This window comes from Notolepis coatsorum (genome assembly GCF_963971535.1).
Source record: "Notolepis coatsorum genome assembly, chromosome: 15".
Classification (NCBI taxonomy): domain Eukaryota; kingdom Metazoa; phylum Chordata; class Actinopteri; order Aulopiformes; family Paralepididae; genus Notolepis; species Notolepis coatsorum.
The window spans coordinates 35,966,495-36,110,673 of NC_140179.1; the positions used below are offsets into that span (position 1 = coordinate 35,966,495).

At 44.1% G+C, this 144,179-nt stretch overlaps 4 protein-coding genes across 5 annotated transcripts in view; 2 read left to right on the top strand and 2 right to left on the bottom strand.

The window, feature by feature from the left end:
- Positions 1 to 13,355: 13,355 nt before the first annotated feature.
- LOC311241294 (uncharacterized protein) lies at positions 13,356 to 53,110 on the top strand. 2 transcript variants are annotated; one of them, XM_084330068.1, is made up of 9 exons: positions 13,356 to 13,472; positions 13,797 to 13,860; positions 30,199 to 30,567; positions 30,904 to 31,107; positions 34,517 to 34,657; positions 37,645 to 37,938; positions 38,275 to 38,478; positions 47,978 to 48,118; positions 52,189 to 53,110. In XM_084330068.1, the coding sequence occupies exons 2-9, from the start codon at positions 13,854 to 13,856 to the stop codon at positions 52,359 to 52,361; spliced, it is 1,533 nt and encodes a 510-aa protein (XP_084186194.1). In that variant the 5' UTR covers positions 13,356 to 13,472; positions 13,797 to 13,853; the 3' UTR covers positions 52,362 to 53,110. The 2 variants fall into 2 exon arrangements, with proteins under 2 accessions (XP_084186194.1, XP_084186195.1); XM_084330069.1 differs by having other exon boundaries at positions 52,210 to 53,110.
- A 4,291-nt stretch (positions 53,111 to 57,401) lies between these two features.
- On the top strand, positions 57,402 to 98,745 carry mcm10 (minichromosome maintenance 10 replication initiation factor). Its single transcript, XM_084330360.1, has 19 exons — positions 57,402 to 57,442; positions 57,768 to 57,829; positions 58,821 to 59,114; positions 59,451 to 59,654; positions 62,010 to 62,150; positions 65,161 to 65,338; positions 67,827 to 67,992; positions 69,236 to 69,403; positions 76,548 to 76,664; positions 78,562 to 78,764; positions 86,412 to 86,500; positions 87,002 to 87,115; positions 88,555 to 88,747; positions 89,180 to 89,508; positions 91,789 to 91,922; positions 92,840 to 92,953; positions 95,686 to 95,831; positions 96,857 to 96,899; positions 98,528 to 98,745. Exons 2-19 carry the CDS (start codon positions 57,823 to 57,825, stop codon positions 98,609 to 98,611), a joined length of 2,724 nt encoding a protein of 907 aa, XP_084186486.1. The 5' UTR covers positions 57,402 to 57,442; positions 57,768 to 57,822; the 3' UTR covers positions 98,612 to 98,745.
- Positions 98,746 to 113,667: 14,922 nt separating this feature from the next.
- On the bottom strand, positions 113,668 to 122,933 carry ucmaa (upper zone of growth plate and cartilage matrix associated a). Its single transcript, XM_084330428.1, has 5 exons — positions 122,823 to 122,933; positions 122,521 to 122,579; positions 121,356 to 121,446; positions 116,404 to 116,502; positions 113,668 to 113,863 (listed from the first exon to the last, which is right to left on the bottom strand). Exons 1-5 carry the CDS (start codon positions 122,878 to 122,880, stop codon positions 113,778 to 113,780), a joined length of 393 nt encoding a protein of 130 aa, XP_084186554.1. The 5' UTR covers positions 122,881 to 122,933; the 3' UTR covers positions 113,668 to 113,777.
- Positions 122,934 to 132,026: 9,093 nt separating this feature from the next.
- Positions 132,027 to 144,179, bottom strand: part of phyh (phytanoyl-CoA 2-hydroxylase) — a 27,501-nt gene continuing 15,348 nt past the window's right edge. Inside the window, exons 5-9 of the mRNA XM_084330309.1 lie at positions 141,840 to 141,921; positions 140,639 to 140,820; positions 138,377 to 138,526; positions 137,111 to 137,242; positions 132,027 to 133,872 (exon numbers count right to left, since the gene is read on the bottom strand). Coding sequence (XP_084186435.1) covers positions 133,819 to 133,872; positions 137,111 to 137,242; positions 138,377 to 138,526; positions 140,639 to 140,820; positions 141,840 to 141,921 — 600 coding nt within the window. The 3' untranslated portion in view covers positions 132,027 to 133,818. The remainder of the gene's footprint in view (positions 133,873 to 137,110; positions 137,243 to 138,376; positions 138,527 to 140,638; positions 140,821 to 141,839; positions 141,922 to 144,179) is intronic.

Sequence of the window (144,179 nt, forward strand, 5' to 3'; positions counted from 1 at the left end):
CGCTCACACTCAACGGTCACTTTACACAATGAAAAGGTCACTTTAAATAATAAAAAGAACGGGAGTGGTTCTTCTATAGTAAATAGATGGATATAGCAAGTTAGCATAAGGACACATAGTACAACTGTAGATTGTATAGTATAGCATTGTATAGTTGTGTACATAAGACCCAGTGCCTCATCCGTAGCTAACAGTGTATTGCACTATCGCAGGACCTAGCATGTCTTACCATGCTTTTTGTAAACTTTATGTACATTATACCTGTTATGTCTTATTCTTTTTACTTGTATTATTGCACAAATGTCTTATTCTCATTCCTATTCTTATTACTTGTATTATTATTGCACAATCGCTGCGGGCATGACCCCCCGCATTTCACTGTATGCTTGTATGCCGTGACAAATAAAACTCTTGCATTGACTTGACTTGACTTGAAAAAAGTAGGCTGGCTTGATATTTATATAGCACTTTTATCCAAAGTGCTTTACAATGTTTGTTCCTCACATTCACCCATTCACTCACACACCGACGGCGGAGGCGACCATGCAAGGTGCCGACCTGCTCATCAGGAGCATATAGGGGTTAAGTGTCTTGCTCAAGGACACTTCGATACGTTGCCCGGAAGGAGCGGGAATCGAATCGTGAATCTCCGGATTACCAGACAACTGTGACTCAGATCTGATTCTTTAATGAAACTTTCATATATCTTTCATATGTGGACCTAAATCAGATACAGGTCTATGTCAGAATTCATGCAACTTTTATGTCACAATCACAATTCTACACTGGCAGGAGTCTCTGTGAATACAGACATGGAAGACAGCTGTGATGGAGGTGGTCAGTGGAGGGACAGGGAAGTGTTTACCTTGTAATTATTTGGGGTGATACTTCTGTACAAGCAAAACTTGAGGAGACATATCCGCTCTGTGTTTGAAAGCATATTGACAAAAGAAATGGCTCTCATTCATCTCCTCAGCCCCATTATCATTGCTCACAAATAAGTTTGCCTCCACTGCACATCAACGTATAATTTAAACTATAAACTGTTCAGTGTTGTCCTCCATGTTTAAATCAATCTTTGTTATTGTTCATTTGCGCACGCAGGTCAGTTCAGGAGCGTGTGGCCAGTTCACACTGGAATCTGATGTTGGCCATATTTAAAAAATTATGTGAACAGTCAAACAGACAAATCTGATCTGAGCAATAAATCAGATTGAGCTACCTTATTTTGGCACTAGAAAACAAGTGAAGGCTGTGGAAAATATGTTCAGACTTGAGAACAGTTCATTTACTTTATATTTACTTAATTAAATTGGGGACATTGATCTAAGTTAAAAGTTATTATTTCATGTTATTAGGTACAATCATTGATATTGATTGATTGAAAACTTTAATTAACAGATTGCAGAATGGGTACAGTACAGTACAGCTCAATACACACAATTGTTAAGGGGATGCAGACCAGAGAAAGACTTTCGTCTTGTTTACATCAGGGTCCCCCAATGAATATCAAGTCAAGTCAAGAGTTTTATTTGTCACGGCATACAGGGCTTACAGTGAAATGCGGGTGGTCATGCCCGCAGCAATTGTGCAATAATACAAGTAATAAGAATAAGACATAACAGGTATAATGTACATAAAGTTTAAAATGCATGGTAAAAAACATGCTAAGGTCCTGCAATACAGTGTTAAGCTACAGATGAGGCACTGGGTCTTATGTACACTACTATACAATACAATATACTGTTATACTATATATCCTTATGCTATCTTGCTATATCCATCTATTGCTATACAAGAACCACTCCCGTTCTTTATTTTTTTTTTATTTTTTTAAATTTTTTATAAAGTAAAGTGACCTTTTCATTTTGTAAAGTGACCGTTTGGTCTGAGCGTGTGCGGCATGTGTGTGTGTGTGTGTGTGTGTGTGTGTGTGTGTGTGTGTGTGTGTGTGTGTGTGTGTGTGTGTGTGTGTGTGTGTGTGTGTGTGTGTGTGTGTGTGTGTGTGTGTGTGTGTTCATGCTAAAGTGACTGTTAGCGTGTGAGCGTATACTGAGTCTATGTGAGTTGACCATGTCAGAAAAGAAAAGAGCCTTCACCTATTGTGTCCTATTCGTGCGCTTGCGATATATCTTAAGCGGACACAGGACCTCAGGACTACCAGTCAACTATTTGTTTGTCACAGTGGTGCTAACAAAGGTCAAACTGTCAAAACAACGCCTGTCACATTGGTTGTGCGAGGGCATCGCCCTTTGTTACACCTTGGCTCGACAGGTTCCCCCAGCAGGCATCAGAGCGCATTCCACCCGTGGTGTAGCGGCCTCTGCTGCCCTGCTTAGAGGGGTCTCGTGGAGATTGGACATTGGACATTTGCGCTGCGGCTTTGTGGTCCTCCCTGGGTCCTTTTGTCAGGTTCTATCTCATGGATATGACTGAGAGCTGTCTCTCATGCGGTCTTTAGTGCTGGGACCTCTTCTGCATCCCACTACTAGTGTGTTAGCAGGGATGTGTGGTGATGTAGACTGTGGGTCTACTCACGTTGTGCATTTTAGGGAAGCTGCGCCCTATTACGCATAGTGTCGGAGTTCTATCCTTACGCTCCTCGTTAGGACGAGTGTGGGGCTAGGACCCTCCCCGCTTTGGGGGTCGTGAGGGGACCTCAGGGGGTACATTTATTGGTTTCTTTCCGCCCATTAGTCCAATAGGTGAAGCAAGACGCGAAGCCAGTATGAAATATAACAGAGGTTATCCTGTAACCCTAGTTATATGATTAATGGCAAAGCGTCTTGCTTTTTCGGCCCTGAGGACCCCTGGCTGTTTTTCGTGTGAAATAGGCAAAGCAAGACGCCAGTACTCATATAACTAGGGTTATAGGATAACCTTTGTTACAGTTGCGTTAAAGTTGTTTTAATTTTTTTTTAAGAGACAGGCAGGGAAATAGGAGACCTGGAAATGGGTGAGAGCGGGAGCGAGAGAGAGGTCGAACTGGTTGCTGCGAAATCAATTGAGATTTGTTTGGAGAGGAAAATTGAGTTTGGTCGTTGATGGAGACTCGTAGCAAGATGCCTAAGAAGAAGAAGAAGTCTTTAGTGGAGATAGAGGCAGAGTCATTTAGAAAATTGATTGATGGCTCGAAGGGGAGTGAGCGATGGTGGGAGGCGTACAGGTCAGTTTTTGAGACGTGTAGTTTTCGTGGTTGGCCCCGGCCCATGGAAGAGAATCCGGGGTTTTGGGTGGACGAGGATTTGAACAAGTTCAGTGAGGACTTGATACACAAATGGAGTTGCAAGGAGTGGGAATTTCTCATGGATAGATATCTCGAGGAGGAGAGGAACGCCAGCGATGAGGGTGAGAATAGCCAGGGCAAGGGTAAGGGGTCGGGTGGTAACGGTATGGAGTGTAGTGGGGGAGAAGAGTGGACAAGGGTGGAGAAGAAGAGTGAGGGGAAGGGGAGTAAGAGGAAGAAAGAGAGGGGAGATAGCTCTAGTGAGTCAGAGGATGAGGGTAGAGGAAAGGGTTTTGTAGGGATTGATTGATTGATTGAAAAGTTTATTAACAGATTGCAGAATGGGTACAGTACAGTACATCTCAATACAATTGTTAAGGGGATGCAGACCAGAGAAAGACTTTCGTCTTGTTTACATCAGGGTCCCCCATTTTCAATTCATCATAACATATATGACATACATGACATACAGATAGACAGTACTGCTACATCTATACATTTATGACATATCAGATTTGCAAATACAGTACTGTTTGTGATACAAAAGTGTCCAGAAAAGGAGTGTATATACATTTGGCGTAGAAACTGTACATTGGAGGAGGTTGGTGGGGTGGGGTTGGGTGGGTTGGGTGAGGGCTGTACATTGGAGGTGGGGAGGGGGGGGGGGGGGGGTTGGGTATGGGACACACACACATTTTACACTGTACATTGGAATATTGACAAAGCCTTACTTGGTCATTTACTGTACAACTAGGTTAGGACATTTGTAGGGGCCAGTTTCGAATTGCAGTCTCACGTAGGTGTTTTTTGAGAGTGTTTTTGAAGGTGGGTAGTGATTCACATTCCTTTACAGCTTTAGGCAGGGCGTTCCACATTGATGTGGCATAATTGCGAAACGTGTTTAGTCCCTTGTTTGAGCCGAATCTGGGTTTTACATGATTTGTGGAGCTCCCTCTGGTGTTGTGATCGTGGTATTCACTGACCTTTGGGAAGTATTTTGACATGTACATGGGTACCTTGGTCGCGTAGTGTATCTTGTAGACCAGGCCCATTGCAAGTTGCTGTACTCTGTCGTCTACTCTAAGCCATCCTAGGTTGTCAAAGTGGGCAGGGGTGAGGTGGGTTCTAGGAGTCAGGTCAAGTAGTAGTCTGACTAGCTTGTTTTGAGATGTTTGTAATTTGTTTTTTAGTGCCTTTGAGGTGCTTTGGTACCATGAGGTGCAAGCATAGTCGTAGTACCCTTGAATGAGTGCTCCTGCTAGAGTCTTCAGGGTATTCTTGTTTACCAGAGAGGAGATCCGGTACAAGAATCGCGTTCGTTGGTTGACTTTTTTTATTACATTGGATGCCATTTTGTCACAGGAAAGATTAGCCTCTAGGATGGAACCCAGGTAGGTAATTTCATCTTTCCTTGTGATAATATTGTCACCCACTGTAACCGAGAAGCCGTCGGTCTTGCTGAGTTTGTTATTTGAACCGAAGAGAATGGACTCTGTTTTGCCCATGTGTAATGATAGTTTGTTGTCGGCGAGCCATATGCAGATTTTGCCTAGTTCCGAGCTGAGGGCTTTTTCAACCTGTAACTTGTTCTTGTCAGAGACCAGCAGGGCTGAGTCGTCCGCAAACAGGAACAAGTTGCAGTCACAAGCTGACGACATGTCATTTGCATAAATTAGGAATAGTAGCGGTCCTAGTATGCTTCCTTGTGGAACACCACAGCTCACTGTGAGGGGGGGGGATAGGGTACCGTTTACTTCCACCATCTGTTCCCTCCCCTCCAGGTAAGATTGTATCCAGCTCACTGATAAACTATCAAAATCAATTGCTTTTAGCTTGTCAATCAGAATGGTGTGATTGACAGTGTCGAAGGCCTTTTGTAGGTCCAGCATGACCATGCCGCAGTATTTGCCCGCGTCCACCTCTTGTTTGATGTGGTCGTTCAAGTAGAGAAGGCATGTGTCAGTGGAGTGGGATGTTCTGAAGCCAGATTGGAATTCGTAGATTAGATTTTTTTCCGCGAGGTACTTTTCGATCTGTTCGTATACTATTTTTTCCATGACTTTCGAGATGGATGTAAGGATAGAAACAGGGCGGTAGTTACCCGGGTCTAATTTGCTGCCCTTTTTGTGCAGGGGTGTTACTCTCGCAATTTTGAAGTCCTTGGGGACGTGTCCCTGTTTTATGGAGAGGTTTATTATGTGTGTGATGACTGGGGTGATGGCTGCTGCTGAGTCTCTGAGGAATTTGGAGGGGATGTTGTCATGGCCAGTGGCCTTGTTTGGTTGGAGGGCGCTCAGTTTTTTGAGTACCTCATCTGTAGTTACTATTTCCAGTTTGAAGTCGTCTTTGTGGACGCCTAGGTTCATGTAGTATGCTACTATGTGTTCTACCCCATACTGCCCTGAGTGGGAGGGTAGTTTGTTTACCAGTGTTGTGGCTATGTTTGTGAAGAAAGTGTTTAAGTAATTGGCTACATCCAGCTTGTCTGTGATGAGCGTGTTGTCCGTCTTTATGTTTATGTTTGAGAACCTGGTTTTGAGTTTTTTACTGCAGCCTAGTTGATTGTTGAGTAATTTCCAAAGTTCACGTGGTTTATTTTTGTTTTCCTCGGTTTTGTCATTGATGAAATTTTTTTTAGCAGTTTTGATCATGGAGTTTACGTCATTTCTTAGTCTGTTTCTTTCTAGTTTGAGTTCAGTCACGTGGTCTTGGAGTTCACTGCTCGTGCTTTTGGTAAGCTTTGACTGACTTTTACGAAACTCTGGCTTTCATAGCGGTCAGTATTTCAGTGTGCATCCATGGCTCAGCGCGATTTTTTACCCTGGTGGTTCTTAGGGGGGCCATTTTGTTTAGTATTGATGAAAATTTGGTTTTGAAGCCAAGCCAAGTTTCTTCAACCAGTGTACCATTGAGTTCATCTGACCAGTCCAGACTCTCCAGTTCAAGGTTAAAGGCCTCGCTAGAGTAGGTTTTGAGGTCTCTAGATGTGACTGTTTTGTGACAGCCAGCCTTTAGTTTTAGCTTTTTGCGGGTACAGAATATCATGTAATGATCACTTAACCCGCATGCTATAACCCCTTTACTGGAGATCTTGGACTTGTCAGAGGTCAGTATGAGGTCAATGGTAGTCTGAGTTGATTCACATATCCTTGTGGGTTGGGTGATTAGTTGGCTGAGGCCGTGCAGATCACAAAACCTATTGAAGGATTTGAAGACGGGTGCATTTTTTTGTTGCATATCCGTGTTCCAATCCCCAATAAGAATTTTTTCCGCATCCTCAGCTCCAGCTAAGCACACATCCAGAGTATCATAAAAGCCAGTTTGATCTGGCGGTCTGTATATTGTGCCGACTAGAACAGATTTTGCCCTTTCAAATAAAATTTCCACCCATACGGTTTCAATTGTCTCATGATGAAGGTCAGTACGGGTAATGAATTTGGTGTCCTTATGTATGTACATACAAACACCACCTCCATACTGGTTTCTGTCATTACGGACTATAGTATAGTTCTCTATTTCTATTTCAGGGTCTGTTACAGATGGATCAAGTTTAGTTTCAGTAAAGCATATTATGTCTACCTTACCGCTCATAAACAGGTTTCTTAATTCGTCCAGCTTATGCTTAATGCTGTTTACATTAAGGTGAAAGATGTGTAGTCCGTTTTTATTAGCTGTGTTATTGATGTCTTCGAGTTCCAGGTAATGGTCTTCTGGTGCTGCTGTGGGGGAGGGAGGGGGGGGGCTTTGTTGTTGTCTCCGTGAGGTCTGTGTGTTGGTGTGTGGGGAGGGGGAGTCCTTTGTCCTGTCTTTTCTGGCGGCAACCTTTTGTTCTCCTGGGCTGGTAAACATAGCCAGCCTGGCTAGGTTGGCTAGTTTATCAGGCGATTTGTCCGTGGGGTTGCCGGTTGGGGGGGCTTTGTTGACGTGGGTGGGAAGGGGGGAGGGGGGGGTCGGGACCCGCGCCGTGCTGGTACAACAAAGGACTCGGTCCAGAGTCCTTTGTTCCTGGATGTTTTCGCCGTTAGCTCCGCTGGCTAGCCGGCTATCGGGCGTCGAGATGTTTAAATCCCGCGTCGGGATGGTCGTCATGGTTTCGACCCTCGGTTCACCTCCTCTCGTCTCTGCCTCACGTGTGCTCGTCTGCTGCGGCGTCATTTGGGAAGAGTTGCCTTCCGCGCAGTGGATGTAGCCACAGGTTGAGTTGTTGATATTGGTCGCGATGGTAACCTCCCTCGCTTCTTGCGCTGCCAGACCAAGTCTTCTCGCCTGAGTTCTGGTCAAGACCGGGCCTGGGTTTAGATGAATGTCTCCCGAGAGTAGCAGGATAAGGGACAAAAAGGTCTTTCGGTCCATTCTGCCATTCGGGGGTCTGTTCTTTCTTTCAGGATTGGCCGTTAATGTTGCGTGAAACGGTCGCTGTCCCCACGGCCAGGTGCTTGTGCTCCGTGCCGTTTTGGAAATAAAAGTCGCTGTGAACCTCCTTTTCTATTTTTGCTCTTCTCTCCTCTTCTGTCTGGTTATGCTTCATCGTTGAGTAGAGGTACGAATCCGTTATCCAAAACATAACGAGGAGAAAATGTGCGCAAAATCTCTTTTGTTTGCTGTATTGACGAGGGCTCCGGGAGCTCAGGAATTTGCGACCGCTCATGGCTGTGTCCTGTCTCAAAAGGGTTGAATGTAGTGGTGCGATTTGAAGGAAAAAACGGAGTTGGGGATATAGAGCCGAGACAGCTGTCGAAACTCATTAAAGCGCAGTTAGGAGAAGTAAGGTACGGAAAGTTGTTGGGGGATGTGAACTTGTTTATAGGGTGTGTAAGTGTAGTGCAGGTAGAGAGGGCAAGGGAAATGAAGAGCATTGGCAAAGTGGTTATCTGTAGAGTAGCAATAGTAGGGGAGAAAAGGGATGGTGGTTGCAAGGGGGTGATTAGTGGAATTCCAATTAAGGTTAGTATGGATCAGCTGTTAGGAGATTTGAGGAGTGATGAACGTAATGGGAAAGTTAAGAGTGTAGAAAGGATGAAGAGAGGGGCAGAGAAGGAGGAGACAGGGACGATAGTCATTCAGTTTGAGGGTGAGGTTAGTCCGAAAGTGGTATTTTTATGGTTTATGGCATATGGGGTTAGGGAGTTTGTGCCGAATCCGTTGAGGTGTTACAGGTGCCAGGAGTTTGGACATATAGCTAAGTTGTGTAGGAAGGGACAGAGATGTGGTAGATGTAGTGGGGAGCATAAGTATGGGGAGTGTGAACAGGGAGTGGAGCCAAAGTGTTGTAGTTGTGGTGGGAAGCATAGTGTAGGGTATTGGGGTTGTGAGGCGGTGAAACGAGAGGTAGTGGTCCAGCAGGTGAGAAGGGAAGGTAGGATTTCTTATGCAGAGGCAGCTAGGAAGGTAGGACAGGGACAGCTAGGCAAGGGTCAGGGGTTTAGAGAAGGGGAGTTGGCAGTGAGGATAGTGCAGGAGGATCAGGGAAAGCAAGATGGGGATCAGGGTTTTAGAAGAGGGCATCTGACAGTAGAGGAAGTTCAGAAGGAGAAAAGGAGGGTGTGGGGGGAGAAGTTGGATTTAGTGGGCTTTGTGGCAGGAGTAGTGAATACAACAGCGATGGTTAATAGTAGGACAGTTAGGACCAAGTTGATAGTTCAAGCAGCAGTGGGACACTTGGGTATGAAGGGGTTGACAGTGGAGGACGTTATAAGGGAGTTAAATAGGGTGAGTGATCAAGTAGAGTTGGAGAAGGGGGTGGTGAGTGTTCAAGGAGGCCAGAGTCAGCCCACAGGAGGCAAGGAGGGACTCATAGATTAGGTTTGGATAGGGTGGTGATGTTAGGGATGGGTTTGTTGTTTTGTGTATTATTCTCCACTTGCACAACCTGAAAGTAGGCACTTCCGGCTGACTTCCGGTTGCGAATGGTACTTCCTGTCCCATCCAAATACATTGGTTTTAGCTACTTTTCTCCCGTTATTTAAACAACTTTGTCGTCACAGAGAGGCAATGAAACGTTTGTATTATTATAGTATAGAATGTATTTAATAAGCAAACGTTTGTCAGCAGGGTTTTTGGGCTGTATTTCATGTAAAAATGTTCACTGTTAGTTTACTTGCTCACGCTAATTAAGGCTAATGCTGGCTAACAGAAGCTAGCGCAAGAAACGACGCCGCAAAGTATTGTTTATAGTGCATTTCTTGCCACCTTATAGCATTTGTACATTTGTATGACAGTCTATAATGCTCCCGTGAGGTTTTTCCGGATGTTTTGGTAATGATTTTCACTATAAAATCATATTTCTAAATGACAGGAAGTTGATAAACTGTCCGGGATAACTTTGAGCTAACGATCTTTTCCATTCTAAACGTAACGTTAGTTGTTCAAAACATTACCTGTCTATATAATTTGTTCCTCAACGTTATATAGACAGGTAATGTTTTGTAAACTAACTGCAGCCTGCTACAGTTAGAAGCTAACGTTAGCCAGCAAGCTGCAGCCTGCTACAGTTAGAAGCTAATGTTGAGGAACAAATTATATAGACAGGTAATGTTTTAAACAACTAACGTTACGTTTAGAAGCTTGCTGGCTAACGTTAGCTTCTAACTGTAGCAGGCTGCAGCTTGCTGGCTAACGTTAGCTTCTAACTAGCAGGCTGCAGCTTGCTGGCTAACGTTAGCTTCTAACTGTAGCAGGCTGCAGTTAGTTTACAAAACATTGGTCTGTCTATATAACGTTGAGGAACAAATTATATAGACAGGTAATGTTTTGAACAACTAACGTAAAAATGTGGCCGATGTTATACATACAATTACATACAATTATACATACAATTGTTAAGGGGATGCAGACCAGAGAAAGACTTTCGTCTTGTTTACATCAGGGTCCCCCTGTTTACATCAGTAATCATCGGTAACATTTAGAATTGATTTCAAGGTCCTCCTCCTTATATACAAAGTATAAACATTGCGATCATCTACTATTGAAGGTTCCAAGCCACAGTAAAGAAAATCAGGGATGCAGCCTTTGCTAACTATGCACCAAAGTTATGGAACACACTACCTATGGACATTAGGGAAGCTAGATCTCTTAATATTTTCAGAAATAAGCTAAAAACGTACCTCTTCACCATAGCCTTCTAATACACCCCGCTGTTGATTGTACTGTAGCACTATTTTACTCTGGCCATTCTATTGCATAATTTTACTATCTATTCTACTATTCTATTATTGTTGCACTGTATTATTGGTGTGCAAACCAGTCAACTTACAAAAAGAGCCTGTTGGAGGATTTCAACAAGATAAACATAACATTGCAAAATATTTCACTATAATATTTCAAAGCCCCCGATCGACGATATCCGTTGAGTTCATTGTGTGTGTCTGTGTGCGTGCCGGGGGGGGGCGTGAACCGACTCATTGCCAGACGTGAGCGATTCGACTCACGCTCACGGCAATGAATCGCTCTTATGAACGAGTCGCTCATGACCGACCCATCACTATTCTCCACTTGCACAATCTGAAAGTAGCCATTTCCGGCTGACTTCCGGTTGCCAATGGCACTTCCTGTCCCATCCAAATACATTGGTTTTAGCTACTTTTCTCCCCTTATTTAAACAACTTTGTCGTCACAGAGAGGCAATGAAACGTTTGTATTATTATAGTATAGAATGTAATTAACACTTTGACTGCCAGGGGGCGTCTTTAGACGTCTTTGCTGGCGATGCTAAAGTTGCCGGGGGACGCTTTACGTCGTCTTTATATCAATATTTCAAAAATCTGCGATCTGATCCATAATGTCCCTCCGCTGGCCTGAGACACAAGTGTGATCTCCTCTCAATCCTCTAGCGGTTCAAGACCGCCATCTGGTGGCAGATCGGCAGATCGAAACCGGATGTCAACCTTTAACCCGGTAGGACTCACTCCATATGGGGTCCGGGCACTCGCTAATGTTAGAGAGACTCCGTCTTCACACAGTGAACATCGATCGCTGCAAATAACTCGAAAAAACAACATGATTTGGACGTATATATTATTATACAACCTGGAAATGGACCGACTATTTCAACATCCCATAATGGAAAACTGTCTACCCCACGCTGATCGCCCAACGGCCCGCGGAGACTGGGGTGAGTTTTAGCGTGTAATATTACCGTGTTCGACACTAACTGCTATGATGAACATTTGACCCACATTAGATGATTGGTATAACGCTGCCCACGGAATTATAAACGCCCCCTCGCCCATCCGGTCAACATCAGATGACGTGTAGTAACTTCTAGAAGTACGTCTAGTTGGAATTTTTTATATCGCCCCGATTGCCATCAAACTGTATTTCATCATCAATATAATGCATTTGGGGCTATATATCACGTTCTGGAGAAAGCTGCAGAAAGAGATGAAAACATACTTATACATTAGACCATACTTTACTATGAATATGTGAATGAAAAAGTTTAACGTTGCTACACAATGAACAATACATATAGGACTTTGAATGGGCCCTAATAATGGCAATGTAGCAATAGAATTTAAAAAGTTATAGCCCTGCAAAGAAGGGGACTTTCTCCATAGACAAATAGCGCTGGCAATCTATGGTATATCATTAATTTAACCTTAGGCAACCAAAGTGTTAATAAGCAAACGTTTGTCAGCAGGGTTTTTGGGCTGTATTTCATGTAAAAACTTTTACTGTTAGTTTCCTTGCTCAGCCAGCATTAGCTAACCGAAGCTAGTGGTTAAACAGGCCGGATTAGCTTTGAGCTAACTATCTTTCCCGACCCATGTATTCATTCCATTCTAAACATAACGTTAGTTTACAAAACATGACCCGTCTATATAACGTTGAGGAACAAATTATATAGACGGGTAATGTTTTGAACAACTAACGTTACGTTTAGAATGGAATGCATCGGCAAAGATCCGTTAGCTCAAAGCTATTCCGGCCAGTTTATCAACTTCCTGTCATTTAGAAATATGATTTTATAGTGAAAATCATTACCAAAACGTCCGGAAAAACCTAACGGGAGCATTATAGACGGTCATACAAATGTACAAATGCTATAAGGTGGCAAGAAATGCACTATAAACAATACTTTATGCATCGTTAAAGATCCTTAGCTCAAAGCTATTAAGGCTAATGCTGGCTAACAAGAGGCTAGCGCAAGAAACGACGCGGCAAAGTATTGTTTATAGTGCATTTCTTGCCACCTTATAGCATTTGTACATTTGTATGACCGTCATGTAATGTTGTAATGCTCCCGTTAGGTTTTTCCGGACGTTTTGGTAATGATTTTCACTATAAAATCATATTTCTAAATGACAGGAAGTTGATAAACTGGCCGGAATAGCTTTGAGCTAACGGATATTTGCCGATGCATTCCATTCTAAACGTAACGTTAGTTGTTCAAAACATTACCCGTCTATATAATTTGTTCCTCAACGTTATATAGACGGGTCATGTTTTGTAAACTAACGTTATGTTTAGAATGGAATGAATACATGGGTCGGGAAAGATAGTTAGCTCAAAGCTAATCCGGCCTGTTTAACCACTAGCTTCGGTTAGCTAATGCTGGCTGAGCAAGGAAACTAACAGTAAACGTTTTTACATGAAATACAGCCCAAAAACCCTGCTGACAAACGTTTGCTTATTAAATACATTCTATACTATAATAATACAAACGTTTCATTGCCTCTCTGTGACGACAAAGTTGTTTAAATAAGGGGAGAAAAATAGCTAAAACCAATGTATTTGGATGGGACAGGAAGTGCCATTGGCAACCGGAAGTCAGCCGGAAATGGCTACTTTCAGATTGTGCAAGTGGAGAATTCTACAGTGATCTCACTCATGTGGAGGGCGGCAATACGCCTAGATGCGTAGTCCGCCGGAAATGTACACGAAGAAGAAGAAGAAGAAGAAGAAGAAGAAGAAGAAGAAGAAGAAGAAGAAGAAGAAGAAGAAGAAGAAGAAGAAGAAGAAGAAGAAGAAGAAGAAGAAGAAGAAGAAGAAGAAGAAGAAGAAGAAGAAGAAGAAGAAGAAGGAGAAGGAGAAGGAGAAGGAGAAGGAGAAGGAGAAGGAGAAGAAGAAGGAGAAGGAGAAGAAGAAGAAGAAGAAGGAGAAGAAGAAGACCTGTGCGTTTTTTAGACAGGCGAAATGTATGTCGCCTCAGAGTACATTTGACAACACAACGGGGTCCTTCGTTTAGCGCCAGTTTCAGTCGTTTCAATCAGAGCTCAGCAGAAACCGCCGATTCGAGGAAGCCACTGTAGGTATTTCTTTAGTGTATTGAAATGATTTAAGAGTTCATGCGGAAATGTGATGTTATTTGATTAAAATACACCGAGTAAACAACCACTTCCAATCGGCATAGGTCGTAAATGAGCCGATAAAACCAACCTGCTTCTAACCTGCTGCTATTTAACGTTAGCTCAGCTGTATCAACAGTTTCCCGTTTCCCTATAATCTCTGTGTCATGGCTTGACTTGTTTTACATTACTTGCATTACTCTTTCTAACCGCTACGAGTCTTTTAATGTGGAGGAATATGATCAATATAGTACATGTATTCATTCTATCGTCTTCTCTTCAAGCTATCTGTAGCCCACACAGGGTCATCAGGAATCAGCAGGATCTTCCAAGTTTTGAAAATGGACAGTAAGTAACATGCAAGATTAAGGACGCGAGAGCCCAGTGGTTTATTTCATGTTTGTCATTCACATTATGTGACTTACAGTATACACGTCTGTAAATTGACTGCGGTCAAGTGAGCCGTCTTTTGCTTTTGCGTGGTCAAGTGAGCCGCTCTTGTTTTTCGAGTGCGCGATTAGTTCCAGGTTTACGGTAATGCATTCAAACAACCCTGGGAGGCTGTTGTAATGAACCGACGTGACTTTTGAACACAGTCTCGCAAGTAGATCTTACAGAAATACTTAATATGACATTGAATGCGCATCGAATCAATAGGACGTTTAGTCTAATCAATAGGACGTTTCGTATGTGCAGTATTATTGAACATCGAATCAATAGGACGCGCAGTATATTCGACCACTAAACAAAAGCTACAGACAATTCCACAGAGGAACACTTCCGGTGAGGATTTCAAAGTAAAGGATGGCATGTGGTTCATTTCTATTATTTCATAAGTAGTTTATTACACTGCCATGTTTGTACTTAATACTTCTCAAGACTACTTGCACAAATAATATTAACTACTTTTACTGTGTACTTTGAGTAATTTGAGTTTCAAAGTCCTTTTTATAGAACAATGAGTATTTTCGACTAACTTTGATGTGGGATAAAAAAAAAGATTTTCCCATAAGCACTTTATGAAACTGCCATGGTTGTACTTAGTACCCCTTAGACTACTTGTACAAATTATATGAAATATTTTTACTGTGTACTTTTTGAGTAATTTCAGTTTTAAAGTCCTCAGAATCAGCATTTTCGACTAACTTTGATGTGGGATAAAAAAAGATTTTCCCATAAGCACCTTATGAAACTGCCATGGTTGTACTTAGTACCTCTTAGACTACCTGTACAAATTATATGAAATATTTTTACTGTGTACTTTTTGAGTAATTTCAAAGTCCTCAGAATCAGCATTTTCGACTAACTTTGATGTGGGATAAAAAAAGATTTTCCCATAAGCACCTTATGAAACTGCCATGGTTGTACTTAGTACCTCTTAGACTACCTGTACAAATTATATGAAATATTTTTACTGTGTACTTTTTGAGTAATTTCAGTTTCAAAGTCCCCAGAATCAGCATTTTCAACTAACTTTGATGTGGGATAAAAAAAGATTTTCCCATAAGCACCTTATGAAACTGCCATGGTTGTACTTAGTACCTCTTAGACTACTTGTACAAATTATATGAAATATTTTTACTGTGTACTTTTTGAGTAATTTCAGTTTTAAAGTCCCCAGAATCAGCATTTTCGACTAACTTTGATGTGGGATAAAAAAAGATTTTCCCATAAGCACCTTATGAAACTGCCATGGTTGTACTTAGTACCTCTTAGACTACTTGTACAAATTATATGAAATATTTTTACTGTGTACTTTTTGAGTAATTTGAGTTTCAAAGTCCCCAGAATCAGCATTTTCGACTAACTTTGATGTGGGATAAAAAAAGATTTTCCCATAAGCACCTTATGAAACTGCCATGGTTGTACTTAGTACCTCTTAGACTACCTGTACAAATTATATGAAATATTTTTACTGTGTACTTTTTGAGTAATTTCAGTTTCAAAGTCCCCAGAATCAGCATTTTCGACTAACTTTGATGTGGGATAAAACAAGATTTTCCCATAAGCACCTTATGAAACTGCCATGGTTGTACTTAGTACCTCTTAGACTACCTGTACAAATTATATGAAATATTTTTACTGTGTACTTTTTGAGTAATTTCAGTTTCAAAGTCCCCAGAATCAGCATTTTCGACTAACTTTGATGTGGGATAAAAAAAGATTTTCCCATAAGCACCTTATGAAACTGCCATGGTTGTACTTAGTACCTCTTAGACTACTTGTACAAATTATATGAAATATTTTTACTGTGTACTTTTTGAGTAATTTCAGTTTTAAAGTCCCCAGAATCAGCATTTTCGACTAACTTTGATGTGGGATAAAAAAAGATTTTCCCATAAGCACCTTATGAAACTGCCATGGTTGTACTTAGTACCTCTTAGACTACTTGTACAAATTATATGAAATATTTTTACTGTGTACTTTTTGAGTAATTTCAGTTTCAAAGTCCCCAGAATCAGCATTTTCGACTAACTTTGATGTGGGATAAAAAAAGATTTTCCCATAAGCACCTTATGAAACTGCCATGGTTGTACTTAGTACCTCTTAGACTACTTGTACAAATTATATGAAATATTTTTACTGTGTACTTTTCGAGTAATTTCAGTTTTAAAGTCCCCAGAATCAGCATTTTCGACTAACTTTGATGTGGGATAAAAAAAAGATTTTCCCATAAGCACCTTATGAAACTGCCATGGTTGTACTTAGTACCTCTTAGACTACTTGTACAAATTATATGAAATATTTTTACTGTGTACTTTTTGAGTAATTTGAGTTTCAAAGTCCCCAGAATCAGCATTTTCGACTAACTTTGATGTGGGATAAAAAAAGATTTTCCCATAAGCACCTTATGAAACTGCCATGGTTGTACTTAGTACCTCTTAGACTACTTGTACAAATTATATGAAATACTTTTACTGTGTACTTTTTGAGTAATTTCAGTTTTAAAGTCCCCAGAATCAGCATTTTCGACTAACTTTGATGTGGGATAAAAAAAGATTTTCCCATAAGCACCTTATGAAACTGCCATGGTTGTACTTAGTACCTCTTAGACTACCTGTACAAATTATATGAAATATTTTTACTGTGTACTTTTTGAGTAATTTCAGTTTCAAAGTCCCCAGAATCAGCATTTTCGACTAACTTTGATGTGGGATAAAAAAAGATTTTCCCATAAGCACCTTATGAAACTGCCATGGTTGTACTTAGTACCTCTTAGACTACCTGTACAAATTATATGAAATATTTTTACTGTGTACTTTTTGAGTAATTTCAAAGTCCTCAGAATCAGCATTTTCGACTAACTTTGATGTGGGATAAAAAAAGATTTTCCCATAAGCACCTTATGAAACTGCCATGGTTGTACTTAGTACCTCTTAGACTACTTGTACAAATTATATGAAATATTTTTACTGTGTACTTTTTGAGTAATTTCAGTTTCAAAGTCCCCAGAATCAGCATTTTCGACTAACTTTGATGTGGGATAAAAAAAGATTTTCCCATAAGCACCTTATGAAACTGCCATGGTTGTACTTAGTACCTCTTAGACTACTTGTACAAATTATATGAAATATTTTTACTGTGTACTTTTTGAGTAATTTGAGTTTCAAAGTCCCCAGAATCAGCATTTTCGACTAACTTTGATGTGGGATAAAAAAAGATTTTCCCATAAGCACCTTATGAAACTGCCATGGTTGTACTTAGTACCTCTTAGACTACTTGTACAAATTATATGAAATATTTTTACTGTGTACTTTTTGAGTAATTTCAGTTTTAAAGTCCCCAGAATCAGCATTTTCGACTAACTTTGATGTGGGATAAAAAAAGATGTTCCCATAAGCACCTTATGAAACTGCCATGGTTGTACTTAGTACCTCTTAGACTACTTGTACAAATTATATGAAATATTTTTACTGTGTACTTTTTGAGTAATTTGAGTTTCAAAGTCCCCAGAATCAGCATTTTCGACTAACTTTGATGTGGGATAAAAAAAGATTTTCCCATAAGCACCTTATGAAACTGCCATGGTTGTACTTAGTACCTCTTAGACTACCTGTACAAATTATATGAAATATTTTTACTGTGTACTTTTTGAGTAATTTCAGTTTCAAAGTCCCCAGAATCAGCATTTTCGACTAACTTTGATGTGGGATAAAAAAAGATTTTCCCATAAGCACCTTATGAAACTGCCATGGTTGTACTTAGTACCTCTTAGACTACTTGTACAAATTATATGAAATATTTTTACTGTGTACTTTTTGAGTAATTTCAGTTTTAAAGTCCCCAGAATCAGCATTTTCGACTAACTTTGATGTGGGGTAAAAAAAGATTTTCCCATAAGCACCTTATGAAACTGCCATGGTTGTACTTAGTACCTCTTAGACTACTTGTACAAATTATATGAAATATTTTTACTGTGTACTTTTTGAGTAATTTGAGTTTCAAAGTCCCCAGAATCAGCATTTTCGACTAACTTTGATGTGGGATAAAAAAAGATTTTCCCATAAGCACCTTATGAAACTGCCATGGTTGTACTTAGTACCTCTTAGACTACCTGTACAAATTATATGAAATATTTTTACTGTGTACTTTTTGAGTAATTTGAGTTTCAAAGTCCTCAGAATCAGCATTTTCGACTAACTTTGATGTGGGATAAAAAAAGATTTTCCCATAAGCACCTTATGAAACTGCCATGGTTGTACTTAGTACCTCTTAGACTACTTGTACAAATTATATGAAATATTTTTACTGTGTACTTTTTGAGTAATTTCAGTTTCAAAGTCCCCAGAATCAGCATTTTCGACTAACTTTGATGTGGGATAAAAAAAGATTTTCCCATAAGCACCTTATGAAACTGCCATGGTTGTACTTAGTACCTCTTAGACTACCTGTACAAATTATATGAAATATTTTTACTGTGTACTTTTTGAGTAATTTGAGTTTCAAAGTCCTCAGAATCAGCATTTTCGACTAACTTTGATGTGGGATAAAAAAAGATTTTCCCATAAGCACCTTATGAAACTGCCATGGTTGTACTTAGTACCTCTTAGACTACTTGTACAAATTATATGAAATATTTTTACTGTGTACTTTTTGAGTAATTTCAGTTTCAAAGTCCCCAGAATCAGCATTTTCGACTAACTTTGATGTGGGATAAAAAAAGATTTTCCCATAAGCACCTTATGAAACTGCCATGGTTGTACTTAGTACCTCTTAGACTACTTGTACAAATTATATGAAATATTTTTACTGTGTACTTTTTGAGTAATTTGAGTTTCAAAGTCCCCAGAATCAGCATTTTCGACTAACTTTGATGTGGGATAAAAAAAGATTTTCCCATAAGCACCTTATGAAACTGCCATGGTTGTACTTAGTACCTCTTAGACTACTTGTACAAATTATATGAAATATTTTTACTGTGTACTTTTTGAGTAATTTCAGTTTTAAAGTCCCCAGAATCAGCATTTTCGACTAACTTTGATGTGGGATAAAAAAAGATGTTCCCATAAGCACCTTATGAAACTGCCATGGTTGTACTTAGTACCTCTTAGACTACTTGTACAAATTATATGAAATATTTTTACTGTGTACTTTTTGAGTAATTTGAGTTTCAAAGTCCCCAGAATCAGCATTTTCGACTAACTTTGATGTGGGATAAAAAAAGATTTTCCCATAAGCACCTTATGAAACTGCCATGGTTGTACTTAGTACCTCTTAGACTACCTGTACAAATTATATGAAATATTTTTACTGTGTACTTTTTGAGTAATTTGAGTTTCAAAGTCCCCAGAATCAGCATTTTCGACTAACTTTGATGTGGGATAACATAAGCACCTTATGAAACTGCCATGGTTGTACTTAGTACCTCTTAGACTACCTGTACAAATTATATGAAATATTTTTACTGTGTACTTTTTGAGTAATTTCAGTTTCAAAGTCCCCAGAATCAGCATTTTCGACTAACTTTGATGTGGGATAAAAAAAGATTTTCCCATAAGCACCTTATGAAACTGCCATGGTTGTACTTAGTACCTCTTAGACTACCTGTACAAATTATATGAAATATTTTTACTGTGTACTTTTTGAGTAATTTGAGTTTCAAAGTCCCCAGAATCAGCATTTTCGACTAACTTTGATGTGGGATAAAAAAAGATTTTCCCATAAGCACCTTATGAAACTGCCATGGTTGTACTTAGTACCTCTTAGACTACTTGTACAAATTATATGAAATATTTTTACTGTGTACTTTTTGAGTAATTTCAGTTTTAAAGTCCCCAGAATCAGCATTTTCGACTAACTTTGATGTGGGATAAAAAAAGATTTTCCCATAAGCACCTTATGAAACTGCCATGGTTGTACTTAGTACCTCTTAGACTACTTGTACAAATTATATGAAATATTTTTACTGTGTACTTTTTGAGTAATTTGAGTTTCAAAGTCCCCAGAATCAGCATTTTCGACTAACTTTGATGTGGGATAAAAAAAAGATTTTCCCATAAGCACCTTATGAAACTGCCATGGTTGTACTTAGTACCTCTTAGACTACTTGTACAAATTATATGAAATATTTTTACTGTGTACTTTTTGAGTAATTTGAGTTTCAAAGTCCCCAGAATCAGCATTTTCGACTAACTTTGATGTGGGATAAAAAAAGATTTTCCCATAAGCACCTTATGAAACTGCCATGGTTGTACTTAGTACCTCTTAGACTACTTGTACAAATTATATGAAATACTTTTACTGTGTACTTTTTGAGTAATTTCAGTTTTAAAGTCCCCAGAATCAGCATTTTCGACTAACTTTGATGTGGGATAAAAAAAGATTTTCCCATAAGCACCTTATGAAACTGCCATGGTTGTACTTAGTACCTCTTAGACTACCTGTACAAATTATATGAAATATTTTTACTGTGTACTTTTTGAGTAATTTCAGTTTCAAAGTCCCCAGAATCAGCATTTTCGACTAACTTTGATGTGGGATAAAAAAAGATTTTCCCATAAGCACCTTATGAAACTGCCATGGTTGTACTTAGTACCTCTTAGACTACCTGTACAAATTATATGAAATATTTTTACTGTGTACTTTTTGAGTAATTTCAAAGTCCTCAGAATCAGCATTTTCGACTAACTTTGATGTGGGATAAAAAAAGATTTTCCCATAAGCACCTTATGAAACTGCCATGGTTGTACTTAGTACCTCTTAGACTACTTGTACAAATTATATGAAATATTTTTACTGTGTACTTTTTGAGTAATTTCAGTTTCAAAGTCCCCAGAATCAGCATTTTCGACTAACTTTGATGTGGGATAAAAAAAGATTTTCCCATAAGCACCTTATGAAACTGCCATGGTTGTACTTAGTACCTCTTAGACTACTTGTACAAATTATATGAAATATTTTTACTGTGTACTTTTTGAGTAATTTGAGTTTCAAAGTCCCCAGAATCAGCATTTTCGACTAACTTTGATGTGGGATAAAAAAAGATTTTCCCATAAGCACCTTATGAAACTGCCATGGTTGTACTTAGTACCTCTTAGACTACTTGTACAAATTATATGAAATATTTTTACTGTGTACTTTTTGAGTAATTTGAGTTTCAAAGTCCCCAGAATCAGCATTTTCGACTAACTTTGATGTGGGATAAAAAAAGATTTTCCCATAAGCACCTTATGAAACTGCCATGGTTGTACTTAGTACCTCTTAGACTACTTGTACAAATTATATGAAATATTTTTACTGTGTACTTTTTGAGTAATTTCAGTTTTAAAGTCCCCAGAATCAGCATTTTCGACTAACTTTGATGTGGGATAAAAAAAGATTTTCCCATAAGCACCTTATGAAACTGCCATGGTTGTACTTAGTACCTCTTAGACTACTTGTACAAATTATATGAAATATTTTTACTGTGTACTTTTTGAGTAATTTGAGTTTCAAAGTCCCCAGAATCAGCATTTTCGACTAACTTTGATGTGGGATAAAAAAAAGATTTTCCCATAAGCACCTTATGAAACTGCCATGGTTGTACTTAGTACCTCTTAGACTACTTGTACAAATTATATGAAATATTTTTACTGTGTACTTTTTGAGTAATTTGAGTTTCAAAGTCCCCAGAATCAGCATTTTCGACTAACTTTGATGTGGGATAAAAAAAGATTTTCCCATAAGCACCTTATGAAACTGCCATGGTTGTACTTAGTACCTCTTAGACTACTTGTACAAATTATATGAAATATTTTTACTGTGTACTTTTTGAGTAATTTCAAAGTCCTCAGAATCAGCATTTTCGACTAACTTTGATGTGGGATAAAAAAAGATTTTCCCATAAGCACCTTATGAAACTGCCATGGTTGTACTTAGTACCTCTTAGACTACTTGTACAAATTATATGAAATATTTTTACTGTGTACTTTTTGAGTAATTTGAGTTTCAAAGTCCCCAGAATCAGCATTTTCGACTAACTTTGATGTGGGATAACATAAGCACCTTATGAAACTGCCATGGTTGTACTTAGTACCTCTTAGACTACCTGTACAAATTATATGAAATATTTTTACTGTGTACTTTTTGAGTAATTTGAGTTTCAAAGTCCCCAGAATCAGCATTTTCGACTAACTTTGATGTGGGATAAAAAAAGATTTTCCCATAAGCACCTTATGAAACTGCCATGGTTGTACTTAGTACCTCTTAGACTACCTGTACAAATTATATGAAATATTTTTACTGTGTACTTTTTGAGTAATTTCAGTTTCAAAGTCCCCAGAATCAGCATTTTCGACTAACTTTGATGTGGGATAAAAAAAGATTTTCCCATAAGCACCTTATGAAACTGCCATGGTTGTACTTAGTACCTCTTAGACTACCTGTACAAATTATATGAAATATTTTTACTGTGTACTTTTTGAGTAATTTGAGTTTCAAAGTCCTCAGAATCAGCATTTTCGACTAACTTTGATGTGGGATAAAAAAAGATTTTCCCATAAGCACCTTATGAAACTGCCATGGTTGTACTTAGTACCTCTTAGACTACCTGTACAAATTATATGAAATATTTTTACTGTGTACTTTTTGAGTAATTTCAGTTTCAAAGTCCCCAGAATCAGCATTTTCGACTAACTTTGATGTGGGATAACATAAGCACCTTATGAAACTGCCATGGTTGTACTTAGTACCTCTTAGACTACCTGTACAAATTATATGAAATATTTTTACTGTGTACTTTTTGAGTAATTTGAGTTTCAAAGTCCTCAGAATCAGCATTTTCGACTAACTTTGATGTGGGATAAAAAAAGATTTTCCCATAAGCACCTTATGAAACTGCCATGGTTGTACTTAGTACCTCTTAGACTACCTGTACAAATTATATGAAATATTTTTACTGTGTACTTTTTGAGTAATTTGAGTTTCAAAGTCCCCAGAATCAGCATTTTCGACTAACTTTGATGTGGGATAAAAAAAGATTTTCCCATAAGCACCTTATGAAACTGCCATGGTTGTACTTAGTACCTCTTAGACTACTTGTACAAATTATATGAAATATTTTTACTGTGTACTTTTTGAGTAATTTGAGTTTCAAAGTCCCCAGAATCAGCATTTTCGACTAACTTTGATGTGGGATAAAAAAAGATTTTCCCATAAGCACCTTATGAAACTGCCATGGTTGTACTTAGTACCTCTTAGACTACGTGTACAAATTATATGAAATATTTTTACTGTGTACTTTTTGAGTAATTTCAGTTTTAAAGTCCCCAGAATCAGCATTTTCGACTAACTTTGATGTGGGATAAAAAGATTTTCCCATAAGCACCTTATGAAACTGCCATGGTTGTACTTAGTACCTCTTAGACTACTTGTACAAATTATATGAAATATTTTTACTGTGTACTTTTTGAGTAATTTGAGTTTCAAAGTCCCCAGAATCAGCATTTTCGACTAACTTTGATGTGGGATAAAAAAAGATTTTCCCATAAGCACCTTATGAAACTGCCATGGTTGTACTTAGTACCTCTTAGACTACCTGTACAAATTATATGAAATATTTTTACTGTGTACAGTTTCATAAAGTGCTTATGGGAAGAATTGTTTTTATCCAACATCAAAGTTAGTCGAAAATGCTGATTCTGAGGACTTTGAAACTCAAATTACTCAAAAAGTACACAGTAAAAATATTTCATATAATTTGTACAAGTAGTCTAAGAGGTACTAAGTACAACCATGGCAGTTTCATAAGGTGCTTATGGGAAAATCTTTTTTTATCCCACATCAAAGTTAGTCGAAAATGCTGATTCTGAGGACTTTGAAACTCAAATTACTCAAAAAGTACACAGTAAAAATATTTCATATAATTTGTACAGGTAGTCTAAGAGGTACTAAGTACAACCATGGCAGTTTCATAAGGTGCTTATGGGAAAATCTTTTTTTATCCCACATCAAAGTTAGTCGAAAATGCTGATTCTGGGGACTTTAAAACTGAAATTACTCAAAAAGTACACAGTAAAAATATTTCATATAATTTGTACAAGTAGTCTAAGAGGTACTAAGTACAACCATGGCAGTTTCATAAGGTGCTTATGGGAAAATCTTTTTTTATCCCACATCAAAGTTAGTCGAAAATGCTGATTCTGAGGACTTTGAAACTCAAATTACTCAAAAAGTACACAGTAAAAATATTTCATATAATTTGTACAGGTAGTCTAAGAGGTACTAAGTACAACCATGGCAGTTTCATAAGGTGCTTATGGGAAAATCTTTTTTTATCCCACATCAAAGTTAGTCGAAAATGCTGATTCTGGGGACTTTAAAACTGAAATTACTCAAAAAGTACACAGTAAAAATATTTCATATAATTTGTACAAGTAGTCTAAGAGGTACTAAGTACAACCATGGCAGTTTCATAAGGTGCTTATGGGAAAATCTTTTTTTATCCCACATCAAAGTTAGTCGAAAATGCTGATTCTGGGGACTTTAAAACTGAAATTACTCAAAAAGTACACAGTAAAAATATTTCATATAATTTGTACAAGTAGTCTAAGAGGTACTAAGTACAACCATGGCAGTTTCATAAGGTGCTTATGGGAAAATCTTTTTTTATCCCACATCAAAGTTAGTCGAAAATGCTGATTCTGGGGACTTTGAAACTGAAATTACTCAAAAAGTACACAGTAAAAATATTTCATATAATTTGTACAGGTAGTCTAAGAGGTACTAAGTACAACCATGGCAGTTTCATAAGGTGCTTATGGGAAAATCTTTTTTTATCCCACATCAAAGTTAGTCGAAAATGCTGATTCTGGGGACTTTGAAACTCAAATTACTCAAAAAGTACACAGTAAAAATATTTCATATAATTTGTACAAGTAGTCTAAGAGGTACTAAGTACAACCATGGCAGTTTCATAAGGTGCTTATGGGAAAATCTTTTTTTATCCCACATCAAAGTTAGTCGAAAATGCTGATTCTGGGGACTTTAAAACTGAAATTACTCAAAAAGTACACAGTAAAAATATTTCATATAATTTGTACAAGTAGTCTAAGAGGTACTAAGTACAACCATGGCAGTTTCATAAGGTGCTTATGGGAAAATCTTTTTTTATCCCACATCAAAGTTAGTCGAAAATGCTGATTCTGGGGACTTTGAAACTCAAATTACTCAAAAAGTACACAGTAAAAATATTTCATATAATTTGTACAGGTAGTCTAAGAGGTACTAAGTACAACCATGGCAGTTTCATAAGGTGCTTATGGGAAAATCTTTTTTTATCCCACATCAAAGTTAGTCGAAAATGCTGATTCTGGGGACTTTGAAACTGAAATTACTCAAAAAGTACACAGTAAAAATATTTCATATAATTTGTACAGGTAGTCTAAGAGGTACTAAGTACAACCATGGCAGTTTCATAAGGTGCTTATGGGAAAATCTTTTTTTATCCCACATCAAAGTTAGTCGAAAATGCTGATTCTGGGGACTTTAAAACTGAAATTACTCAAAAAGTACACAGTAAAAATATTTCATATAATTTGTACAGGTAGTCTAAGAGGTACTAAGTACAACCATGGCAGTTTCATAAGGTGCTTATGGGAAAATCTTTTTTTATCCCACATCAAAGTTAGTCGAAAATGCTGATTCTGGGGACTTTGAAACTGAAATTACTCAAAAAGTACACAGTAAAAATATTTCATATAATTTGTACAGGTAGTCTAAGAGGTACTAAGTACAACCATGGCAGTTTCATAAGGTGCTTATGGGAAAATCTTTTTTTATCCCACATCAAAGTTAGTCGAAAATGCTGATTCTGGGGACTTTGAAACTGAAATTACTCAAAAAGTACACAGTAAAAATATTTCATATAATTTGTACAGGTAGTCTAAGAGGTACTAAGTACAACCATGGCAGTTTCATAAGGTGCTTATGGGAAAATCTTTTTTTATCCCACATCAAAGTTAGTCGAAAATGCTGATTCTGGGGACTTTGAAACTCAAATTACTCAAAAAGTACACAGTAAAAATATTTCATATAATTTGTACAGGTAGTCTAAGAGGTACTAAGTACAACCATGGCAGTTTCATAAGGTGCTTATGGGAAAATCTTTTTTTATCCCACATCAAAGTTAGTCGAAAATGCTGATTCTGGGGACTTTGAAACTGAAATTACTCAAAAAGTACACAGTAAAAATATTTCATATAATTTGTACAGGTAGTCTAAGAGGTACTAAGTACAACCATGGCAGTTTCATAAGGTGCTTATGGGAAAATCTTTTTTTATCCCACATCAAAGTTAGTCGAAAATGCTGATTCTGGGGACTTTAAAACTGAAATTACTCAAAAAGTACACAGTAAAAATATTTCATATAATTTGTACAAGTAGTCTAAGAGGTACTAAGTACAACCATGGCAGTTTCATAAGGTGCTTATGGGAAAATCTTTTTTTATCCCACATCAAAGTTAGTCGAAAATGCTGATTCTGGGGACTTTGAAACTGAAATTACTCAAAAAGTACACAGTAAAAATATTTCATATAATTTGTACAGGTAGTCTAAGAGGTACTAAGTACAACCATGGCAGTTTCATAAGGTGCTTATGGGAAAATCTTTTTTTATCCCACATCAAAGTTAGTCGAAAATGCTGATTCTGGGGACTTTGAAACTCAAATTACTCAAAAAGTACACAGTAAAAATATTTCATATAATTTGTACAAGTAGTCTAAGAGGTACTAAGTACAACCATGGCAGTTTCATAAGGTGCTTATGGGAAAATCTTTTTTTATCCCACATCAAAGTTAGTCGAAAATGCTGATTCTGGGGACTTTAAAACTGAAATTACTCAAAAAGTACACAGTAAAAATATTTCATATAATTTGTACAAGTAGTCTAAGAGGTACTAAGTACAACCATGGCAGTTTCATAAGGTGCTTATGGGAAAATCTTTTTTTATCCCACATCAAAGTTAGTCGAAAATGCTGATTCTGGGGACTTTGAAACTCAAATTACTCAAAAAGTACACAGTAAAAATATTTCATATAATTTGTACAGGTAGTCTAAGAGGTACTAAGTACAACCATGGCAGTTTCATAAGGTGCTTATGGGAAAATCTTTTTTTATCCCACATCAAAGTTAGTCGAAAATGCTGATTCTGGGGACTTTGAAACTGAAATTACTCAAAAAGTACACAGTAAAAATATTTCATATAATTTGTACAGGTAGTCTAAGAGGTACTAAGTACAACCATGGCAGTTTCATAAGGTGCTTATGGGAAAATCTTTTTTTATCCCACATCAAAGTTAGTCGAAAATGCTGATTCTGGGGACTTTGAAACTCAAATTACTCAAAAAGTACACAGTAAAAATATTTCATATAATTTGTACAAGTAGTCTAAGAGGTACTAAGTACAACCATGGCAGTTTCATAAGGTGCTTATGGGAAAATCTTTTTTTATCCCACATCAAAGTTAGTCGAAAATGCTGATTCTGGGGACTTTAAAACTGAAATTACTCAAAAAGTACACAGTAAAAATATTTCATATAATTTGTACAAGTAGTCTAAGAGGTACTAAGTACAACCATGGCAGTTTCATAAGGTGCTTATGGGAAAATCTTTTTTTATCCCACATCAAAGTTAGTCGAAAATGCTGATTCTGGGGACTTTGAAACTCAAATTACTCAAAAAGTACACAGTAAAAATATTTCATATAATTTGTACAGGTAGTCTAAGAGGTACTAAGTACAACCATGGCAGTTTCATAAAGTGCTTATGGGAAGAATTGTTTTTATCCAACATCAAAGTTAGTCGAAAATGCTGATTCTGAGGACTTTAAAACTGAAATTACTCAAAAAGTACACAGTAAAAATATTTCATATAATTTGTACAAGTAGTCTAAGAGGTACTAAGTACAACCATGGCAGTTTCATAAAGTGCTTATGGGAAAATCTTTTTTTATCCCACATCAAAGTTAGTCGAAAATGCTGATTCTGGGGACTTTAAAACTGAAATTACTCAAAAAGTACACAGTAAAAATATTTCATATAATTTGTACAGGTAGTCTAAGAGGTACTAAGTACAACCATGGCAGTTTCATAAAGTGCTTATGGGAAGAATTGTTTTTATCCAACATCAAAGTTAGTCGAAAATGCTGATTCTGAGGACTTTAAAACTGAAATTACTCAAAAAGTACACAGTAAAAATATTTCATATAATTTGTACAAGTAGTCTAAGAGGTACTAAGTACAACCATGGCAGTTTCATAAAGTGCTTATGGGAAAATCTTTTTTTATCCCACATCAAAGTTAGTCGAAAATGCTGATTCTGGGGACTTTAAAACTGAAATTACTCAAAAAGTACACAGTAAAAATATTTCATATAATTTGTACAGGTAGTCTAAGAGGTACTAAGTACAACCATGGCAGTTTCATAAAGTGCTTATGGGAAGAATTGTTTTTATCCAACATCAAAGTTAGTCGAAAATGCTGATTCTGAGGACTTTAAAACTGAAATTACTCAAAAAGTACACAGTAAAAATATTTCATATAATTTGTACAAGTAGTCTAAGAGGTACTAAGTACAACCATGGAAGTTTCATAAAGTGCTTATGGGAAAATATTTTTTTATACCACATCAAAGTTAGTCGAAAATGCTGATTCTGAGGACTTTGAAACTCAAATTACTCAAAAAGTACACAGTAAAAATATTTCATATAATTTGTACAAGTAGTCTAAGAGGTACTAAGTACAACCATGGCAGTTTCATAAAGTGCTTATGGGAAAATCTTTTTTTATCCCACATCAAAGTTAGTCGAAAATACTCATTGTTCTATAAAAAGGACTTTGAAACTCAAATTACTCAAAGTACACAGTAAAAGTAGTTAATATTATTTGTGCAAGTAGTCTTGAGAAGTATTAAGTACAAACATGGCAGTGTAATAAACTACTTATGAAATAATAGAAATGAACCACATGCCATCCTTTACTTTGAAATCCTCACCGGAAGTGTTCCTCTGTGGAATTGTCTGTAGCTTTAGTTTAGTGATCGAATATACTGCGCGTCCTATTGATTCGATGTTCAATAATACTGCACATACGAAACGTCCTATTGATTAGACTAAACGTCCTATTGATTCGATGCGCATTCAATGTCATATTAAGTATTTCTGTAAGATCTACTTGTGAGACTGTGTTCAAAAGTCACGTCGGTTCATTACAACAGCGTCCCAGGCTTGTTTTAATGCATTACCGTAAACCTGGAACTAATCGCGCACTCGAAAAACAAGAGCGGCTCACTTGACCACGCAAAAGCAAAAGACGGCTCACTTGACCGCAGTGTAAATTGGCCACCATTACACTCTCGACGAGAAACTCATTGGTTTATTCTCATTTACAAAACCCTCCTTGGTCTGACCCCTCCTAATTTGATACACTTGTTCAAATTTGTCATCTACTCCCTGGGCTATATCATCAGAGCTGCTCACCATATCTCGCTAGATGTTCCCCGTGTTAACACTTCCTTTGGTCAATCCTCCTTCCAGTTTGCTGCTCCTAGCAGTTGGAACGAGATGCAAAAGTCTTTGAAAAGGGACAAATTGATCCCCCTCACTACTTTTAAGGACTCTATCACAGAGTTGTTTACACCTGCAACTGTCACCCAGCCTTTTAACTGTAATCTGTCAGTTCTGCTTCATGTGTTACATACCGTGTCATTTTATTTGGTTGTTTGTTTGATGTGTGTTTTAATTATGTCCCTTACCTCTGGGATGTATCTTCTGTCTCTTTTCTATCTTATTACATTTTTCTTGTCCCCTTTGATTGATTGAAAATGTTATCAACAGATTGCAGAATGGGTACAATACAATACGGCTCAATACACACAATTGTTAAGAGGATGCAGACCAGAGAAAGACTTTCGTCTTGTTTACATCAGGGTCCCCCATTTTAATTCATAACATTTATGACATACACAACATACAGATATACAGTACTGTTACATCCAGACATTTATGACATACAAGATGTACAGTACTGTTTATTTACAGGCGGAGTTTCTTTCCCTGTTACCCCGCCAGGCTGTCATTGTAAATAAGAATGTGTTCTTAATTGACCTGCCTGGTTAAATAAACGTTCAATGAAATAAATAAATAAATAGAATTCACGAGTATAAATGATGTTCACTGAGAGTCCCATCATTCAATGTCTGTCTGTGTCCAGGCGACGAATACAACCTGGAATACAATACAATGCTGGCCATGCTGTTGGGAGAGAACGGCGACGATGACGAATGTGAGATCATGGACTATTGTGATATTCATGGTTACAGTGCCACCAGGGAGCCAGTGGACGACTGTTCCGAATGTGAGAGAACAGCCTTTTACAGGGAGCCAGGGGATGACTTGGACGCCCTGTTTGACGAAGATGATGATGAAGAGTACAGAGAGGAGGAGGAAGAGCGGCCTGGTGGAGCGTCTGGCCTCTTTGGAGACGTGGCGGACCTGGAGGCCGAGGAGAGCGACGTTAAGGGACAGACGGCCGGCGGAGATTCTGGTGACGACCTCAACAAGTCCAAGGAAGACCTGCAAGGTTTGTGCAGCGAGCTGCGCCCTAGTAAATGTAAAATGTGCAGAGTTGTAGTATTAATATGTACAGTGATACAGGTATAAAGACACTATGGTAGTAAGTCATACTGGCCAGCAGTGTAACTAGTAAGAGTAGGTAAGGGATATGTACAGATATAGATATAGTATCTACAGATATGTAAAGGATTATTTGCGGGTATGTACTGACAGATGTGGATATATCTATAGAGTAAAAATTAATCTATGAGTTGTATGGGTTATATGCAGGTGTATAAGTAGGTGAAGGATTATATGACGGCTTGTCTTGGTGTGTCTGTCTGTGTCTGTTGTCCTTCCTCAGAGGAGCTGAGGCGTATGCAGGATAAGATGCAACGGCTACAGCAGCTGTTGGACGTGTCCCAAAGGGCCCCCGCTGTCCCCTCCACCCCAGGCAGACCCTCAGGGACCCAGGCGAGCCCTAAACCCAGGACCCCCTCACAGGGTCCCTCCAGACAGACCTCCTCCAAGCCACCGCCTCCCACGCAGAGGAGCAAGCCCCAAACAGGTACTCCTGTCTGGCTCACCTTGTGACACGAGTAGGCCCAGCTGAACACACATCGCTCTGGTAGTGAGAAAAAAACACATGCGTTACCTGATCCCTGTTACCCAGAGATGTAATTGTGTTCCTGAGTCCAATATTTGCAAAGCCTTTCGAAGTGGGAGTAGTACTGATCTAGGGTCAGCTTCAGCCTGTTAGTTTGAATTCAGATTCAGATTCCTTTATTGTCACTTATTTCAGTACTTTACAGCAAGAAGAGTGAAAATCTATTTATTGTGGTCCCTCGACTATAGGAGCTTCCAATCATAAATATACAATAATTTTAGCATAGAATAAAATAAGATGACAAAAAATTAGGGATGCACGATAATTATCGGGCCGATATCAGCAATTATGACGTCATCCCGATAAACCCGATACCGTTATATAGCTCCGATAATATAATATATTTTTTGGTAAAAAAAATGCTGTGTGGGTGAATTGGGATCATGAAGGGCGTTTGTTTTTACTGTAGCCTCCTCCCGTTTTGCCAGTACTGTGGTACGACTGATAGCGTGTGGTTTAGGAAGAGGGCGTTTTACACAAATCCAGCGCTCCCTTTCTTGGCTGTGACGTAGCCACGTACGTTTCAGAAGCAGCACGGATGTAAACAAAGATGGCGTCAGTAGTGTGGGAATAGTTTCAGAGGAAAAAAGTTTGCTTGCTATTTGTAACAAATGTAATGCAGAAGTTCCACGAGGAGGGAAAAGGGCAACAACTTATAATACATCCAACCTAACAAGTCACCTGCAGTGATGTTGCAGGTGACTTGTTAGGTTGGATGTATTATAAGTTATTGACGGATTGTGAATTTTCTGATTCAAATTATATTTATTTGGAAAAATAAATATGGTCACTTTATCAGTGAAAACTGGTGTCTTGGCTTTGTTTTGTTCATAGTAGTAACGCTCATGTCATGATAAATCTGGTTAGGTCAAAACTACAGGAATATACATTAAAAAAAATTATAATACAATAAATATCGGTTATCGGTATCGGCCTTGAGGAGCAGAAAGTTATCGGTATCGGGGTCAAAAAATCAATATCGTGCACCCCTACTAAAAATAAAGATTACTATATATACAGTTCTAAAAAGTGTGCATTGCAGATCAGGATGTAGATATTATTATACTAATTGAATAACAAAATGGCTATGTACAGTTCCAAAAAAGTATGTTGTGTGATGTGCAATGAGTAATGTGCACATTTTAGCAGTGTGTAGAATGCAATGTGCAATACAGTTTTTTTTGTCGTCAGCAACAGTGATTCTCAAGTGTAGTCCAGGGGGCGGCGGGGGGGAGGGGGCGTCAATGTGCTCTGTTGACAAGTCTGATGGCTTGGGGGAAAAAACTGTTCTTCAGCCAGTTGGTTCTGGCTGTGTGGCTGCGGTAGCGCTTTCCTGACTGCATCAGCTGGAACAGTCCATGGTTGGGGGGTGGTTGATAATTGATGGTCAGGATAAGTATTCCTGGTCACTCACCTTAGATCAGCACTGCTACTCTGTGGTGACTATGGGCCCTGGTGTCTATTTGTGTCTGTTCTCCTGTGTACTTGTCCACAGTATTTGTATTTTGAGTGCTCAGTAGGGCTTAAAAGAACACGGCAACATTTGGGGAAATTAGCTTACCGTCTTCTCCAGAGAGAGACAAGAAGATGGATACCAGTTTCCTCTCTGTGCGCTCAGTAGAAAACGATCTGGCTGGTTAGCCTAGCTTAGCACAATGAATGGAAGCGGACATGGCCGGTTAGCCTAGGCATTGTCCAACTAACAACTCTCCCAGACCCGCTGCAGTTCGCGTACAGAGCCAACAGATCCACAGAGGATGCTGTGAACATGGCTCTGCACTACACGCTGGAACATCTGGACTACGCGGGCAACTCTGTCAGGATCCTGTATGTGGACTTCAGCTCGGCCTTCAACACCATCCTTCCACCCATCCTGGAGCACCAGCTATCCCTGCTGCAGGTGGATTACCGACTTCCTGTCCAACAGGTCTCAGCGGGTGAGGCTGGGGAAGAGCATTTCCAGCTCTAGGTCCACCAGCACCGGTTCCCCGCAGGGCTGCGTTCTATCCCCACTACTGTTCTCCCTGTACACCAACAGCTGTGCCTCTCTGCACCCCTCTGTCAAACTCCTGAAATTCGCTGACGACACCACCCTGGTGGGTCGCATCTCCAGGGGGGACGAGTCGGCCTATAGGAGGGAGATCGAGAGGCTGCAGAGCTGGTGCAGCTGCAACAACCCGGAGCTCAATGCTCAAAAGACAGTGGAGATGGTAGTCGACTTCAGGAAGAAAGCAGCCCTGCCCCCTCCCATCATACTGGGAGGCACTCAGGTGACTTCCGTGGAGTCATGCCGATTCCTCGGCATGACCATCTCCCGGGATTTGAAGTGGGAGCTCAACATCACGGGCCTGCTCAAGAAGGCCCAGGGGAGGATGTTCTTCCTCCGGCAGTTGAAGAAATATAAACTGCCGAGGACCATGATGGCCCAATTCTACACGGCCATCATTGAGTCCATCCTCACCCACTCCATCATCTCCTGGTTCCCCACTGCAGCGGCAAAAGATCTTGCCAAGCTGCAGCGGGTGATTCGCTCCGCGGAGAGGGTGATCGGCTGTCCCCTGCCCTCCCTCAGGTCCCTGCACGACTCCAGGGCGCTGAAGAGGGCGAGGAAGATCATGGCCGACCCATCCCACCCCGGTCACAGCCTCTTCACCCTGCTCCCCTCTGGGAGAAGGCTGAGGATCCCAAAGGCTGTGAAAGCTCGACACAGACTGAGCTTCTTCCCCTCAGCCGCCAGGCTGATCAATGCCTCAGGTCCCCCCCCCCCCCCTCGGTACCCCCCCCCCCCCCCCACAATGACACTAACTGCACTGCACTAGTCCGTACTGGAACTCTGCACTCTTCACTTTATATATATATATATGTATTTTATTGATTAATCCCCCACTGCACTGTTTCGTTTCTTGTCTGTGTTGGTGTTGTTTACTGTGGAAAAAAGAAAAGAAAATGCATACACTATATTGCTGCAACAATTACCAATGTGTTTTACACAAATGGCTCAATAAAGGAATCTGAATCTGAATCCCGAAGGCTAACCGGCCATGTCCGCTTCCATTCATTGTGCTAAGCTAGGCTAACATGCATCCAGATAGCTTTCTACTGAACACACAGGGAGGAAACTGGTATCTATCTTCTCGTCTCTCTCTGGAGAAGACGCTAAGCCAATTTCCCAAAATGTTGGCGTGTTCCTTTTTAAAGACGACAATTAAAGTACATGCAGCACAGTATGTACTTAATGTGTCACTAGGGCTTAGGGGGTTTGTAGGAGTTTATCCACCTTTTCATCCTCCTGTGTTGCGCCTGACTGCAGTAAAGCCCTCATCCAGCCCGGAGAGCGTAGACGGCCCCAAGCTGCAGGAATCATCCGACTTCACCGCCCAGCTGGTCAACGCCGACTCCTTCAAACGTAAACCCAGGGTCGCTCATCCGGCCACAGCCAGCACTTCAGCAGGTACTGGAACACACCACAGCTAGGCTGGAACACAGCACAGCTAGGTACTGGAACACACCACAGCTAGGTACTGGAACACACCACAGCTAGGCTGGAACACACCACAGCTAGGTACTGGAACACACCACAGCTAGGTACTGGAACACACCACAGCTAGGCTGGAACACACCACAGCTAGGCTGGAACACACCACAGCTAGGTACTGGAACACACCACAGCTAGGTACTGGAACACACCACAGCTAGACTAAACACAGCACAGCTAGGTACTGGAACACACCACAGCTAGACTGGAACACAGCACAGCTAGACTGGAACACAGCACAGCTAGGCTGGAACACACCACAGCTAGGTACTGGAACACACCACAGCTAGGTACTGGAACACACCACAGCTAGGTACTGGAACACACCACAGCTAGGCTGGAACACACCACAGCTAGGTACTGGAACACACCACAGCTAGGTACTGGAACACACCACAGCTAGGCTGGAACACACCACAGCTAGGTACTGGAACACACCACAGCTAGGTACTGGAACACACCATAGCTAGGTACTGGAACACACCACAGCTAGGCTGGAACACACCACAGCTAGGTACTGGAACACACCACAGCTAGGTACTGGAACACACCACAGCTAGACTGGAACACAGCACAGCTAGACTGGAACACACCACAGCTAGGTACTGGAACACAGCACAGCTAGACTGGAACACACTACAGCTAGGTACTGGAACACACCACAGCTAGGCTGGAACACACCACAGCTAGGCTGGAACACACCACAGCTAGGTACTGGAACACACCACAGCTAGGTACTGGAACACACCACAGCTAGGCTGGAACACACCACAGCTAGGCTGGAACACACCACAGCTAGGTACTGGAACACACCACAGCTAGGCTGGAACACACCACAGCTAGGTACTGGAACACACCACAGCTAGGCTGGAACACACCACAGCTAGGTAGTGGAACACACCACAGCTAGGTAGTGGAACACACCACAGCTAGGTACTGGAACACACCACAGCTAGGCTGGAACACACCACAGCTAGGTACTGGAACACACCACAGCTAGGTACTGGAACACACCACAGCTAGGTACTGGAACACACCACAGCTAGGCTGGAACACACCACAGCTAGGTACTGGAACACACCACAGCTAGGTACTGGAACACACCACAGCTAGGTACTGGAACACACCACAGCTAGGTACTGGAACACACCACAGCTAGGCTGGAACACACCACAGCTAGGCTGGAACACACCACAGCTAGGTACTGGAACACACCACAGCTAGGCTGGAACACACCACAGCCAGCACTTCAGCAGGTACTGGACCACAAACGGTATCATAATAATCATAACTACCTTATACTATAGTCTACCCGTATAACTCTGTATGATGGCATGGCATGTACAACAGTGATGTGTATACTAGGGTTGGGTACCGTTCACATTTGAACCGGTACCTGTGAATCGATACCGGTACCCAACGGTACCTTTTTTCGGTACTTTACTCCCTAAGAATGTAATCTACCTACCTCAGTTGTAAAAATAATTGGTAATATATATATATACCTTTAAATAAAAAAGAATGTTTTACAAAATAAGTATAAAACTATTAAACAAACCACTCTAGCAGCAATGAACTATTCTGCGGAACTAAAACGTACACATCTATATATTTAAATAAATAAAGGAATTGTATTTTACAAAATAACAAGTATAAAACGATTAAACAAACCATGCAAGACAATATAAATGACTACAATCAGAATCCGTAACCGGTACCACACTTGCGACCGTTTTCGGCTTGCCATTGCCCCGACTGCTTTGTTGTTGTTGTTGAGTCAAATCCTAGGTAAGCGTGTATTGTGCGCATGAACGTTGATGTGAATGTGCGGCACACTTCATAAGTTTCGTTTTGCGGTAAACGGAACCGCAGATGACATCACATCATAAATCATTCTCTCTAGACTGTCTGACATAATTTTTTCTTTTTTTTTTCTTTTTTTTCTAAACGTATTACCGGAATCGGTACCCATCCATCCCTAGTGTATACTAGGGTTGCCACGTGATGGGGAAGTTCCCATAACATTACCGGCGACACCAGATGTTTTACAAAATGACGCTCAATATCTGTAGAGCGCTTACTTTGATCTTTAACGTCATGTGGCTACACTGATCCACTCTGTTTGTCCGTTCTCCAATCCAATGATTAGTATCCATTTGTTGGACAGACAGAGTTAACTTTAGGTTCTAATTTAAAAACAAACCAACGGACAGTAATACCTTCCGTCACTTTTCTATCTGTTTATTGACGGACGGTTGAATGTAGTGCATTGATTTATCCTCTGGGGTAAAATGAGGAAATGTATTCTTGTGTTGATATATTTATTAGATTAGATTACTTTGATCTTCATCTATATACCTACTTATACACCTGCATATAAGTTAACCCATATAACTCTGTATGATAGCATGTACAATAATGCTGTATATACCGTATATATATTTTTTTATTCTTACCGTATATATATATCCACGTCTGTATGTACATACCTGCATATAGTCCTTTTTACATATTTGTAGATACTATATCTATATCTGTACATATCCCTTACCTACTCTTACTAGTTACACTGCTGGCCAGTATGACTTACTACCATAGTGGCTTCATACATGTATCACTGTACATAATTAATACTACAACTCAGTACATACATCTCATTAGCACTATTACTCAGTACTCACTCATTTATATATTTTATACCCAGTTTAACCACCTGTACATTGCTGTTGCACTTTACTGTTACATTTGCACTCTGGTTGGATCTTATTTTCATTGTACTGAACTTAAACGGGCACTTCTAAAGATAATTCTATCAACATAATTCCTGGTTATTATTAGGCACTAACGGTCATTAGTAATGCAGAGGGAATGACACTTTGTTATTATTTTGTTGATGTGACCAGGTTCCTCCTCAGAAGACAGAGGCCCATTGGTGGAGATAAAGATGGGCAGCACTTTCCTGCCAGTGGAAAGCGTGGACTGTCCTGCCACCAGGGAGCCAGTGGACGACTTGGATGCCCTGTTTGACGAAGATGATGATGAAGAGTACAGAGAGGAGGAGGAAGAGCGGCCTGGTGGAGCGTCTGGCCTCTTTGGAGACGTGGAGGACCTGGAGGCCGAGGAGAGCGACGTTAAGGGACAGACGGCCGGCGGAGATTCTGGTGACGACCTCAACAAGTCCAAGGAAGACCTGCAAGGTTTGTGCAGCGAGCTGCGCCCTAGTAAATGTAAAATGTGCAGAGTTGTAGTATTAATATGTACAGTGATACAGGTATAAAGACACTATGGTAGTAAGTCATACTGGCCAGCAGTGTAACTAGTAAGAGTAGGTAAGGGATATGTACAGATATAGATATAGTATCTACAGATATGTAAAGGATTATTTGCGGGTATGTACTGACAGATGTGGATATATCTATAGAGTAAAAATAAATCTATGAGTTGTATGGGTTATATGCAGGTGTATAAGTAGGTGAAGGATTATATGACGGCTTGTCTTGGTGTGTCTGTCTGTGTCTGTTGTCCTTCCTCAGAGGAGCTGAGGCGTATGCAGGATAAGATGCAACGGCTACAGCAGCTGTTGGACCCGTCCCAAAGGGCCCCCGCTGTCCCCTCCACCCCAGGCAGACCCTCAGGGACCCAGGCGGGCCCTAAACCCAGGACCCCTTCACAGGGTCCCTCCAGACAGACCTCCTCCAAGCCACCGCCTCCCACGCAGAGGAGCAAGCCCCAAACAGGTACTCCTGTCTGGCTCACCTTGTGACACGAGTAGGCCCGGCTGAACACACATCGCTCTGGTAGTGAGACAAAAACACATGCGTTACCTGATCCCTGTTACCCAGAGATGTAATTGTGTTCCTGAGTCCAATATTTGCAAAGCCTTTCAAAGTGGGAGTAGTACTGATCTAGGGTCAGCTTCAGCCTGTTAGTTTGAATTCAGATTCAGATTCCTTTATTGTCACTTATTTCAGTACTTTACAGCAAGAAGAGTGAAAATCTATTTATTGTGGTCCCTCGACTATAGCAGCTTCCAATCATAAATATACAATCATTTTAGCATAGAATAAAATAAGATGACAAAAAATTAGGGATGCACGATAATTATCGGGCCGATATCAGCAATTATGACGTCATCCCGATAAACCCGATACCGTTATTGATAGCTCCGATAATATAATATATTTTTTGGTAAAAGAAAAATGCGGTGTGGGTGAATTGGGATGAAGGGCGTTTGTTTTTTCTGTAGGCTCCTCCCGTTTTGCCAGTACTGTGGTACGACTGATAGCGTGTGGTTTAGGAAGAGGGCGTTTTACACAAATCCAGCGCTCCCTTTCTTGGCTGTGACGTAGCCACGTAAGTTTCAGAAGCAGCACGGATGTAAACAAAGATGGCGTCAGTAGTGTGGGAATAGTTTCAGAGGAAAAAAGTTTGCTTGCTATTTGTAACAAATGCAATGCACAAGTTCCACGAGGAGGGAAAAGGGCAACAACTTATAATACATCCAACCTAACAAGTCACCTGCAACATCACCACCGCTACGATGGTGTGTTAAAAGCCTACGACGACGCGCGAGCAGCTAAAGCTGCTGCAAATCTAGCCCCTTTCATGACTGTGATGCAACCCTCGGTTGAATACGCAGTCACTTAATGCTCCGTAGTAGCCAGGTTAATTTGCACCACCAAGCACTGCGTAAAAGCTAGCGGCTTGAGCCCTTGGGTCATTTCTGTCAAACTTCTTTAATTTAGCAAACGCCTCGTCAATAGGTACAGGCGCTGCGGGTTCCTTTGTAGCTGGCTTTGGATTCACAGCAGCTTTAGCTGCTCCCGCGTCGCCGTAGGCTTTTAACACACCATCGTAGCGGTGGTGATGTTGCAGGTGACTTGTTAGGTTGGATGTATTATAAGTTATTGACGGATTGTGAATTTTCTGATTCAAATTATATTTATTTGGAAAAATAAATATGGTCACTTTATCAGTGAAAACTGTTGTCTCGGCTTTGTTTTGTTCATAGTAGTAACGCTCATGTCATGATAAATCTGGTTAGGTCAAAACTACAGGAATATACATTAAAAAAAAATGTATAATACAATAAATATCGGTTATCGGTATCGGCCTTGAGGAGCAGAAAGTTATCGGTATTGGGGTCAAAAAATCAATATCGTGCACCCCTACTAAAAATAAAGATTACTATATATACAGTTCTAAAAAGTGTGCATTGCAGATCAGGATGTAGATATTATTATACTAATTGAATAACAAAATGGCTATGTACAGTTCCAAAAAAGTATGTTGTGTGATGTGCAATGAGTAATGTGCACATTTTAGCAGTGTGTAGAATGCAATGTGCAATACAGTTTTTTTGTCGTCAGCAACAGTGATTCTCAAGTGTAGTCCAGGGGGCGGCGGGGGGGAGGGGGCGTCAATGTGCTCTGTTGACAAGTCTGATGGCTTGGGGGAAAAAACTGTTCTTCAGCCGGTTGGTTCTTTCCAGACCGCATCAGCTGGAACAGTCCATGGTTGGGGGGTGATTAAGGTCCTTGATAATAATGACGGTCAGGATAAGTATTCCTGGTCACTCACCTTAGATCAGCACTGCTACTCTGTGGTGACTATGGGCCCTGGTGTCTATTTGTGTCTGTTCTCCTGTGTACCGTCAGAAGGGGGGCTATGTGAGACTGTTGTTCATTGACTACAGCTCAGCGTTCAACACCATAGTCCCCACCAGACTGGTGGACAAGCTGATCGAGCTGGGTCTGAGCTCCGCTCTGAGCGCCTGGATACTGGACTTTCTGAGTGAAAGACCCCAGGCGGTCAGGGTGGGGGGTCAGACCTCCAACACCATCACCCTGAGCATCGGGTCCCCCCAGGGCTGTGTTCTGAGCCCCCTGCTGTACTCACTATACACACACGACTGTGTGGCCAAGTTCAGCTCCAACTCCATAGTGAAGTTTGCAGACGACACGTGGTGGTGGGGCTGATCTCGGACAACGACGAGAAGGCCTACCGGGAGGAGGTTGAGGGACTGAACATTGGTAAAACCAAGGAGCTGATCGTGGATTATAGGAGAGGACAGCAGGAGACACACACACCACTGAGGATAAACGGGGCCACCATGGACAGGGTGAGCAGCTTCAAGTACCTGGGGGTCCACATCTCAGAGGATCTGACATGGTCAACACACATAGACACAGTCGTAAAAAAGGCGAAGCAGCGCCTCTACCACCTGAGACAGTTAAGGAAGTTCAGAGTATCGGGGAAGATACTCCAGTCCTTCTACGCCGGAGCTGTAGAGAGCATCTTGACTGGAAACATCACTGCCTGGTATGGAAACAGCACGGCACAGGACAAGAAGGCCCTACAGAGAGTGGTGCGCTCTGCCGAGCGTACCACGGGTATTGCACTACCTCCCCTGCAGGCTCTATACAACAAGAGGTGCAAATCCAGAGCCTGCAGAATAATGAAAGACCCAATAACAGCCTGTTCCAGCTGCTGAGGTCAGGCAGACGCCTGCGAACACCAGCTACTAGGACAGAGAGGCTTCGGCTCAGCTTCTTCCCCCAGGCCATCAGAGCCTTGAACAATGAACACTGAGGGTCACAGAACACTGAACTCTCCACACACAAGCACACATTAGCACACACACGACACGCACGCTGTGCACGCTCGCACGCTAGCAGCCACTTTAACATGAGAAAGCACTCACTCATGCTGCACACGCCCACACTTATGGCCACAAAGGAATGGTCACTTTAAAAATAGTATAGTAACAGTGTATTGCACTACCAAGGGACCTAGCATGTCCTTCATGCTCTGTAAATAACTATGTACAAATACCGTGATGTCCCACTACTACTTGTTTATTGCACAATGTTGTTTATTGTTTATTGGATTCCATTATATGTTGTACTACTGTATTGCACATCGTTGCGGTCAAGACCACCCGCATTTCATTGTATACTTGTATGCCGTGACAAATAAAACTCTTGACTTGACTACTTGTCCACAGTATTTGTATTTTGAGTGCTCAGTAGGGCTTAAAAGAACACGGCAACAATAACGTTGATACATTAATATGCAGACTCCAGGGTAGATGGTTACAGGTTGATGCTGAGTAATTATATATTAATGGCTAATTTTTCCATTATAGCTGTCATGTTAGGGCCAAGGCTCACGTTGGCTCTCGACCGAATATACATAAAATATGTGATAACAGGCTGGCTTAGGTTTAGCTTTGCTTGCACTTTAGCCATAACCCTCTTTTTCCTTTTTCTATTATTGTCGCTGTTTTAATGGCATTTGAATGAGCAATTTAACTGATTCGATCCTACCTTAGACTAACTGCTGATATGCTTTGATTTTGTTTTGAATTTTCCTTTTTCCATTTATACTATAATGTTGCAACATTAATATGCAGACTACGAGGTAGTTGGTCACAGGGTTGATGCTGAGTAATTATATAATAATGGCTAATTTTTCCATTATAGCTGTCATGTTAGGGCCAAGGTTCATGTTGGCTCTCGAACGAATATACATAAATATGTGATAACAGGCTGGGTCAAGTTTAACTTTGCTTGCACTTTAGCCATAACCCTCTTTTTCCTTTTCCTATTATTGTCGATTCTTACATAGGTTATGTCATGTCAGCCGTTGTGCCTGATCAGAGGGACTGCTTCAGGGGTGCACTTTAACCATAACCCCTTTTTTCCCTTTCTTATTTTTGTCATTGTTTAATTGACATTGTTCACACAATTTTGCACAATTAACCTGTGACCCGATCCTGCCTTAGACTATCGGCTGGGATGCTTTAATTTAATTTTGTTTTGAATTTTCCTGTACCCATTTGGGCCATAACATTGCGACGTTGAAGCGCAGATTCGGAAATAGATGGTTGCAGGTTGATGTGAGTTATTATTTAATAATGGCTATTTTTACCATTATGGTTGTCTTATGTTAGGGCCAGTGCTCAGGTGGTTTTCGACCGATATCTTTATTGAATTTATTTTTTATTATTATTTGTGTTTATTGGACTAGTGGGGGTTTACTCAGGGGTTTAACTAGAGGGGGGTGGGAGTGGGAAGCGTCTTATTGATCCATGTCTCTAGTGGGAAGTGATAGGAAGATGACCATCCTCAGTGGGGGGGGCATAGGGTGGGGATTGGAGAGTGGGTATAGAGGAACTTATAGTAGGACGGGTGGGTTAGGGTTTAGAGTAGAAGGGGGGGGGGCTGTAGCTGGGGTGGTATTTTTATGTGTTCTATGTACTGTTGTCTTATATATGTGTAAGTGTTCCTCCTCTGAACTCCTGGGATTGACCGTCCGGGCCCGCCGGGATCGGCACCTCTGTACTCAGCCTGGCTGCACGGGTATGTTCTCTACGCACTTATACAAGCTCGACCATGGCTAAATTGAATATTTTAATTTGGAACGCAGGAGGGCTTAACGCCCCACACAAGCGTGCCAGTGTCCTTTGGCTATTGAAGAGGAGAAATATTGACCTTGCTCTCCTTAGTGAGACGCATTTAATGGTAGGTGACGTGTCAAGACTGGCAAATCGGCAATATCACGTTATCTCCGCATCCTCAGCCGATGATAAGACGAAAGGAGTAGTCATAGTTACAAGACGTAACCTTGATATCAAAATCTTGGATGTATGGTCGGACACGGAGGGAAGGATTACTATAGCAAAAGTTGAATTCTTGCATAGGAAGATGGCTATAATAGCATTGTATGCTCCTAACACATTTGATTCAGCGTTCTATAATACAATCACGAAGAATATGTTGGAACTTAATGGATACGCTCTCATTGTGGGTGGCGATTTTAATGCGTGCTGGGATGCGGAGATGGATAGGTCTGGGCCCTCTGAAACGAGCGACCAGAAACGGGCCTCTAAGGCCCTCAGGATGTGGGCCAAAGACACGGGGCTCTCAGACCTCTGGCGCTTATGCAACCCCACCCTCAGAGATTACTCTCACCTGTCAGCCAGACACAAAAGCTTCTCTCGAATTGACTATGCATTCGCGTCCCCTAATATGTTTGATAGTTTCGATGTCTCATTGGTTCCCTTGGCTCTCTCAGACCACAAGGGGATTTTCCTTACGGCAACCTTTGGCAGGCTCTCCGCAAGAGCTCCCAGATGGCGTTTTAATTCGACCTTGCTAAAGAACGATGACTTCTGTTCTGAGTTCAGGAGTAAACTAGCTGAATTTTTGCAGATCAACGTTGGCACGGTAGAAGACCCTAGGGTCCTGTGGAACGCATTGAAAGGATTCATCAGGGGTCATGTCACACTATTTGCCTCCAATTTGCGAAAATCCCGGTCAAAAAAGCTAGAAGGACTGGAATCATTATATGCGGACCTATACGCATCCTTGCAAACTGACTATAATGAACGACTAAACACACAACGTAAGATAGTCAAAAAAGAAATAAACTCCATACTTAAACAACAGTCTGAGTTCTTAATACATAGGACAAGACAAAATTACTATTTTCACGGCTCCAGACCTAGCCATCTATTGGCAATGAAAATACGCTCAAATGATCATTTCTCAGATATCCCCTCGATTAGGACGAGCCAGGGTGCAGTCACTACTGATTCGAAAAAGATCAATGACACTTTTAAAGAGTTTTACTCACAGTTATATAGCTCAGAGGGTAATCTGGATGACTCTAGATTTGAATCGTTCATTGGCGGGCTTGAGATACCCCACATTTCTGAGGAAGAGGCCAAGGAACTGGGGAGACCGATTACTCTCGTAGAATTGAGGGAGACTATTGTTGAAATGCAGAGGGGTAAGGCGCCAGGCTGGGATGGTATTCCACCCGAAGTGTATTTAGCTTTCTGGGACCAACTGGGTCCATTGATGCTCGATATGATCAATTACGCTATCGAACAAGGGGAGTTCTCAAGAGATGTCAATATGGCGTTGATTTCTTTACTTCTCAAAAAGGACAAAGATCCCAATGATTGTGGTAGCTATAGACCCTTGAGTCTTCTCGGGGCCGATTTAAAGGTGTTTGCCAAGGTGCTGGCCCGTCGCCTGCAGAGATTTATGTCTGTATTGGTACACTGCGATCAAACTGGTTTTATCCCGGGGCGTCTGGCTGCAGATAATCTTAGGAGGCTGTTGCATGTAATCGATAACAGTAAAGACAATACAACTCCATCCACAGTTCTGTCTTTGGATGCCATGAAGGCGTTTGACAGACTTGAGTGGTCATACCTGTGGAAGGTACTGGAGGTCATGGGTCTTGGAAAGAGTTTTATTCATATGATTAAAGTCCTGTATGCCTCGCCGTCTGCGATGATACTGACAGGCAAAAACTGTTCCACACTCTTTCCAGTCTCCAGATCTTCTAGACAGGGTTGCCCTCTGAGCCCGGGACTGTTCGCGCTTTCCCTCGAACCTTTGGCTCAATTTATTAGGCAATCGGAGGACATCGTCCCCATAATGGTCAACAATACTCCACACAAAATTGCTCTCTATGCGGATGACCTGCTGATTTTCATGGACGACCCCTCCCGGTCGGCCACAAAATTATTGAGGATAATCGACGACTTTGGTAAATTGTCAGGTTTTAAGATTAACTGGAACAAATCAGCCTGCCTACCTCTTAATGAACTGGCCAAGGCGGTACGACTACCAGCTGATATCCCCATAGTAGAACATTTTAAATACCTGGGCATAGAGATATTCCCCACGCTGAATCAAACTACTAAGTACAACTTCACGGGTACTTATGATAAAATACGCCAGGATCTAGACAGGTGGTCGTCCCTTCCTAACTCCTTACAAGCCCGGGCTTCCATAATCAAAATGAACATCCTGCCTAGGATAAATTTTATTAGCTCAATGCTCCCCCTGCCCCCTCCAATAGACCACTGGCGCAAGGTACAATCGATGGTATCTAAGTTTGTCTGGAATAACAAACGCCCGAGAATCAAAAGGGCTACTACTCAACGTAGAAAACAAGATGGGGGCCTCGCAATCCCTGATTTTAAACTTTATTTCTGGTCCTTTTCACTGAGACCTCTGATGTGCTGGCTAGACCCTGTAGAGGCTGTATCGTGGCGCTCCTTAGAAGCGGCGGCGGTGTCTCCGCTAAGATTGCAGGATGTAGTGTACTCCACTGTCTCTATTGCGAAATGCCGGCTGAGGTATGGACCGATCATAACTCACGTGATCCAAACGTGGCGTAATGTACAGAGGTCGTGTGGGGTTAAATGCCCTTGGCACCTGGACTCTCCAATTTTTAATAACCAGCAATTACTTGTTGGACACAAGCCGGTTAATATTCCTCAATGGCAAAGGAGGGGAGTGCATACTCTGGAGGATATTTATGATAAGAACGGCCTCCGTGCGTTTCAGGACTTAAGAGAATTTTATGATCTTCCCGGCGAGTCCTTCTTTCTTTACCTTCAACTAAGGTCAGCACTGAGGGCGCATGGCGTACCGTGGGCTCAAGCTTTGCAACCACACCCCTTCCTCAGGCTCATAGTGGACAGAACGACATCCAGAGGGTTTGTCTCAGACTTTTATACGCTCTTAATTCAATCCACGTATAAAAATTTATCATTGGATACAATCTGGCGTGTGGATATCCCGGAGTTGGACCCCGAGTTTGACTGGGATGATGTTTGGGCAAATGTGGCATTATCTTCCCGCAACCCCAATCACCAGCAAATTAATTTTAATTACATTCATAGGACCTATCTTACACCTAGGAAGCTATTTGCTATGGGACTGATAACCGACTCTCGGTGCACTTTGTGCTCTCAAAAGGCCACTGGCACTTATATGCATATGTATTGGGATTGCCCACCAGTGGCCCGTTTCTGGAGGTCAATAACGGACAAACTTTCAGATCTGTGTGGCTTAACTATCCCATTCACAGCTGTTACGCTACTCCTGAACGATATAACGACACTACCCGCGTCCGTACAACTGAAAAGGGTTGTCCTAGCGGGTGTCACAGCAGCGAAGAAGCTTATAGCAATGAGATGGAAGGAGCCTGAGAAGCTGACAATGATCAACTGGTCCCTAACTCTATTGGATGTGATTTATCTTGAGATATCCACGGCTCGGGTGATTGGGGTGGGGCAGGCTGGCATTGACCTGTGGTTCGCAGCAGCTGAGAAGGTAAAGACCGCCGTGTGCGGCTGAGCGGGGTTGGGGCGCTTGATCGGGGGGGTCCGGCGGTCTCTGGGGAGGGGGAGGAGGAAATGTCTTGTCTGTCTTGGTTTTTGTCTTGTCCTTCTTAACTTTGGCTGGGGGGATTTTAGGGGGGGTTGGTATTTAGCTATTCTGCGCTATATGTCAATTCACATGCCATCTCCCCAAGGGACTAATATTGGCAGACTGATTGACCTGTCAACCAACTTGGAAGAGGAATTTCTTTCTTCTTACACTTTACCGTCTGCGAGTTTGGCAGTCTTGAACATGTGTAAGGGACCTAGGCTATCTACAGTAAATCTGCGACAACACTCTCATAAACAATCTTTTAAGTCACTCCACTTTGTAAAGGTGGGGAAAGGTTGCCATGTCTTGAAGACCCCTTTTTGTTATTGAAGTAGCCACCTATATTTGATAGGTTGGACGCTGTTTCTTTTTCTTTTTGTCTTATAATTTATTATTCTGTATTATTATTGTTTGTTATTCTCCTGTGAAGTTATGTTTTTTGTTACTGTGGTTATTGTGTTGTCCTGTTTCATGTAATTAATAATAAAAAAAATTTGATCAAAAAAAAAAAAAAGAACACGGCAACATTTGGGGAAATTAGCTTACCGTCTTCTCCAGAGAGAGACAAAGAAGATAGATACCAGTTTCCTCCCTGTGTGTTCAGTAGAAAACTATCTGGCTGCACGTTAGCCTAGCTTAGCACAATGAATGGAAGCGGACATGGCCGGTTAGCCTAGGCATTGTCCAACTAACACCTCTCCCGAAGGCTAACCGGCCATGTCCGCTTCCATTCATTGTGCTAAGCTAGGCTAACATGCATCCAGATAGCTTTCTACTGAACACACAGGGAGGAAACTGGTATCTATCTTCTCGTCTCTCTCTGGAGAAGACGCTAAGCCAATTTCCCAAAATGTTGGCGTGTTCCTTTTTAAAGACAACAATTAAAGTACACGCAGCACAGTATGTACTTAATGTGTCACTAGGGCTTAGGGGGTTTGTAGGAGTTTATCCTCCGACTGACCTTTTCATCCTCCTGTGTTGCGCCTGACTGCAGTAAAGCCCTCATCCAGCCCGGAGAGCGTAGACGGCCCCAAGCTGCAGGAATCATCCGACTTCACCGCCCAGCTGGTCAACACCGACTCCTTCAAACGTAAACCCAGGGTCGCTCATCCGGCCACAGCCAGCACTTCAGCAGGTACTGGAACACACCACAGCTAGGCTGGAACACACCACAGCTAGGTACTGGAACACACCGCAGCTAGGTACTGGAACACCACAGCTAGGTACTGGAACACACCACAGATAGGTACTGGAACACACCACAGCTAGGTACTGGAACACACCACAGCTAGGCTGGAACACACCACAGCTAGGTACTGGAACACACCACAGCTAGGTACTGGAACACACCACAGCTAGGCTGGAACACACCACAGCTAGGTACTGGAACACACCACAGCTAGGTACTGGAACACACCACAGCTAGGTACTGGAACACACCACAGCTAGGCTGGAACACACCACAGCTAGACTGGAACACAGCACAGCTAGGCTGGAACACACCACAGCTAGGTACTGGAACACAGCACAGCTAGGTACTGGAACACACCACAGCTAGGCTGGAACACACCACAGCTAGGTACTGGAACACACCACAGCTAGGCTGGAACACACCACAGCTAGGCTGGAACACACCACAGCTAGGTACTGGAACACACCACAGCTAGGCTGGAACACACCACAGCTAGGTACTGGAACACACCACATCTAGGTACTGGAACACACCACAGCTAGGTACTGGAACACACCACATCTAGGTACTGGAACACACCACAGCTAGGTACTGGAACACACCACAGCTAGGTACTGGAACACACCACAGCTAGGTACTGGAACACACCACAGCTAGGTACTGGAACACACCACAGCTAGGCTGGAACACACCACAGCTAGCTAGGTACTGGAACACACCACAGCTAGGTACTGGAACACACCACAGCTAGGCTGGAACACACCACAGCTAGACTGGAACACACCACAGCTAGACTGGAACACACCACAGCCAGGCTGAAACACACCACAGCTAGGTACTGGAACACACCACAGCTAGGTACTGGAACACACCACAGCTAGCTACTGGAACACACCACAGCTAGGCTGGAACACACCACTAATAGGCTGGAACACCACAGCTAGGTACTGGAACACACCACAGCTAGGTACTGGAACACACCACAGCTAGGCTGGAACACACCACATCTAGGTACTGGAACACACCATAGCTAGGTACTGGAACACACCACATCTAGGTACTGGAACACACCATAGCTAGGTACTGGAACACACCACAGCTAGGTACTGGAACACACCACAGCTAGGCTGGAACACAGCACAGCTAGACTGGAACACACCACAGCTAGGTACTGGAACACACCACAGCTAGGCTAGAACACACCACAGCTAGGCTGGAACACACCACAGCTAGGTACTGGAACACACCACAGCTAGGCTGGAACACACCACAGCTAGGTACTGGAACACACCACAGCTAGGTACTGGAACACACCACAGCTAGGTACTGGAACACACCACAGCTAGGCTGGAACACACCACAGCTAGGTACTGGAACACACCACAGCTAGGTACTGGAACACACCACGGCTAGGTTGGAACACACCACAGCTAGGTACTGGAACACACCACAGCTAGGTACTGGAACACACCACAGCTAGGTACTGGAACACACCACAGCTAGGCTGGAACACACCACGGCTAGGTACTGGAACACACCACAGCTAGGTACTGGAACACACCACAGCTAGGTACTGGAACACACCACAGCTAGGCTGGAACACACCACGGCTAGGTTGGAACACACCACAGCTAGGCTGGAACACACCACGGCTAGGCTGGAACACACCACGGCTAGGCTGGAACACACCACAGCTAGGCTGGAACACACCACAGCTAGGCTGGAACACACCACAGCTAGGTACTGGAACACACCACAGCTAGGTACTGGAACACACCACAGTTAGGTACTGGAACACACCACAGCTAGGTACTGGAACACACCACAGCTAGGTACTGGAACACACCACAGTTAGGTACTGGAACACACCACAGTTAGGTACTGAAACACACCACAGCTAGGTACTGGAACACACCACAGCTAGGTACAGTATACACAAGGTACCCTAACTGGCATGATACACGTCATATGTTGTAGTCAAACAGAGGATGTGGAAGTGGCTTTAGATTAGACTGGACTTGAAGAAGTCTTTATTCGTAGCACACATTGCAATATGGTCATGCAGCGACACACACATGCAATGGGCGACACATAGGAAACACACACGTGCATTTTTTTTTTTTTTTTGGGTCGCCGATTAAATTTAGTCTCTGCGCTTGACCCATCCAGTCGTCGCCGTCCCTCCCCCACAAGGGCAGCCGGGAGCAGACACAGGTTGTGATGTGGGGCCGCGCCCCCGGGGACCAATCCAAGTGTCCGTCTTCGTCAGGGACGTGACAGCGATCTGTTCTGCATGTTTTTCCATTGTGTTTATCTCTTTCTGGAGGGGAAACCCTTGTGAGCACGGGGGGGGGGGGGAGAAAATGATATCTCTACACAGAAAGGCCCGGGAGATACCCCACCTGGGTACCTGGCAACCTGGTCCCCAAGCGGGAATCGAACCCAGGACCTTCTTGCTGTGAGGCGACAGTGTCGCTCTAGTGTATTACACCAATGGTTCTCAACCAGGGCTCCTTGAGGGAGTTCCAGGGTCCCCGGGGGAAATGGGCCCAGTAGCCCAAGAGCCCAGAAATACTGATGACCCTGATCATAGGTTTCACTTACTACTGTTCTCTCAGCCACAGGGGTCTGGACTAACTCATTCACATCCAACAACAACAAAGGTCTTCTCAGACTTTCCCTGAGACAAAATCGAATCAAATGGGCATCCAAAACCTCATTTATATACATTTCAATTAACATTCTTAAGTGAATGGACCCGAGTTTATTTCTTGTTGCAGCATTTGCTAAATGCTAATATCAATAACTTTGGTCCAAGCTGTTTCCCTAGCAACACAATTTTACTGGAACAGTCTGCTCTACTTGCAGGGTACAACAGTTTATAGTGTGCCGCCTTAATGAGTGTTTGTCAACATTTTCAAGTCTGGTGAAACCTCTATATTAGGCTGTTATATATACACCGATGTGAAAATTGTGGCCGATACCGATAACCGATATTAATATTGCTGTTCTGGCCGATACCGATATTTACCGATGTCGATATCTCTGTATAGAAAACACTTTTTTATGATAATCCAATAAAGAGCTATTTTACAAAACGCATAATTTTTTTACTTTTGTAACATATTTTCAGAAATGACTGATATTTAAGGCCAAAACATGTAAAAAGAAAAAAAAAAACGATAAAATTTTTCTTTTTTTTTTTTTTTTTTTTTTTTTATATCGGCCCTATCTTGATATCGGTCCGATACCGATGTGTAAAAAAACGGCCATATCGGCCGATATTATATCGGCGGCCGATATATCGTGCATCACTAAGTATATTATATATTATATATATGTCGTCTGTTAATCTGAAGGTTCCCGGTTAGATTCCGGCTCCTCCCTTGAGCAAGACACTTAACCCCTAATTGCTCCCGATGAGCAGGTTGGCACCTTGCATGGTCGCCTCCGCCGTCGGTGTGCGAATGTGTGAGTGAATGGGCATAAGTTGTAAAGCGTTTTAGATAAAAGCGTTATATAAATGCTGTCCATATAAAATAAAAACAATTACAAACTAAATATTGCTGTACATATGATTTTGTGCTTTATTTTAAATGTTATAAACAAATTTTATCTTTGTTGTCCTTGTTCTATATATGTATTGCCATATCATATCCATTGCCTGTGCTCTCAACAATGAAGGTTTTATCTTCTAATTCTCCAATGAGTATTTTTTCTTATAGTCAAGTTGCCAAAATGTTGACTGCAATGTTTACTACTGTAAACCCTTTTCATGGAAATGTGTTCTATATATAGTAAGGAAAGCCATATTAGATTGGTTGCTACTTGTGCAACTTTGAACTTTGAATTATGTCATAAATGTCATTATGAATTGAAAATGGGGGACCCTGATGTAAACAAGACGAAAGTCTTTCTCTGGTCTGCATCCCCTTAACAATTGTATGTATTGAGCCGTACTGTATTGTACCCATTCATTCTACAATCTGTTAATAAAGTTTTCAATCAACCAGGACAGTGGTGTTGGACCGCAGCGAGGCCTGGCCGGAGAAGGAGCTGCAAGCTAACACGAGGAATACGACGCAGCAAGGGATACAAGCTAACGTGGTGTTGGACTTGGACCGCAGCGAGGCCTGGCTGGAGGAGGAGCTGCAAGGTAACATGGAAGTCAACACGAGGAATATGACACAGCAAATGATACAAGCTGGTTCGGGAGAGGTGAACACGAGATGCAGGCGCGGAGGTCGCCCGGGCCGGCCAAGATGCGAACACGGAGGCCACACACACCAACCGGGACCCGAGCACCGAGATCAACCGGACCAGCCAGAACTCGAATAACGAAGTCTCACACACCAAGCAGGACTCGAGCACTGAGGTCATACACACCGACCAAGATTCAATATCACATATGCATATAATTAGATAGTGAATGGAGGCAATGATTCGAGACACACTGCAGACAACACAGAGACCACTGGGAATACAGACAAGGTAAATACGCTAGTTGGGGAAATTGGGACTTGACTCGGGACATATAATACAAATAATAAGTACTAGACTAAACTATAGACACTAACACACAGGACACACAGCTAAGAGGACAGGGAACATGGGGAATCACATTCGGAGACCTGATCGGGAGCTCTGGAAATGTACTATCATATGAAAGATAAAAATTAAAATTAAATGTTGGACAATAATAGGGACATTGGAGAACCCCCACAGGGGACATCTCTGTTGTTATAGGAGGGGCCCTCTCAAGGAGAGCCTTACCCCTCCAACCCGCCAACGGGGGTTAAACGGGGTTAAAAGAATTATCTGGGAAGTGCCAACTGTCTTTAGTCTTCTTTTATATTATTTCTTCAGAGTTATGTTAGAATAGCAGTTGCTTTAAATGTGCACATGGACAAATATGAAGGACAAGAATTCAAAATGTTGGACATGAAGAGAGGCTTGGAGAGCCTCCTTTGGGGGGTATCTTCGTCTCTGGGGGGGGGGGCTTCTCCAGTGGGAGGGCTGACTCTTTCCCCCAAACCGCCAACCGGGGAAAGAGTGCGACCCTATAACCATTTATATCCATGATTGGTGTGGGGGGTGGGGGGGTTTCCTGAGGTCCTCGGCCGTCGTGGCCGGGCGGTCTGGTCTCCGGGCCGGGGGGGCGCCGGACTTGGGGGGTCGGGGCGGGGGACCATTGAGGCGTGGTGCTTGGGCCTTCTGCGGACCTGGGCTTGGGGCTCTCGGGGGTTGGGCGGGGGGCGGGTGGGGGCTCTGGGTGCTCGGCTCCGCGCATGGTGGACCAGGATATGAGGGTGTTCTATCTCTCGGGGAGGAGGGCGGGAGGGAGGGGTTTCTCTCAGGGGGATCTGGACGGCTGAACGAGGCCATATTCAAGGGGCCCATATCTGTATGTTGTTATGTTATGGATGTCACTGTATTGTGTTGTATGTCTATAAATGTTAAATAAAAATGTAAGTTTAAAAAAAAATTACCAAGTATGGCTTTGTCAGTATTCCAGTGTACAGTGTGTGTCCCCCCCCCACCCACCCACCCAACCCCACCCCACCCACCCAACCTCCTCCAATGTACAGTTTCTACGTCAAATGTATATACACTCTTTTTCTGGACACTTTGTATCACAAACAGTACTGTATTTGCAAATCTGGTATGTCATAAATGTATAGATGGAGCAGTACTGTCTATCTGTATGTCATGTATGTCATATATGTTACGATGAATTGAAAATGGGGGACCCTGATGTAAACAAGACGAAAGTCTTTCTCTGGTCTGCATCCCCTTAACAATTGTATGTATTGAGCTGTACTGTACTGTACCCATTCTGCAATCTGTTAATAAAGTTTTCATTCATTCATTCATTCATTCATTCATTCCACCCGTGGTGTAGCGGCCTCTGCTGCCCTGCTTAGAGGGGTCTCATGGAGATTGGACGTCCTCCCCGGGTCCTTTTGTCAGGTTCTATCTCATGGATATGACTGAGAGCTGTCTCTCATGCGGTCCTTAGTGCTGGGACCTCTTCTGCATCCCACTACTAGTGTGTTAGCAGGGATGTGTGGTGATGTAGACTGTGGGTCTACTCATGTTGTGCATTTTAGGGAAGCTGCGCCCTATTACGCATAGTTTTGGAGTTCTATCCTTACGCTCCTCGTTAGGACGAGTGTGGGGCCCTCCCCGCTTTGGGGGTGGTGATGGGGACCTCAGGGGGTACATTTATCGCTTGTTTTCCGCCCATTAGTCCAATAGGTGAAGCAAGACGCAAAGCCAGTATGAAATATAACAGAGGTTATCCTGTAACCCTAGTTATATGATTAATGGCAAAGCGTCTTGCTTTTTCGGCCCTGAGGACCCCTGGCTGTTTTTCGTGTGAAATAGGCAAAGCAAGACGCTTTGCCAGTAATCATATAACTAGGGTTATAGGATTGATTGATTGATTGAAAATTTTATTAACAGATTGCAGAATGGGTACAGTACAGTACAGCTCAATACATACAATTGTTAAGGGGATGCAGACCAGAGAAAGACTTTCGTCTTGTTTACATCAGGGTCCCCCATTTTCATCTATATACTGCTACATCTATACATTTATGACATACCAGATTTGCAATTACAGTACTGTTTGTGATACAAAAAGAGTCCAGAAAGAAAAGAGTATATACATTAGACGTAGAAACTGTACATTGGATTGGGTGGGGGGGGACTGTACATTGGAGGTGGATGGGTGGGTGGGGGGGGGGGGGGGGGGGGGGTTGGGTAGGAGGGGTGGGTGGGGGACACTGTACACCTGTACAAACAAACACTGTACATTGGATTATTGACAAGACCATACTTGGTAATTTACTGTACATTGGAGGGGGTTGTGTTCGGACATTTACAGGGGCCAGTTTCGAGTTGCAGTCTCCCTTAGGTGTTTTTTGAGAGTGTTTTTGAAAGTGGGTAGTGATTCACATTCCTTTACAGCTTTGGGTAGGGCGTTCCACATTGATGTGGCATAATTGCGAAACGTGTTTAGACCCTTGTTTGAGCCGAATCTGGGTTTAACATGATTTGTGGAGCTCCCTCTGGTGTTGTGATCGTGGTATTCACTGACCTTTGGGAAGTATTTTGTCATGTACATGGGTACCTTGGTCGTGTAGTGTATCTTGTAGACCAGGCCCATTGCAAGTTGCTGTACTCTGTCGTCTACTCTAAGCCATCCTAGGTTGTCAAAGTGGGCAGGGGTGAGGTGGGTTCTAGGAGTAAGGTCAAGCAGTAGTCTGACCAGTTTGTTTTGAGATGTTTGTAATTTTGTTTTTAGCGCCTTTGAGGTGCTTTGGTACCATGAGGTGCAAGCATAGTCGTAGTACCCTTGAATGAGTGCTCCTGCTAGAGTCTTCAGGGTATTCTTGTTTACCAGTGAGGAGATCCGGTACAAGAATCGAGTTCGTTGGTTGACTTTTTTTATTACATTGGATGCCATTTTGTCACAGGAAAGATTTGCCTCTAGGATGGAACCCAGGTAGGTAATATCTTCTTTCCTTGTGACAATATTGTCACCCACTGTAACTGAGAAGCCCTGCTGGTCTCTGACAAGAACAAGTTACAGGTTGAAAAAACCCTCAGCTCGGAACTAGGCAGAATCTGCATATGGCTCGCTGATAACAAACTATCATTACACATGGGCAAAACAGAGTCCATTCTCTTCGGTTCAAATAACAAACTCAGCAAGACCGACGGCTTCTCAGTTACAGTGGGTGACAATATTGTCACAAGGAAAGATGAAATTACCTACCTGGGTTCCATCCTAGAGGCTAATCTCTCCTGTGACAAAATGGCATCCAATGTAATAAAAAAAAGTCAACCAACGAACTCGATTCTTGTACCGGATCTCCTCTCTGGTAAACAAGAACACCCTGAAGACTCTGGCAGGAGCACTCATTCAGGGGTACTACGACTATGCTTGCACCTCATGGTACCAAAGCACCTCAAAGGCGCTAAAAACAAAATTACAAACATCTCAAAACAAACTGGTCAGACTACTGCTTGACCTTACTCCTAGAACCCACCTCACCCCTGCCCACTTTGACAACCTAGGATGGCTTAGAGTAGACGACAGAGTACAACAACTTGCAATGGGCCTGGTCTACAAGATACACTACACGACCAAGGTACCCATGTACATGTCAAAATACTTCCCAAAGGTCAGTGAATACCACGATCACAACACCAGAGGGAGCTCCACAAATCATGTTAAACCCAGATTCGGCTCAAATAAGGGACTAAACACGTTTCGCAATTATGCCACATCAATGTGGAACGCCCTACCCAAAGCTGTAAAGGAATGTGGATCACTACCCACTTTCAAAACCTCTCTCAAGGGACACCTACGGGAGACTGCAATTCAACACTGGCCCCTGTAAATATCCTAACCCAACCCCCTCCAATGTACAGTCATTTACCTAGTATGGTTTTGTCAATAGTTCAATGTACAATTGTGTTTGTTTGTACAGTGTCTCCTCCCCCCCCCCTCAATGTACAGTGTTACTTGTTTATACAGTGTGCCCCCCGCCCCCCCCCCCCCCCCCCCAACCACCTCCAATGTAAATTACCCAGTATGGTTGTCAATATCCCAATGTACCCAACCCCCCCCACCCAACCTCCTCCAATGTACAGTTTCTACGTCAAATGTATATACTCCCTTTTCCTGACTCCTTCTGTATCACAAAAAGTACTGTATTTGCAAATCTGGTATGTCATAAATGTATAGATGTAGCAGTACTGACTATCTGTATGTCATATATGTCTATATGAATTGAAAATGGGGGACCCTGATGGAAACAAGACAAACGTCTTTCTCAGGTCTGCATCCCCTTAACAATTGTATGTATTGAGCCGTACTGTATTGTACCCATTCTGCAATCTGTTAAATAAAGTTTTCATTCATTCATTCATTCGGTCTTGCTGAGTTTGTTATTTGAACCGTTGCCCATGTGTAATGATAGTTTGTTATCAGCGAGCCATATGCAGATTTTGCCTAGTTCTGAGCTGAGGGTTTTTTCAACCTGTAACTTGTTCTTCGTTACAGTTGCGTTAAAGTTGTTTATTTTTTTTTTAAAGAGACGGGCAGGGAAATAGGAGACTTGTGCGATTTTTAGACAGGCGAAATGTATGTTGCCTCAGAGTACATTTGACAACACAACGGGGTCCTTCGTTTAGCGCCAGTTTCAGTCGTTTCAATCAGAGCTCAGCAGAAACCGCCGATTCGAGGAAGCCACTGTAGGTATTTCTTAAGTGTATTGAAATGATTTAAGAGTTCATGCGGAAATGTGATGTTATTTGATTAAAATACACCGAGTAAACAACCACTTCCAATCTGCATGTGGTCGTAAATGAGCCGACAAAACCAACCTGCTTCTAACCTGCTGCTAGTTAACGTTAGCTCAGCTGTATCAACAGTTTCCCGTTTCCCCATAATCTCCGTGTCATGGCTTGACTTGTTTTACATTACTTGCATTACTCTTTCTAACCGCTACGAGTCTTTTAATGTGGAGGAATATGATCAATATAGTACATGTATTCATTCTATCGTCTTCTCTTCAAGCTATCTGTAGCCCACAGGGTCATCTGGAATCAGCAGGATCTTCCAAGTTTTGAAAATGGACAGTAAGTAACATGCAAGATTAAGGACGCGAGAGCCCAGTGGTTTATTTCATGTTTGTCATTCACATTATGTGACTTACAGTATACACGTCTGTAAATTGGCCACCGTTACACTCTCGACGAGAAACTCATTGGTTTATTCTCATTTACAAAACCCTCCTTGGTCTGACCTCCTAATTTGATACACTTGTTCAAATTTGTCATCTACTCCCTGGGCTATATCATCAGAGCTGCTCACCATATCTCGCTAGATGTTCCCCGTGTTAACACTTCCTTTGGTCAATCCTCCTTCCAGTTTGCTGCTCCTAGCAGTTGGAACCATAGATATCTATGGTTGGAACGAGATGCAAAATACTTTGAAAAGGGACACATTTATCCCCCTTCACTACTTTTAAAGACTCTTATCACAGAGTTGTTTACACCTGCAACTGTCACCCAGCCTTTTAACTGTAATCGGTCTGTGCTGCTTCATGTGTTACATACCGTGTCATTTTATTTGGTTGTTTGTTTAATGTGTGTTTTAATTATGTCCCTTTACCTCTGGGATGTATCATCTCTGTCTCTTTTCTATCTTATTACATTTTCTTGTCCCCTTTGATTGATTGAAAATGTTATCAACAGATTGCAGAATGGGTACAATACAATACGGCTCAATACACACAATTGTTAAGAGGATGCAGACCAGAGAAAGACTTTCGTCTTGTTTACATCAGGGTCCCCCATTTTCAATTCATAACATTTATGACATACACAACATACAGATATACAGTACTGTTACATCCAGACATTTATGACATACAAGATATACAGTACTGTTTATTTACAGACAGAGTTTCTCTCCCTGTTACCCCGCCAGGCTGTCATTGTAAATAAGAATGTGTTCTTAATTGACCTGCCTGGTTAAATAAACGTTCAATGAAATAAATAAATAGAAGTCACGAGTATAAATGATGTTCACTGAGAGTCCCATCATTCAATGTCTGTCTGTGTCCAGGCGACGAATACAACCTGGACATGCTGGCCATGCTGTTGGGAGAGAACGGCGACGATGACGAATTGGAGCATCAGGACTGTCCTGCCACCAGGGAGCCAGTGGACGACTTGGATGCCCTGTTTGACGAAGATGATGATGAAGAGTACAGAGAGGAGGAGGAAGAGCGGCCTGGTGGAGCGTCTGGCCTCTTTGGAGACGTGGCGGACCTGGAGGCCGAGGAGAGCGACGTTAAGGGACAGACGGCCGGCGGAGATTCTGGTGACGACCTCAACAAGTCCAAGGAAGACCTGCAAGGTTTGTGCAGCGAGCTGCGCCCTAGTAAATGTAAAATGTGCAGAGTTGTAGTATTAATATGTACAGTGATACAGGTATAAAGACACTATGGTAGTAAGTCATACTGGCCAGCAGTGTAACTAGTAAGAGTAGGTAAGGGATATGTACAGATATAGATATAGTATCTACAGATATGTAAAGGATTATTTGCGTGTATGTACTGACAGATGTGGATATATCTATAGAGTAAAAATAAATCTATGAGTTGTATGGGTTATATGCAGGTGTATAAGTAGGTGAAGGATTATATGACGGCTTGTCTTGGTGTGTCTGTCTGTGTCTGTTGTCCTTCCTCAGAGGAGCTGAGGCGTATGCAGGATAAGATGCAACGGCTACAGCAGCTGTTGGACGTGTCCCAAAGGGCCCCTGCTGTCCCCTCCACCCCAGGCAGACCCTCAGGGACCCAGGCGAGCCCTAAACCCAGGACCCCCTCACAGGGTCCCTCCAGACAGACCTCCTCCAAGCCACCGCCTCCCACGCAGAGGAGCAAGCCCCAAACAGGTACTCCTGTCTGGCTCACCTTGTGACACGAGTAGGCCCGGCTGAACACACATCGCTCTGGTAGTGAGACAAAAACACATGCGTTGCCTGATCCCTGTTACCCAGAGATGTAATTGTGTTCCTGAGTCCAATATTTGCAAAGCCTTTCGAAGTGGGAGTAGTACTGATCTAGGGTCAGCTTCAGCCTGTTAGTTTGAATTCAGATTCAGATTCCTTTATTGTCACTTATTTCAGTACTTTACAGCAAGAAGAGTGAAAATCTATTTATTGTGGTCCCTCGACTATAGCAGCTTCCAATCATAAATATACAATCATTTTAGCATAGAATAAAATAAGATGACTAAAAATTAGGGATGCACGATAATTATCGGGCCGATATCAGCAATTATGACGTCATCCAGATAAACCCGATAACATTATTGATAGCTCCGATAATATAATATATTTTTTGGTAAAAAAAAATGCGGTGTGGGTGAATTGGGATGAAGGGCGTTTTTTTTCTTTCTGTAGGCTCCTCCCGTTTTGCCAGTACTGTGGTACGACTGATAGCGTGTGGTTTAGGAAGAGGGCGTTTTACACAAATCCAGCGCTCCCTTTCTTGGCTGTGACGTAGCCACGTAAGTTTCAGAAGCAGCACGGATGTAAACAAAGATGGCGTCAGTAGTGTGGGAATAGTTTCAGAGGAAAAAAGTTTGCTTGCTATTTGTAACAAATGCAATGCAGAAGTTCCACGAGGAGGGAAAAGGGCAACAACTTATAATACATCCAACCTAACAAGTCACCTGCAACATCACCACCGCTACGATGGTGTGTTAAAAGCCTACGACGACGCGCGAGCAGCTAAAGCTGCTGCAAATCTAGCCCCTTTCATGACTGTGATGCAACCCTCGGTTGAATACGCAGTCACTTATTGCTCCGTAGTAGCCAGATTAATTTGCACCACCAAGCACTGCTTAAAAGCTAGCGGCTTGAGCCCTTGGGTCATTTCTGTCAAACTTCTTTAATTTAGCAAACGCCTCGTCAATAGGTACAGGCGCTGCGGGTTCCTTTGTAGCTGGCTTTGGATTCACAGCAGCTTTAGCTGCTTGCGCGTCGTCGTAGGCTTTTAACACACCATCGTAGCGGTGGTGATGTTGCAGGTGACTTGTTAGGTTGGATGTATTATAAGTTATTGACGGATTGTGAATTCAAATTCTGATTCAAATTATATTTATTTGGAAAAATAAATATGGTCACTTTATCAGTGAAAACTGTTGTCTCGGCTTTGTTTTGTTCATAGTAGTAACGCTCATGTCATGATAAATCTGGTTAGGTCAAAACTACAGGAATATACATTAAAAAAAAATGTATAATACAATAAATATCGGTTATCGGTATCGGCCTTGAGGAGCAGAAAGTTATCGGTATTGGGGTCAAAAAATCAATATCGTGCACCCCTACTAAAAATAAAGATTACTATATATACAGTTCTAAAAAGTGTGCATTGCAGATCAGGATGTCAGCGTCAATGTGCTCTGTTGACAAGTCTGATGGCTTGGGGGAAAAAACTGTTCTTCAGCCGGTTGGTTCTGGCTCTGTGGCTCCGGTAGCGCTTTCCAGACCGCATCAGCTGGAACAGTCCATGGTTGGGGGGGTGGTTAAGGTCCTTGATACAGTCCATGGTTGGGGGGTGGTTAAGGTCCTTGATACAGTCCATGGTTGGGGGGTGGTTAAGGTCCTTGATAATAATGACGGTCAGGATAAGTATTCCTGGTCACTCACCTTAGATCAGCACTGCTACTCTGTGGTGACTATGGGCCCTGGTGTCTATTTGTGTCTGTTCTCCTGTGTACTTGTCCACAGTATTTGTATTTCGAGTGCTCAGTAGGGCTTAAAAGAACACGGCAACATTTGGGGAAATTAGCTTACCGTCTTCTCCAGAGAGAGACAAGAAGATTGATACCAGTTTCCTCCCTGTGTGTTCAGTAGAAAACTATCTGGCTGCACGTTAGCCTAGCTTAGCACAATGAATCGAAGCGGACATGGCTGGTTAGCCTAGGCATTGTCCAACTAACACCTCTCCCGAAGGCTAACCGGCCATGTCCGCTTCCATTCATTGTGCTAAGCTAAGCTAACATGCAGCCAGATAGCTTTCTACTGAACACACGGGGAGGAAACTGGTATCTATCTTCTCGTCTCTCTCTGGAGAAGACGATAAGCCAATTTCCCAAAATGTTGGCGTGTTCCTTTTTAAGGACAACAATTAAAGTACACGCAGCACAGTATGTACTTAATGTGTCACTAGGGCTTAGGGGGTTTGTAGGAGCTTATCCTCCGACTGACCTTTTCATCCTCCTGTGTTGCGCCTGACTGCAGTAAAGCCCTCATCCAGCCCGGAGAGCGTAGACGGCCCCAAGCTGCAGGAATCATCCGACTTCACCGCCCAGCTGGTCAACGCCGACTCCTTCAAACGTAAACCCAGGGTCGCTCATCCGGCCACAGCCAGCACTTCAGCAGGTACTGGAACACACCACAGCTAGGCTGGAACACACCACAGCTAGGTACTGGAACACACCACAGCTAGGCTGGAACACACCACAGCTAGGTACTGGAACACACCACAGCTAGGTACTGGAACACACCACAGCTAGGTACTGGAACACACCACAGCTAGGTACTGGAACACACCACAGCTAGGTACTGGAACACACCACAGCTAGACTGGAACACAGCACAGCTAGGTACTGGAACACACCACAGCTAGGTACTGGAACACACCACAGCTAGGCTGGAACACACCACAGCTAGGTACTGGAACACACCACAGCTAGGCTGGAACACACCACAGCTAGGCTGGAACACACCACAGCTAGGTACTGGAACACACCACAGCTAGGTACTGGAACACACCACAGCTAGACTGGAACACACCGCAGCTAGGTACTGGTCTGGAACACACCACAGCTAGACTGGAACACAGCACAGCTAGGTACTGGAAAACCACAGCTAGGTACTGGAACACACCACAGCTAGGCTGGAACACACCACAGCTAGGCTGGAACACACCACAGATAGGTACTGGAACACACCACAGCTAGGCTGGAACACACCACAGCTAGGTACTGGAACACACCACAGCTAGGTACTGGAACACACCACAGCTAGGCTGGAGCACACCACATCTAGGTACTGGAACACACCACAGCTAGGTACTAAAACACAGCACAGCTAGGCTGGAACACACCACAGCTAGGCTGGAACACACCACAGCTAGGCTGGAACACACCACAGCTAGGCTGGAACACACCACAGCTAGGTACTGGAACACACCACAGCTAGGCTGGAACACACCACAGCTAGGTACTGGAACACACCACAGCTAGGCTGGAACACACCACAGCTAGGCTGGAACACACCGCAGCTAGGTACTGGAACACACCACAGCTAGGTACTGGAACACACCACAGCTAGGCTGGAACACACCACAGCTAGGTACTGGAACACACCACAGCTAGGCTGGAGCACACCACATCTAGGTACTGGAACACACCACAGCTAGGTACTAAAACACAGCACAGCTAGGCTGGAACACACCACAGCTAGGCTGGAACACACCACAGCTAGGCTGGAACACACCACAGCTAGGCTGGAACACACCACAGCTAGGTACTGGAACACACCACAGCTAGGCTGGAACACACCACAGCTAGGTACTGGAACACACCACAGCTAGGCTGGAACACACCACAGCTAGGCTGGAACACACCACAGCTAGGTACTGGAACACACCACAGCTAGGCTGGAACACACCACAGCTAGGCTGGAACACACCACAGCCAGCACTTCAGCAGGTACTGGACCATAAACGGTATCATAATAATCATAACTACCTTATACTATAGTCTACCCATATAACTCTGTATGGCATGTACAACAGTGATGTGTATACTAGGGTTGGGTACCGTTCACATTTGAACCGGTACCTGTGAATCGATACCGGTACCCAACGGTACCTTTTTTCGGTACTTTACTCCCTAAGAATGTAATCTACCTACCTCAGTTGTAAAAAGAATTGTCAAAACTTCTAATTATTTATTATCATTATTATTTATTTAGAACAATTTGGTTATATATATATATATATATATACACCTTTAAATAAAAAATAATGTTTTACAAAATAACAAGTATAAAACTATTAAACAAACCACTCTAGCAGCAATGAACTATTCTGCGGAACTAAAACGTACACATCTATATATTTAAATAAAGGAATTGTATTTTACAAAATAACAAGTATAAAACGATTAAACAAACCACGCAAGACAATATAAATGACTACAATCAGAATCCGTAACCGGTACCACACTTGCGACCGTTTTCGGCTTGCCATTGCCCCGACTGCTTTGTTGTTGTTGTTGAGTCAAATCCTAGGTAAGCGTGTATTGGGCGCGTGAACGTTGACGTGAATGTGCGGCACACTTCATAAGTTTCATTTTGCGGTAAACGACATCACGTCATAAATCATTCTCTCTAGACTGTCTGACGTAATTATATATATATATATATTTTTCAAACGTATTACCGGAATCGGTACCCATCCATCCCTAGTGTATACTAGGGTTGCCACGGTGATGGGGAAGTTCCCATAACGTTACCGGCGACACCAGATGTTTTACAAAATGACGCTCAATATCTGTAGAGCGCTTACTTTGATCTTTAACGTCATGCGGCTACACTGATCCACTCTGTTTGTCCGTTCTCCAATCCGATTAGTATCCATTTGTTGGACAGACTGAGTTGACTTTAGGTTCTAATTGAAAAACAAACCAACGGACAGTAATGCCTTCCGTCACTTTTCTATCTGTTTATTGACGGACGGTTGAATGTAGTGCATTGATTTATCCTCTGGGGTAAAATGAGGAAATGTATTCTTGTGTTGATATATTAGATTAGATTACTTTGATCTTCATCTATATACCTACTTATACACCTGCATATAACCCATATAACTCTGTATGATAGCATGTACAATAATGCTGTATACCGTATATATATATATTTATTCTTACCGTATATATATATATATACACGTCTGTATGTACATACCTGCATATAGTCCTTTTTACATATTTGTAGATACTATATCTATATCTGTACATATCCCTTACCTACTCTTACTAGTTACACTGCTGGCCAGTATGACTTACTAGCTACCATAGTGGCTTCATACCTGTATCACTGTACATAATTAATACTACAACTCTGTACATACATCTCATTAGCACTATTACTCAGTACTCACTCATTTATATATTTTATACCCAGTTTAACCACCTGTACATTGCTGTTGCACTTTACTGTTACATTTGCACTCTGGTTGTATCTTATTTTCATTGTACTGAACTTAAACAGGCACTTCTAAAGATAATTCTATCAACATAATTCCTGGTTATTATTAGGCACTAACGGTCATTAGTAATGCAGAGGGAATGACACTTTGTTATTATTTTGTTGATGTGACCAGGTTCCTCCTCAGAAGACAGAGGCCCATTGGTGGAGATAAAGATGGGCAGCACTTTCCTGCCAGTGGAAAGCGTCAACAAACCACTTCGCCCGCCCCCGGCTTCCCAAGCGAAAGCCCTCCCTCTTCCCCCCGCTCCGAAAGACGTGGCTGTGGAGAAGTACTCCGGACTGCGGCTCAGGTCAGAACACCCACAGCTCCCCTAGTGGAGTGGAGTGTAATGTAATTATTACAAATGGTAACTAGGGCTGGGTATTGCCTAGGGATGTTTGATATTGGGTTTTTTACCGATATCCGATATACCGATATTGTCCAACTCTTAATTTCCGATACCGATATCAACCGAGCTTACATATGGCTCTGCTTTTGTCCAGCTCTTCTCTGTCGTCATGTTTTTTAAATCCAAAATCCGAGACATCTGCCTTTGCACTTGGCGGTGACTTGAGTAAAAAAAAAAATATATATATATATATATCGATCTCTGGATTATGAATCGATAATCGCTCAATTCAAATGAAGATTTTTTTTACCCAGCCCTAATGGTAACTGACTGTTTTGACTGAAGATACGCATTAACACTTTAATCGCCGGAAACGCCGTTACTCGTCATTGCCCGCCATGCTCATTCTGCCGAAGACGCCGTAACACGTCTTTGATATCAATATTTCAAAAATCTGTGATCGAAATCATATTTCTCCTCCGGGGACCTGAGATATACTGCTGATCTCCACTCAACTCTCTAACGGTTCAAGAGCGCCATCTGGTGGCCGATCGGCAGATCGGCCAACAGGAAGTGACGCGCCAAACAGGAAGTGCTCATCCATATTTCGTCCGGGCACTCGCGATCGTTAGCCGGACTCCATCTCGACACACTGGATAATCAATCGCTCGCCCTAACTCAATAAACAACGTTATTTGGACGTATATAGTATTATACAACCTGGAAATGGTTCATCTAGATCAACATCCCATAATCGAAAACTGTCTACTCCAAGCTGATCGTCCAACGGCGCGAGGAAGATACGGTAAGATCCAGCGTTATTTTCTAACGTGTTCCATATAAACTGCTCTGATGATCATATGACCCACACTAGGTGAATGATATAACGTTGCCCACGGAATTATAAACGACCCCCCGCCCATCCGGTCATCATCAGATCATACGTAGTAACTTCTAGAAGTACCTCCAGTTGAAATTTTTTATCTGGCACCGATCGCTACCAAACTGTATTTGATCATCAATATAATGCATTTGGGGCTATAAATCAAGTTCTGGAGAAAGCTGCAGAAAACGATAAAAACATACTTATACTTTAGACCATATTTTAGTATGAATATGTGAATGAAAAAGTATAACGTTGCTACACCCTGAACAATGGATATAGGACATTGAATGGGCCATAATAATGTCAATTTAGCAATAGAATTTAAAAAGTTATAGCCCTGCAAAGAAGGGGAACTTCTCCATAGACAAATAGAGCTGGCTAGGGATGGTAAATTATGAATTTAACCATGGCGATCAAAGTGTTAAGCATCGGGTATATAGCTGTGCATTGTTATGTCCACGGAGCGAGACATAATCAAATCGTGTGTGTGACTCCACACAATATCTCATTATTGCTGCTGCAATGCTCTTTAAGATGTGTTCTGAAAATATATTTCCCTAAACAATTACTTGAGCACTACTCGAGTAATTAATACGAGTACTCGATCTGGGAAGACATTACTTGTGCCCTAAAATTTACTCTCTCTCTCTCTCTCTCTGTCTCCCTTTCTCTGTCCCTCTATCTCTGTCTCTGTGTGTGTGTGTGTGTGTGTGTGTTCTCTCTCTGTCTCTCTTTCTCTCTCTGTTTCTCTCTATCAGTAGTGTGTGTGACTCCATGCAATATCTCATTATTGCTGCTGCAATGCTCTTTAAGATTTGTTCTAAAAATGTATTTCCCTAAACAATTACTTGAGCACTACTCAAGTAATTAATGCGAGTACTCGATCTGGGAAGATGTTACTCATTCCCTAAACTCCACCAACATACCCCTCCTCATCTCACACACACACACACACACACACAATCCAGGCTCTTTCTCCCCTCAAGGCTAACATCATAACTAGGGATGGGTACCGAATCCGGTATTTTTAAGGATATCAACCGAATCACGTCGGTACTACCGAGTACCGATTCACGTGAGATCCACCGGTGCCACATTTCGGTACTGTTAAAAAAGGTTTTTAAGTCCAATGACGTCAACGTTGCGTTTACCGCGAAACGAAACCTATGAAGTGTGCCGCACGTTCACATCAACGTTCACACGCACAATACATGCTTACCTAGGATTTGACTTGATTCAACAACAAAGCAGGCAATGGCAAGCCGAAAATGGTCGCAAGTGTGGTTACACTTTACAAAGCTGGATGCAGACAACGCTTGCGGCTTGCTGCAATATTATATATTATATATATTAACAAATTGTTCTAAATAAATAATAATGATAATAAATAACTTTGGACACATTTTTTACAACTGAGGTAGGTAGATCACATTTTCTGAGACTAAAGTATAGAAAAAAAGGTACCGTGGGGTACCGGTATCGATGCACAGGTACCGGTATTGGTTCAAATGTGAACGGTACCCAACCCTAATCATAATTCAGTTTGTTCCATTCTGTATTCAGGAGACCACGGGTCTCTTCCACCGAGATGGACCGCAAGATGGCCGACCGCCGGTTGATCCGGCTCTCCCAGTTGCCTGAGCGCCTGGCCCGGGAGAAGCTGGAGGACAGCGACTGGGTCACCTTCGGGGTGCTGGTTAACAAGGCCACCCCACAGAGCAACAGCAGTGTAGGCTCCATCCTCCATCCTTGACTTGTACTCATAGTATATATGTTCAGATTCAAATTCTTTATTGCCTATATCTATTGTAACGTATAATATAACTGATAGGGAACACAGACCCTCATCTGCACCTTTGTTTACACGGTTTATTTTTATATTCAGTTAATTATGTTATTTACACTGTTTATTTTCACTCTCATATTTCTATATTCAGATCAAATTTGATTGGCTATATTTATGTCTTTTTACTAATCCCCTGCCCATACCTCTACCTCCCCTCCCTCATGCTGCTATGACGCCCGCATTTCAATAAAGGAATATATATATATTTTTTTATCTTTCTTCCCCTCCTTTTTCCCGATTTTTCTCCCATCCCACCCTTCCTGGTTGTTGCGTACTTTCCCCTACTGTTGGTCCGGGAGACCGGAGACTGTCACATGCTTTCCTCCGACGCATGTGCAGCCTGGGGCAGGCCAACCTGGCCGCGCAGGTTCTCACCGGGGAGAGTGTAGCGGGTGGGAGGCCACACTATCTCTCCTCAGTTCCAACCCTCGCTGAGCAGGCGCCCCGACCGAACTGTAGGGGTCGCTGTCCACAACGCCCAGGACCCACCCTTCAGCTTTCCCACCCCCTGATACAGCCAATTGTATCAGTGTGAGAGGCCAGCCAAGCTGATAGCAACGCCGGGAGCTGGATTCGAACAGGCGAATCCTAGTGTCTCCCGGTGTTGGTGACGAACGTAATCTCCGTGCGCCACCTGCCCCCCCAAAGGAATATCTTTAACTCTTTGTTCGTATCAACCCTGATTTAATTCCCATATTTGTTCCATTCATAAGATAAAATAAGATATTCCTTTATTGATCCCTTTGGGGAAATTTGAGCATCATAGCAGAATGGGGGAGGGGGGGAGGTACAGGTATGGGCAGGGTAATAGTAGAAAAGGATTATAGTATAAAATTAGATCTGAATAAAGTGAATATAGAAAATATGAGAAAATAAACATGACCGGTCGTCTTCCTCTTGTCAAGAAAAACGTCCATTCTGTCAGAACCGGTCTTACATTTAGCTGAACACTTTTATCCAAAGCGACCTAACAAGTTCTGTACGACAAGTCATCAGGAAGGGCACAACTCTTATCAGCTGAGTAACAACAATGTTCATCAAACAGTGTTGAGTGCTACAGTGTAGGTTAGTATATTAGGACAAAGTGCACGACAGTCTTCTGAGTGTCTCCTTCTCCTTCCAACAGGGCAAAACCTTCAGCATCTGGAAGCTGAACGACCTCCACAACCTGGACGTGTTCGTGTCCCTGCTGCTGTTCGGGGAGGTGCACAAGGAGCACTGGAAGACGGAGCCCGGGACCGTCATCGGCGTCCTCAACCCCAACCCTATGAAGCAGAAGGACGGCTACGACGGGGTGAGTTGTTCCCTTCTCTTCACACAGCCGCCGCGCCTCTCGGGGATGTGAACTATCGTGTAGAGTCGGAGTGCTGACTTGAGAGACCAGTTTAACTATAAACTCTGCCAAAAAAAGTTCGGAAAGGTTATTTCGGTCGATTATTCCTCCCCTTTAATAATACCAATTGGTATTGTATTTTATATCTTTGGAAAGGCTGATTAGTCACCTTTACAACTTGTAAGGATTGTGCATTTGTGGAATGAGCAACACGGCTAACCGTGTGGGTAGCGGCCCAAACAAATTTGCCAAAATCCCCTGCAATATTCTTCTGTTGGTATTCACTCTCGTTTTGAGTTGCTTGGTCGATTGGATGATTGCACTCTCCCACAGTAATAAGGAAAAAACAACACATATTGGCCATTTTTACACTTTATTAATTTGACACTGTCGGGGACCTCGGTAGCGTGTGGAAGATCCATACACAGCCACAACACCGTGGCACCTCCTCCTCATGCTGGTCACCAGCCTGGTCACACACTGCTGTGGGATGGCATCCCATTCCTCAACCAGGATTTGTCGCAAGTCAGCCAACATGGTTGCGTTTGGTCACTCTGCCACGTACAGCACGCCCAAGCTGATCCCACAAGTGTTCAATTGGGTTGAGGTCTGGACTCAACGGCAGGCCATTCCATCCTCTCCACTCCCAAATTCGGGAGGTACTCTGCGATGATCCTGGCTCTGTGGGGGCGAGTCGCTGGGGGGCCGGCTCCGCGTGCATCGGCCTGGGATATGGGCGGCTGCTATGGGCTTAACTCAGGGGGTGGGGTGTCGGGGGAGGGGGACCATCATTTCCGCGGTTTGGCCCGGGAGGGGAGGGTCTTGGATGTTGTGGGGTCGTCGGGCGTGGGGTGGGGTGCTTGGTGGCATGGGAGGTAGCGGGCTTGGCTCTGTGGGGGGGGGGGGGGAGTACCACCCCTCGCCCCTCTACTGGGCCTGGCCCAATAAAATTCAAGGTACCTGTGTCGCTGAGTGCTCGACCCCGCGTGGGATGGCCCTGGGATGTGGGGGAGCCCTGTTTCTGGGGGTGTATGGCGGGAAGGGGGGGTCCCTCTCATGGGGGTCTGGGAGGCTGAGAGCGGCCGAATTCAAGGGGCCCATGTTGATGAACTGTTGTGTTGTTGATGTCATTGTAGGTATTGTGTAAGTGTTGTTTGTCTATAAATGTTAATAAAAACTTAAGTTTAAAAAAAAGAGAGCAAGTCTGTCTGGGATATAGGTCCCGACTCCCAGGCTATTAGCCTAGCCATCCTATCAGCAGCCTCCGTCGTCTTAAATGCTATGTTCTTTTGGTAGAACTGTTCGGCTGCCGCAGGACTGTTGAGAGAGTAGCAGATTCCGTTCATGGTTATTGGTATAAGTTGTAGTCACGAGAGACATGGGACGCGGTTTTTAGCCATAAACGCTGCAGAGCTTAACCCGGAAACGGAAATGGGAAATGCTGAAATAATAACGTGAATTATTCTAAAAGTTATAATTATTTTGTCTTATCTTGTTTTAGTCAACATAAATTAAGAGAGAATTCGTCATGGTTTTTGTAAACAAAATGTTTGTGTCCTCAGTTGTGGTCAACGATATTTAATTAACTATTTAGTCACGTTAGCATCACATGGTCTTCAATAACGTGACGTCACGTCTCGTTGTCGTCATGAAAAAAACCTTTGTTGACGAACATCTTTCGTCCTAATTTTCTTTGACAAAATTAACACTGGCTGACACCAAATAATGTTGCTACTCTGCGTACCGGAACACCAGCTTCCAGTTGCCCTATTGCACAGGCCTTATCCTGAAGGGACAAATGTGGCATGTTTATGCTTGGAGCACACACAAACTCAACAAAGTTGTAGGACCCATGCACACAAGTGCTGTCAATTAGGTGCCAGTCACACACCTGTGATTGGCATACACCTGCCAACACTTGAAGCTCAAAACGAGAGTGAATACCAACTAGGGATGCCCCGATCACGTTTTTTGCCACCGATACCGATCACCGATCGTCTATGAGCCATATCGGCCGATACTAGGGCTGACCCCTATTAGTCGATTAGTCGCCTAATCAGTCGAAAGGAGCCGTAGTCGACTGCCAACCTCTTAGTCGAATACAAAAAAAATATTCAAATCTTTTTTTTTTTTTATTTATTCTTTCCAAAAGAAAAGAGGCCTCTAACGCTAATGGAACGCATACCAGAGGCTAACTGCCTACGAAAACAGGCACAGAGGCACTGAAAGAGGATTTCACCCATCTAATGAACACACTAGAACACTAGACAAATATCAAGATGTATCCATCAGTGGACCAATTGCATGCTTTTGCAGAGGACAAGAAGCCTTCAGTCGACTCCTTCAGACATTAAGCACCCCCACAGCCCAAATGGAATGACAAAAAAATATATATATATATATTTTTTATTTAAAAAAATGTTGTCGACTAATAGTCGACTAACGGCAAGTTTTGGCCAATCATAGTCGACTATCCAAATCCCTAGCCGATACACTGCCGATACCGATCATTTTTGGTTTTATTAAAAAAAAAAGTTAAATATATTGATTTGATTTGTGTTATCATTCTAAATTGTGACCTGTCCTGTCTAAATGTTTAAATGTTGAGCGATTTGCAGTGTCTAATTTCCCACGGGATAATAAAAGTATTTCTATTCTATTCTATTCACAAGCCGGCTGCAATGTGGACGAAGCCATACATAGCACGAGTCCCCTCCGATACTCGAGGTAGCAGCCATCGCATCTTTTCACCTGCGCAGCGCGATCTTTCAGCGTCAGGGGTCTGCGCTTTGGAGGGACGCCGCCCCCAATGCTTCTTGATTCTACTGCGCACCAACCGACCTGTAGGAGTCGCTGTCCACAACGTCCGATCCCCACCCCTCAGTTTTCCCTCCCCCTAATACTGCCAATTGTATTAGTACGGACGACCAGCCAAACTGAAAACAATGTGGAGAGCTGGGCTCGAACCCAGCGTCTCCAGCATTGGTGGTGAGTGCCTTGCCCACTGCACCACCTAGCTGCCTTATAATATATATTATATTGTACAGGAATTCATCTACAAAAAAAGAAACACTGGACTCTGCACCAGGTCAGACACCAGAGGTGACTGCATGGTCCAAAGTAGACTGACCACGTTTGGCCAAAACGTCCTGTCCATAAAAGGCAGTCAAACATGGAACAGTGACAGTCTCCCCATTTCCATAAGGGAAAGCCCCACCCTTGCTTCTTTTAGAGGGCAAATAAAAAAAATGGCTGAAGTCCAACCAGTCATGTGAACACATGTGACATGCTGTTATGTATTTGTAATTTTTTTTACTGTTTTTGTGTGTCCTGTTTTTATGTATTTGTACATTTCTTACTGTTTCTATGAGTCCTGTTTTTATGTTTGGGAACAACGGATGGAAATTAGCCTCGTGCTAAATCCGGCAATTTTTACACTCCACAGTGCTCATTAATTTTGCATTGTCCCGTCCAAATAAACAAATTAAATAATATATCTTTTTTATAAAATATATATATTATATAATTATACTTGTAGTTGTATTATCTGCGAGACATCGCCACCACGCAACAAGTAAAAATGCTCGCTATTTGCAAACAGCTCCACTGTCTGTGTGTGTATACTCTGCTTTGGTCAAATCACATTCAGCATGCCCTCAGCGTCCCCAGTCAGAGCGATAGTTCAAGGGTCTGAAACGTATAAGATGTTTGCAGTGTTGTTATGAAGCATGATAGCTAATTAGCCAACAGCTGCAAAAACGAATAATGTCAATTATGTTATAAGATATTGATATCAGGAGCCATCTGTAGCTACTGCTAGCCGGCTAGATACCGTTAGACAATGCATCATGTATTAAACTAAAGTGAACTATTTAGTTTACTGGGTCATTTTGTTTAAACAGTGAGCTAACGTGAGCTAACGTTAGCTACCTAGCTAACGGAGCTGCTCATGCAGACTATTGCCGGAGCTTGTTGATATCAGGAGCTAGCCAGCTAGATACTGTTAGACAATGCATCATGTATTAAACTAAAGTGAACTATTTAGTTTACTGGGTCATTTCTTTATACTGATTATCGGCCGATACCGATCGCTGGCCGATCGATCGGGGCATCCCTAATACCAACGGAAGAATATTGCAGGGGATTTTGGCAAATTCTTTTGGGCTGCTACCCACACGGTTAGCTGTGTTGCTCATTCCACAAATGCACAATCCTTACAAGTTGTACCTCGTTGGAAAGGTGACTAATCAGTCTTTCCGATGATATAAAATACAATACCAATTGGTATTATGAAAGTGGAAGAATAATCGACCAAAATAACGATTCCGAACTTTTTTTGAGGAGTTTAATTAACGTTTTGTCTAAAGCTGGGCATAGATAAAAAAATGTAATCTAGATTAATCTACCTGCAATCCTGGAATTAATCTAGATTAATCTAGATTAAAATGTCTCAAAAAAAAGAAAAAAAATGTGTTCTACCCAAATAATGACCAGAGGAGGAGATTTATCCTCTCCTCTTCATCTGAGGAGTCACTAGCTGTTCTATCTCCTTGTTCAACAGCATGAACATGCCCCTCCTTTTTGTAATTTCCAGTGTTTCTTTTAAAACTAGATTTATCTTAAGTTTCTGTGCCCTTCCTTTGATGCCATTAACACTGATATTGACAGCTCTCTCCAGTGTCAAATCACTCGCTGTCAGTAGTTTCTTCTGTGCACCTTCATTTCTTAATCCACACACAAACCTGTCTCTCAATGTGTCTTTTAGTGAATCTCTAAATTAACAATGCTGCTGACTGGTTGCTTACACACAGACTGCTGCAGAAGCAGGTTTCTCAACAAAGTCAGTGCAAGCTCAGTGTAACAGTTCCATGAATGAATGAATGAATGAATGAAAACGTTATTTAACAGATTGCAGAATGGGTACAATACAGTACGGCTCAATACATACAATTGTTAAGGGGATACAGACCAGAGAAAGACGTTTGTCTTGTTTACATCAGGGTAACCCAATTTTCATTTCATATTGCTCCACATTGTCATTAGCCCCTTTCGTGACTGTGATGCACGGAGTGAATCCACAGTCACTTGCTCCTCAATAGGAAACCAACCTAGATTTACCATGAAGGACTGGTTCTGGCCGAACCGTTCGTTATACAAGTATCACAGAGAAATTACAAAGGTTCTCACAGTTGCACAAGGGTTTCGGACAGAGATACGGGATGGTGCGCATGCGCTGTGATCACCCAACGGCGGAAATAATGCCGTTTTGAGCAGTTTATACAAATTATTTAAAATGTTTATTAGCAACACAGAGCTTTCAAACCATCCCGTATCTCTGTCCGAAACCCTCGTGCAACTGTGAGTACCTTTGAAACGTCTCTGTGATTCTTGTATAACAAACGGCTTGGCCAGAACCAGTCCTTCATGGTAAATCTAGGTTGGTTTCCTATTGAGGAGCAAGTGACTGTGGAGTCACGAAAGGGGCTACATTATCATCAAACGGTCCAATATTTCCAATAACCCAAGCCATTTCTGTTGTAAACACTCACGATAGTCCAGTCGATCCTTCCTTTAGTGTGTAAAGTGGATTTCCTCCTCTTGTAGATGTTTCCAAGTGCCGCTCGATCAACGTGAGCTAACATGCTAACTCGCTAACGTTAATAATGTAAACAAAGCTCGCAACGGACTTCTTCTTTCTTGCATTGCGCAGATTCAGACGTCCTCATCGCCGAATTGTGTTATATCCTGAGGACTTCTTAACCTCACCTGTATAACAATGATTACCGGACCACTACTTTAGTTTAACACATTATTCTGACTACAGCTCCGGTAGTGCAATCACTTCCTGGTACCACAGCTGGGAACTACGGCAAGTATTTAAGGACAATACAGACCCAACGTTGAGAAAAAGATTAACGGTGTCAATTATATTATCGCGCGATACTAGTCTCGCGTTAACGCAGCACGTTAACGCCATTAACGGCCCAGCTCTAGTTTTGTCATTGCGTGACCGAATCACTAATCCCAGATCAGTCCCTACTGTATTACCATAGTCTCCCTCTCTCTGTTTCTATCTCTGTGTCTCTCTGTCTCCCCTGCTCTGTCTCTCTCTTTCTCTCTGTCTATCTCTCCGTCTCCCTCTCTCTTTGTCTCTATCTCTTTCTCTGTGTGTGTCTATGTTTGTCTCTTTGTCTCCCTCTTTCTGTTTCTCTATCTCTCTCTGTCTCTATCTCTTTGTCTCTGTATGTCTGTCTGTGTGTGTTTCTCCATCTCTTTCTGTCTCCCCCTCTATCTTTCTCTGTCTCTCTCGTTCTCTCTCTGTCTCTCTTTTTCTTTATTTGTCTCTCTGTATGTGTGTGTCTCTCTCTCTCTGTCTCTTTCTCTTTATTTGTCTCAAGTTTCAAGTTCAAGTTTCTTTATTAGTTGTCAATGTCATACAGAAGTACAGAATACTTTTATATAAAATGCTGTTTTGCTCCAGAGATCGTGCTAAATAAAAATAGATAAGTATAAAGTATAGTAAGTATAAAATAGAAGTCAAGTACGTAGACAAAGGTGCTCAATATATACTAGGGATGTCCGATATTATCGGCCTACCGATATTATATCGGAAAATATCTGTATCGGTTTTCAAAAAAGAATATTTTTTTATTTTAAATTTTTACATTTCTATAACCTTTATTTACCCAGGCAAGCAAGTAAGAACAAATTCTGATTTTTTTTATTGTCAAAAGTATGCATAATGTTATGTTAGTTCCACAACAAGACATATGTAATGTTAATTACCTGAAATTATTCAGTTTTTTTGGGGGGGAAACCCTGCATTTATCGGTATCGGTTGATATCGGTATCGGAAATTAAGAGTTGGACAATATCGGTATCGGTAAAAAAGACAATATCGAGCATCCCTAATATATACATATACAATGTACAATGCAGAGTAGAAAAGTAACTGAGTTACAATACAATATACTATACAGTACAATGCAGAAATGGGATCGGTACAATTTAGTGTAGTTATTAGTCTCGATATGTGTGTGTGTGTCTCTCTCTCTCTCTCACTCTCTCTCTCCCCCCCCCCTCCCATGTCCTCTCCTCCCCTCAGGTCAGTCTGTCAGTGGACCACGCCCAGAAGGTCATGTTGATGGGCGAGGCCCAGGACTACGGCACCTGCAAGGCCGCCAAGAAGAACGGAGACCCCTGCTCTCAGATCGTCAACCTGGTGGGTCTGCTGTCTGTCTGACAACCAGGAGCCACATATAGTCTGCTGTCTGTCTGACAACCAGGGGCCACATGTAGTCTGCTGTCTGTCTGACAACCAGGGGCCACATGTAGTCTGCTGTCTGTTTGACAACCAGGGGCCACATATAGTCTGCTGTCTGTCTGACAACCAGGGGCCACATATAGTCTGCTGTCTGTTTGACAACCAGAAGCCACATATAGTCTGCTGTCTGTCTGACAACCAGGAGCCACATATAGTCTGCTGTCTGTCTGACAACCAGGGGCCACATGTAGTCTGCTGTCTGTCTGTCTGACAACCAGGGGCCACATGTAGTCTGCTGTCTGTCTGACAACCAGGGGCCACATGTAGTCTGCTGTCTGTTTGACAACCAGGGGCCACATGTAGTCTGCTGTCTGTTTGACAACCAGGGGCCACATGTAGTCTGCTGTCTGTCTGACAACCAGGGGCCACATGTAGTCTGCTGTCTGTCTGACAACCAGGGGCCACATATAGTCTGCTGTCTGTTTGACAACCAGGGACCACATGTAGTCTGCTGTCTGTCTGACAACCAGGGGCCACATATAGTCTGCTGTCTGTTTGACAACCAGGGACCACATATAGTCTGCTGTCTGTCTGACAACCAGGGGCCACATATAGTCTGCCGTCTGTCTGACAACCAGGGGCCACATGTAGTCTGCTGTCTGTTTGACAACCAGGGACCACATATAGTCTGCTGTCTGTCTGACAACCAGGGGCCACATATAGTCTGCTGTCTGTTTGACAACCAGAAGCCACATATAGTCTGCTGTCTGTCTGACAACCAGGAGCCACATATAGTCTGCTGTCTGTCTGACAACCAGGGGCCACATGTAGTCTGCTGTCTGTCTGTCTGACAACCAGGGGCCACATGTAGTCTGCTGTCTGTCTGACAACCAGGGGCCACATGTAGTCTGCTGTCTGTTTGACAACCAGGGGCCACATGTAGTCTGCTGTCTGTTTGACAACCAGGGGCCACATGTAGTCTGCTGTCTGTCTGACAACCAGGGGCCACATGTAGTCTGCTGTCTGTCTGACAACCAGGGGCCACATATAGTCTGCTGTCTGTTTGACAACCAGGGACCACATGTAGTCTGCTGTCTGTCTGACAACCAGGGGCCACATATAGTCTGCTGTCTGTTTGACAACCAGGGACCACATATAGTCTGCTGTCTGTCTGACAACCAGGGGCCACATATAGTCTGCTGTCTGTTTGACAACCAGGAGCCACATATAGTCTGCTGTCTGTCTGACAACCAGGAGCCACATATAGTCTGCTGTCTGTCTGACAACCAGGGGCCACATGTAGTCTGCTGTCTGTCTGACAACCAGGGGCCACATGTAGTCTGCTGTCTGTCTGACAACCAGGGGCCACATGTAGTCTGCTGTCTGTTTGACAACCAGGGGCCACATGTAGTCTGCTGTCTGTTTGACAACCAGGGGCCACATGTAGTCTGCTGTCTATCTGACAACCAGGGGCAACATGTAGTCTGCTGTCTGTCTGACAACCAGGGGCCACATATAGTCTGCTGTCTGTTTGACAACCAGGGGCCACATATAGTCTGCTGTCTCTCTGACAACCAGGGGCCACATATAGTCTGCTGTCTGTCTGACAACCAGGGGCAACATGTAGTCTGCTGTCTGTCTGACAACCAGGGGCCACATATAGTCTGCTGTCTGTCTCACAACCAGGGGCCACATATAGTCTGCTGTCTGTCTGACAACCAGGGGCCACATGTAGTCTGCTGTCTGTCTGAAAAACGTATTTTCGTTGTACTGTACTTGTGCTGCATGATGACAATACATTAGAATCGAATCTAAATCTTATCACGTGGTCTCACCGCTCTGTCGCCCCCTGCAGTACGAGTGCCAGTACTGCCAGTACCACGTCAAGGCGCAGTACAAGAAGATGAGCTCCAAGCGGGCGGAGCTGCAGTCGTCCTTCTCGGGGAAGGCTGCTGGCAAGGTGAAGGGGAAGGGCCGAGGCAGCAGCCTGAAGGACCGGCTCTGCAACGAGGGCTTCTACTACGGAGGGGTCTCCTCTTCCGCCTGCGCCTCCTCGCTGTGAGTCACTCGCGCCGTTACCACCATTTATCTATTATTAACCATTAACTCATTCAGAGCCACGCCCATATGACCACATTAGGGCTTCTATGCCAGCACTTTACTCAATGGGAGGACAGGGATATTTGCGAACGCTTAAACTATATCTTAAAGTATGGCTGTGGGTCTAATACACCCGTCGCTTATCAATGACTTGCTTGCAGTCAACATGTATGAAACAGATTGTTTTTTCATCGGTACTTTTCCGTTTCATACCGTTTTGAATACGAGTATAGTTTTGGAAATTTCTAGTAATTCCAGAGAAATACGCGATAATCGCCCTTTAGTGGAATACACAAAACACATTTTTCGGCTGATTTATGAATCGTTTTCAAATAAACACTAGATTATCGAGAGTATATGTGTCCTCATGCACGATACAAAAGCGGGCTGAAATCGCTTATTCGTGACACACGCTCCGATGGCGGTGATAGGAACATCTGATTAACCCAAGATTTGTAACATAAATTCCTTACCTCACATCAGATGTTCTGCAAAAAGATTAATCCAATTCCTGATTGCCATTCCAAATATTGATTGCGTTTATTGATCCAACGTTATAGTCCAAAACACATAATCGACGCTGCTCTGAGTGTCCTCAGTCAATGTGGTAACACAATACTGCTTGCCCGAGAAGGGAAACCTGGACCGGAGTTATTTTTTCGATGCACATTCCCAGCCAATCCAATGATGTGCAATACCATCCAGGAGACGATAGGCGGCGGTATTTGCCCTTTTGCGAGCTCAGACCCATTCCCAATGATAACATCAGGTTGGATGGATAAAAATGAATGGATATCGCTAATGAAAGAAATAACGATTAAAACCTGACTATACTCGTGATTGGCACGGAACGGTTGGCTAGTTAACCCGACTATACTCGTGGTTGGCATGGAATGGGTTAACACACTTTATATTGATCTATTATTAAAGAGATTTGCACTACATTCATACCTCGTTTGCACCCTACCCTAAGTTTTGTGCCTCATCTCATTTCTGCTTTGTACCTCACTGTTACTCATTTGACTCTGTATTGTATATATGTATATTGACTTTACTTACTTCTTAACTCATTCCCCGCCAACAACGATTATACTCGTTATTGGGTGCCATCCTTTGAATGCTAAAACAACGAGTATACTCGTTATTTGATCGTTTTTTTAATATTCTATTCAATGTCACGGACCTGTATGTTGCCGTTAACACATTGGGTGCCACGCCCCTTCCCGGGAAGTGCATAGGCCTTGCCACCCATTAACCCCATGTAAGCGCTCACCTTGTTTGTAGAGCTAAACCTATATTTTATATTATAGCTAGCTATGGATCTAATAACGCCGTCGATCAGTGGGTTTCTTCCGGTCAACGTCTCACCCGGAAGCCGACGCCAGAGGGCGAGTCAGCCCGGCAGGTGGCTGTTTGGGCTGATGAAGTTTATACCGCCGCAGGACGGAATTTAGCGGCGACCAGTGTCATTGCTCAGTTGGCTGCTTTTCTGTCCACAATGGTGTCGGGTTGTGGGGCCTTAGGGCCAGCCGACATCGAAAACATCGTGCATGTTTTTGAGGTTATACAGCTTTTAACCCAGTCGCAAGCTATAACCGCAGGGAGGACTAGGATGCTGTCAACGCTTGTTCACAGACATCTTTGGTTGGAGCAGTCTTCCTTTGAGGAGGAGAAAAGGCTTCTCCTCCTCAGGGCTCCCCTCTCCGCAGAGGGACTCTTTGGTATTTCCGCAGGAGCGCAGGCGGTATATGACCTAGGCCCCACACCACGCAGCCAGAGGTGAGGGGGCGCGGCCTCGCCAGCGGCTGTGGCGAGGCCCCCGACCAGCGGCCATGTTTCCCCCCGCCTGAGGTACCCTGGGCACAAAGACAACAGGTGATCACAAGGCCGACAGCCTTGGCGGCCGAGGGATCGGCTACATTAGATGAGCACGCCCTAAAAAAACATTGCGGTCTAGCTGTGTCTAGCTCGCTCTCTGGTCACTCCCCCCCCCCCCCCCACCCCAACACCAGCGGGATACGGGCTCTGATTTGTCCCCTTTGGCTGCGGGCCGCATGCCTTCAGCGAAGCGCAAGCGGCCCCACATTTCGCTTCTCATGGGGACAGGGGCTGACACCCAGTTGCTAGCTAGGCCTGGGTCTGCCTGTGAGAATGCTGTGCTGTCAAGCGGCTCCCACGCCACACGTTTTGCGTCTGTTTGGTGAGCCTGGTGTTGTGTCTGTCAACGACGAAGGTTGTCAGCGGGGGAACTCGAGGCCCAGGAGGTTGCAGCGTGAGTTCTCGCCAGGCCGGGTATCACGTTAGTGCCTCCCACGGCCGGAAGACCGGCGGTGGTCAGTCAGGCACGCGTGGTTTGGGTGGTAGTAATATCACTGCAGGGCTACGGTGTGTAGGAACCCACCCTATCGGGCAGTGTGGGGACCACACACCTTGCATGACCAGCTGCAGAGCAGTCTTTCCTCAGCATTACATGCCGGGGAGATGTTCAGTGGGGGAGCTTATGTCACCCAGTGTGATGTCAGCTTCCCCCGTATCAGACCGGCCCTTTCTGTCGGGGTCCCCCCTTGGGTGCGATTGCCTCGTTGGTAGTGTCAGGGTGCCATATCCCGGCTCCACGAGACGCCCTGCTCGCGCGGTTGGCGAGTCCAGGGTTGCCAACGCACAGCGGGTGGGACCGGGCCTCCTATCTACGGTTCCTGGCGGACCAGCGCCAAGTGGCGGCGGGTGCGCTTTGGGATTATCATCACATATGGCTACAACAGTGCCATATGTCGAGGTGGATGGAGAGAACGCTGAGGCGGGGACTTGTGTTGCAGTTTTCACAACCCCACCCTCCGTTTTCAGGTTTGGTACAGACCCTATTGTCAGGGTCAGCAGCAGTGACAGCTCTGGCCGACGAGATCCAATCTCTGTTGGCGAAGCAAGCCATCGTCGTGGTCCCAAAGGAGGACGCGATGCGTGGCGTTTACTCCCGGTATTTTCTGGTGCCCAAGAAATCGGGAGGTGTCAGACCTATTCTGGATCTGTCTGCGTTCAATCGGCCGATTGTGGCGAGGCGGTTCAGGATGTTGACCGTCAAACACCTGATAAACGCTGTCAGGGTGGGAGACTGGTTCACCTCCATAGACCTGAAGGATGCTTACTTTCACATCCCGATATTCCCTCCTCACAGGAAATTCCTTCGCTTCCTTTTTCAGGGTGTAGCGTACGAATACCAGAGGCTGCCGTTCGGCTATTCTCTGGCCCCTCGCACATTCACCAAGTGCGTGGAGACCGCGTTGGAGCCTCTACGTCGTCAGGGGATACGAGTTATTTTCTATCTCGACGACATTCTGCTCCTCAGCTGGTCGGAGGAGGTCGCCAGGTCTCATACCAGGCTGGTGGTGGAATTCCTCACCAGTCTGGGTTTTGCTGTGAACTGGAAGAAGAGTACTCCTTGAGTACTTGGGCTTGGTTCTAAGCTCAAGGCCCATGAGGGCAACCCTCTCAGAGCGACGGCGAGAGGATATTCTCGGCGCGCTTAGGGGGTTCCGTCCTGGCAGAACGGTTACGGCGCTGTCCGTGATGCGCCTGCTCGGTATGATGGCATCTGCTCACTATGTGGTCCCTCTTGGTCTCCTATTCATGAGGAGGGTACAGAAGTGGTTTTCCAGTATGAAAATAGACCTGGTGAGAGGCAAGTGGAAATGACTGAAGGGTCCTCTTGTCAGTACTGGGGGATCTCGACCACTGGGGGAGGACTGGTACCCTCACCAGCGGGATCTCCATGGGCAGCAGGCTATCGCACGTCACGGTCTTCACCGACGCCTCCCTCACGGGATGGGGGGACGTGTCGGACTAACGCAGTAGGGGGCAGCTGGACGTACCATGCTGCCCGGTCTGCACTGCATATCAATGTGTTGGAATTGAAGGCGGTCCTTCTGGTCCTCAAGCAGTTCGGCCACCTGGTGGTGGGCGAGCACGTGTTGATCAGGACGGACAACACGACGACAGCGTCATATATCAACAGACATGGAGGAGTACGCTCCATCCGTCTGCACCGGGCGGCGGTCGAGCTCTGGCTATCGGCGTCTCTCAATCTGCGCAGCCTGAGGGCGCTCCACATCCCTGGCAAGGAGAATGTGGGCGCAGATGTGATGTCGCGGGGCGGTCCTCATCCCGACGAGTGGGGACTACGTCCAGACATAGTCAGACAGGTCTGGGACCGCTTCGGGGAGGCCACGGTGGATCTGTTTGCGAGCAGGCAGTCCCACCAGTGCCTTCGGTCAGTCGGAAGGACAATCCTGGGGGTGGATGCCTTTTCGATGTATCCATGGCCGCCCAGGATTCTGTACGCGTCCCCCCCCCCCCCCCATACACCTGATAGCTCAGCTGTTGGAGCGGGTACGTCGGGAGCGCAGGACATTGATCCTGATCGTGCCGGACCGGCGCATGGCTGTGTGGTTTCCGGTCCTGATCCAGCTCTTGGTAGCCCCGCCGTGGCCTGTTCCATGGTCGCCGCGGGCCCTCTCTCAGGCACACGGATCGCTGTGTCTGTTCCCTGTTCTGGGGCAGCCACTGAAGGTTTGGCTGCTGAGAGGGTGAGGCTGGAGGGGATGGGTCTTAACCCTACTGTGGTCGACACCATCCGGAACGCACGTGCTCCGTCCACTATCGTGGTTTACGCGGGTAAGTGGCGTGCTTTTCAAGAGTGGTGTAAGGTTGGGGGCCTGGATCCGGTGTCCTGCCCCCTGGACGCTGTTCTTTCCTTCCTCCAGTCTATCCTGGATAGACTGTCGGCCTCGACGGTGAGGGTATACGCCGCAGCTATATCCTCTTGTCATGTGGGTTTTGAGGGCGGTACGTTGTTCAGCCACCCTCTTGTGAAACGTTTCCTGCTTGGCGCTCTGCGTCTCAAGCCTGTGGGACGTTCTCTGTCTCCGAGTTGGGACCTCCAACTGGTCCTGGGCCGGTTGTCGGAGGCCCCGTTTAAGCCTCTTGAGCAAGCGCCATTGGAGCAGCTGTCTTTTAAGACTGCGTTCCTTTTGGCCATCACCTCCGCTAAGCGCGTGGGTGAGCTGTGTGCTCTCTCGGTGCGGCCTGAGTGCCTGTCTATTCGGGCCAATAGCGGTGCGACTCTGAGGCCTAATCCAGTCTTCGTGCCAAAGAATATCCGGAGCTCTTTTCGCTCCAGGGGTATTGATGTTCAGGCTTTTCATCCGCCACCTCACGCTAGTGAGTTAGAGGCGAGCCTTCACCTGTCGTGTCCTGTCCGTGCACTGGGGGTTTACCTCAGTCGGACGCAGGATCTCAGGGCTTCCGATCAACTGTTTGTTACGGTGGCCCTCGTGCGGGTGAAGCGTTGTCCAAGCAGCGCCTGTCACATTGGTTGTGCGAGGGCATTGCCCTTTGCTACATGTTGGCTGGACAGGTCCCCCCTGGGGGCGTCAGGGCGCACTCCACTCGTGGAGTAGCGGCCTCTGCTGCCCTGTTAGGGGGGACCTCGGTGGAGGACATCTGTGCTGTGGCCTCCTGGTCCTCCCCGGGTCCCTTCGTTAAGTTTTACCTCGTGGACATGACTGGGGGTTCTGTCTCCCAGGCGGTTCTGAGGTCTGGGACCTCTCCTGCGTCCCACCATTTGGTGGGCTAGCAGGGGTGTGTGCAATGGGGTTTCTCAAGTTTCTTTAATAGTTGTCATACAGAAGTACAGAATACTTTTATACAAAATGCTTCTTTCTGTTAGGGTGCTGGGGGTTCTGTCTCCCAGGCGGTTCTGAGGTCTGGGACCTCTCCTGCGTCCCACCATTTGGTGGGCTAGCAGGGGTGTGTGGGTGTGTGCAACGGGGTTTCTCATGTTTCTTTAATAGTTGTCATACAGAAGTACAGAATACTTTTATACAAAATGCTTCTTTCTGTTAGGGTGCTGTGTCACACGTGGTCCCGCCTGTGCTGTGCGTTTTCAGGGGTGTCTGGTTCTCCCTTTGTTCGCACTATGGTGGAGTTGACTGCCTCCCCCCCTTTGTTAGGACGGGCGGGTGGACGGGACTCCCCTCCTCCCCGGCTGGGGCTTACGGCCCCTCAGGGGGTAGACTTGTCGGGCCACGCGTCTGCTCTGAACCATATCTCATAATGGCGAAGAGCGAGACGCGATTGCCAGTATGATAATATAACGAAAGGTTATCCTATAACCTAGTTATATGAATACTGGCTGAGCGTCTCGCTTTTGGTGCCCTGAGGTCCCTTGGATGGGTTTCCGTGTTGGAAATCTTTCTGAGGAAGGTGGAGTGTGACCATGTCCGGCGTCATATAGTGGGACGCAGGGGCGTGGCCTGGTCACATGCATGTGAGTGCATTTGTTGTTTCGTGAGCACATTATGTGCTAGGAGATAAGAGATATCTCATAATGGCGAAGAGCGAGACGCTCAGCCAGTATTCATATAACTAGGTTATAGGTAGGGCTGACCCCTATTAGTCGATTAGTCGACTAATCGGTCGAAAGGAGCCGTAGTCGACTGGCCAACCTCTTAGTCGAATATATATATAAAAAATTAAATAAAATATTTATAATATTATTATAATTTTTTTTTGTCATTCTTTCCAAAAAGAAAAGAGGCCTAGAAGCGTGGCTAACGCTTATGGCACGCATACCAGAAGCTACCTGCCTACGAAAACAGGCACAGAGGCACTGAAAGAGGATTTCACCCATCTAATGAACACACTAGACTAGACAAATATCAAGATGTATCCATCAGTGGACCAATTGCATGCTTTTGCAGAGGACAAGAAGCCTTCAGTCGACTCCTTCAGACATTAAGCACCCCCCACAGCCCAAATGGAATGATCAAAAAAAATATATATAAATAAAAAATAAACAAATATTCTTTTGTCGACCAATAGTCGACTAACGGCAAATTTTGGCCAATCATAGTCAACCATCCAAATCCTTAGTCGGGGACAGCCCTAGTTATAGGATAACCTTTCGTTCTTCACATTAGGATCTAACATCCCAATATGCCTCTTTGTTTACGGTTTGATCGTCACACATAATATAGATTTTTTTTTTTAAAAGAGCAGCAAAATAGTGCAAGAGTGCAGTGCAATAAAATGGTTAGTAAAATAGAATAGACAGGGTAAAATAATGCAGTTCTGAATTATTGTTCAAACAGTTTAAAACCTGACAGTCTTTCTTTCTTTTATTTATTTAACCTTTATTTAACCACTACTTCTCATGTGGGCGACAGTGGCTCAGGAGGTAGAGCGGGGCTGTCTGGTAATCGGAAGGTTCCCGGTTCGATTCCGGCTCCTCCCGATGGCCGGTCGAAGTGTCCTTGAGCAAGACACTTCCTGATGAGCAGGTTGTCACCTTGCACAGACGCCTCCGCCGTCGGTGTGTGAATGTGTGAGCGTATGGGTGAATGTTGTGAGGCATACATTGTAAAGCGCTCCAGATAAATGTAAATACAGTCCACTTACCATTCATGGGAAAGTCATGGGATTTGATCAACAAATTTTGATCAAAAGTTGGAAACTTGGATTTGAGATGGATTAGGTTGTTTTTCTTTGAGCTTTTGGAGAAGTTTTTTCATGTTGGAAGTGATTCACTAATGAAATCCCTTGTGTTTTCAGATCGGCCTCCAGGCCTAATAAGCAGAGCACCCTGGACACGATGTTTGTGAAGGGCTCAGCACAGCTGGCTGCCCAGGCCAAGAGACTAGGTAGGACTCTGGAAAATGGAAAAACAAATCTAATGAGAATATAGCAACAGTTTCATTTGATTATCTCTCTCACTCACTCACTCTCCTTTCTCCCCCTCTCTCCTCTCTCCCTACTTTCTCTCCTCTCTCCTCTTCTCACTCTCTCCTCTCTCCCTACTTTCTCTCCTCTCTCCCTCTCCCTCTCTCTTATCTCTCTCTCCTCTGTATGTCTCTCCCTCTCACCCGCCACTCTCCTCTGTCTGTTTGTCTCTCTCTGTTCTCTCTCTACCCTCTCTCTGTATGTCTCTCCCTCACCCCCCCCCCACTCTATCTGTCTCTCTCTCTACCCTCTCCTCTCTCCCTCCCTACCTATCTCTCCCTCTGTCTATCCCCCCTCTCCCTCTACCCTCTTTCTCCCTCCCTATCTCTCTCTCCCTCCTCTACCCTCTCTCTCTCTCCCCCCTCTCTCTCTCTCTCCCCCCCCTCTCTCTCCCCCTCTCTCTCCCCCCCCTCTCACTCTAGCCATGCAGTCTGGTGAGGTCTCTGGCTGCTCAGATGACTTCAGGAGCTTGTTGTCTGCTCCGACCCCTGGAGCTCTCCAGCTGAAGAAGCACTTAACCCAGCCCAAGCCCTCAGGTACCGACCCACTCAGGACCCAACACTCTAACCCTAACCCAAGCCCTCCGGTACCGGACCCACTCAGGACCCAACACTCTAACCCTAACCCAAGCCCTCCGGTACCGGACCCACTCAGGACCCAACACTCTAACCCTAACCCAAGCCCTCCGGTACCGGACCCACTCAGGACCCAACACTCTAACCCTAACCCAAGCCCTCCGGTACCGGACCCACTCAGGACCCAACACTCTAACCCTAACCCAAGCCCTCCGGTACCGGACCCACTCAGGAGTCAGACCCAACACTCTAACCCTAACCCAAGCCCTCCGGTACCGGACCCACTCAGGACCCAACACTCTAACCCTAACCCAAGCCCTCTGGTACCGGACCCACTCAGGACCCAACACTCTAACCCTAACCCAGCGGAAGTGTTACAAGTGCAGCCACCAGCTCAGTGTCGCTATGTGTTTTTTTTGCTAGTATGGTCGTGAAATTGGTATTACATTTTGCTCTAAGTGGTACTAAAAAGGTCTTTAAAAAGTCTTAAATTTAACTTGTTGAAACCTGCAGATACCCTGCCTTAGCAAAATACTTGACTTGTTGGTCAAAATGGTAATATTCTCACCTTCCCCTCCCACCCTACTCCCTCCTACCCTCCCCACTCTCCTCCCTCCCACTCTCCTCCTCCCACTATCCTCCTCCCCACTCTCCTCCCTCCCACTCTCCTCCTCCCACTATCCTCCTCCCCACTCTCCTCCCTCCCCACTCTCCTCCCTCCCACTCTCCTCCTCCCACTATCCTCCTCCCCACTCTCCTCCCTCCCACTCTCCTCCTCCCACTATCCTCCTCCCCACTCTCCTCCCTCCCCACTCTCCTCCCTCCCACTCTCCTCCCTCCCCACTCTCCTCCCTCCCACTCTCCTCCATCCTACCCTCCCCACTCTCCTCCCTCCCACTATCCTCCTCCCCACTCTCCTCCCTCCCACTCTCCTCCCTCCCACTATCCTCCTCCCCACTCTCCTCCCTCCCACTATCCTCCTCCCCACTTTCCTCCCTCCCCACTCTCCTCCCTCCCACTATCCTCCTCCTCACTCTCCTCCCTCCCCACTCTCCTCAAGGAAGGATAGAGGAATAGCCCCCTATACTTTGAATGGGTTTCTTCCAATCAGTTTTTAGTTATTGTGTGATATAAAATGTTAGCTATAGGTTAGACTTCTAATGTTTTAAATGTATGTGTTTTGTGTCATTGTCGTGTTTTTTGTTGTGGCCTAATAGCCCTGGGACCATGACGGAAATAAGGGTCTTACTCTTTCTCATGTTATCCTTTGGATCCTTGTTGTGTGTTTTTAAACCATAAATAAAATAAAATCCTCCTCCCCACCCTCCTCCTCCCCACCCTCCTCCTCCCCACTCTCCTCCCTCCCACCCTCCTCGTCCCTCCCACCCTCCTCACCCCAGGCTCCCCGGGAGGCGGCGGTGGAGAGGTCCAGTCCATCAGCGCCTCAGACCTACTGAAGCAGCAGAAGCGGATGCAGCTGGAGCTGCTGGAGAACCGCAAGAGGCGAGCGGAGGAGATCCAGAGGAGGGTGCTGGAGAACTCCGGCAAGGCCAACCCCGGGGCCTCCTCTCTGCCGGGCCAGGGGCCCCTGCAGTCCCCTAAAGCGCCCTCCGAGGCCCCCAAGGCCTCCTCTCTCCCCAGCCGTGGGGCCTCCTCTCTCCCCAGCCGAGCGCCCCTGCAGTCCCCTAAAGCGCCCTCCGAGGCCCCCAAGGCCTCCAAGGCCTCCTCTCTCCCCAGCCGAGCACCCCTGCAGTCCCCTAAAGCGCCCTCCAAGGCCCCCAAGGCCTCCTCTCTCCCCAGCCGGGGGGCCTCCTCTCTGCCGGGCCAGGGGCCCCTGCAGTCCCCTAAAGCGCCCTCCGAGGCCCCCAAGGCCTCCTCTCTCCCCAGCCGAGCGCCCCGGCAGTCCCCTAAAGCGCCCTCCAAGGCCCCCAAGGCCTCCAAGGCCTCCTCTCTCCCCAGCCGGGGGGCCTCCTCTCTGCCCGGCCAGGGGCCCCTGCAGTCCCCTAAAGCCTCCTCTCTCCCCAGCCGAGCGCCCCTGCAGTCCCCTAAAGCGCCCTCCGAGGCCCCCAAGGCCACCCGGAGCCCGCCCGCTGCCCGCGCCCCCACCCTGGGCCGAGGCTTCTCGGACGGAGAGGACATCTTGTTCTTCGAACACAATCCGCTGCTTCCTCCGCCCCCCTCCTCCTCCTCCTCCTCTCTCAGCCTATCGGCCGGGAAGCTGGCGGCTCTGAGGAAGCTGCGGGCTAAAGGGGCGGGGCTTCAGAAGGAAGACCCCAACGCTGTGAAGAGGAAACGCTCCAACGGAGACGACATCGCCGTCCGGGTGGAGAAGAACCTGAAAGCCTCGCCCGACGGTACGCACCTCACCACACACACACACACATACACACATATATATATATACACACACACACACATATATATATATATACACACACATACATATATATATACACACACACACATACTGTATATATACATACACACATATATTGAAAACCTTTATTTATCTCTGAGGGGAGATTCAGATGTCCTTTACAGCATAAACAGCATAACGGCATAATTTTAAAAACAGAATACATAACATACATAACATACACTTATTAGTATGTGTTAAAAACAAGATGGACAAGTACACAGGGATAAAAATAGCTCAAATAGGACTAAAATAGAGCTAAAAAGTGGTGAAAAATAAAAAGAAACAAGTCCAATCATGATCTTAAATAGTTAAATTAATTTGTTACAGTCCACAACCCAGCTCCTCCAGTCCACGGCAGTTGGCCCGTCCTGGCCCTACCTGGTTGTGGAGCCTGATTGCCACCGGCACAAAGGACTGCCCAAAGCGCTTTGTGGTATGTCGGGGGGGGGGATGAGTCTGTGGCTAAACGTGGACCGCATTGCGGTCAGCTCATCATAGAGGGGGTGGCAGGGGTTCTCAAGTATAGCATACAGCTTCCTCCTCGTCCTCCCCTCTGCCACCACCTCCAGACTGTCCAGGTCCGCTCCCACCACAGAGCTTGCTTTTTTGATCAGTTTGTTTATTTTGTCTGTGTTGGCGTTGCCCCCCCCAGCGAAGAAGAGGGCACCAGCAACCACAGACTGGTAGAACATCTGCAGCAGTTTGCTGCAGACATTAAAAGACCTGAGCCCTCTCAGGAAGAACAGTCTGCTCTGTCCCTTCCTGTAGAGGGCCTCGGTGTTGTCCGTCCAGTCCAGTTTATTGTTCATGAGAACACCCAGGAATTTGTAATTCTCCACCCTTTCCACCTCCACCCCCTGGATGATGATGGGTGTTGGGTGCTTCCTCTTGCTCCGCCGATGGTCCACCACCATCTCCTTCGTCTTGCTGATGTTGAGCTGTAGGTGGTTTTCCTTGCTCCACTCTGTGAAGCTCTCCACCACAGCTCTGTATTCCTCCTCGTTGTCGTTGGTGATGTATCCAACGATGGAGGAGTCATCAGAAAACGTTTGGAGAGATGGCAGTTCCCGGAGCTGAAGCAGAAGTGTGAGGTGTACAGGGTGAATAAAAAGGGTGCCAATACAGTTCCCTGGGGGGCTCCAGTGTTGCAGATCAGCACGTCGGAGTGGCAGTGAGGTAGTTGAAGATCCAGGCCACCAAGTCGTCCTCCACCCCCATCACTGACAGCTTCTCGGCTAGTAGTGGAGGCTGAATAGTGTTGAAGGCACTAGAAAAGTCAAAGAATGTTACCCTCACTGAGCTGCCCGGCTTCTCCAGATGTAGATAGGCCTTGTGGACCATGTAGATTATGGCATCCTCCACACCGATGTTCTGCTGATATGCAAACTGCAGGGGGTCCGTAAAGTCTCTCACCTGTGGTTTTAGGTGCTCCAGAACCAGCCTCTCAAAGACCTTCATGACCTGTGCCGTCAGAGCAACCGGCCTGTAGTCATTGAGAGTGGTGGGGCGTCCCTTCTTGGGCACAGGGACGATGAGGGATGTTTTCCACAGCCGGGGAATACATATTTCCAGTACCCAGCGTTGGATCAATAAACGCAATCCAAATATTTGGAATGGCGATCAGGAATTGAAATAATCTTTTTGGAGAACATCTGATCTGAGGTAAGGAATCTATTTTACCAGTCTTAGGATAATCAGACCTTTTTTCACGGAGATATCAACGTGTGCCCTATGTGCGTGTGCTGATCAGGAAATGAGAGAATCGATTTTTCAGCTTGCTTCTATAGCGTGCATACGTACACATATACTATCGATAATCTAGCATTTATTTGAAAACGATTCATAAATAGGCCGAAAAATTACAACGTTTTTTGTGTATTCCACAATATTCCAGTAAAGGGCGATTATCACAGAATCTTTATATTTTCCTGAAACTAAAAAAAACAAGCGTTTTTCAAAATGGTATAAACGGAAATGAACAGCATTCGACAATGTTGACCGCAAACAAGTCATTGATAAGCGACGGCCAGATTAGACACATAGCCATAATTTAAGACATAGTTTATGCGTTCACAAATATGAGAGCTCTATCATTGAAGTGGGTGGTGGCATTCAACAGGGGTAAGGCGCACCGCATGGCTGGTAATGAAAGTGTTAACCCCCTGGTGGTTCAGATCAGGCTGTGTCCTCACCTGCTCTTAACTCCCTGCTGCAGGTGGTTCGCCTGGGGCTGAGGAGGAGGAGGAGCCAGCCCAGAAGAAAAGGCGGGAACAACAGGACTACATCCAATCAGAGGAGTTCCAGAATATCCTCAACGCCAAATCAATCCACGGAGCCTTGCTGCAGGCGGTAAGTGTGTGTGTGTGTGTGTGTGTGTGTGTGTGTGTGTGTGTGTGTGTGTAACCATAGCAACCTCCTCTGAGAACTGATACCTTTAGGCTGCGTTCACACTGCAGGCCTTAGTGCTCAATTCTGATTTATTGCTCAGATCAGATTATTTTTTGTTTGGTTGTTCACATAATTTTTTAAATGTGGCCAATATCAGATTCCAGTGTGAACTGGTCACTCTCCTGAACTGACCCGCATGCTCCATGAACAAAAACGAAGATGGACGTGACAAATGTCAATCTAGAGTGACAAAACAAAGTTGCATGCAAGTCACATGACTGTTCAGACTGAGGTCGCATTGTAAAAGAAAATCTGACTTATGAAAGTGGCCCAAATCAGAATAGAAAAGCTCAGATTCTATTATCCATAGCAACACCATATATCACCCATAGCAACACCATATATCACCCATAGCAGGAACACCATATACTGTATCACCCATAGCAACACCATATATCATCCATTGCAGCAACACCATATACTGTATCACCCATAGCAACACCATATATCATCCATAGCAGCAACACCATATCATCAATAGCAACACCATATCACCCATAGCAACACTAGATACTGTATCACCCATAGCAACACCATATGACTTCGATGTACACAGCTGATTATTCTGCTATTCCGATTCCCTCCTTTCCCCCTGCTACTCAGAGCACCATACTAAAACCTCCCCACTCTCTCCTCTCAGGAGTGCTACGTACTAAAACCTCCCCACTCTCTCCTCTCAGGAGTGCTACGTACTAAAACCTCCCCACTCTCTCCTCTCAGGAGGAGTACCAGATCCAGGAGTGCTACGTACTAAAACCTCCCCACACTCTCCTCTCAGGAGTGCTACGTACTAAAACCTCCCCACTCTCTCCTCTCAGGAGGAGTACCAGATTCAGGAGCGCTACTTCGATGTCCTGGTGAAGAAGGAGCAGATGGAAGACAAGATGAGGGGCGTCAGAGAGATGAAGTGTCGAGCCGTCAGCTGCAAGAAGGTATCAATACAGCGACACTACATTCACCAAGTACAACACCTGTAGGGACGGGGGGGGAACTCACAACATCACTAGTCACTGGGAACCAGTGTTGTAGTGGAGTCTAGGGCTGACCCCGATTAGAACCAGTGTTTTAGTGGAGTCTAGGGCTGACCCCGATTAGAACCAGTGTTGTAGTGGAGTCTAGGGCTGACCCCGATTAGAACCAGTGTTTTAGTGGAGTCTAGGGCTGACCCCGATTAGAACCAGTGTTGTAGTGGAGTCTAGGGCTGACCCCGATTAGAACCAGTGTTTTAGTGGAGTCTAGGGCTGACCCCGATTAGAACCAGTGTTGTAGTGGAGTCTAGGGCTGACCCCGATTAGTCCAATAGTCGACTAAGCGATCGAAAGGAGCCGTAGTCGGGCAGCTGATTGGCGCAGTGGGCAAGGCGCTCGCCTTTAACGCAGGAGACGCTAGGTTAGAGCCCAGCTCTAAATTTCGGCCAATCAAAGTCGACTATACAAATCCTTAGTCGAGGTCAGTCCTAGTGGAGTCACTAAATCTCCAGTCCCGAGTCACCAAAGAAGAGCCCGATTGAGTTCACAGATGTCTGTTGAAGTTTGCGGTTGTCCCGGTCTACCCTTCAATAGTTTGTTTACATATCGAACATCTAGCAGTGCTGTTGTGAAGGATCAGATTAAACCGAATATATATGTTTATTTATGGATATATATTTAATAGTATTTGTATATCGTTTGATATCCCTTGTATATTCCTTGTACATATACACTGAATATCCCTTTAGTCTACTAACAGCCCATAATAGTTTCATTCTCTCATTGGACAAGAACCTGGCGCCAGCAGCCAAGCCCCTTGGTTCAAGTTCAATCGTGCCGACGAACATGTCGTTACTAGCCCCGGTTCCGCGTAGGAATACGTCTGGCGAAATACGAATGGTACTATTTGTTCACAGCGCATATATATATGGCGCAAGTAAAGTAGAACTTTCTTTTAGTCCCTTAGCCCTTAGTTCTTTACCCTCCAACCTAGTGGCAAGACGTTAAGCCTCACCCACGATACACGTGTGGTGCAGTATGGTCAACTTGGCCTCAGAATGGCATTGAGACATCGTGTGGATTAATAGTTGAATTGTCATAGTTTGGCACTATACCGTCGAGTGGGACGTATTTCTATTAAGTTAATAATAGTCTATTATGTATGGTGCATCGTTCGGTTAGAGTTATAAAGTGAGCAGTACCCCCATCGTTTCCTCGCGTTATCTAGAGTCTTAACCAGGCTGGGCAGACCACGTGTGGTGCTTTCATCCGAGGAGTTCTGGGCCAGGACGAGTGGACCTGCACATTGGATTACCTTACCCGGACGACGGCGAGCCCTACACGGCTTGGATTATCTACTTGCTTTGGGTGCTTTGATTATGCCATGGATAACAGCCAACACTGGTGAGTGTTGGAACTACCCCCCGAGAGGAGTCTAGGTGAGACGGCGCTCTACCCCGAGTGAGGTCGCCTCACGTCTCTTCGTTGTGGACCGGCAGCTACCGTCTACAAGAGGGCCCAGCTGTATTCATCTGTGGACCAAGGTTCTGTGGGCACCGTGTTCAGCACTCTGAATTCTCCCAAGAAATCGTTGGCCAGATGGGATATCGCCGGCGGCTCTCCTAAACCCCCCCCCCCCCCCCCCCTACTGACTTACAACCAGCGGGACCCCCTTTAGTGTATCCAGCTATAATCATTAAGTACTATCGCTATAGTTCCCTAAAGAACCAGGTTGTATACTTGCTTCCTGCGTAACCAGAGATTGGACATTCAATGTTGATTTGCCTACGAATACTCATTTGCCTTACAAGTGCATTCAAATCATAAATGTCATTAAGTGAACGTTGTATATACCCTTTGCTATATATTAAATATTCGATTTATACATTTGTGTGGACTTGGTTTCATGGTGGGAAAGTGTTCATCATATCTATATCATGTACTGTGTGGCCAGTAGTTAAAGTACATAAAGCGGTAGTGGTTTAATGATACCATACTTATCAATACAGTCAGGGAATTGTACCCCTCAGTTACAAGTGCTCTTGCTGGAATTTGGTATAAAATATGTGTAAGCAAAGTGCACGATTCGGGGCATCTCTTTAGGCATCTTAGGTACTGAACATGAGGGTATCGGCGTGAATGTAGGTGGCCCTTGAGCGAAATTAAATAATGTTACAGTATTAATATAGCCATCAATATCTTATGCCAAATGATTAGGGCCTATTACAAAAAGGTTTTATCAATTTATATCAATGAACAAGTCTGAGTCCTCATCTGCATCTTCCGAGTCCAAATGCAGTCAATGCTGAGTCCAAGTCCGAGTCATTAGTGCTCAAGTCAAGTCACGAGTCCTGATCAGTCCAGTCCTGTTGCTACCGTGTAACATCTCTGGTCTCTTTCTTCATCTTTCTGTTCTGTTCTCCCAGCTGTTTTCTTTTTACCTTGAGGTCACTGTTTGCGTCATAATTCTACCTTTAAAAAAATTTATTTAACAATTCTTCTTGATTCCATCCCTACCGGTACAGACACACAAGACAACAACCAGACATGTCACTTCCTGTGCGCTACACAAGACAACAACCAGACGTGTCACTTCCTGTGCGCTACACAAGACAACAACCAGACGTGTCACTTCCTGTGCGCTACACAAGACAACAACCAGACGTGTCACTTCCTGTGCGCTTGTGTCTCCACAGTGTAATTACACCTACTTCAAGCCGGCCGACCGCTGCGTGGAGGAGAACCATGCTCTGAAGTGGCACGACGTGCTCAAGCGCTTCTTCAAATGCCCCTGCGGACAGAGAGCCATCGCGCTGGACAGACTACCTCACAAAACCTGCAGGTGTGGTATACACAGCCGCACACACACACGCACACACTGTACATATCCCTTATGTACTCGTACTAGTTACACTGCTGGCCTGTACAACTTACTACCATAGTGTCTTTATACAGTATATATCCATATCTGCCTGAATGTACCTGCATATAATCCTTCTATATACCTACTTATACACCTGCATATAACCCATATAAATCTGTATAATATCACATACAATAATGCTGTATATATATATATTAGGGATGTCCGATATTATCGGCCTACCGATATTATCGGCCGATATCTGCATTAAAATGTGATATCGGAAAATATCTGTTTTATTTTTATTTATTTTTTTACATTTCTATAACCTTTATTTACCCAGGCAAGCAAGTAAGAACAAATTCTGGTTTTATTTGTTGTCAAAAGTATGCATAATGTTGTGTTAATTCCACAACAAGAGATATGTAATGTTAATTACCTGAAATTATTCCATTTTTTGGGGGGGGAAACCCTGCATATATCGGTATCGGTTGATATCTGTATCGGAAATTAAGAGTTGGACAATATCGGTATCGGTAAAAAAGCCAATATCGAGCATCCCTAATATATATATATATATTCTTACCGTATACTGTATATATATCTACATCTGTCTGTACATACCTGCATATAATCCTTTTTTACATATCTGTAGATACTATATCTATATCTGTACATATCCCTTACTACCTACTCTTACTAGTTACACTGCTGGCCAGTCCGACTTACTACCATAGTGTCTTTATACCTGTATCACTGTACATATTAATATTACAACTCTGTACATACATCTGATTAGCACTATTACTCAGTAGTACTAATTTATAGATTTTATATCCAGTTTAATCACCTGTACATTATATATTACTGTTGCACTTTAGTGCTACATTTACACTCTGGTTGGATGCCAAACCTCTTTTCGTTGTACTGTACTTGTGCTGTATGATGACAATACATTTGAATCTAATATAATGTAATGATAACACTGCGTTCTTCTGTTTCAGTAACTGCGGGCTGTTCAAATGGGAGAGAGACGGCATGCTGAAGGTAAATAATCAGACCTTAATATATATATATATATGTGTATATTTTCTTCATCTGTTTATATGAAAAAGTGCAGTTCACTGCAGTTTAAAGACAGACGTTGCATCTCATGTAGGAGAGCTGTGTAGTATGGCTGGGCGATAAAACAATAACGATAATTATCGCTATATATTTTTCTTCGATATAAATATGAAACGTGGTCAATAATTATATATATATTATTTTAATTACATTTTTCATTAAAAAAAAATTTTGTATTGTTATACAGTTCATGTTCACGTTCTACCTCAGATTTGTGGACAGACTTGTCTTTCTTGCCCGCAATTTAAAGTAGTGGCTTTGCTTGTCCAAATGACAATACTGACCAAATTGAGATTTATTTTTCTCTTGTCCATTTATTTTGTTTGCTTTCTAATTTAAAATACAGTTTGAAACCGTCTGTACACAGTAGGCTATGTGTGCTAATCAGTCTTGAGATTTAATTTATTTAATTTATTTTTCATTAACAGAATTGAGATTTTTTTTCTTTCTTTTTTTCATTGTTAATGCCAGTTATAAAAGTTTTATTTTTATACAGTTTGTGTTCATGTTCTACCTCAGATTTGTGGTTTGGCAAGTAGGCCTAGTTTGTCATGTTCTGACAATAAAGAATATTCTGAACCACAATTAACCTTCTGGTTTCTTCAGCTTTCATTCAGTAGCAAAAATAGCCTTAAACTTGACAGAAATAATAATTTCATGTATATCGAGATAATTATCGATATCGAGTGATATGAAAATGTTTATCGTGATAAAATGCTCAGATCGCTCAGGTTTCCCACGTCTGGATTTCAGTATCAGTTCAGTCACAATGGCGTCATCAGTCTTCGATGGGCCATATATCTGAAAAGTGGAAACTGATGGCGGATGCCGCTTTGTTGGCTCCCAGCGTTTCTCTCCTAATTTAAAGGCCCCATGAAACCAAAATAGATGTTTATGTTCTTTTATCACATTATGTCTTGCAGACTTGCACTGATTATCACTTATACGTCAGTATCTGTCCCAACAATGACAAAAAAGTTGTTTTGTAGGTGTTTTTTGTAGTTTGTAATTTCCTGGAAAACGATAAAAATAATGTTGAGTCATCCTGCACATGGGGGCGTATACTAGTAGCATCCAATGAAATGCTTTCTACAATGACATTTGCAGCACATTGTAACTGAGCTAGCACTCTGCCTCCTAAACTACTAAATGTTCAATGTTAGCTTTCTAGCTAATGTTGCATAACGTTGCTAACGTATTTTGTTGCTAACATTAGCTTGCTAGCTACGGTCAACCGTAATGCATATTCAGCGCTATTGGTTACTGTAAACGATCAATATCCATGACAAGTCCCTCTCTAGCTTCCTGTTTTTACAGGAAACCCATAAATATGGGCAATCAAATAGCACTCTGCTAGCCGTTTTATGCAGACTTTAACTTACCGGTAACTTAAGTGAAATCCTGAAAGTCAGACTTCAGAAACGGGAAACGACGTTGCTATTTCTATAGTACTGACACGTGCATTTAGCTAAATTTAGATTTTGTATGTTGTTTTGAAGTGACCTTTGCCGTGTACCACCCCCTAACTGTAACCTGCTTCCTGTTATCAGGAGAAGGCGGGGCCTAAGATAGGCGGGGAGCTGCTGCAACCTCGAGGGGAGGAGCATGGCAGATTCCTCAGCAGCATGATGTGACCGAGCTGCACCGACCAGACTACACCAGGCTACACCGACCAGACTGCACCAGGCTACACCGACCAGACTGCACCAGGCTACACCGACCAGACTGCACCAGGTTACACCGACCAGACTGCACCAGGCTACACCGACCAGACTGCACCAGGCTACACCGACCAGACTGCACCAGGTTACACCGACCAGACTGCACCAGGCTACACCGACCAGACTGCACCAGGCTACACCGACCAGACTGCACCAGGTTACACCAGGCTACACCGACCAGACTGCACCAGGCTACACCGACCAGACTGCACCAGGCTACACCGACCAGACTGCACCAGGCTACACCGACCAGACTGCACCAGGCTACACCAGACTACACCGACCAGACTGCACCAGGCTACACCGACCAGACTGCACCAGGCTACACCAGACTACACCGACCAGACTGCACCAGGCTACACCGACCAGACTGCACCAGGCTACACCGACCAGACTGCACCAGGCTACACCGACCAGACTGCACCAGGCTACACCAGACTACACCGACCAGACTGCACCAGACTACACCAGGCTACACCGACCAGACTGCACCAGGCTACACCGACCAGACTGCACCAGGCTACACCGACCAGACTGCACCAGGCTACACCAGACTACACCGACCAGACTGCACCAGACTACACCAGGCTACACCGACCAGACTCCACCGACCAGACTGCACCAGGCTACACCGACCAGACTGGCGGACCACCGGGGGCAGTTAGGGGTTAATCGTCTTTGCTCAAGGACACTTCGACTCGCTGTGCCGGCCGGGAGGAGCGGCAATCCAGACGACTGCTCTACCTCTTGAGCCCCCATGTACTTTGCGACAATAAAAACTCAATATGCGATCAGTGTGAGCGCGGCTTTAGGAGAATAATGTTGTTCTGTAGTTCAACTACCAGCGAACTCTTTTATCCCATTGAAAGTGTGTATATATGCAGGCTATATAATGCATTTTTAGCAGGCGTTTTAGGTCTAAATGGGTTAAATCCTCTTTAATGTTGGTTTCTTATATTTTTTTTAAGATGTCATTGTATGTAGATGATGGAACTTTTATGTCTTGTGTTTTTCTTATGAATGAAAGTTTGTTTTTGGAGTTCCTGCTGATTGGCTGATTAAATGGTGCCAATATGAATCCGGTGCCCTTTTGGATTAAATTGGTTGTTTGGTCTTTGAAAGAAGCGGCGGTCGTTACATCTTGTTCTTCTATACTGCAGACATCCTCCTGGTAACCCACTCCATCTGGTGAGTTTATGGGCTGCTGTCATCATTAATGGTGGGAACAGACTGTTCTCCTTCTAGCACAGAGCTTCTACTGACGACCTGGTTCTTTATGCGGCCGGTCTGTTGAGAAGCACTGTGTGTTGGAACAGCAGGAATGAGGAAGGAAAATAGGTAGAACGTTTCCTATTATTTAAATGAAAGGGGCACTTACTTAAAGAAATAATGCTGATCTGTTTTGCACATCATCTCACTACGGTTGCTGCGGTGAATTTCCCATGACTACTGTCTAATTCTAACCTTTGTACCTTTGTCTTTTACTAGTATGCACTCTGCTACTAAGGAATCTACCATGTCTATATTACTACTTACTATGCTAATAATGTCTTTACTACTATGCACTCAAGCAGACACTGTTTAACACATTGACCGCCGGGGGTTGTGCCCATCTCATACCCCTCTCTGCCACCGTTAAAAGCCTATGGAGATGTTTACCTTCTTTGCAGGGCTATAACTTTTTAAATTGTATTGCTATATCTGCATTACTATGGCCCATTCAACATCGATTATCTATCGTTCTGGATGTGGGAACGTTATACTTTTTCATTCATACATTGTTGTGTTAATCCCTTCGAGAATATGAGTATGTTTTTAATCTTTTCTGCTGTAATTCCAAAAACGCTAGTTATAGGCCCAAACGCATATGATAGATTATCGATTGGCGTTTCTTTCCCATACACGCTATATTAAGAAATTCAAATGTATATGATCGGTATACATTATGCTTCATCATGCGTGGAGGAAAGGGGAGGCATTTATAATTCCTTGATCATCAGTAACTGCTTTATGTAGTATGGGTGATATATTGATCAGATGGTTTGCAGTGAAATGAATAAACAATCGGGCTGAAAATAACGTTACTGTTCTCTTACCGTGGGCCGATGAGACTGGCGGTGAAAGATCCCAATTATTCGACGCCGATCGCCTTCAACTTCAAATTACTTTATTTTCCTTTCGGAACTTCATTTGTGCAGTGGTTGAAAGACAAACATACAGTCACAATACATAGACACTCACCACTATATATAAAAAAAAATGTTAAAACTACAATAAAAAGACCACTATAAAAAACACCAACTACATTAAAACTACAGTACTTAAAGCATGATATATTAAAAAACCATGTGGAGCAGTTCTGTATGTATATAAATAATAAATAATAGTAGTACAGGCACATAGTATATGTCCATCAGGTGGAAGGGGGAGTCTATCTTGAGTAGTCCAAAGTCCTTGGGGGGGGGGGGGGGGGGGACAGTCCGGCCTCCACCAGACCTAGGTGTTCAGTTGGCACGAAGCTACCTAAGCCCCTTTTGTTCAGTGATGAAGCTCTGTATCGACGGCCTGAGGGCATTAGTTTGTAATGGGTGTGAAGTGTGTGTTATCTACAACTATTTGGGAGGCCTTTTTAACTGTCCGTTTCTTGTGGATGCTGCTGAGTGGCTCCTGGTCCTTCCCAATTATCTTGCCGCTGATCTTAACGACCCTGTCGAGAGGTTTCCGGTTGATGGCACGCATCACTCCAAACCATGATGTGATGTTAAAGGACATTATCGATTCCACAAAGGAGTTGTAGAAAAAGCCTGCAGGATTGATGGTCGCACCTGAAGCTTCCTCATCTTCCTGAGGAAGAACAGTCGCTGTTAGCACTTAGTGGATGTTATCTGTGTTGGTCTTGAAGGTGAGCTTATGGTCGATGGTGGTGCCAAGATATTTATACTCCTCAACGCGCTCTATTTTCTGGCCATTTATCTCCAGAGCTGGGGGAGTTGTGGGGTCACGCCTGAAGTTCCTTTGTTTTGCTGGGGTTTAGGTCCAGGAAATTGTTCTTACACCACTCTGTGAACCTGTTCATTTCTCCAATGATGCGGTCATTGGAGTTGGTGGTGTCAACGATGACTGTGTCATCAGAGTATTTGATGAAGAGCATCTCAGGGTCTGAGCTGCTACAGTCGTCGGTGTACAGAGTGAACAGGACTGGTGAGATGACAGTTCCCTGGGGTGCCCCGGTGGATACCGTTCTGTTGGAGCTGTAGTTGCCGTTGAATCTAACAGTCTGGTGTCTATTTGTGAGGAAGGAGAGAATGAGCAGTATGAGGTGGGGGTTGACATTCATCCGGAGGAGTTTCTGTCCCATCAGATGAGGTTGCACAGTGTTGAATGCACTTGAGAAGTCCACGAATACCATCCTGACAAAGGACTTGGGCTTCTCCAGCTGTGTGTAGGTGTGATGCAGGAGGGTTATCATTGCATCATCCACACCTCTCTGCTGCTTGTATGCAAACTGGAGTGGGTCTGTGTACCCACTAACCTCCCTCTGTAGCTGAGGTAGAATGAGCCTTTCAAAGCTCTTCATCACCAGAGATGTTAAAGCTACAGGGGCGGTAGTCATTATTGCAGGTGGGGTTAGTTTTCTTAGGGACTGGGCAAATGATGGAGGACTTCCATATGGTTGGTATGGAGTGTTCAGACAAGGATCGGTTAAAGAGGTTACAGAAGACCTCAGCCAGCTGCTCATGACAGACCTTCAGCAAGCGCCCACTGATGTTGTCAAGACCTGGGGCCTTGTGAGGGTTTGTTCTCTTGAGCACCCTTTCCACCTCCCTAGGGTGAAACTCTAGGTTGGTGCTAGTCGCTGCTTTACACAGGAGATTGGTGGTCAGCTCCTCCCTCTCCTGAGTGAAGGTGTGTGTGTCAAACCTGCAGTAGAAGCTGTTCAGTTTATCTGCAAACTCCACACATTCCTTTGTTCTTAAATGGGACGGGGTCTGTTATTTTGCAGGCCAGCAAGTGTCTTGACACCTTTCCAGGCGTCTCTGGCTTTGCCCTCCTGGAAGAGCCTTTCCACCTTCTCCTTGTACTCCCTTTTGGCCTCTTTAAGGGGAGACACTACAGGTGAATAGGGTAAAAAAATTAACTAATAGATATCACAATGAAACTTCCCCAGTTGATTACTTATATTAAGACAAGACTTTTTTGTATTACAAGTTTTCTGAAATTGTATGTTTAAATATGCAAATGAGGCATGATCTACTTAAATATGCACTAATTTGCATATAATTCCAGGACAGAAATCTGAACATTGGATAAAGCCATTTTCAAAATTATAGTTTCATTTTGTTGACATATTAGAGCCAAAGGTTATTACAGAGGGGATTTTGGATATCTCTTTTTATCACTCCATAAATCAGAAAATACTCCATTCAGTCCATTTTTATGGTAAAATTCCATATTTCGCCATGTTTTTAGGAATAAAATGTGATATAAATCAGGGTATGAATGTGATATCAACAAACCCTTCTGTAAATACCTTCAGAACATAGATATGAATAGAACTGGAAGGTTTGGTGTATGTGAGTGCTACTGAAGTGGAGATTTCTGGCTCAGAGTATGAGGAAAAACTCTTAAAACTAATTTTTTTGGGAAAACACCTTCAAAGTTCTGTATTGTAAAATGCCATACTTTTTTTTTTAAACAGATATTTACAAACACAATACCTAATCAAACCATTAGTAATAGACGACCTAAACACATGCCTGATAACTGAATAATAATAATAATGATGTTATTGAACTGAACAGAACTACACACAGGCTACAAACAGTGTAGTACCCCCTAATAGGCAAAAGATATTTGAATAGATATCACTATGAAACTTTCCCAGTTTGTTATGTACATATAAACTAAGAAAAAATATATTGCAAGTTTTCTGAAATGTATGTTTATATATGCAAATGAGGCACTTCCCCATTTAATATGTGCACATTTATGGATGCAATAAGGCAAAATGAAGTAAAATAAACAACTAAATGTGTGTTATTGACGTTTTATTGTCACTAGTTTCATAGAAGACATGTTTAGGAAGCAAAATATAACAATCTCAAAATCAACAAAAAAAGTATATTTGACTATTCACCTGGGGTGTCTCGCCTTCATTTCCTTGTTTAACCTGGCCTGAATCAATTTAGCCTCAATCCTGTTTCCAGAGGTGAATGCTATTTTCTTCTGATTAAGTGTATGTTTTAGCTTCTTTGTTATCCAGGGTTAAATGTCCCTTGACTAAGACGGGGAGGACGTGACCCTCTTTGCGCCGCCCCTGTGCCTCAAATAGATTTGCTATCAGCTCTATCTTTAATTTTTCAAAATGTACAGTTGCTATTGCATGCACTCATCTGTGTTTCACTACACACATGAGTGCATGCTTACCAACTGTCCGTCTGCAACACTACTATCACCAACATCTAAGAAGGGAGATCCCCCCTTGAATGGCCCTTCTAAGGTTTCTCTCCTCCACACTGCCTGTGGAGCTTTTTTCCCTATTGTTAGGTTTTAGTGAGTTTTTCCTTACCTTCGCGTGGGGTATGTCTGGGAGTGCTTGCATTCTTTCATTTATTTGCATTCATCTAAAAAATGTTGGACCTTATGGTGTTCTTGTTCTGTTCTTGACTTATTGTTATGTTTTCTTCTTGACTTGTTTAAAGAAGATCTGTACGGCCCATGGGGACATTAACGTGTGTTGTCGGGCCCTATAAATAAATTTGATTTGATTTTGATTTATTGTTTGTTTATTGTTGTCTTTTTTGGAATAATCATGTCTTCACAAAAGAGAATGTAGTCAGTAATGACCTCAAATCAAATTTATTTGTAAGGCCCGACAACACACGTTAATGTCCCCATGGGCCGGACAAGTCTTCTTTAAACAAGTCAAGAAGAAACATAACAATAAGTCAAGAACAAAATAAGAACACCATAAGGTCCAACAAATTTAAAATAAATGCAAATAAATGAATGCAATGCAAGCACTCCCAGACATACCCCACGCGAAGGTAAGGAAAAACTCACTAAAACCTAACGATAGGGAAAAATGCACCACAGGCAGTGTGGAGGAGAGAAACCTTAGAAGGGCCATTCAAGGGGGGATCTCCCTTCTTAGATGTCGGTGATAGTAGTGTTGCAGACTGACAGTTGGTAAGCATGCACTCATGTGTGTAGTGAAACACATGAGTGCATGCAATAGCAACTGAACATTTTGAAAAATTAAAGATGGAGCTGATGGCGATAGCAACTGAACATTTTGAAAGATTAAAGTTTCTTTAATAGTTGTCATACAGAAGTACAGAATACTTTCATACAAAATGCTTCTTACTGTTACGCTCCAGAGACTGTGCTAGACAAGATAGTATCAAATAACATAGTATAGCATGTAGTTTAGAAGAAGAAAATGAGGTCACAGTGTTCGGTATAGACATATGTACAATGTTCTGAGTTACCATATAATATACAATACTATGCAGTGTACTAATGTACAGTACTATATAGTGCAAAGCAGAAATGGGATGAGGTAGAGCTGATAGCGAATCTATTTGAGGCACAGGGGTGGCGCAAAGAGGGTCGCATCCTCCCCGTCTTAATCACGGGGACGTTCAACACTCCGGTCATCGCTCCGAGACAGGGAGATAGGGGGCGGCGCAGAGAGGGTCGCAACCTCCCCGACATCATCGCGGGACGTCCAGCACTCTGGTCAGCAGCCTCCTCCAGACTGGTCCCGTCTGTGAACGTTTCCCAGTCAGTACGTCATAGCAGGCCTGTAGAGTCTCACTGGCCTCCTCACTCCACTGCTGCACCTGCCTTTTGACAGCTCCCTCTCTTTGTAATGTAGTGCAGTAGGCGGTGACTAAATGAACGGCATTATGATCAGCTGTACCTAAGGGGGGTTTCTTGTATGCCCTATATGCATTCTTCACATTACCATAAAAAAGGTCAAGTGTTTTGTTTCCTCTGGTGGCACAGTTTACATATTGCTGATATGTGGGAAGAGTCTTTTTGAGCCGACAGCTCAAACTTAGGACCGGAGCATCTGGGGCATCGTTCTCTATACGTTGAACGCAGGCAGAGATAACCTCCGCTGCGCGGGTATCCTTGCCAGAGGGGGGGGGGTGTAAACCAGTACACTGTTCAGCTGGCCAAATTCAAGGTCTCAGATTCACAGAGCAGTTCGATGTCAGGTGAACAATATGACTCCTGTATTTTGACAGTTTTACACCATGCTTCATGTATGTATACACAGCCCACCCCCGCTTTGTTTATCGCTGCTGTTACAGTCACAATCAAGCCTAAGCGGCACTCCAAAGCCATCAATTGAAAGCTGTGAGTCTGCAATCGTGTCATCAAGCCAGCTCTCCGTTATGCAGATTAGATGCGCTTCCTTGTATGCCCGTTGGCATTTTACATTTGCGTGGAGTTCATCCACTTTATATCGTAATGATCTTACATTAGCGAGTATTATTGAAGGGAGTGGCGGACACGTCTTCTTACCGCTGTGTCTTTTGAGCCTCTGCCTCACTCCTCTCCTCCCCCGCTTCCTCGTTGAGCTGTGCGTTGAACTCCGCTGGTAGTCCGCTGTCTGATTGTTTGATCTCAATATATCATAACATCCGTGTAATGTCCGTAGCGGATAGTCTCCCCGCATCGACAGAAGGCTTTCCTTTGTGTATCGGATAATCCCAAGTTCCATTTGGATCTATCGGCGTGATCGGCGTCAATTGTCCCCAGTGACTGACTACACCAAACAAATGTCCTTACTTAGTCCATACATTGTTAAAACTTTCCCCAGTAGTAGTCCAATCTGACTCTTGCAGCATAGGACACCGGCAAATGAAAAGCTAACCATAAACTAGGACATTTTTGTCCAAACATTAGACACACGAGACTAACGCAACACACCACTCCACCTGTCGCCATAACAGCGCCAAGTAAGGTCCATTTCCGGTTTGTATGGCGCAATAAACGCCGAAATCATATAGATTTATTAAGTTTAGAAAGCGATCCATATGTACTATAGTGTCTGTCAGGAGTCCCGTAGCGAGATGTGACTGCCGGAGGAATTTCCTCGATGCACCGATGACACTTCCGTTTTTTGCGAGAGTGTAACTTGGCCGACCATCCACCAGGCGGCGGTATTGAGCCGTTGCAGTCCCATCTAGGGTCCCGCTAGGGCATCGGGGGTTGGGTGGATGAATTATGAATCCCATGGTGAAAAAATGAAATATTGATCTCAAAAACGCTGTACAGCGATGTTGGCGGTCAACGCATGGCGGGTAATAACGCTGAAAAGCGATTTTGGCGACCAATGTGTTAAAGAACAATGTTACTTACCCGCTTCGCTGCCAGAGTTGTACCCTTCAAATAACCGTGTCTCTTGAGCCTCCTTTCTCTCTTCATGTTTGATTGCTTGATTGATTGAAAACTTTATTAACAGATTGCAGAATGGGTACAATACAGTACAACTCAATACACACAATTGTTAATGGGCTGCAGACCAGAGAAAGACTTTCATCTTGTTTACATCAGGGTCCCCCATTTTCAATTCATCAGGACATATATGACATACATGACATACAGATAGACAGTACTGCTACATCTATACATTTATAACATACCAGATTTGCAAATACAGTACTGTTTGTGATACAAAAAGAGTCCAGAAAAGAGAGTATATACATTTGACGTAAAAACTGTACATTGGGGGAGGTTGGGTAGGTAGGTGGGGGGGGCTGTACATTGGAGGTGGTTGGGGGGGGGGGACACTGTACAACTGTACAAGCAAAACTACATTGGAATATTGACAACCATACTTGGGCATTTACTGTACATTGGAGGGGGTTGGGTTAGGACATTTACAGGGGCCAGTTTCGAATTGCAGTCTCCCGTAGGTGTTCTTTGAGCGTGGTTTTGAAAGTGGGTAGTGATTCACATTCCTTTACAGCTTTGGGTAGGGCGTTCCACATTGATGTGGCATAATTGCGAAACGTGTTTAGTCCCTCTTTTGAGCCGAATCTGGGTTTAACATGATTTGTGGAGCTCCCTCTGGTGTTGTGATCGTGGTATTCACTGACCTTTGGGAAGTATTTTGACATGTACGCGTGAAGTTAAACCGCCTCAAAATGAAAGTGAAACTTAAGCTACTCTGTACTGCGACCTATACAATAGATCTGCTGTCCACGCAGACACATTAATTTAATAATAATGTTGTCTGACTAAGTATTGATAACACACTTAGTATTTTACAAATTAGAGTTTCTTTATTTGATGATTGTGGGCACTGATATGCAAACATTTACGAATGGGTTTTATTTCTATAAAAGAATTAAATAAATACTCAAATAAATATTAAAAAAATACAAACTATATACACCGGTGGGGGTGGTGGGCAACTATTGTACTCTGTTGAGCCTGAACACAGAGGAACACCAGTATCAACAACTACCGCTGCGGGAGAGGACAAGAGGACACCAATAATTCTAAACAGTTTCGCACACTTTCTTTTCATTTGAGTTACTGAGAGTAAGTGAGTTTGAATATGGCCACCAGTGAAGTCATCAGGGACATTGAATCCTTGTGTTAATTACAGCTTGATGAAATTATAAGGATCCTAAGGTAGCAGTCCCTATAAAACAAGGTACTGCTATTTTTGCATTTACATTGAGTCATTTAGCTGAATGCTTTTATCCAAAGCGACTTACACGTTTTGTACAACAAGACAGCAGGAAGGATACAACTCTATCAGCTGAGTAACAATGTTCATCAAAGTGTTGAGTGCTACAGCATTAAATGGTAAATGGCTGCATTTATATAGCGCTTTTATCCAAAGCGCTTAACAATATGTACTTCACCTCCCATTCACACACCGATGGCAGAAGCAACCATGCAAGGTGCCAACCTGCTCATCGGGAGAAATTAGGGATTAAGTGTCTTGCTCAAGGACACTTCGACACGCTGCACGGCAGGAGCGGGAATCGGACCGGGAACCTCCGAATTCCCAGACTACTGCTCTACCTCCTGAGCCACTGTCGCCCATTACATCATTTCATGGAGATGTAATTAACGCAACACAAGGATTCATTGTCCCTGATGACATCACTGGTGGCCACATTCAAACTCATTAACTCTCCGTAACTGTCAAACTAAATTAATGTGTGGAAAACGGTTTAGAATTTTTGGATGTGTGAGATTATGTGCAAAATAAATCAGCTTTGTTTTAAGTTTTTTTTGTGAAGTGCCCCTTTATTTAAAATCGAAAATTAGGACTTTGGATTTGATTTTCGGTTGAGGTTGTGACCTCACAAGTAAAGACGAAAGACTTTCTCTGGTCTGTGTGTATTGAGCTGTAATGTATTGCAGTGGTGAATATTCCTGGAAGCCAAGGGAAGCCAGGCTTCCCCAGAAAAATATGAACAGTAAAAAATTTAAATCATTTTTTTTTATATATAGTTTACAATAATAATAAAAAATCATTATTTTTCATCTCTGTGTTATAATTTTTTATTTTTTTTTCTCCCTCTTCTCCTTCTCACTCTCTCTAACACCGTCAGACTCACTGAGGCAGTCTGGCAGTCACTCTGTGCTCACTGCAGCTCAGGCAGAATAGAGAACATTTGCAGAGGGGGAGGTGTTTTTTTCTAGCGTCCACATTGTGGTTCATGGTTGTGGACTCCACAACCAATTATTAGCCAATAAGATTTGAGCTTAATAAAGGGGTTCCCACTAGTGCACTGCAACCTTGCCCAGGCCCGACGGGGCCCGGCCCGGCCCGGCGGGTTCGGGCTGGGTAGGGCTTTTTTTTTAACAAATAATTCGGGCTCGGCCGGGCCCGGGCACCGCCTTTTTTTTTTCATATAAACGTTCATATAAAACCGTGTTTCGAATATTTAAAACAAATACAAAAAAATTTATATTTTAATAATAATAATAATAATAATAATAATAATAATAATTTTTTTTCGGGTTTTCACGCGGGCTAGGGCTTAAAATATTATTTACAGTCGGGCTTATTTTCGGGCAGGGCCTGAAGTTCAAGGGCTCGGGCAGGGCTCGGGCTTTATTTCAAGGCCCTTGCAGACCACTAGTTCCCACGCCTTAACACGGGGCTGTCTGACAGCCAAGTAGTCTAGCGTCTTCAAATTTGCCGCTCTGGAGGCGGGCCAGTCCAGAACGTTTCCACTGATTGACCAATCAAATCACATTAAAAGCTAAACGTGACGACGTCATCGCCTCGGCCGCGTAAACCTAACGCGGAAGTGAAACTGCATTGGGGAAAATATACACGCCTCGCGGCCACGTTCGAATCAAAACAACAATACGTTTAGGCTGGAGGGAACCCCGGAGATAGCTAGCTAACGTTATGTGAGTCTTAATGTCTAAACAAACAGCATTGTTTGATTGATTGAAATTCGGATTCCTCTCTCAGATTAATTCATTGAGGAGACCTGAAATTCGCTCAGCTGCAGAAAAGTTTAGGAGAATACCTGAATACCCACAGGACTTGGAGAACTTTGTGGACGAGTTGCTTTACTTTACTTAATTTGGACCAAGGTGCATCAGCTGCAACAATGGTGAGTACCTAATAACCTAATAACTTTTCATAAGTGATGCCTGTGTGTGTGTGTGTGTGTGTGTGGGGAGCCATACTGTATTATGTTCTGCCGTGTCATATCATATTGTGTTGATGGGGCGGCGCCGACTCGCCGAGTCATACTGTACTGGTCTGCTTGTGTTTGATGGGCCGAGCCACAGGCTACTGTATACATGTATGTTCTGCCATGTCAGCAATATCTTGCAAGACGCTGAGAAACGCTCCGACGGCGACATCAGGCCATTCATTAATTTCAACCTAGAACCTAAATGATCTCTCTCTCTCTCTCTCTCTCTCTCTCTCTCTCTCTCTCTCTCTCTCTCTCTCTCTCTCTCTCTCTTTCTCTTTCTTTACCTCCCGCTGCCTACGGTGTATAAATAACATCTTACTAGACCAGTACCACCCAGCAAACCATCTCTTTCAACTGCTGCCCTCTGGTCGAAGGTACAGATCCATCCAGTCCGGAACCAGCAGACTGACCAACAGCCTCTACCCACGGGCTGTCAGGCTGCTCAACGACGAACATCAACTTGCCCCCCCCCCGCATCCCACCCCCGGTGACATAACTCCCACTCCCACATTACAACAATAACTGTGAACCGGACTTGCATTGCTGCACTATACAATACTTCATCCTTTGCAAGTCAACGCCCCCCCCCCCCCCCCCCCCTCCTTCCATCAACTCACTGGACTGAAATATTTATATTTATATTTATTAATTTATTTGCACAAGCACTAAATGCACTTGGGACAATGATGGTATGTTATATATTGGGACATTGGGACATTGATACTTTATTACTTTATTACTATATTACTATTATTATTGACATTATTATTTTGCACATGTTATATCTTATGTTGTATGCCAGTGGTGATGTTCCTAACAAATTTCGTTGTACCAACAATGACAAATAAAGATCTATTCTATCTATCTATTCTATTCTCTCTCTCTCTCTCTCTCTCTCTCTCTCTCTCTCTCTCTCTCTCTCTCTCTCTCTCTCTCTCTCTCCCCCCCTCTGATTCATAATCAAACCAGACCTCCTGCAGGCAACCACTGTGTGTGTGTATATATATTTGTGTTGTGTGTGTGTAATATTCAGAAAAAGAGGGAGAGAGAGAGCGAGGGAGAAATATATTATTTGGCTTAAATATGAAAACAATTTATTAAAAATAAAAGAAATTGGCATCCTCTGTTATTTTACCCACGCGATGCCACTGCTGTATTGTACCCATTCTGCAATCTGTTAATAAACATTTCAATCAATCAATAGAGTGACACCATGCCACAATCGTTTGAGGGTTTACCCTCTTTCTCTCTCCCTCTCCTCACACTTTCTCACCTCTTTTCACACATTGCTCATGCGTATAGAATTACCTAATGTGCAGATCTGTCTTCTCTATCTCTCCTCCCGCTCTCTTTGTGCTCTCCTCTCTGTCTCCTCTCTCTCGCTCTCTTTCTCTCCTCTTTCTCTCTCCTCTTGCTCTCTCTCCTCTCTTGCTCTCTCCTCTCCTGCTCTCTCTTCCCTCTCTCTCTCTCTCTCTCTCTCTCACCTCCTCCTCTTTTTTCTCCTTTGCCCAGTTCCTGCCTAATATGTCCACTCTGGAATGCCGAGAGCCTCACGTGGAATGCAGAGGAATTCATCCCAGGCTGATGGTTTCTCCAGACAGACACCTGCTCTTCTCGTTCCACTCCTCCAAACTCATTATTCAGTCCCGAAGTGCTGCAAATACCTGCGTTTTCGTTCGAGTCCCAAGCTTGCGTTGTGAATTATGACCTCGAGAGTCTTGCATGAGGAAAGTCGTCTTTATTATTTGTAGTCGTGGAATACAACAGGGAACCTAACTTCGGGTCCGCTCGCTCAGAGAAAAAGGCAAGGCCGTGTCCACTTGGATTGGAATGGAGCCCTCACCCCGACAAGTGTATACTTTGTAAGATGGGTTTATTATTGACAAGTGTCACTGAGCTAGGTTCAGATAGACAGGACAGTCAAACACAAGCATGCATAGTACAATCTACAGGCTTAGAGGGCAGTTCACTTTGTCTCTGCTGCCCCAAAAGTTCAGTAAGAATTTACAAAAACTGAATACATTTTAACTAGGGATGTTCGATGTTGGCTTTTTTTTTTTTTTTGATATACCGATATTGTCCAACTCTTAATTTCCGATACCGATATCAACCGATACCGATATATGCTGGGTTTCCCCCCCAAAGAAACGGAATAATTTCAGGTAATTAACATTACATATCTCTTGTCATGGAATTAACAACATTATGCATCCTTTTGACAATACATAAAATAAGAATTTGTTCTTACTTGCTTGCCTGGTGTAAATAAAGGTTAAATAAATGTAAAAAAAAAAGAAAAATTTTTTTATAACCGATACCGATCATTTCCGATATTACATTATAATGCCAATATCGGCCGATAATATCGGACATCCCTAATTTTAACTGTTTGACATGAAGTATATTGCACTAAATATTAGTTGTTTATGATTATGAGGTGAGAGGTGGACTGGAAGAGTCGAGGGGACTTGGAGCCACATAGTGAAGCTACAGGAAATCCCCTTTGGTGCTTCTCTGTTTATAAAGGGGAAGGAAGTCACCCGTTTTAAGAATTCACATACTGTATGTTATTCCAGCGCCTCGCAAACACTTCTGTCAGTATTTGTGAACGCATACCCCTCTCTAATCGGAGAGAGAACCCTCAGATCTGTGATGCCACCTGGGTGTAAAACATTGGGCTTCTCCATAAACATTACATGTGGATTATGTTATTATTGTAACCGAGAGGATTTGAACCTGGGACCATAGGATCCACAGGCGGCCGCAATAACCAGCTGAACTAAAGGGTCAGACCTGTTTGCAGGTGCTGGTTGACTGCAACTAACTCCTCCATAGTTTACAGCCCCCCCCTGAGAAGTGCGTCCTCATGTGTCCTTTCGTCCATGCGCGCACTTTCCCAGGGTTAAGGCACTGAGATCCCACCCCCATTGCTACGTGAATCTGGATACAGATTCACAGGGCAGTGAGATAACCACTGCTGTCACCAATGTAACCGAGTGGATTTGAACCTGGGATCCACATGTGGCCGCATTAACCAGCTGAGCTAAAGGGTCAGACCCGTTAGCAGACGCTGGTTGACTGCGACCGACTCGTTAGTAGTTTACAGTATCAATATTAAGTTGGATTCTCGCACCCAAATGAGGTTTGTATCCTTTTGGTAGTTTTTGAGTGGTGCCTGTTCACAAATATTGACTGTATTGTGTCCCAGGGGCTACAGGAATACCAGGTGAATTCTTAAAATGTGTGACATTCCACCCCCCCCCCCCCCCCCCCGCCCCCTCTTATTTAACAGAAGTACAATTCTAGAGTAACCGTCTCCCGTCGATCATGGCTGGTTGTTGGTTGGTTCCGGCCCGTTGGGCTACCGAGCGCGCTCACTAGTTCCAGAAGTAGCGTGGGCGCGTCCCATCGTAGTTGAATTGGCGCCACTGCTCGTTATTCTCTCTCGTCCTCTCATTTTGCTCTGTGGAGGAGGAGGAGGGGAGGGGGGTAGAGGTTAGTGGGAAATGATGCCTTGTCTCCATTAGCTATTGGCTGGCTGGGTCTAGTATGCAGGGTTCGCACAAGGTCAGTCAAGGCCTGGAATTCCTTGATGTTAATGTGTAACTAGTTGTCAGAAATTGGTTTTAAGCCATAAATAAATCCTTTTAAATGCCCTTTTAAAATGAAAAATAGTGCTTGGAAAAGTATGTGAAAGTCCTTGAATTTAACCCTGAGTATGGTATGGTTGGGTTTGTGTTAGCTATGTTCAGCCTGGCCGGGGCTAGCCATGGTCTAGCATGGTATGGCGGCACGGTGGTGTAGTGGTTAACACTGTCGCCTCACAGCTAGAAGGTCCTGGGTTCGATTCCCACTTGGGGACCAGGTTGCCACGTTGCCAGGTACCCAGGTGAGGTATCTCTCGGGCCTTTCTGTGTGGAGTTTGCGTGTTCTCCCCGTGCTTGCAAGGGTTTCCCCTCCTAATAAGATAAACCCAATGGAAAAACATGCAGAACAGATCGCTAACGCTGTCGTGTCCCTGACGAAGATGGACAGAAGCACTTGGATTGGTCCCCCGGCTGCCCTTGGGGGGGGGGGGGGAGTGCAGAGAGACATTTCATTGGTGACTCAGTGCATGTGTGTGTGTTAATCTGCATGACAAATAAAGATTTCTTCTATGGTTTGGTTTGTGTCTCCGTTAGCTATGTTCAGCCTGGCTGGGGCTAGCCATGATCTAGTATGATATGGTCAAGTCAAGAGTTTTATTTGTCACGGCATACAAGTATACAATGAAATGCGGGTGGTCTTGCCCGCAACGATGTGCAATACAGTGGTACAACATATAATAGAATCCAATAAAAACAACATTGTGCAATAAACAGGTAACATAGTGGGACATCTCGGTATCTGTACATAGTTATTTACAGAGCATATAGGACATGCTAGGTAGCTTTGGTAGTGCAATACACTGTTACTGTTGCTATACTAATTTAAAGTGGCCTTTCCTTTTGGCAATAAGTGTGGGTGAGTGCGGCATGAGTGTGTGCCCGCTCATGTTAAAGTGGCTGCTAGTGCACAGCGTGCGTGTCGTGTGTGTGCTCATGTGTGCTTGTGTGTGGATGGTTCAGTGTTCTGTGGCACTCAATGTTCATTGTTCAAGGCTCTGATGGCCTGGGGGAAGAAGCTGAGCCTAAGCCTCTCTGTCCTAGTAGCTGGGGTTCGCAGGCGTCTGCCTGACCTCAGCAGCTGGAACAGGCTGTTATTGGGGTGGTGGGGGTCTTTCATTATTCTGCAGGCTCTGGATTTGCACCTCTTGTTGTATAGAACCTGCAGGGGAGGTAGTGCAATACCCATGGTACGCTCGGCTGAGCGCACCACTCTCTGTAGGGCCTTCTTGTCCTGTGCCGTGCTGTTTCCATACCAGGCAGTGATGTTTCCGGTCAAGATGCTCTCTACAGCTCCTGAGTAGAAGGACTGGAGTATCTTCCCCGATACTCTGAACTTCCTTAACTGTCTCAGGTGGTAGAGGCGCTGCTTTGCCTTCTTTACTACTGTGTCTATGTGTGTTGACCATGTCAGATCCTCTGAGATGTGGATGGTTGGGTTTGTGTCTCCATTAACTATGTTCAGCCTGGCTGGGGCTAGCCGTGGTGTCGTATGGTTGAATTTGTCTCCATTGTGTTTCTTGTAAACTCAACCGGTTATGGGCAACCTTTCAAAAACCACACCATCAACTGTCATAGCTAAACTATGATGATACAACAGTCCCAGCTGGCTTTGACCAGGTTCTAAAGATAATGAAGCACCGTGTGCCAGACAGACCACAGCACGGCTAAACCCTGGCTAGTGGAGACAAGGCAATAGTCTTGCGTAGCCAAACCTCTCTCAACAATATGTTAGAACCATGCCAGCGCTGGAGAGAGAACCTATTATCATTCCGCTATATGGGGAAAAAACACTCTGGCTTGTTTGTATTTCTTTCAACCAATCACAAGCATCCTGGGCGGCGCTAAGCCTAGGATGCAGAGACGGTGCCCTCGCAAAATAGTGTCACAGATAGTGGATGTCGAGGAGAATTCAGACTGTCTTGTCTGAGTGTGTTTGTGTGTCTGTCTGTGTCTCTGTGTGTTTGTGTGTGTGTTTGTGTGTCTGTCTGTCTGTGTTTGTGTCTCACCGTCTCTCCTCCTCTGTGTGTGTCTCTGTGTGTGTGCGTGTCTCTGTGTGTGTGTGTGTGTCTCTGTGTGTGTGTGTGTCCCTGTTTGTGTGTGTCTCTGTGTGTGTGTGTCTCTGTGTGTGTGTCTCTGTGTATGTCTCTGTGTGTGTGTGTGTCTCTGTGTGTGTGTGTGTGTCTCTGTGTGTCTCTGTGTGTGTGTCTCTGTGTGTGTGTGTGTGTGTGTGTGTCTGTGTGTGTGTCTCTGTGTGTGTGTGTGTGTGTCTCTGTGTGTGTGTCTCTGTGTGTGTGTGTGTCTCTGTGTGTGTGTGTCTCTGTGTGTACGTGTGTGTCCCTGTGTGTGTGTGTCTCACCGTCTCTCTCCTCCTCCACGTAGTTCTCGTACTCGTTCCTCCGCTCCTCGTTGTGCTCCTTCCTCCTCTCGTTGTTCGTCATCCTAACCCTCTGCTCGGCTGGAGAGACAGGAGAGGACATGAAGAGGACAGGAGAGGATAAGAGAGGACAGGAGGGACAAGAGAGGACATGAAGAGGACAGGAGAGGATAAGAGAGGACAGGAGGGACAAGAGAGGACATGAAGAGGACAGGAGAGGACATGAAGAGGACAGGAGAGACAAGAGAGGACAGGAGGGACAAGAGAGGACATGAAGAGGACAGGAGAGGATAAGAGAGGACAGGAGGGACAAGAAAGGACATGAGGACAGGAGAGACAAGAGAGGACAGGAGGGACAAGAGAGGACATGAAGAGGACAGGAGAGGACATGAAGAGGACAGGAGAGACAAGAGAGGACAGGAGAGACAAGTGAGGACAGGAGGGACAAGAAAGGACATGAGGACAGGAGAGACAAGAGAGGACATGAAGAGACAAGAGAGGACATGAAGAGGACAGGAGAGACAAGAGAGGACATGAAGAGGACATGAAGAGGACATGAAGACAGGAGAGACAAGAGGACAGGAGGGACAAGAGAGGACATGAAGAGACAAGAGAGGACATGAAGAGGACAGGAGAGACAAGAGAGGACATGAAGAGGACATGAAGAGGACAGGAGGGACAAGAGAGGACATGAAGAGGACAGGAGGGACAAGAGAGGACATGAAGAGGACATGAAGAAGATAGGAGAGACAAGAAAGGACAGGAGAGGATAAGAAAGGACAGGAGAGGATAAGAAAGGACAGGAGAGGATAAGAAAGGGCAGGAGAGGATAAGAAAGGACAGGAGAGGATAAGAAAGGACAGGAGAGGATAAGAAAGGGCAGGAGAGGACAAGAAAGGGCAGGAGAGGATAAGAAAGGGCAGGAGAGGATAAGAAAGGACAGGAGAGGATAAGAAAGGGCAGGAGAGGATAAGAAAGGACAGGAGAGGATAAGAAAGGACAGGAGAGGATAAGAAAGGGCAGGAGAGGATAAGAAAGGACAGGAGAGGATAAGAAAGGACAGGAGAGGACAAGAAAGGGCAGGAGAGGATAAGAAAGGGCAGGAGAGGATAAGAAAGGGCAGGAGAGGATACGTAAGGCCCGCAGTGTGGTCTCAGAGCTGCCTAACGTAACGGATGTTTTGGCTCAACTCAAGTAGCGCCTTGTGAGTCGCAGAACACAAACTGCACGCACATACACACACTCCTACACACACATACACACACCTACACACATACACGGAGGACGCCATAGCCCATGTGCTGCACACAGCAGCATCACACCTGGACAAGAGGCAGGGGAACTATGTGAGAATGCTATTCATCGACTACAGCTCGGCATTCAATACCATAGTCCCCTCCATACTCATAGCCAAGCTCAGGGACCTGGGCTTGGGCTATGACCTCTGCCAGTGGGTCTTGGACTTCCTGACTGGCAGACCCCAGGTGGTGAGAGCAGGCAACTGCACCTCCTCATCCATCACCCTCAACATAGGGGCCCCCCAGGGCTGTGTTCTGAGTCCCCTCCTCTACTCCCTGTACACACACGACTGTGTGGCTCAGCGGAGTAGCAATACAATCATCAAATTTGCTGACGACACAGTGGTGGTGGGCCTGATCTCTGCCAACGACGAGAGGGCCTACCTGGAAGAGGTCAAGGTCCTGGCGGGATGGTGCCAGGAAAACAGCCTCTCCCTGAACGTCAGCAAAACAAAGGAGATGATTGTGGACTTCAGGAGGTCGGGGGTCAAGGACTACAGCCCCCTCAGCATCGACGGGGCACCGGTTGAGAGAGTCAACAGCTTTAAGTACCTCGGAGCCTACATATCCGAGGACTTGACATGGACCACACACATTGACAGTGTTGTGAAGAAGGCACGACAACGCCTCTACTTCCTCAGGCGCCTAAGGAAGTTCCAAGTCAGTCAGAAGATCCTTAAGAACTTCTACTCATGTACAATTGAGAGCATCTTGACCGGCAACATCACCTCCTGGTTTGGGAATAGCACTGCACAAGACCGAAGCAGACTACAAAGAGTGACACGTTCAGCCGAACGCACAATTGGAGGGGGGCTCCCCACCCTCCAGAACATTTACAACAAGCGTTGCACGGGCAAGGCTAAGAGAATCATTAAAGACTCCAGTCACCCGAACAACTGCCTCTTTGAACTGCTGCGGTCAGGCAAGCGATACCGGAGTCTCAAGGCGAGCACAGAAAGACTCAGAAGAAGCTTCTATCCCCAGGCCATCAGGCTGCTAAACGAACAATGAACGAACACTACACAACAACAACCACCAAACGCACATAGCACACACATCCACACGCACACACTCACTTTAAACAAACACACTGTAGCACCCACTCCACACACTTTATAGCACACACCCACTTTAAACAAACACACTGTAGCACCCACTCCCCACACTTTATATTTATTGATGAAGGATTGCACTACAACTCGTACACCTTACTGTAAATTGTACCTAAAATTGTACCTCATCCCATTTCTGCTTTGCACTAGATAGTACTGTACATTAGTACACTGCATAGTATTGTATATTATATGGTAACTCAGAACATTGTACATATGTCTATACCGAACACTGTGACCTCATTTTTCTTTTTCTTCTTCTAAATTACATGCTATATTATGTTATTTGATACTATCTTGTCTAGCACAGTCTCTGGAGCGTAACAGTAAGAAGCATTTTGTATGAAAGTATTCTGTACTTCTGTATGACTGGAACTTGAACTTGAACACACCCCTACACACACTCCTACACACATACACACACTCCTACACACCCCTACACACACCCCTACTACACATCCCTACACACACCCAGCTGTGGACGCCATCAACTGGGTACAGGACAGGGGAACTGTGGCTGTTGGACAGTGACGCAACTCTCAGAGGTTCCTCCAGGGGGCGGTGTTGAGATGATGACATCACAGTTTGTTTTCACTGACACACATGACACTGCAAATTAGTTTTTCCACTAAATGGCCCAGATTAGGCTCACAGGAAAAGTTTCTCTCTCTCTCTCTCTCTCTCTCTCTCTCTCTCTCTCTCTCTCCTCTCTCTCCCCTCTCTCACTCTCTGTCCTCTCTCTCCTCTCCTCTCATCTCCTCTCCTCTCTCACTCTCTGTCCTCTCTCTCTCCCACTCTCACTCTCTGTCCTCTCTCTCACTCTCTGTCCTCTCTCTCCTCTCTCTCTCTCATCTCCTCTCTCTCCTCTTTCACTCTATGTCCTCTCTCTCTCCAACTCTCACTCTCTGTCCCCTCTCTATTCTCTCTCTCCTCGCTCTCTCCTCTCCCTTGCTCTCTCTCTCACTCTCTGTCCTCTCTCTCTTCGCTCTCTCCCCTCTCTCTCTATCTCCCCTCTCTCTCCTCTCTCTCTCCTCGCTCTCTCCTCTCCCTCGCTCTCTCTCTCTCACTCTCTGTCCTCTCTCTTCTCTCTCTCCCTTGCTCGCTCCCTTTCTCACTCACTCACCAACTCACTCACTCACTCACTCACTCACTCACAGCGTTAATTACATTCCAATCACATTATCGCCCCTCTCTCTCTTTCTCACTCACTCACTCACTCACTCACTCACTCACTCACTCACTCACTCACTCACTCACTCACTCACTCACTCACTCACAGTGTTAATCACATTGTTCCTGCTACCTGAGCATCACTTTGCTGCCAGGGTCACAACTTCAATGTCCCTCACACACACACGCACACAGAGACACACACACGCACACACCCCCCTCCCCCACACACAATGTCCCTCTCACACACACACACACACACACAGAGACACACACACGCACACACCCCCCTCCCCCACACACAATGTCCCTCACACACACACACACAGAGACACGCACACGCACACACCCCCCTCCCCCCTTGGGCACTGGGTTGGCGGGGGTCATAATGGTTTGTGAAGCTGTCCCAGGAATGTTGACATTGTTTGTTCAGAGCTGCTGCCCCCGTTTGGTTGCTCTTGCCAGGGGGGAGAGGTGGAGTGGACCCCAGCCTGGCTCTGGGACTCTGACAGGGGGAGAGGAGAGGAGAGGGGAGGAGAGGAGAGCAGAGCAGAGCAGAGCAGAGGGGAGCAGAGGAGAGGAGAGCGGTGGAGAGGAGAGGAGAGGAGAGGAGAGGAGAGGAGAGGAGAGGAGAGGAGAGGAGAGGAGGACCCCAGCCTGCCTCTAGGGCTCTGACTGAGGAGAGCGAGGGAGGAGTCGCTCCATACTGCCCTGTGCCTCCTTCTGCAGCCTCCAGCTAATGGCAGCGTGTCTGATAGATCATAGAGCTGCTCCTGTCTGAGAGACACCTGTGTCGAGCTCCAGGCCAGTTTAATTTACCAGTTTAGTTAACCACCTCAGCTTTCAGAGTAGCCACGACCACAGAGACCACATCACCATCATCTCACCATCAACCGGCAATCCCCCACAGACGCACGCACACACACACACACACACACACACACAGACGCACGCACACACACACACACACACACACACACACACACACACACACACACACACACACACACACACACTCCAAGACCACCTGGCCACTTCCACAGTGGGCAAAACCTCACCACATGTACACTACACTGAGGGAACATCGACCACACACACACACACACACACACACACACACACACACACACACACACACACTCCAAGACCACCTGGCCACTTCCACAGTGGGCAAAACCTCACCACAGGTACACTACACTGAGGGAACATCGACCACACACACACACACACACACACACACACACAATTAAAAAACAAAAACACAATCCACTCCGCCTCCCAGCCACTACCCCCCGTCTTCCCTGCCGTCTCCACGGTAACCTGGCATAGAGATGATTAAAAAGAACAGCCCCACCTTGGAGCTCCGCCTGGGTGGAACGGCGACTGCGGCGCTTGAGGAAGGTGGGCAGCGTCCGAGGCGGGCATGAAGACCCTCCGTGTTGACCCTGGAGAGAGGGGGGGGGGGGGGGAGAGGGGGGGGAGAGAGAGACAGACAGAGAGAAGGGGAGGGGAGAGAGAGGGGGGGGGGAGACAGACAGAGAAAGACAGACAGAGAGAAGGGGGAGACAGAGAGAAGGGAGGGAGAGAGAGAGGGGGGGGGGGGAGAGAGAGACAGAGAGAGGGGGAGGGAGAGAGACAGACAGAGAGAAGGGGAGGGGAGAGAGAGGGGGGAAAGAGAGAGAGAGGGGGCAGGGAGAGAGACAGGGAGAGAGAGAGAGAAGGGGACAGAGAGAGAGAGAGGGGGGAGACAGGGAGAGAGAGGGGGGAGAGAGGGGGAGAGAGAGAGAAGTAAGAGAGACAAAGACAGAGAGAGGGGAGGGGGAGGGAGAGACATTGGGGGAAAGTGGGGGAAAGACGGAAGGACATAGAAGGGGAGAGGGAGAAAAGAAAGGGAGAGCGTGAGAGAGAAAAAGAGAGATAGATTTGGGGGAAAGTGGGGGAGAAGATGGAAGGATAGAGAGAAGGGAGAGAGAGAGAGAGAGAGAGAGATAGACAGAAGGACAGAAAGGAGAGAGAGAGAATGTCAAGGACTGTGGTAATACAGTAGGACCAGGGACTGTTTTCATAATGATTATAATAGAATAGAATAGAATAGATCTTTATTGTCATTGTTACAGTTGTTACAACGAAATTAAAAATGCAACCCTAGGTGCTAGTAAAATAAGAATAAAAACAGTCCTAAACACTGTTAATATAAAAACAGGGTGGGGCGTAAATAACATTAATAAAACAGGGGGTATAGAATATAAAATATATAATTGCACTATCTCTTAATGTTAAGGACTGATCTGGGATCAGTGATTCGGTCACAAACTTTTAACTAGTTAAACTGGTCTCAAATCAGCACTCCCATCTACAATATTTCATACCCGTACATTCCTGATGTAGGCTATTCCTTCTATCACACTCGACCTCCAGTTCTATACAGCCTACTTATACAGAGAGAGGAGGGGGGCAAAGGTCACATGAGGATGCCAGGTGTGGTATTCTAGTAGGTGCAGCTTGCGTTTAGGACTCACCATGGGGCTCCTCTGCTTGGTGTCCCCTTTGACTGCTGCGCTTTCCACCCCCACGGAGACTGGAGGAGAGAAAGAGAAGAGGAATGACCGCCGCTCACCACGTCACAAAGAACCACCAGGCCGGTTGGAATTGGACTGAACATGAAGTTGAAATTAGTTTTGAGGAGTTCCCCTCAGCTCCCCCTCTGACACGTTGTAAATGCGCATCAAAATCTCCTAGGGGGGGGGGCACCCCCAGACCCCTCGCCTAAAGTGCCCCCCCCCCCCCTTCCACAATCCACACACACACATTACTGACTCACCTGTGAGGATGAGGAGGGTGGCGAGCAGCGACATGACGATGACTTGCATCCAGGCCATCTTGGAGAGAGAGAGAGAGTACAGTGGAACTGTGCGGAATCGATCGCAGTGCAACTAAATGAACAGAGAGAGAGGTGAGAGACGGGAGGGAGGGAGGGAGGGAGGGAGTGGGTGGAGAAAGAGGGAGAGAGAGTCTCTCTGGGATAGGGGGGGACAGCTGGTATTTCACTAGCCCAAGGGAGGGGTGATGGGGGTGAGGAAGACAGTGGAGAGAGGAGGAGGAGGTACGTAACATAACCTGGGAAACTGTGTTGCTTTGATTACTGTGAGATACCTCATAAACACACACACACACACACACAAACGTAACCCTGGAAACCTGACGCCCAATCAGCAGGAAGACCGGAAACCTTCAGCCACTTAAAAGACCATTTAAAGATCCCCTCCACGAAGAAAAACGTGTTTGTTTTTTTATGGTTAAGTCCTCTTGGGAGGCACGACTTTAACTATACAGATCGTTTGTTTTGTGCAGAACTCGACACCAGAGCAAACTTTTTCCACATTCTTCCCCCGGAGAGGGAGAGAGTGTCTGGACTGCCCTGAAATCTGAGTTCCATGTGTGACGTCACTAATAGGTGGAACCACTCGCGGTCCATTATGTGGTAACCCGACACCTTTCCTTTCAGCTACACAGACAGCTGAGTCTATACTAGGAATATAAGCTGCCGACTTGGAATTCCTGGTAAATATAGGAATACATCCTTCATTCTCAATGAGGGTAAAGGTGTAGAAATGCTGCTAAGCCATTTTCAGTTGTTTATTGAACAATATGGTAAGAAATATGAAATGTATTCAGTAAACAAGACAACAAGGAAGAATTGGGGATTTAGAGTTATTTCCGCGAAATTGTACCGTGTAATTGACCCTATAATTTCCAGAAGCCTAAGTACTCTGTATATGTATGTACAGATTCATTATATGTACAGATTCATTATATGTACAGATTCATTACGAGGAAGTTACACTGTAAGTTCCTGGAGATCACAGGGTAAATGTCTGGGAAGTTGCTCCAAGTCTCTGCTGTTTCTTCTGCTACATTTAGGTACCAGTAGAAACCAGTAAATATTTTACATGTACGGATTCATACGAGGAAGTTACTCCATACATTCTGTAATTACACTGTACAACACGGACTGTATTATATAACGTGTTACCAAATATTCATAGAAAGTGTTTAATATTGAACATTTGTTAAGGGTTTAAAAAATGTATCTTTTAACTTTCTGTACACAAAAAAGTTCCATTAAGGAGGGAGGAAGAAGGGAGAGAGGGGGGGGGGGTGTAGCGGGAGAACAGACAGAAGGAAAGAGAGAGGGGGAGAGGGGATGAAGAGAGAGATAGAGAGAGGCAGCGTACCGTCCGCTGTTAAAGAAGACACTCATATCGTTGCCTCCTACACAGGCAAACACACCAAACACAAGAGCCATTGACTCGCTGCCTGGTCAGATGTCTCCTGTGAGCTTCCGATAACCGATTAGCCGGCGGCGAGAGACGTGTCCTCACTTGACTTTTACACTGATCTCAGATCAGGCAGGATCCACCTCCACATATTCACTGTCCAAGGCCTGGCCTGTGTGTGTTTGCATCTTTCCCTCCTCTCTCTCTTTCTCTCTTCATCCTGCAAGGCATTCTCAAACAGCACCGCAAAACATCCTGCTCTTGGTAAGGAGATGCAGATGGTTTCTGTGTGTGTGTGTGTGTGTGTGTGTGTGTGTGTGTGTGTGTGTGTGTGTGTGTGTGTGTGTGTGTGTGTGTGTGTGTGTGGTCAAAACCGCTCTCAAAGAGCACCTACGGGTGGCTGCAATTAGAAACTGGCCACGGTAAATGTCCAACACCCCTTTCTCGTAAACAGTACTGTATATTTGTATGTCTTGATTGTCATAAATGTCTCGATGAAACAGTACTGTATATTTGTATGTCATAAATGTCTTGATGAATTGAAAATGGGGGACCCGAGACGAAAGTCTTTTTCTGGTCTACATCCCCTTAACAATTGTTTGTATTGAGCCGTACTGTATTGTACCCCTTCTGCAAAGTTTTCAATTAATCAATCAGTCTCATCAGAAAACGTAAATAAAGTACTAATCGACCACAGGAAAAAAGGTACATAATGTACGTTATGTTATAGCCACAAGTAACATATTTACTTATTGTATAAGTAACATATTTACATTTCGTATAAAATGAACAGCATGACTGGGAGTTAAACTGACAATGATTGTGGTCGCGGGGGCGAGTGCTCGTACCACTACTAGACTAAACCTCCCACCCACCCTGATACAAACACAGTGATAATGAGATGATGACGACTCACTTTGACGTTTAACAGTTATGGTTATGGTAGAAAGTGAGGGTTAAGGTTAGGGTTTGGGCGAGGCTCAGAAAAGTGAGTCTGGACTCTGGAGGAAAGGGCACCTGGGCTGCCTCCCATGTGAGCGTCCTGCGTTCCTTCCCCAGCAGGCAAACTCTAATGTCCTCTGAAAACATTAAAAGTTAAAGAATTTTGAATATGTAATTGTAAACATGTGAATATGTCATACATACGATTGATTGATTGATTGAAAACTTTATTAACAGATTGCAGAATGGGTACAATACAGTACGGCTCAATACAAAACAACTGCTAAGAGTATGCAGACCAGAAAAATACTTTCATCTTGTTTACATCGGGGTCCCCCATTTTCAATTCATCAGGACATTTATGACATACATGACATGATACAGAACTGTGTAGTAAAAAGAGATCATAAAAAATATATATTTAGTCCCTTGTTTGGGCGGCACGGCGGCACAGTGGTCAGCACCGCTGCCTCACAGCACAAAGGTCCTGGGTTCGAGCCCCGGCGGGAGGCCTTTCTGTGTGCAGTTTCAGTTTGCATGTTCTCTCCCCGTGTTTGCGTGGGTTTTCTCCGGGGACTCCCCGGTTTCCTCCCACACCAAGAGACACGCATGTTAGGCAGCGACTACAGAAAACTAGCTCATTAGCTAAACTCTGGTACATTAACATTGATGTGGAAACTGAAAGCGTTGATTGATGTGCATTGTCCCTGGGTAATAAATAAAAAACGTATGTGCAGAGATGTGCAGCAGACAACTAGGTGAAATTCACAACCTCGAAGACCGAGACTTCAGGCTTACGTGGCCTCGTCTTCATCCCACTGGGCAGCGAGCGTACGATTCCACTCTCACAGGCCAGAAGAAACACACCATAAAATACTCTGGATAGTGTTTCAGATCCAAGGTATGTTGAAAATACAAAAAGAGAAACGGAATTAGACCAATGTCTTTTTCTTCAGAATTGCATTTATACACACTTAGATAAATTAGAGTAGATTCAAATGTATTGTCATCAGACAGCACACAAGTACAGTACGACGAAAATAAGTTTGGCGTGCAACCAGAGTGCAAATGTAACAGTAAAGTGCAATAGTAATATACAATGTACAGGTGATTTAAACTGGGTATAAAATATATGAATTAGTACTACTGAGTAATAGTGATAATCAGATGTATGTACAGAGTTGTAGTATTAATATGTACAGTGATAAAGGTATAAAGACACTATGGTAGTAAGTCGTACTGGCCAGCAGCGTAACTAGTAAGAGTAGGTACCGTACAGTAAGGGATAAGTACAGATATAGTATCTACAGATATGTGAAAAGGATTATATGTAGGTAGGTAATGTACAGACAGTGAACGGTGGATACAGCATTCTATGGAATATATGTTCACATAGGCGTAGATTTAGGGGGGGTTGCAGGGGACATGTCAAGAGGCACATTTATCCCCCTCAAAAAATATGCTTCACAACTGAAAAAAGAGAGGCATAAAATGAACACATAAAGTGCAGACATAAAATCACAGTTTTTCACATTAGGATCTAACATACCAATAGGCCACCTTGTTTATGGTTCTATTCCATGGCAGTTTAAAAAAAATAGACAATAATAAAAAGAGTAAAATAGAATAGACAGAATAAAATAGTGCAATATATTAGTGCAGTGCAATACAATTGTTCTAATATGAAAGACAGCCCCCACCTCAAAAGAGGTAAAGAAATAAGGGGGTCAAAAATTATATCCTTCTTACCTGTAACTATATATAATAATAATAATAATAATAATAATAATAATAATAATAATAATAATAATAATAATAATAATAATAATAATAATAATAATTATTATTATTATAATTATAATAATACAAGAGAATAAATATCTGAAAGCAATGCAGAATGCCTGAGAGCCTTACTGTATTATATATTCCATTATATTCGGGGTGACAGTAGCTCAGGAGGTAGGGCAGTCGTCTGGTAATCAGAAGGTTCCCGGTTCGATTCCCTCTCCTCCCGGGCAACGTGTCGAAGTGTCCTTGAGCAAGACACTTAACCCCTAATTGCTCCTGATGTGCAGGTTGGCACCTTGCATGATTGCCTCTGCCATCGGTGTGTGAATGGGTAAATAAATACGATAAAAGTGCTATATAAATGCAGCCATTTATATTCATGTCAGCTTGTACCTGGATGTTGTCTTTTCCTTTACATAAATAAAGACATTTCCACCATGAATTGATGCAGAAACTGGTGCTTAACCCTTTCACTGCCACACTACAGAAGGTTAACCCTTTACTATCACATTAACCGTCGGTAGTGTGATAGTAAAGGGTTAACCTTCTGTAGTGTGGCAGCGAAAGGGTTAAAGGTACAGCAGGATGCAGGAAGTGTTTGACGCCCTGAAACCTACGCCCTTGTATGGTCAGATGATGTACCATGGAGCTGGGGGGGGGGGGTATAGAATATCATACAGTACACACAGATGATTTCCAAAACGCGTCAAGTTTTCTCAACTATAGCTCTCGGAAAATGGGCAAGACGATGGCTTCTTGGCCTGCGTCCTCTCGGTAAACTGACTCCAGATCTGTAGTCTGGCAAAGATTTAGCAATATTATACGACAGCTAGGCCTGTGTGGTTTTGGAGAGGGAGTGTGTGGGATATATGGACCACAATGGAAACAAGCCATGGCTTTATTGTGTTTTATCCATTTTTTACCAGCGTGATGACACTGTTTTTTTCAAATGTTTGTCCTACGATTGTGTCAAAATAAAGTATTCACGGGCACCCAAGTGGCGACCCCTGTAACGCGCTGCGTCGCAAAGCTGCCGACCCGGGTTCGATTCCCGGACCCGGCGTCCTTTGACGAATGTCTTCCCCCCGCTCTGTCTCCCGTTCTTCCTCTCTCCCTCTACCGGATTGCCCGGTAGTACAAACAAATACAAATCTACCAAAAACATAATTAAAAAAATAAAATAGTAAAGTATTCAATCAATCAATCAATGGGGGGGGGGGGGGGGGGGGGTACACAGTACCAATGCTGTAGCGATGTGCGTGATTGATTGTGTTATGAAGGTCCCACTGGGGTCTGAGTGGCTCTACTGTTAGGGTTCGGACACATGTCAGGGTTTCCTGTATTCAGACGGAGAGGTTCTGAGAGATTCTGCCTCTGGGTTCTGGAACAAAGTGTCTGTTCTTTCCTCCACGGCCCAAGCTGTACGAACCCACCCCTACACACACACACACACACACACACACACACACAGACACACACTCGTCTCTGCAGATCAGGTGGAGCTAGTTGTTTTTCTGGGTTGGAGCCTGGAGACAGGGGCCCTCTCCTGCCAGGAAACGGGACCCAGGCCTCTGTTTCAAAACAGCCAGAGGAGCTGTCCCAGGAACACTCCTTCTGTCTGTCTCTCTCTGTGAGTGTGTGTGCCTCTCTCTGTCTCTGTGAGTATGTGTGCCTCTCTCTCTCTCTCTCTCTCTCTGTGAGTGTGTGTGCCTCTCTCTCTCTCTCTCTCTCTCTCTCTCTCTCTCTCTCGGTGAGTGTGTGTGTGCCTCTCTTTCTCTCTCTGTGAGTGTGTGTGGGCCTCTCTCTCTCTGTGAGTGTGTATGGGCCTCTCTCTCTCTGTGAGTGTGTGTGTGTGTGCCTCTCTCTCTCTGTCTCTGTCTCTGTGTGTGCCTCTCTCGCTCTGGCTGTCTCTCTCTGTCTGTGTGTGTGTGTGTGTGTGTGTGTGTGTGTGTGTAGGTGTGTGTAGGTGTGTGTAGGTGTGTGTAGGTGTGTGTAGGTGTGTGTGTGTGTGTGTGTGTGTGTGTGTGTGTGTGTGTGTGTGTGTGTGTGTGTGTGTGTGTGTGTGTGTGTGTGTGTGTGTGTGTGTGTGCGCCTCTCTCTCTGTCTGTCTCTCTCTGTCTCTCTGTCTGTCTCTAGTGTCTGGCTGTGACAAAATAGGATTATATAATGCTTTCTCAACTTTTCTGATGATCAAGTTTGTTGTCGAAAGTTAAACGTAATGTATGCTGTTGTTTTATAGCTCAGTTAGCTCGTATAGCCTTACCAATGCACAATTAACAGGTTTGTAAACTTTTCATTCAAATGTGTGATATTCCCATAACATTAGTTATTAGACCCGTCAATCATTAATCAGCCTCCTAATACTGCTGCAGTCATGACTGCAAGTCTGGTAGCACCTAAATAACAGGGAGAAGGAAGGAAACTGTCTTTCTATTTGCCGTGGTGAGCATTTAAATTGTACTCACCATGAGCGCTGTAAAGTACAAGGCCTATAATCATCCATGGATAGGTTACTATTTGGAGACAGAATAGACTAATTTGCACATTTGGAAAAATCCAGCCGTCAGTATTTTTGAATTCTTTCAGTTGGTTCAGACATTTCTTCATAAAAGGTCATACAAGGCAGATGTGTTGGGCTTCAGTTGCTTCTCCAAGCATCTCCCGCCGGCTCCAATAGAACGGGCACTGAGCGGTCAGTCGTAAGCAGGTGTGATCTGTTGTAGGGTTTTCTTAGAAGATAAAACCATTAAGACAATTACTGTATATACTGTCATGCACTTGTCCTAATATACTAACCTACACTGTAGCACTCAACACTTTGATGAACATTGTTACTCAGCTGATAGAGTTCTGCCCTTCCTGATGACTTGTCGTACAGAACTTGTAAGTCGCTTTGGATAAAAGTGTCAGCTAAATGACTAAATGTAAATGTAAATATAGATTATTTCTAACCTGATATGTCAGGGTCAACATTTTAGTTAACTAGACTAGATAGGTATCCAGATGGCGTCTCTCGCAGGGGGAACAAATCTAGAACAGAGGTCATGTTGAACTTTGAGAAGCCAGACAGGGAGATAAGTAAGGAGAGGGTGAGAACAAATTAGCATATTAAACCAGGGAGAGAGGATCTTGGTCTCTTTGGTTTTTCACCTTGGAGGAGAGAGGGCTTCTTCCATCTCCTTCTTCAGTATTCAGCTCACACAGAGAGAACCCGAGAGGCTGAGAGCAACCTATTTGTAACTATTTTGCTGTTTATGCCAATAAACCTGTGTTATAATAAAGTGAATACCGAGAGCCTGTGTGTCGTATATATTATAGCAAGGGGAGATTTAATTCGAGTGACTTTACTTCAACGTCCAACAACACAACACAGAGTCTCTGCTGAAGGGAGACAGGATAGATAACAGTAACTATGAAAATATATACCTCCTTCCCTAATGACACCTTTCAATGAATATTGACGAAAGCAGACAATGACTACGGATACAATTTTAGATTTCAATGTCAATCTATTTCATTGTATATCATCTTCGACAAGGAAAAGTAACCAACATGTGAACTGTTGGCTCTTTAGAAGATTGCTTTATTAGCACCTCGCCTCAATGCTTTGACACCCCTACACACAAACGTAACATTACATTTAATGTTACAAGTTAAAGGAACGCTTACCGTCTTCTCCAGAGTCAGACAACAAGAGAGATACCAATTTGCTCTCTGTGCGTTCAGTAGAAAGCTATACGGACCACTAGCCTAGCTTAAAACTGTTTTTTGGTCAACAGCTAGGCTAGCTGGTCCGTATCCACTTCCATTCATTTGTGCTAAGCTAGGCTAGCTTGCTGCCGGATAGCTTACTACTGAACGCACAGAGAGGAAATCAGTAGGCCTATCTATCTTCTTGTCTGACTCTGGAGAAGACGGTAAGTACATTCCATGATTATGACACAATGTAGCCCTGCTACATATAGTGCTGTATATACAGGATATATATTTACAGCATATATATCCATGTCTAAATATAACTGCATATAATAATTCTAAATACCTACTTATGGACCTGCATATAACTCTGTATGATAGCATGTATAATGCTGTATGTACCGTATATCGTATGGAATAAAACCTTGTAACTCCAAAAACCCAACTTTTCAGCAGATGAAAGAAATGAACACAGATTTGAGGCCGAATAGAATAGAGGTTTAGACAGATGATTGGTTTAATGCTTTCCCATTGTGTAGACTTTGTAAAACCACACACACATGGAGGATGATCTACTGAGTTGATAAAAAAAATAAAAGAAATTGAGTTAAGAGGTTTTGTTCCGCCAGCAGCGATAGATATATATATATATATATATCCACATCAGTCTGTACATACCTGCATATAATCCTTTTGACATATTATCCCTTACCTACTCTTACTAGTTACACTGCTGGCCAGTATGACTTACTATACCAGTGTCTTTATACCTGTATCACTGTACATATTATACTACAACTCTGTACATACATCTGATTAGCACTATTACTCATTTATATATTTTATACCCAGTTTAATCACTTTTACTATTGCACTTTACTGCTACATTTGCACTCTGGTTGGATGCCAAACTTATTTTCGTTGTACTGTACTTGTGCTGTATGAGGACAATACATTTTAATCTAATCTAATCTCATTTTAGCCTTGTTCACCGCTACACCAAGTTGTTCCCAGAATCTTCTTTCTCTTCATCATCAACTCTTTGATTTGCATCTCGTCTTTCCTGCCTCGTTAGAAGGAGCCCATGACGTTACCTCCGTCTCTCACAAGTTCCCTGCCTGAAGCTTACTGTACACATTGGAATAAAAGGTCAAACTAAATCACTTCCAAATGTCGTCATTTTGTTTACGACTGCTGGCATCGCAGGTTTCCAGTCGCTGACTGCGCATGTAACTGATTTCTGATTAAGGAAACTCTCAACATTCTTGCAGTCAATTCTGACTTGTATTACCATCAATGTTACAAAAAGTCCTACTCATTGATTATTTTATTTATTTATTCATATATTTGTCGAAAAGAAAATAAAGAAATTATTACAGATATAACAGATTCACACGTAGGATTTCTGGCTAAGGCTAATGTGAGACCCCTGTCCCTGGTTAGGCGTTTCTACTTAAAAATGGCCATCATTACCAAAAGTATCCAAGTTAACAGTACAGTAAGGCAATACGGTGAGAATTATGTGCAAACATTTATGAATGGATAATACAACTCAACACACTTCAACTCCATAATTTGTGGAACCGGATGGGTTAATCATGCATTGTTAAAACACTGCTAATCAAATACAATTTAGGTTAGGAGTTCAGTAGAGGATTTGATTTTCTCTGGCCAGGAGAATGGGTCAAGCAACCCCCTCAATCTGTGGCATTGTCTTTTAAGCTATTTGGGATGACCAGGTGAGGGGAGAGGAAAGGAGGATACAGGGGGGTTGGGATGACCAGGTGAGGGGAGAGGAAAGGAGGATACAGGGGGGAGGGATGACCAGGTGAGGGGAGAGGAAAGGAGGATACAGGGGGTTGGGATGACCAGGTGAGGGGAGAGGAAAGGAGGATACAGGGGGGAGGGATGACCAGGTGAGGGGCGAGGAAAGGAGGATACAGGGGGAGGGATGACCAGGTGAGGGGAGAGGAAAGGAGGATACAGGGGGGTTGGGATGACCAGGTGAGGGGCGAGGAAAGGAGGATACAGGGGGGTTGGGATGACCAGGTGAGGGGCGAGGAAAGGAGGATACAGGGGGGTTGGGATGACCAGGTGAGGGGCGAGGAAAGGAGGATACAGGGGGGAGGGAGGTGTTAACAAAAGGCCTTGAATTCCACACTTTACTTAAAGGTGACATGTACTATAAATGTCATTTTTCAGTCTCTAGCATTGTATTATAGTAATAGGAGTTCGTATCAATGTGTTTTAGTGTCTAAATACCATATTGGCGGATTGCTCTGATTCAGCTCAGCCCCTTTCCTCCTCCAGTAAATCAGGCCATTTTGATTTGAACGACTGAGTCACGTCATTCGGACGCTGGGTAGCGCACAGTGATGCGATTGGCTCTGTGGTTGGAGCTAATGCCCGCCCCCATTCTACCTAGACTAGACAGCGAGTGGAAGCCACTTCCTCATGCTGCGAGGCGGAGTGGGGCCCGACGCCTCTGCGTGCGCTCTGGAGGGAGAGAGAGATGGAGAGAGAGGGAGCACTTGGGGGGGGGGGGGGACATGCTGCGCGGCACACGGGAGAGGGGAGGAAGGGTGTCGGGTTTCTCTCTCTCTCTCTCTCTCTCTCCCTCTCTCCCTCTCTCCCTCTCTCCCTCTCCCTCTCTCCCTCTCCCTCTCTCCCTCTCTCCCTCTCTCCCTCTCTCCCTCTCTCCCTCTCTCCCTCTCTCCTCTCCCTCTCTCCCACTCTTGAGTGTCTAGAAAAGCGCTATATAAATGAAAGTAATTATTATTATTATTACCATGTCCATCTCACACTCTCCATCTCCTTCCCCCTTCACATCCATTCAGTCCACCTTTTCACAGTCCTCTCCAGACACACCATAAGTATTTGCGTTATTCACATTATACATCTGTGCAATTAAGTGTCCCCACTAGATTAAAAGCGTTAATCAAACCAAACGGAGCACCGCGCCCCGATAGGACGCTGTCCCCGTCTGTCCCCGCTCCTTGTGTCCATTCAGGACGTGGGTGCCTTTGCAGAGTGGGGCGTATGGGCCGGTGCACACGCTGCCTCCAGTGGTTCTGGTTCCTGGGTGTTGGATCACCCTGCAGCAGGCCGGCTCCCTCACAGAGAGATCCTGTCCCCTTGCACCAGACGACCTCGTAAGGCCCACGTGTCCTGCAGCGACAAGGCCGTTGCAAAATATTGAACAATTTTCCTAAAAAGCCTTATTTTTTCTATTTCGCGTGACTCTAAACAGTCTATGCTAAAATAAAGATCATGATATAGTGTTCCACATACTACATTTCATTTCAACTCGTAAGACACAGAGGTTACCCTCATTTACAGCGACGACACGCTTACAAAACAAAGACACAGTTCATCAGCAATTTCATACATATAGACACAATGTAGCCCCAGCACCGCTTTCTGTATGATAGCCTGTACTATAGTGCTGTATAGGGATGGGAATTGATAAGATTTTATTGATACGATTCGATTATCGATTCTGCTTATCGATCCGATTCTTTATTGATTCCCTTATTGATCCCTGATCAATTTATAATTTAAATAAATAAATTGGAAATGCAACAGAACTAAGCTGGTTAGAATAACAACATGCAACTTGACATTTCTGATTGTCATTTATTGTTGAGCCCCCATGTCAGAAAAATACAAAAACTGTAAACAAAAAAAAATTAACTCTAGCCTACACTTAAATAAAATAATGTATTTGAGATTCTCTTAACATTTATTTATTTTTAGAATTTTTTTATTCTTAAACTAATTTAATCTATTGAATAACGACATGTTGAATGTAACTACAGTTCAATGTCTTAAACTAATTTAATCTATTGAACCGTAGTTGCATTCAACAGGTCGTTATTCCTCTGACTTCTCTGTGTCGCGCGCGCATTTGTACCTGTACTACCTGCTGTCAGATGTTATCTCTCTCTGTGTGTCTGTATGAGCTTGATTAGCTAGCGTTAGCTCCGTGGCTGTTAGGTTGCCCTGAATTAAATGAATGACCATATGACCAAAACCCAGGCAATTAGGAATCAAATAGTCTGCCATGGCTACATGCGTGGCGCTAACGTTATTGTTTTGAAATGCGCAACGGTCAGAAAAACCTGGCAGCGATAAGAGGAATCGATAGTCACGGAGGCATGCGATTCCAGGAATCGGACAATTAGGAACCGGCTCCCAACGGGAACCATCCCTAGTGCTGTATATACTACATATATACATTCATATATATATATATATATATATATATATATATATATATATATATTAGTGCTGTCAGGCGATTACATTTTTTTATCTAATTAATTACAGGATTTGTAATTAATTTATCTAATTAATCGTACAGTATTTTAATCGCATAACCATTTTAGGCCTGATATTCTATATTCTATAATCATATTTCAAATTGCATGGCAGAATTCAGTACTGTATCTACACAACCTTCTGTTTAATCATCTTCCATTTATTAATTTGCTTAGATTTTTCAGGTCTGGTCAATTTGAGCATGGTGTTATTCACAGTCAAAGATAATTATTTTTTATTGATATTCTCATTTGGTTCATTACAATTGACTCAAGCCTAGTAACAGACACAGTATTTCTGACACTGGGAATACATTCCCTGAGATAGATGTGCCTAGAATCAGATAGCAAGAACATGCAAATGGACCATATTAAAAACAAGTCTGTAAATGTGTAATCTACGTTATTATGGAATGAATGAGATACAAAAATATAAAAAAATTAAAAAATTAATTTTTGTAATACATTTTTAGTTAATTTTCATAACGCGATAATTTGCTGTGTAATTAATTAATCTAATTAACGCGATAAACTGACAGCCCTAATATATATATATATATATATATATATATATATATATATATATATATATAAACAACTGTCTGTACTTACCTGCACATAATCCTTTTACATATCTGTAGATACTATATCTATATCTCTTACTAGTTACGCTGCTGGCCAGTATGACTTACTACCATAGTGTCTTTATACCTGTATCACTGTACATATTAATACTACAACTCTGTACATACATCTGATTAGCACTATTACTCAGTAGTAATTGATATGTTTTATACCCAGTTAATCACCTGTACATTGTATATTACTATTGCACTTTACTGTTACATTTGCACTCTGGTTGGATGCCGAACTTATTTTTCGTTGTACTGTACTTGTGCTGTATGAATAGAATAGAATCTTTATTGTCATTGTTGGTACAACGAAATTGAGTTTGGAGCATCACCACTGGCATACAAACATACTGAATATAGCATGTGCAAAATAATCATATCAATAATAATATAAATGTCCCAATGTCCTCAATAATAATAATATAACATCAATGTCCCAAGTGCAATAGTGCTAGTGCAAATAAATAGTACAGTGACAATCCAGCTGAGTTAATGGATGGAGGAGGGGGGGGGGGCGTTGGCTTGCAATGGATGGAATAGTGTATAGTGCAGCAATGCAAGTCCGGTTCACAGTTATTGTTGTAATGTAGAAGTGGGAGTTATATCACCGGGCAATTGATATTGATTGATTGGGTATTGATGACAATACATTTGAGTCTAATCTAATGTAATCTACTGTTCTGTACTATTGGTGTTCTATGGTACCTGGAAGGTGACAGTGTCTATTGTTCTGTACTAATGGTGTTCTATGGTACCTGGAAGGTGACAGTGTCTATTGTTCTGTACTAATGGTGTTCTATGGTACCTGGAAGGTGACAGTGTCTACTGTTCTGTACTAATGGTGTTCTATGGTACCTGGAAGGTGACGGTGTCTACTGTTCTGTACTAATGGTGTTCTATGGTACCTGGAAGGTGACAGTGTCTACTGTTCTGTACTAATGGTGTTCTATGGTACCTGGAAGGTGACGGTGTCTACTGTTCTGTACTAATGGTGTTCTATGGTACCCGTCAGGTGACAGTGTCTATTGTGCTGTACTAATGGTGTTCTATGGTACCTGGAAGGTGACAGTGTCTATTGTGCTGTACTAATGGTGTTCTATGGTACCTGGAAGGTGACCGTGTCTATTGTTCTGTACTAATGGTGTTCTATGGTACCTGGAAGGTGACAATGGCTACTGTTCTGTACTAATGGTGTTCTATGGTACCTGGAAGGTGACCGTGTCTATTGTTCTGTACTAATGGTGTTCTATGGTACCTGGAAGGTGACAGTGTCTATTGTTCTGTACTAATGGTGTTCTATGGTACCTGTCAGGTGACAGTGTCTATTGTTCTGTACTAATGGTGTTCTATGGTACCTGGAAGGTGACAGTGTCTACTGTTCTGTACTAATGGTGTTCTATGGTACCTGGAAGGTGACAGTGTCTACTGTTCTGTACTAATGGTGTTCTATGGTACCTGGAAGGTGATGTCGTCCACATTGTACTTCCTGGATGCGATCTCCTTCACCTCCAGCTCGATGTTCTCCTGCGAGGTTCCCTTCACGTCTATGTAGTAGCAGTCAGAGCTGGCGTAGTGGCAGGAGATGGCCTGGAGGGGGGGGGGGGGGAGGAAGGAAGGAAGGAAGGAAGGAAGGAAGGAAGGAAGGAAGGAAGGAAGGAAGGAAGGAAGGAAGGAAGGAAGGAAGGAAGGAAGGAAGGAAGGAAGGAAGACACACGCACACACACAGAATATTGCACAGTGAGTAGGGGCTAGGGAGGCGTACTGAATATGAATGTGTACCGTTGTGGATTCATGCAAAGGTATGGATTTTTAATATACCGTCATCTACGATATACAGTATATACATATTTTTATTTTTTTTATTTCTCTTTCTCCAATTTTCTGTTTTTCTCCCCGTCCCAATTTAGTCACCGTGCCAATTCCCCCCCTCCCCTACCTGGCTGCTGTATGCATGTTCTCCTACGAGTCGGTACAAGGGCGTCCCGAAGCCAACCGCACGCGTCCTCCGATACGTGCGGCGACTGCCAGTGACGTCTTTTCACTTGGCAGCGAGGACTCTCATTGGTGAAGTGTAACGCGTGGGAGGACACGCTATCTCCACCAAGTCCTGCCCCCGCTGAGCAAGCGCAGAGACCTGACCTGTAGGCGTCTCTGTCCACAACGCCAGATTCCCACCCACCAGCTTCCCACCCCCTAATACTGCCAATTGTATTAGTATGAACGACCAGCCAAGCTGGTAGCAACGCCGAGAGCTGGGCTCGAACCTCGATTTTAAACAAATATAATAAAAGATATATTTTGAACTCAATGAACAAACGTTAATTGCAGCGGTATTAATAAAGAACACGCCGCTTTGAATAAAACAGCACCATGACGATCGTATTACAAGAAATTGTTTTGTTTTGGGAGGTTCTAGAGGTCACCATCCTGACAGGAGGAGGTTCTAGAGAGGTCACCATCCTGACAGGAGGTTCTAGAGGAGGTTCTAGAGGTCACCATCCTGACAGGAGGAGGTTCTAGAGGAGGTTCTAGAGGTCACCATCCTGACAGGAGGTTCTAGATGAGGTTCTAGAGGTCACCATCCTGACAGGAGGAGGTTCTAGAGGAGGTTCTAGAGAGGTCACCATCCTGACAGGAGGAGGTTCTAGAGGAGGTTCTAGAGGTTCTAGAGGTCACCATCCTGACAGGAGGAGGTTCTAGAGGAGGTTCTAGAGAGGTTACCTTGCGGAAGCCCTCCGTCTGGTTCATCCCAGAGCCGTGGATCAGCAGGGGGTGGAAGAACACCGTGTCTCCTTTCTCCATCTCCAGGTGCACCCTGGGATGCTGGGGGTCGAAGTCACGCACTCCGTGGTACATCTTGTTGACCCCACCCTGAGGAAGAGGGGAGGCTGTCACCACGTCTGCTCTGTGTGTTTTGATGTGTAAACAATATAATTAACTCTGTATATAAAAATGAGAAAAGATAAACAGTGTAAACAATATAATTAACTCTGAATATAAAAAGGAGAAAAATAAACATTGTAAAGGTGCAGATGAGGGTCGGCCAGTATGACTTACTACCATAGTGTCTTTATACCTGTATCACTGTACATATTAATACTACAACTCTGCACATACATCTGATTAGTACTATTACTCACTAGTACTAATCTATATATGTTATACCCACCCATTTAATCACCTGTACATTGTTGTATATTGCTGTTGCACTTTACTGTTACATTTGCACTCTGGTTGGATGCCAAACCTCTTTTTGAGTGACTGATTCAAAACCTTTATTTATCCCCGAGCGGAGATTCAGATGTCCATCACAGCATCAACAGCCATTTAAAAACAGTTCATAAAAACAGTTAATACATAACATACGCTTATTTAGTACGTGTTAAAAACAAAGATGGACAAATAGGCTACATAGGGCTAAAAAGAAGAGCTAAAATAGGGCTAAAATAGAGCTAAAAGTGGTGAATGGAAGAAAGGGAAAAGAAACAAGTCCAATCATGATGTTTTATTAATTAATTAGTTACAGTCCACAACCCAGCTCCTCCAGTCCACTGCAGTTAGCCCGTCCTGGCCGCGTCTATTCGAATACCAACCGGTTCATGCTTAAGCGTTCGCGTTTTGCGAATCAGATTGGCCACTGCCGTTTCTGGTGCGATCTGATTGGCCACGGACGTTTCTGGTCATGTGACATGTGCGCCCAATCGCGTGACGCGCCCATTTCCGCCTCGACCAGCAGCAACCTACCTAACGCCTAGTTTATCACTGGTTAAGCTTAGGCGACTCTTTCGAAGTTGGTTAAGGTTAGAGTTTGGAATCAGGGCTGGCGTTCTATCGCCACGCTCTAAGACAAACTCTAACCTTAACCAACTTCGAAAGAGTGCCTAAGCTTAACCGGCGAAAGAACTTGCCGTCACACGATTGGTGCGACCAGAAACATCAGTGGCCAATCAGAGCGCAAAACGCGAACGCGGAAGCATGAACCGGTTGGTATTCGAATATAGACGTCCTGGCCCTGCCTGGTTGTAGAGCCTGATTGCCACCGGCACAAAGGACTGCCTGAAGCGCTTTGTGGTATGTCGGGGGGGGGGGGGGATAAGTCTGTGGCTAAACGTGGACCGCTCATCATGGAGGGGGTGGTTGTACTGTCCTTGTGCTGCATGATGACGATACAATGTTATAATCTAATATAATACAAAGTGTGTGTGTGTCTGCAGCAGTACCTCCCACTCTGGGTAGTCGTGCTCCTTCAGGGTGTGTGTGTCTGCAGCAGCAGTACCTCCCACTCTGGGTAGTCGTGCTCCTTCAGTGTGTGTGTGTCTGCAGCAGTACCTCCCACTCTGGGTAGTCGTGCTCCTTCAGTGTGTGTGTGTCTGCAGCAGTACCTCCCACTCTGGGTAGTCGTGCTCCTTCAGTGTGTGTGTGTCTGCAGCAGCAGTACCTCCCACTCTGGGTAGTCGTGCTCCTTCAGTGTGTGTGTGTCTGCAGCAGCAGTACCTCCCACTCTGGGTAGTCGTGCTCCTTCAGTGTGTGTGTGTCTGCAGCAGCAGTACCTCCCACTCTGGGTAGTCGTGCTCCTTCAGTGTGTGTGTGTCTGCAGCAGCAGTACCTCCCACTCTGGGTAGTCGTGCTCCTTCAGGGTGTGTGTGTCTGCAGCAGTACCTCCCACTCTGGGTAGTCGTGCTCCTTCAGGATGTGTGTGTCTGCAGCAGTACCTCCCACTCTGGGTAGTCGTGCTCCTTCAGTGTGTGTGTGTCTGCAGCAGTACCTCCCACTCTGGGTAGTCGTGCTCCTTCAGGGTGTGCGTGTCTGCAGCAGCAGTACCTCCCACTCTGGGTAGTCGTGCTCCTTCAGGGTGTGTGTGTCTGCAGCAGTACCTCCCACTCTGGGTAGTCGTGCGCCTTCAGTGTGTGCGTGTCTGCAGCAGCAGTACCTCCCACTCTGGGTAGTCGTGCTCCTTCAGTGTGTGTGTGTCTGCAGCAGTACCTCCCACTCTGGGTAGTCGTGCTCCTTCAGGGTGCCGGTGTGAGTCCCGGGCAGGACGACCAGGCAGCCGTTCTGCCGGTTCACCCGCTCCATGGCCGTCCAGGAGCACACGATCTTGTCCACGGGGCGGAAGGGGAAGTAGTGCAGGTCCTGGTGCATGGGGTGCCGAGACGTCTTCTTACCTGCGGGGGGGGGGGGGGGGCATGAACATGAACGTCTTAACCCTTTCACTGCCGCACACCCAAAATGGTTAACCCTTTCACTGCGACAATAGACCCTTTCACTGCCATGTTTTTTTTTTTTATTATCTTTTTCCCCCTCCTTCTTTTTCCGATTTTTCTTCCATCCCACCCTTCCTGGTTGTTGCGCACTTTCCCCTACTGTTGGTCCGAGAGGCCGGAGACTGTCACATGCTTTCCTCCGACGCATGTGCAGCCTGCCGGCAGCCAGCCTGGCCGCGCAGATTCTCACTGGGAGAGAGTGTAACGTGTGGGAGGCCGCACTACCTCTCTCCAGATCCTCCCCTTGCTGAGCAGGCGCCCCGACCGAACTGTAGGGGTCGCTGTCCACAACGCCCAGGACCCACCCGCCAGCTTTCCCACCCTCTAATACTGCCAATTGTATTAGTGTGAACGGCCAGCCAAGCTGGTGACAACGCCGGGAGCTGGATTCGAACACGCAAATCCAGCATCTCCGGCGTTGGTGATGAACGCAATCTCCGCTACGCCACCTGACCGCCCTATTTATTTATTTTTAATGTAATTACATTTGTATTTCTTGTATTATTGTAAAAAAAAAAAAAGATCAATAAAGAGATAATTGGAGAAAAAAAATCTGGAAATTATTTTTACCAAATTTTCATACCAGGTTGACCCCAAGGTCGGGGAGAACAGCCTTGATGTAACCCGACCGCAGTTGTTTAACCCTTTCACTACCGCACCACAGAACCGTCTGTAGTGTGATAGTAAAGGGTTAACTTTCTGTAGTGTGGTAGTGAAAGGGTTAAACAACTGCGGTCGGGGTTACGTCGAGGCTGTTCCCTGACCTTGGGGGTCAACCTGGTATGAATATTAGGTTAAAATAATTTCCAGATTTTTTTCCTCTCCAATCATCCCTTTATTGATATTTTTTTAAATCAAAGCGTTAGTCAGTGGTGAGTCTGGGGAAAGGGTTGAGGCTGAGGGCTCTTACAGCCACATACCTGCATCTGGAGGCTTGTTGATCAGCATGGTGTGCATGGCCATGATGTTGGGGCCAGTGAAACACTCCACATACTTCAGGATCTGCAGAAAACACAGATTTATGTCTTTTTAGACTTTTACATAAATATTCTGCCACGCATTATGACAGCTGTGTGTGTGTGTGTGTGTGTGTGTGTGTGTGTGTGTGTGTGTGTAAATGGAATGGTAAATGGACTGCATTTATACAGCAGCTTTTATCCAAAGCGCTTTACAATTTGTTCCTTACATTTTACCCATTCGCTCACACATTCACACACCGACGGCGGACCATGCAAGGTGCCAACCTGCTCATCGGGAGCAGTTAGGGGTTAAGTGTCTTGCTCAAGGACACTTCGACACGCTGCCCGGGGAGGAGCGGGAATCAAAACCGGGAATCAAAACCGGGAACCTTCCGACTACCCGACTACCAGACGAGCGCTCTATCTCCCGAGCCACTGTTGCGTGTGTGTTAGGGTTGCCGCAGTGATGTGGAATTTCCCACGATTAATAAACTCATGACAACACCGGACATTTTACAAGAGACTCAAAAGGAGCTTCTATCCCCAGGCCATCATGCTGCTCAATGACTCTATGCAACACTAATAGGGATGTCCGATATTATCGGCCGATATTGGCATTCAAATGTGATATCGGAAATTATCTGTATCGGTTTAAAAAAAAAAAATTGTTTACATTTATTTAACCTTTATTTACCCAGGCAAGCAAGTAAGAACAAATTCTGATTTTATTTATTGTTAAGTATGCATAATGTTGTGTTAATTCCATGACAAGAGATATGTAATGTTAATTACCTGAAATTATTTCCGTTTTTTGGGGGGGGAAACCCTGCATATATCGGTATCGGTTGATATCGGTATCGGAAATTAAGAGTTGGACAATATCGGTATAGGTAAAAAAGCCAATATCGAACATCCCTAAACACTAATCCATCCATTCATTCACTTTGGACACTTTTTAACACTACACCATATTTAATCTATTTATTGCAAAAAGATTTTCACTATCTCTCTACCTAATTTTAGCATTTTGTACTTAAATAAAACTAAAACTTGAAACGTATACATTCTACTCATTATAACAGTCATTCAGAAGCGCTCTTTAACATCGCTGCCAGCGCCCACAATGCTGTTGTTGTTGTTGCTGCTGCTGCTGTTGTTTTTGTCAATGAGGATTTCTGAGAAGCGTTGGTTTACTACTTTTCATTACAGCCTTTCTAACCAAGGTACCGAAATAACACCAGCAAACATCACAGCTGAGGTGCAGGTTTCTGGTGTTTGTCGTTGGTAGCCGAGACTGGGTCGTGTACTGTATACCAGATTCAGATTCAGATTCAGATTCAGGTTCAGATTCAGATTCCTTTTATTGTCACATCATTCTGTACCTTTTACAGCAAAAAATTGTGAAATTCACTTTGTTGTGCATCCGCCGCTGCTGAATTAGGACCGCCGCTGCTATGAACTAGACTATTAAAAAAAAGCATAAAAAAATTAATTATTATATTATTATTATTATTATTTCTTTTTTTTATCATTTCATTTGGGCTGTGGGGGGTGCTTAATGTAAAAGACTGACCTGAGGAAAAGGCTGCAGGGAGAAAGCACTGCAGTCTAGTCGATTTTGTGTTTTGAGCACAAAGTTCATCATAGATCTAGCCTCTTTATTTTGCTCTCAAAGTGCACCAGATTGATGCATTTAACTTTAAAATGTAAAAAAAAATAAAAGAGGCACAGCACCATTGCTGAATTTTTTTTCAGGGGATACACTGGCATCTAATGGCATAAAGAAGAAAGGGGTATGTATCTGCTTGTCTAACTCCAAGGTAGATGGCAAATAAGCTAATTTCCCAAAAAGTTGGCATGTTCCTTTAAAGGATAACTCCAAAATTTTGGGAAATTAGCTTATTTAACATCTTCCCTGGAGTTAGACAAGAAGATACATACCTTTTTTGCCTCTGTGCATGCATTAGGCTTAGGGAACAGACGCTCCGTTAGCATAGCTTAGCTTCATCACTGGAAGTGTGTCAGGACAGTACCCTGACGTTCCCTACAGGTTTGTTGATATTCTCATTCCTTCAAAGGATCTGAACCAATTGAAGTTTATGGATACCATGACTTAAAATCCTCTTACCTTGACGATTAAAAGCCTCCCCAATTTAGAAAACAGTAATCCAATGGCTGGTATTGATATACTACTAACTACTGCACGCTAACGGAGCTAACCGGACACTCAAGCAGATAACGAGAGCAATGACTTCCTTTCTGGGGGGTTTCAAAATAAAAGAGCGACGTCTATAGCAGCGG

Excerpts from the sequence above, each read along its gene's own strand:
- LOC311241294 (XM_084330068.1), top strand. Across the intron at positions 30,568-30,903 it reads GTCCAAGGAAGACCTGCAAG|AGGAGCTGAGGCGTATGCAG; the intron begins GTTTGTGCAGCG and ends GTCCTTCCTCAG. Across the intron at positions 34,658-37,644 it reads CACAGCCAGCACTTCAGCAG|GTTCCTCCTCAGAAGACAGA; the intron begins GTACTGGAACAC and ends TGATGTGACCAG.
- mcm10 (XM_084330360.1), top strand. Across the intron at positions 87,116-88,554 it reads AACCCAGCCCAAGCCCTCAG|GCTCCCCGGGAGGCGGCGGT; the intron begins GTACCGACCCAC and ends TCCTCACCCCAG. Across the intron at positions 92,954-95,685 it reads GAGCCGTCAGCTGCAAGAAG|TGTAATTACACCTACTTCAA; the intron begins GTATCAATACAG and ends GTGTCTCCACAG.
- ucmaa (XM_084330428.1), bottom strand. The coding sequence starts at position 122,880 with ATGGCCTGGATGCAAGTCATCGTCATGTCGCTGCTCGCCACCCTCCTC. Across the intron at positions 121,447-122,520 it reads CCAAGCAGAGGAGCCCCATG|GGTCAACACGGAGGGTCTTC; the intron begins GTGAGTCCTAAA and ends CCCTCTCTCCAG. Across the intron at positions 116,503-121,355 it reads CACCCAGGCGGAGCTCCAAG|CCGAGCAGAGGGTTAGGATG; the intron begins GTGGGGCTGTTC and ends CTGTCTCTCCAG.